Source organism: Passer montanus, unplaced genomic scaffold, assembly GCF_014805655.1.
Source record: "Passer montanus isolate IOZ18808 unplaced genomic scaffold, ASM1480565v1 scaffold25, whole genome shotgun sequence".
Classification (NCBI taxonomy): Eukaryota; Metazoa; Chordata; class Aves; order Passeriformes; family Passeridae; genus Passer; species Passer montanus.
The window spans coordinates 11,749,290-11,880,981 of NW_024367149.1; the positions used below are offsets into that span (position 1 = coordinate 11,749,290).

Genomic DNA, 131,692 nt, shown 5'->3' on the forward strand with positions numbered 1-131,692 from the left:
GGAGCCGCTCTGGGCGCCCGCCGGGCCGCGGGCCCCGCCGCCCGCTTGGCTCCCGCCGCCGCCGCCGCCGCTCTCCTTCCTCCGGCTCTCCGCCGCGCGCAGCACCTCGAAGGGGTCGGACTCGTCATCGAAGAGCTGATCGAAGCGGTTGGTGACGACGCACCCGAAGCCCTCCTGCAGGTGTCCGGGCATGATGGGCCCCCGTCGGCGGGATCCTGCGCGGATGCTACCGGGCCCCCCGCGCCCTGCTCGCTGCCGCACAAGATGGCGGGCCCTGAGGAGACGCGCTTCTCTTCCGGCGCGGCCACATCCGGGCACCCCCACGGGGCGGGCGCTGCAGCGCCGCCGGCGGCCACGCCGCGAACTGCGCGCGCATTGTGTGAGGCGGGCGCGGGGTTTCCCGCCGTGGGCTCTACCATCGCGGACAAGGGGGGGAATGGGTCGACGGGGGAGCCCCGTCGACCCCCGCGCCTCGCCCGCCGGTGGTACCTCCCGCGTGTGGGCTCCCTCAGAAATAAAGCGGAATTAGGACATTCGTCATTTTTCTCTAATAAAAGTTGATTTTCAGGCCGTGATCTGAAAGTTTTAACAATATTTCCCGCTTTCGTGGGCATTTCTGTCTACTTAGCGGACAGAGGTAGTGTGAAGTGGAGGTGGTAGATGTTTGCGGTATTAATACACATTAACATATTATTAATATAGCAACATACAGTATATTTCTGCATATTATTATTTCTACAAATAATAACATGTAATGTATAATCTATTATCATATCTATGATAACATATAATATGTAATAACAATGTATCATGCATAATAACGTGCAATGCACACTTAATGTTAATATTAATATAATACACATTGTATATTAATACTAACATATTGATGTAATTGTAGATCAGCTTGCCCCATTACAATATTGATGTATTATAATGTATATAGTAGTATCTGATTATAACCAGATAACTCAGTAGTTATAATACTAATAAATCAATAGTATCTGATTATAAAAGGCGTTATATCAATAGATAGATATAAAACATAATATATATAAAAAACATAATAAACAGGCACAGATCTGACATGTCTTTCAAAACATAATTTGATTGCTCACAGTTTATATCTCTACGTCATCAGAACATTTTGGCACCTGTTATAAAGTAAACTTTGTGCCTCAGCAAGGATGTTATTTCCAATATTTGCTTTGCCTGCTCCAAGAAGCTTGAAACAATTGCTTTAAAAATTAATTTAATTACATTTGTTCCGTTCTTGAATGCGTATTGCTCATCAATTCCAGGCTGGTTTGGAAAACTCCATAGTTTAATTTCTTCAAAAAAATGAAATTTTTTTCATTTTTCATGGGTTGTTTTTCATTATATATTAATTATATGTTATATTTCCCTGCAGTCCCACAGCTCCCCGTGCTCACTTTTGGGGAGGTTTTTGAGGAAACCCCTCCTGCAGTGACTCCGAGGGGGATTGCAGCAGCTCCCCCCTTCCTGGGATGTGAATAATCACCATAAATTACACCCCGAGAGCAGAACACGTCCTCTCAAAGCCTTTTAGGGATGAATCAGATGGCACCGAGCACCTCCTAATTAAAACGACATTCCCAGGAAAGGCCTGGAAAGGCCTGAACGCGTTGCACCGCACGCGCGCACGTTTTGGGGACAGAACACCGACAATTCCCGCTCCATCCCTGACGTGCTCCTGCCAGATGGCACCGGCAGCTCACGGGAGGGGATTTGCTCCGGAAACGGGCTCGAGGGCTGGGATTTGCAGCTCCGAGGGAAGGCAGAGCGTCTGCCTTTCGTTGCTTTCCAAGGGGCTCTGCACAGGGCTCCCCTGTGCTGCCGGTGTTCGCTCAGTTCTCCACAATCTCCCAACGGTGAAAGGTTTGGGGTGACTCTTTGGAGCAAACACGCCAAACACGGGACACGGGAATGGCTTCCCTCTGCCAGGGGGGATACTGGGGAGGAATTCCTGCTTTGAGGGTGGCAGGCCCTGGCACAGGCACCCAGAGCAGCCGTGGCTGGCCCTGGATCCCTGGAATGTCCGAGGCCAGGCCAGTGGAAGGTGTCCCTGCCATGGCAGGGATAGAGCCAGACTGCCTGTAAGGTCCTTTCCAACCCAAACCATTCCATTCTCTGGTGAAAACAGGCGGGAAGTATTTAATGCGCAGAGGGGAGATCGATCACCACGTGAACGCAATCAGCAGAGCTGTGCATTCCGTGCAGCAGGAAGCGGGAATTGCAGCCTGCAGGAAGCTCCAGCTCCGCTCTGGGGTGTTGCACGCCGTGCTTGCACGCTGCTGTTTGCATTAAAACAGCCCCACAATCAGCCTCGTGGGTCAAAAGTCCAAAAGACAACGTTTTCCATGAGTATAATTCACAGTTTACAGGCACTTCCGGCCTCAAGACAACATTACCACTCCTAACATTAAAAAAGGGGGTTTAAAGTATTTAAACTAAAAGGAATCCTTTACACCGAGGGCAGATCCTAGTGCTGCACCCACCCAAGAGCTGTTGCTCATGTGAAGGACCAGGACAGGACAGAATTCACCCGTGTTTAGGCCCAATTTGAAAACCAACTCATGAATTGGCACATTGATGAGTTTTCCCCCGCGGGCAGGCAGAGCCTTGCAGGAACCCCATTCCACACTGGATCAGGACACAGATCCTGCAGCCAGCAGCAGAGGGGAGGACGGCTGGCAGGGTCTGCACTCAGGCAGTCAGGGAGTGATTAAAAAACACCCGGAGATCCTCCAGGAGCTGCCACCCAAGGCTGGGCTGGCCTCCTCCTGCACCACAGACGCGTGGGCTCCCCTTTCCCACCGGGCAAACCGGCCTTCCCGGTGGCCAGAGGAGCAGATTCCCAGGGCTATTTCTGGCTGGGACACGCAGGGCCCAAGGGTATCCCACCTAAGGAGCTGCTCCCGAGCTGCTGCCCAAAAGAGGCCTGGAGAGCCTTCGGACACGCCACGCTCCTCTGCTATTCCCAAGCCTTGCCAGCAGCTGTCAGCTGCCTGCTTAATAAGCAGGAATAGGAAATGCAGCAAGTTCACAGCAGGGGGAAAAGCGTTCAGCCAGGTCCTTGCTCCATTCCAAAGCCACGGTTTTCCTAATTTTGGGCTTTATCAATCCAGTTTGTGAGGTTTTCTGTTATGTCTCTGTCAGCATAGGCTGACATAATAACTTATGGATGAGGAGGATGCTGCTTGGAGGTTTTTTGGCAGGAATCTTCTCTTAGGTTGGACTCCATGGTCTTGGATGTCTTTTCTGACTTTAATGGTTCCGTGATTCTAGGCCACAGGAAATATAGGGATTGCTCCCAAATAAAGTCAAGTATGGCCATGACTTGTGAGTATGAAAAAATTCACATACATCACAGAGAAATGCAGCAACTTCTCATCTTGCATCCACACGGATCCCTTCTGAGAAGAGCTCCCAGAATTAACCAGCACTGCCCAGCTGGACAGCAGGAATGAGCAGGAGAAGGCAGAGCTCACGAGGAGATCCACGGTCTGCAACGCACATCTTTATCCTCCCACATATTCTGCTCATTTCAGCACATCACTGGTTCTTTTTTTTTTTTTTAATGTGGCAGAGAACACAGCAGTTTCATTACGAGGAGGGCTGTAAACATGTGAATAACAGCAGAGTTTCTGCCCTAAGTACGTGCAGTGAAAAACGCCCTCCCACAGCATTGCTCTGTGCTTTAAAATGTGCACAGACAAGCGAAGCAAATCATGCAGACACAGAACTTGGCTTGTAAATTGAGGCAGACTAATTGAGCTCTGCCTGAACTTTCTTCCCCTGAATCCTAAACAACCTGCCAAGCAAGTGTTCTTCCTTGGAGCAGTCAAGGTAAGAGGTATTTTTAGTTTGTACAGCGCTGGAGCTGTACAAAGCAGAAGGTCGGGTACACCAAACACTCCTTCTGTCGCTGCTATTTCTGTGAGCTGGGCTGATTCCTCTCCAGCCACCCCTTCCCTGCCTCCCAAAGCTGTGGAATGGCGGTGCCAGGAGGGGCTGGGGGATGGAATTATGGAATCACGGGAAGGGCTGGGTTGGAAAGACCTAAAAGCTCATTCCATTCCACCCCCTGCCGTGGGCAAGGGCACCTTCCACGAGAGCACAATGCTCCAGCCTGGCCTTGGGCGCTTCCAGGGATGGGCACACGGGAGCCTCCTTGGCTGCAGTGGTCAAACACCTCCTTTGGAAACTGCCCTGGAGGAGAGAGGCTTTGCCTTACTAACCTGAAAAGATGGAGAGGAGGAGAAAATCATGTTTCGCCTGCTAGGAAGCTCAGGAGAGCTCAGGCACACAGGGATCAGAGCTGTGGGACCGAGGGGAGCCTCCACACCCCAGCACCCATCCCTGCTGGGCACCGAGCCCTCCCCTCTGCTGCCACCCCCAGCACCCACAGCAGCTCTTCCCAGGGTCCCTAGTGGGGGAAACCAGGGGAAAAATGAAGAGGAGTCTCCATGAAACAGCCAAGGGCCAGGAGCAGCCGTGCTGAGAGGACTGGGAGGTGCCCAGGTGGAACCTGCTGGGCAGGCTGGAAGCTGTCTGAGCAGAACCCTGCTCCTCCCTGCCAGCTCTGTGCCTGCTGCCACCTCCCACACCAGCAGCGCCGCACAGCCACGGCAACGGCTGCAGCAGGGCCCGCTCTGCCTGGGAAAAGCCAAGCTGAAGCATTTTTCCCCCTGTGCCAGTTTATTTCAGGCTGGCTGTGGTGGTGTCACAGCCCTGAGGGCGGTGGGAAGGGGAACACGTTAAACCACAGAGCGTGGGGCAGCCCGCGGCCGGTGTTCTGTGTGTGCTGGGAGCTGTGCTTCCCCCACTGCTGCCCCACTGCCCAGCTCAGCAGCTCAGTATTGCATTTATGGGGTTCCCAGACAGAGGAGGAATGATCAATCTGACTCCATGTTCTCAGAAGGTTAATTTATTATTTTATGGTCTATACTAAGCCGTACTAAAGAATGCTGAAAGGATACAGACAGAAGGCTAAAAAGATACTAAAGAAACTCACGACTCTTTCTGGAGTCCGATACAGCTTGGCTCCAACTGGCCAATAAGTCAAAACAATTCACATGAAACCAACGAAACAATCACCTGTTGGATAAACAATCTCCAACCACGTTCCAAAGCAGCAAAACACAGGAGAAGCAAATGAGATAATATTGTTTTCCTTTTTCTCTGAGGCTTCTCAGCTTCCCAGGAGAAGAATGCTGGACAATGAGATTTTTCCAGAAAATATGACTGCTACAGCTCAGCCTCCTGCTGGCCTCAACCCACAGCCACAGACCTTGGGGCTGGGGAAATTGGGTCCCTGAGATGGGTACAGGGGTGCCAGCGGGACCCTCTGGCACGTGGAATATGCACAGGAGCTGCAGGACCTGCAACATCCATCTTGCAGCAGCCTGACTCACTGCCCTGTATCCTGAACATCCATCCTGCCAAAATCGGACAAAGAGATTTTTCCAGAAAATATGACTGCTACAGCTCAGCCTCCTGCTGGCCTCAACCCACAGCCACAGACCTTGGGGCTGGGGAAATTGGGTCCCTGAGATGGGTACAGGGGTGCCAGCAGGACCCTCTGGCACGTGGAATATGCACAGGAGCTGCAGGACCTGCAACATCCATCTTGCAGCAGCCTGACTCACTGCCCTGTATCCTGAACATCCATCCTGCCAAAATCTGGGCTGCCACTGTCCCGGGGCACTGAAAACCTCTGGGCTACAAGTGCCAACGTGCCCCACGGTGACACTGCCACCGAGGCCATCCAGGAGACCCTCAGCCGGTCCCGGTCCCCTGGGGAAGCGACGGTGGGGATGGAGCTGGCCCTGCTCTGAGCCCGGCTGGTTCCCTGCCTGCGGAAAACCAGCCCGTCCTGTTCGTGCAGCCGGCTCTGAGCGGGGTGTGGAGGGCAGCCAGGAGCTGGGCCGGGCTGCTGAGCCGGCAGCTGTGCTGGATCTGCGGGAATCGCTGCGGAGCGGGGCAGCCGGAGCGCCCCGAGCCACCCAGGGAGCCCTGCCCGCCTGCGCTGCCCAGGGACACTGCTGCCTTCATCAGCACCAGCCTGCCTGCCGCCCTTCATCACCCTCAGCCTGCTGCCCTTCATCACCCTCAGCACCCTCATCACCCTCAGCCTGCCTGCTCACCTTCATCACCCTCAGCCTGCCTGCTCACCTTCATCATCCTCAGCACCCTCATCACCCTCAGCCTGCTGCCCTTCATCATCCTCAGCACCCTCATCACCCTCAGCCTGCTGCCCTTCATCATCCTCAGCACCCTCATCACCCTCAGCCTGCCTGCTCACCTTCATCACCCTCAGCCTGCTGCCCTTCATCATCCTCAGCACCCTCATCATCCCCAGCCTGCCTGCTCACCCTTTTAACTCAATAACTAATCACTCAAAGTGCACAATGCAGACTTTTCTGTCCAATTACAAAATACTATTTGAACTTATGAAGAAGAAGCTGGAGAAGAACAACGAGCTACTGTTCTAAAACTTCTATCTTGCTCCATATATATTCTTGTGTTTTAGAACTTTAAGTCTTCTTAGTGATATCACACACTTCCAATCAAACTACACACTTGTAATCCCAGTGTTACCAATTAATTTTGGAAGCTTTTTTCATAGCTTCAGATCAAGTATGGGGATTTTTTTTGTGGGTCTGTGCCCTTCAGCACAGAAAGTTTAACATTTTCAGCAGCCAGGATTCCACCAACCATCCTCATCCTTCCTGCTCACCCTCACCATGCTCAGCCTGCACCTCCAGCTGCTGCGTGGAGCAGAGTTCATCTGCCGCACACATAAAAAAGGCCCTTTTGTTTATGGAGCACAACGCAGGGCAGGAACGAGTGCAGGTTTATTTTGGGGCATGGGCACGGCAGGGCTGGGTTAAGGAAGACACAGTTCCCAGCTGGCAGGAGCAGAGAGCAAGGAGCAGGAGCTTGGCCGAGCTCTGTGCTGCAGCAGCTGAACCCTGATCCTCGTGGTGCTGGGATAACCCTCCTGGAGCAGAGGAGCAGGAGCTTGGCCGAGCTCTTCTCTGCACTCTGAACCCTGATCCTCGTGGTGCTGGGATAACCCTCCTGGAGCAGGGATCAATGCAACCATGCCAGGCCCCCCGGCACCCAAAGCCCTTCTCACACGGGGGACCCGTCCCAAACACAATCCAGCCCCTTGGTTTTTGTTGTCCCTGCAGCTGCGTTTGGCGCACAAGTGACCTGAGGCAAGCCCTCGGTGCCAGCTGGGAACACCCAGCGCTGCTGTTTGCACACGGGGCAGGGCCCCCAGCTCTCCTCATCCAGCCCGAGCCTGCTGCCTGCCGGGGTTCTGGGGCAGCCAGCCCTGCAGGAAGAGGGGACATGGCCTCGAGGGGCGTGCAGCACACGGACTGAGCCCGTCAGCAATGCCCCTGCTCAGCCGAGCATCCCTCTGCCCGGCTGTGCTCAACGGGAACGGCCCTGGGGGGATCCGGGATCCCGGTGGGATTCTGGGCACAGCAGGAGCAGCAGCTCCGGTGCAGAAACCCCACGCAGGTGACACCGCCTGTGCCACAGGGGTGACACCACCTCTGCCACCAGCACCAGGTCTGGCCTGTGAGCCGGAGCCATTCCTGACGGTGCCGGCAGTCACGGACCAGGCTGGCATTCCCGGGCCGGCATTCCCAGGCTGCTATTCCCGGGCTGGCATTCCCGGGCTGGCATTCCCGGGCCGGCATTCCCGGGCTGGCATTCCCAGGCCGGCATTCCCAACCTGGCGTTCCCAACCTGGCATTCCCAGGCCGGTATTCCCAGCCTGGCATTCCCAGCCTGGCGTTCCCAGCCTGGCGTTCCCGGGCGCTGGGCAGGGCACGGGCCGAGCCCGGCACAGCTCCCGGAGCCCCGGGCCCACGCGTGCCCGGCCGGAGCTGCCCGGGCGAGGAGCGGGCGGATGAAAGGCGCCGAAAGGAGGTCACGGAGCCGCCTGTGCCGCGCCGCCGGCCGGGCAGCCGCTCATTAGGCTGATTAGAGGCGCCCAGCGCTGCTGACGAGCGTGGCCCGGCCCGGGCCAGCCCCGGGGCTGTTGTGGCACGCTCGGCTCGGGTGGCAGCGGGGCGCTGTCCCCGCCGTCCGGAGCCCTGCCCTGCGCAGGGCACCCCAAATCCTCTCTGTGCAGCCCTGGGGAGCAGAGCGGGGCCGGGGCTGAGCGGCAGGGATGTTGAGGAGCGCCCCGAGCACCCTGCTCCGTGGGATTCACCGGGAATGACGGGGCTGCACCTCGGGGAGCTGCTCACGGGCTGAGCACCCGCGGGCTGGCTCCGCAGCACACACAGGCACCGGCCCCAAAACGCTGAGCAGGAGCTGCCGAGGCTCGGGATGCGCTCGGAAGTGAAGCTTTGCCCCGATCCCACCCATCCCGCCCGGCCCTGGGCTGCAGGCACGGCAGACACACGGAAGATGCTCAGCCCGCAGGGACCCCCAAACCCTCCCGTGCTGAGCACCCCCAAACCCCGGGGTGCTTCGGCTCTGCCTCGTGGGCTCAGGGGCTGTCCCAGGGCTGTGTCCCCGCGGCTGCTCCCTGGATAAGGACACGGAGAGCAGGGAGCCGCAGGGCTGGCAGCTCCGATAAGGCACCACGGGGAGGGCAGGCCCCAGGCTGGTGGCATTGTCCCCAGGCCGGTGACACCGCAGGCATCCCACCCTGCCCATGGCACAAGTTCGTGGTCAAGGTCATCGGGTCACAGAGTGGTTTGGGCTGGGAGGGACCTTAAAGACCATCTCGTTCTGACTAATCCTAATCCTAAATAGAAAATTATGCATATTGGGGAAAAAAAGAGTGTGTTTTGTCAAGAAAAACAAGTCACCCTTGTTGCAGGTTCATGCTAAAGGATGAACCTTTAGCAGGGTTCCCCTGCTGGCGGGTGGAAAGCAGTGTCACCCACGTCCCAGTGACACGGTGACATCCAGGGGGGCAGGGAGCCCCAGCCCTGCTGCTGCCCCACGGGACATTGCTGCTCCATGAGGCCAGGCAGGAAGCACCTCCCTGCAGTGCCCTGGGGCACGTGCTGCTGCATTTTTCTGCTTGTTTCATCACCTCCAATTCCTCCTAAAGAGCTTCTGGGCTTGGGGCACAAACCCCACGTTCCCCAGGGCTCCCCACTCTGGACAGGTTTGGTGTGGAGGTGCCATCAGGGTGGGATGTCCCGAGCTCCATCCCACCCTGCTCCTGCCTCTCCCATCCTCTCCACGGGATGGTTCCCACCTTTTTTCCTGTGGTTTTGCAGCCCCGGTGGTTCCCTGGGGTGTTGGTGGCCCCCAGCCTGCACCCCACGGTGGAGCAGGGGGTCAGCACAAACAGACCCCAGCCCCCCCGGGCTCTGCACGTCAGGATCCCGTGACTAAGGCTGGGCTCACCCTTCTGTTTTCCCTTACTGCAGAACTAATTTAAATTTTAAAAACAAACGCGTTTTTCCGGCCTTAGGAGCCGCGGAGCTCCCGGGTGCTGCCCCCCGCTGCGGCCGCCAGAGGGCGCCGGAGCGACGGCGAGTCCGGTCCTGTCCCTGTCCCCGTTCCTGTCACTGCCCCTGTCCTGTCCCTGTCACTGTCCTGTCCCTGTCCCCGTTCCTGTCACTGCCCCTGTCCTGTCCCTGTCACTGTCCTGTCCCTGTCCCCGTTCCTGTCACTGCCCCTGTCCTGTCCCTGTCACTGTCCTGTCCCTGTCCCCGTTCCTGTCACTGCCCCTGTCCTGTCCCTGTCACTGTCCTGTCCCTGTCCCCGTTCCTGTCACTGCCCCTGTCCTGTCCCTGTCACTGTCCTGTCCCTGTCCCCGTTCCTGTCACTGCCCCTGTCCTGTCCCTGTCACTGTCCTGTCCCTGTCCCCGTTCCTGTCACTGCCCCTGTCCTGTCCCTGTCACTGTCCTGTCCCTGTCCCCGTTCCTGTCACTGCCCCTGTCCTGTCCCTGTCACTGTCCTGTCCCTGTCCCCGTTCCTGTCACTGCCCCTGTCCTGTCCCTGTCACTGTCCTGTCCCTGTCCCCGTTCCTGTCACTGCCCCTGTCCTGTCCCTGTCACTGTCCTGTCCCTGTCCCCGTTCCTGTCACTGCCCCTGTCCTGTCCCTGTCACTGTCCTGTCCCTGTCCCCGTTCCTGTCACTGCCCCTGTCCTGTCCCTGTCACTGTCCTGTCCCTGTCCCCGTTCCTGTCACTGTCCTGTCCCTGTCCCCGTTCCTGTCACTGTCCCTGTCCCTGTCCCCATCCCTGTCCTGTCCCTGTCCCATCCCTGTCCCTGTCCGTGTCCCTGGCCCGGTTCCTGTCCCTGTCCCCGTGCCATCCCTGACCCTGTCCCTGACCTGGTTCCTGTCCCTGTCCCCGGCCCAGTCCCTGTCCCCATCCTTGTCCCTGTCCTGTCCCTGTCCCCATCCCTGTCCCTGAGCAAGGACTGAACCCGGGCAGGGATTCTCCAAACCCATCCAGCCTGGCCTTGGGCACTGCCAGGGATCCAGGGGCAGCCACAGCTGCTCTGGCAATTCCAGCCCAGCCCCTGCCCACCCTGCCAGGAACAATTCCCAATTCCCAATCTCCCATCCATGGCTGCCCTCTGGCACTGGGAGCCATTCCCTGTGTGCTGTCCCTCCATCCTTGTCCCCAGTCCCTCTGCAGCTCTCCTGGAGCCCCTCCAGGCCCTGCCAGGGGCTCTGAGCTCTCCCTGGATCCTTCTCCTCTCCAGGGGAGCCCCCCAGCTCTCCCAGCCTGGCTCCAGAGGGGCTCCAGCCCTGCAGCAGCTCCAGGGGCTCCTCTGGGCTCTCTCCAGCAGCTCCAGGTGCTGCTGCTCTTGGCCCCAGGGCTGGAGGCAGCTCTGAAATAGGATCTCATAAGCATTATATAAATTTTGTATTATATATTGTAATTTATGTCTTTAAATCTGCTCTCAAATAAACACCTCAGTTTCATTATCTCTACTGCCATGAGCATCAAATCCCAAGCTTCCCTCCATGCTCCTTCCTTTTTGCTTTCCAAACACTCTTCCCTCTCCACGCATTTCTAGGAGACAAAACGAATCCAGATTAATGATGTGACATCCCCCCCGAGCTCCCTGCTGCCCACAGGAGCACAGTGAAGGTCACTGTGACTGGGGGCTGAGCCCCCCCGGCTCCCTGGTTCCATGTGCGTGGCTGGGGCTGGGCTGGGGAGGGTCCAGCCCCCCCTCTGCTCACACCGGAGCCGAGGGAAAACCTGGAAAACCGGGAACTTCCCTGCGGGAGGCAGCGCGGGGCTGCTGGCTGCCCCCAGCACGGCCCAGGGAGAGCATTCCTGGCACTGCAGGACACTGCATGGAAGTGCCACTCGTGTGCTGCTTTATGGCCCCACGCTGCCGGCAAACGTTCAAAGTTTGTTTTCATTTCAGCGCAGCTCTCTGGTGCAGGACACTGCTCCCGCATGGAAGTGCCACTCGTGTGCTGCTTTATGGCCCCACGCTGCCGGCAAACGTTCAAAGTTTGTTTTCATTTCAGCGCAGCTCTCTCTGTCCCCACTCTGGACTTTGCCCGGCCGGGTGATTCCCACCAGGAATGCCACGTGTGCCCGGCATGCCCAGGGTGGGAAAAACGCCTGTGCCTGCAGGGAGGAGGGATGGAGGGCTGCGTGCAGGGCACAGGGAATGCCCCTGCCAGCACTGCCCTGGCAGGGCCTTGCTGGGGAAGGGAAAGGTATTCCAGCAGGAAATACCCTCCAGCAGAAGGCAAAGATATTTCAGGTATTTACCCAGGGTGGTGGGACATGAGTGATCCATGAAACCACAGAATCCTGGAGAGCTTTGGGCTGGAAGGGACCTTAGACCTCGTCCATTCCTCTCCCTCGGGGAGCAGGCAGGGACACCTTTCCTGTCCCAGGCTGCTCCAAGCCGGCTTTGAGCACTCCCAGGAATGGAGCAGCCACAGCTGCCAGGGTCTCACCACCCTCACAGCCAAGGATTTCCTCCTAATCTCCAATCCCCACGTTCCCTCCTTCCGTTTAAGGCCACCAAAGCTCCCCCAGGCCCCGCTCTGCTCCCTTTGCAGAGCCCCTGCTGCCAGCCCGGAGCGCTGCAGCCCGGGACACCCGGCTGGCTCCCCGGTGTTCCAGCGCCACGGAGAGCCGCAGGAATGTGCTGAGAGCAGGCAAAGCGCTGGGATAAACACACCCCAGACCCCCGGCCCCCTGCCCTCCCACCTTGGGGCGGGAGCCTGCAGGGGAGCTGGTGCCAGGGCAGTGCCAGTGCCAGCCCCGCTCCGTGCCGCCCAGCCCCGCTCCCGGCTGCACTGCCGTGACCCGGGCTGTTGGGAAAGCTGCTGGCACCGGGCCCGGCTCCGGAGCCAGGGCCGGGCGGGCCCAGACTTCCCTGGGGCTGCCCAGAGCCCACCCTGCACGGCAGCGGGGCTGGCTGCAGCCGAACCCGCTTCCAGCTCCGCCAGGGGCGGAGGGGCTCCGAGGAGAACGGGAAAATGTGTTTTTGCTGTTGTGCTGGCAGCGCTGGTGGCAGGGCAGCCGGATCCTGGGGCAGTCCCGGCAATGCCAGGCTCCTGCCGCAGTTCCCCGGGTGCCAGGGCTCGGGGGAGCTGCTCCTGCGGGGCTCGGGGCCGCTCCGGGAAGGTGGATGGGGCAATGCCAGGCTCCTGCCCTGCTCCCAGTTCCCCGGGTGCCAGGGCTCGGGGGAGCTGCTCCTGCGGGGCTCGGGGCCGCTCCGGGAAGGGGGATGTGCCTGGCAGCTCGGTGACACGGAACCGCTGGCACCGGGCGCACGGCGGCCCTGGAATGTGCAAGCTGGCCTTTGCAGCAGATCCGGAGGGGCTGGGCGGCCCCGGCACAGCACGAGGGGTGCCCGGGGGCGCTGGGGTGCTCCCCCAGACCGACACGGCGGGGTTGCCCACGGCAGCGGGGCCGGACAAAGGTCCCGGTGGGACGGGCCAGGCGGGGGAACAAGGGAGAGGATCAGGGACAGCCGAACAAGGGACGGGGAGCCCAGCCCCCGGCTCTGCTCCGGGGCTCCGGGGCCGGGACCACCCCGAGGCAGCCCCGGGAAGGGCCCTGGCCCGCTGCCGGTGGCTCCGGCAGGGATGGGGCTTTGTCACCTCTCGCTGACACTGTTTGATGGTTGGTCTCCTTCCCAAAAACTGAAATTAAACAACTTGCTGCTCTTACGTGCAGCAAGCACCTCCGCAGCCGGCCCAGGCGTCCTCCCGCATCGAGGGCTCCAGCGGGCATCTCCCACATCCCTGGGGTTAACCCGTTGCTCTCCAGGCTGCCTGCACCCACGGGCAGCCCGGAGAACATCTGGGGTGAGGATCTGCCGGGTGGGGGGAGAGCTGAGCCCCCCGGCAGAGCCTGAGCCCCACACAGCTCCTGCCCCCCGACCAAGCACGGAGGGGAGGGCAGGCCCAGCCTGGAGAATGATGAAAGTCAGGATTAAAGGGCAAGGGGGGGAGCAAAACACCCCGGCCGCTTTTGGCAGGCGATGAAAGGAAGGTTTAGCAGCAGCTGCCAGCCGGGAGCTGACGGAGGGACAACTGCGGGGCCGGCTCCATCCGTCCCGGGCAGCCACGGCGCACCCCGGCACGGCCACCCTGTGCCCAGCAGGGCCGGGCACCCCGCGTCCCTGCTGCTCCCGGGGACACGGACAGCCGGGAGGACTGCGGGGCCAGAGCACAGCCCCGGGAGCTGCGGCCGCCGGGAGGGGAGCAGAGGCTTCAGCTGCTCCCCAGCTGCCCCCAGACAGATTTAGCTCAGGCCGGCACAGATGGGGCTGCGGGCCGGAGCCGCGGAGCCCGCAGTTGCCAATGGAGATACAGCAAATTAAGCGAACTTAATTCGGAGGGTCACCGCACAATGCCCCCACCTGTTTTGCTGCGGTCCGGCCATCTGCCACCGCTCCACCTGATGCAGAAAGGGCTTTTCTGCCTCTCCCCCGCTCCCTTGAGCCGTGCCGGGCTGCGGCAGCAGGACGGGCAGAGCCGGGCTGGGGGACAGAACAAACCCCGGCAGCTTCCTGCCGGAGCCCACACAGCCGGGGGCACAGAAATCACCCTTTATCCTGCTGCAGAAATGCTTTGATAAGCCCCTGGAGTGTTCCGGGGTGAACAGCCAGGTTGGGAAAGAGCTCTGGCACCAGCTGTGGGAGGATGGAGGGGTTGGGTGCAACAGCTGAGAAAGCTCTGACACAGCAGCCACAGGAGCAATCCTGCCCGGAGGTCTCAGGCTGACACGGGACATCTGGAGCGGGAGCAGCGTCCCGGAGCAGCACCAGGCTCTTGGAAAGGGAGAGATCACAGAGCCACAGGCTGGTCTGGGGGATGAGGGACCTTAAAGATCACCCAGGGCCATCCCTGCCATGGCAGTGACACCTACCTCTGTCCCAGGGTGCTCCAAGCCCTGGCCAGCCTGGCCTGGGACACTGCGAGGGCAGGGGAGCTCCCTGCAAGGAGCACTGCAGGAGTGCAGACACTGGCCCTGTGTTTGATGGCTGCTGAGGCTGAGCACACGGGAGCTCCCTGCAAGGAGCACTGCAGGAGTGCAGTTCCTGCAGGGGCAGGGAAGACAGAGAACGGCATCCATGCAAGGAGGGATTTTGCCCTCCCAGGTGAGCCCCACCTGCAGAGCTGCCCCAGCCCTGGGCCAGCAGCAGCACCTGGAGCTGCTGGAGAGAGCCCAGAGGAGCCCCTGGAGCTGCTGCAGGGCTGGAGCCCCTCTGGAGCCAGGCTGGCAGAGCTGGGGGGGCTCCCCTGGAGAGGAGAAGGATCCAGGGAGAGCTCAGAGCCCCTGGCAGGGCCTGGAGGGGCTCCAGGAGAGCTGCAGAGGGACTGGGGACAAGGATGGAGGGACAGCACACAGGGAATGGCTCCACTGCCAGAGGGCAGCCATGGATGGGAGACTGGGAATGAGGAATTGTTCCTGGGAAGGGGCTGGGCTGGAATTGCCAGAGCAGCTGTGGCTGCCCCTGGATCGCTGGCAGTGCCCAAGGCCAGGCTGGATGGGTTTGGAGCAGGCTGCTCCGGGGCAGGGTCTCGGTCCCGGTCCCGGTCGCGGTCCCGGTCCCGGTCCCGGTCCCGATCGGGGCCAGGCCCGGCCGGGTTCAGCACCCCCCGTGGGCGTGGTCTCATTTGCATGCGCCAATGGGAGCGGGGTATGCAAACGAGGGCGGCGCGGGTTGGCCGGGGCGGGCGGGGCAGCGCGCGCGGGGCGCCTTTGTCCGGCTCGGGCGGCGCGGCCGGAGCGCGGTGTCCGAGCCCGGCCCGTGTCCGTGTCCGGGCTGTGTCCGGTGTCCGCCCGAGCGGTGTCCGCCCTGCCCGCTGTCCGCCCGAGCCCCGAGCGGCCGTGTCCCCGCGATGACTCTGGAGGAGCTGCCCGGGGAGCGCCGCGCCGCCGGGAGGTGAGGCCGGGGGGGCGGCGGGGCCCGGGCGGGGAGCGGCGCGGGCCGGCCGGTGACGGGCGCTGCCGCGTGTCCCGGCGCAGGATGGAGCAGGCGGGCGACGCGCTCGAGGAGGTGCTGAGCAAGGCGCTGAGCCAGCGGAGCCTCACCCTCGGCGTCTACGAGGCGGCCAAGCTGCTCAACGTGTGAGTGCCCCCCCTGCCCGTGCCCCCGGCGCCCGCTGCCCGGTGCGCCCGCGGTGACGGCGCTGCCCCGCAGGGACCCCGATAACGTGGTGCTGTGCCTGCTGGCCGCCGAGGAGGAGGAGGCGGGGGACGCGGCGCTGCAGATCCACTTCACGCTGCTGCGGGCCTTCTGCTGCGAGAACGACATCAACATCCTGCGCGTCAGCAACCCGGCGCGCCTGGCCGAGCTGCTGCTGCCCGCCGCGGGCCCCGACCCGCCCGCCGACCTGCACTGCGTGCTCGTCACGGTGAGCCCCGGCCGCCGCCGGGCGGGACCCCCGAGCCGCCGCGCCCGGGACTCGAACCCGCGGCCCCGCGGAGCCTGCCGCGCCCCGAGCGCCGGCTGCGCTCGCCCCTCGCTCGCCGTGTCTCCCCCTCTTCCTCCTCCGTTTCTCCCCTTTCTCCTCTTCTGTCTCTTCTTTCCTTACTTTTCCTCCTTTCCCTGCTCCCTCTTTATTTTCCCCCCTTCCCTCTTTTTCCCTTTTTCTTTCCCCCCGTTTTTCTCTCCCTTCCCCCCCTTTTATCTCTCCTATTTTTTTCCCCCTTCCCTCCTCTGCCCCAGAGTCCAAAGCTAAACTCCTCACATGCTCCCAGGCCTGACTTGTTTGTTTGCCTCGCCAGCAATTTAAGATGATTCACGCTCCTGCTCTTTCTGCTGCGCTCCCCCCACCCCCCCGCGCCGCTCCCGGGTTGTTTTTGCTGCCGTGCCGGAGCTTTTTGCGTCCCCTTTGCAGAACCCGCAGGCGTCGCAGTGGAAGGACCCGGCGCTGAGCCAGCTGATGTGTTTCTGCCGGGAGAGCCGGTACCTGGACCAGTGGGTGCCGGTGGTCAACCTGCCCGAGCGGTGACCCGCGCCCCGCCGCCGCTGGACTCTGCTCAGGAAGGAACTCCTGCCCGGCTCCGCCAGGGCAGGGGGCAAAACAAAACCCACGGCAGCAACGGCAAAAAAAATAATAATAGATATAAAATAATAAAGCTCTAAGTGATGTCAGCTGGGGGGGTTCGGCTGGAGCTGTGGAAAACAGGGGTGAGCCCAGCCCGACGCCCTCCCCAGAGCTCCCCTCACTCCTTCTGTCCTTAAGTGCCACTTAAAGTTCCTGCTTTGAACACCTTAACGAGCAAACAAGGTTGATCGAGGCCTTTTGCCAGCAATGTTGGTGTATTTTTGGGATGTAATTCTCACGTTTTTATGCTAAGATATATAATAATAATAATAAGTTATTTTCTGATATCGATGGAATAATTATTTATACTTGGAGGTCTGAGAACCGAAACGCCCTCGAGCAGTTGGTCTGCAACCACGACTCTTCTCCCAGTTGGCTGCAAAAGCAGCGCCATTAATATAATTGTTTGAAATTCGAGTGTTTTCTGGGCTTATGGTGTTCTTGTTTTGTGTTTTCTTTTTTTGAAATAAAGTGTAAAATCAAACCTTTGGCCCAGGCCTGGGTTTCCTCACTCCACGAGCGCAGACACAAGGGCTGAGCAGCAGCTGCTTCCTCCTCCTGGCCATGGGCAAGGTCCTGTTGTGCAGCTCCAGTGTGGGTTCATTCCCGGCCCCTCCCAAGCAATTAAACCCTGGAGCAGCCCGTGTGCTGCAGGAAATGTTGGGAATGTTATTTATTTATTTATTTTGCACAACAGCAGCTAAAAAAAAAATTAAATTTGAAAAAAAAAAAATGGGTTTTGCTGCCGATGTTTCTGTGCTCCTGCAGCTCCCCCTTGGCAGGGGGAATCCTCATTCCCCGGGGGAGGAAAACCTGGCCCGGGGTTTGTTGGCAGCCCCAGCTCCTCTGCAGTGGCACGGCCAGGCTGGCACAGGTGGCAGGACAATGGCCCTGCTGCTGGCACTGCCCGGGGACAGCGGTGACACGCTGTCCCTCCCTCCCTCCCCAGGCCACCCTGGCGTGCCCAGCCCGGCCAGGAGGGGAGGCTGGACCTGTTCTCCCACTCCCGGGATGCTCCAGCACCAGGCCACCCTGTCCCCGTGTCCAGCCCGGGTGCCACCCTGGGCCCGGGGACACTGCAGCAGCAGCAGTGTTCTTTCTCTCTCTTTATTTCTCCAAGCTCAGATTCAACCCAAACCCCTCTGGCTTCTCCCAGTGTCACCCCAGCCCTGTCCCCACACCACAAAGTGGGGGGTCCTGGGGACACCTGGCCCAGCACCCAAATTCCCATTTTTCTCCCCAAATCAGCACACAAATTCTCATTTTTTCTCCCCAAATCAGCGTACAAATTCCCATTTTTCTCCCCAAACCAGCACCCAAATTCCCATTTTTCTCCCCAAATCAGCCAGCTTGGCCAAGGACAAAAGGGGCAGCCCAGTGATGCACCCGGTGGGGTCTTACCATGGGCTTCTCCCAGCACCTCTGCATGCAATGGTTTAAATTCTTTTTTAAAAAATCAGCAAGGGCAGAGCCTGCATTTCCCCAGATTTTAGAATCCCTGTTCATCCTGGGGGTATCGATGGCAAAAAGCAAAGTGCAGACGTAACCACTGCAGATTTGAGTGCACACTGCGTTTAAAAATGGCAATTTCACCAAGAATGCCTGGATTAAACACTGACAGATGTGGGCAGCTGTGCTGGGCCACATCTGGATCAGCACCCTGCCACGAGCTTCACCGAAGGGCAGGCACCAAAACACCCCTGCAGCCCCACCAGGGAGCTCAAACCACACCAAAACAATTCCCATTTCTGCCCGGATTCCTGGGAAAACAAACACCAGCAGCACGAGGCTCCTTCCCTCCCCGCAGCCCTCCTGCAGCTGGGCACAGCTGGACTTCCCTCAGCCCCTCCCTGGGCAATTAACAGAGCTCATTAATTCTCTCCAGGGCTGTCACACACACACACACACACGGCCAAGAGGAATCAGTGCAGACCACGTTGGTTTTTTTAAACTGCCACCACAAAAATACTCTGATTGCAAAAAATAATTGGCAGGCAAGCCCAGGGTAAGCAGCAGGTTCCTCTGTCAGGCTGATTTCTGGAGCTCTGCCAAAGAGATCTGTCACACAAAGTTGATTTTTTTTTTATTCTGTATCAAAAGCAGGTCCATGATTACATCTAGAAATGACAAATGTGCAACGTAAATGACAAGTGGTTCATGAATCCTGCAAATATCCTCCCAGAAATGCAGGGTCATGGCACAGGACTCCTGCTGCCTGCACACAAGGACATTTGCAGCCAGCTGAAACCAGGATTATTTCTGAACCCTTCAAAATTTGCTGTTAATGTATAAAGTTTATATATCTACACACACACACACAGAAAGACTTTTTTATTATGTGTATATATAAAATATATACTAGATGGAAAGGCCCTCAATTATAGATGCATAACCACAAGCTGGAGCGAATTTGGCATTTTTCCTGTTTAAAAATGGATTTTTTTATAAAAATGAGTCAAGTTCTGACTCCCTGCTCAGAACCCAGCTGGGATTGGGAGCGAGGGCAGCGTTCCTCCAGCTCTGCCAGGGCACTTCCAGCCTCTTTCTTTCCTCATTGCTTTGGGGCTGTGTTTTAGACTAACACAGGTGTTTTATTCGAGAAGAAAACGCAGCAGAAATTCTGGTTTTCCAACGGATGGAAAGCAGGGAAAGCATCTCTGATTCCCAGCTCTGTCCTTTAGAAGCCCTGGGATGAGAGGCCAGCGGGAGGAAGGCTGAGGCAGAGCTCCCTGGAGCTCCCCAGCAGCTGCTACAATCATTTTGCAAGGCAGATTTTGCTAGAAAATGCACTTTAGATGTGCCTGTGCACAAACAGGTGCTGCCAGCACAGGCACAACCCCCCCACCCCCCAAAAAAAAAAATTCCCTAATTTTATAAAATGTAAACCCAGTGATTCCATCAGGTCTCTACAGCTTTGCTTTATCTGCAAAGCTCAGGCAACTTTGGTCGTGCTGGGCTTGGCAAATGCCACCAGGACCCCCGTGCAGAGAGCCTGGAGCCCATTCCCCTGGCCAGGACAGACAGGGCTTGAGTCAGAAAGCTCCTGGGGGGACAGGGACGAGCAGGAATGCCTTGGGGAGCTCAGGGAATGCTCTGCACAGGCTCGGGGAGTGCCACGGGGTGCAGGTACCTGGGGGAGTGGTGGTGCTTGGCCCAGCTGGGCTGCAGGGGCTGGGCAGGAGGAGTGCCCACTGCTGTCCTATAACAAAGTGCAGGTCTTCTTGTCCTTGAAGGGGTTCTCAGAGGCTGGAATTCCCATCAGCAAGGGGTCCTTCTTGGCGTGCTCCTCGCAGTACAGCATGAGGTCAGCCGAGGCCTTGGACACCTGCAGGGGCAGCACAGGGGGGGTTTGCCATGGAAACAGCACCAAAAACACCAAAAACCCCTCAGGGCTGTGGGGTGGGACAGCTGCAGGGCACAGGGAGGCAGCACAGGGGGGGTTTGCCATGGAAATGGCACCAAAACCACCAAAACCACCAAAAACCCCTGAGGGCTGTGGGGTGGGACAGCTGCAGGGCACAGGGAAGCAGCACAAGGGGGGTTTGCCATGGAAACAGCACCAAAACCACCAAAAACCCCTGAGGGCTGTGGGGCAGCTGTGGGGTGGGAGAGCTGCTGGGGACGGACTCTTCTCCAGGTGTGATCCCCAGGGAATGGGGGAAGGATGGAGCCTGTGATTCCAGGCAGAGAGGGATCCACCAGGCTCCCAAAGGAAGCTGAAACAACAGGAGGGGCTTCACAGCACCACCAGAAAACAGCTATTTCTAACTACAATATTCTGTAAGTGCTTCTTAACCTTTCTTAATCAAATTTTACTACACCATAGCATAAACACCTTAAAGCCAATAATCTAAAATTACCCCTCACGAGCCCACCCTTCCATAATTCTATTTCTCCAAAGGACCTAGTCTTGTTTACAAAACCACCCTTTAGAACTTGTTTCTAGCTCCATTTCTCTCTCAACAATGTCTGTCCTATTCCATTTCTAAATCAACATTTCTTATCTCAAGATTTACATACAAATACACACTGTGTGAAGCTTCTGTCAGACTTTAACATTTCTCTACAAATCCATTTCCCACAGGGCTTCAAAATAATTCCAGAGGGATTTTCATCTCTCCTGGAGTGACAGGACAAGGGGGAACAGCTTCCCACTGCCAGAGGGCAGGGCTGGGTGGGACACTGGGCCACAAGAAGTGGATTTATTTATTATTATTTATCAATATTGATTATTATTTATTAATATTATTAATGATATTTATTATTAATAATTATTTATTATTATTTGTTAATATTTATTTTTTTATTGTTATTATTTGTTATTTATTATTATTTATTTGGACTTGTTGAGCTTTGAGGGGAACAAAGGCTGAGCTGAGGGTGCACAAAGACACAAACCCCACACAGACACCGTTACCTCGCTGTCCTCCATCCAGCAGGGAAAGGCCAGGAGAAGGAGGGGGCAGGCTGTGCTCACCTTTATCCTCTCGATGGAGGCCTCTATCCTGAGCTGCTGCACGGTCCTGCGTGCCTGGGCGATGTTGTTGGTCGTGGTGGCTGTTTTGCCTGACATCTTCAGTGGGGCAGGGCAGCTCTGCTTGGAAAGACAGGGGGATGTTATTCCAGAGGGCAGCACAGCAGCCCGAGCTGCTGCTGCACAGAGGCATCTGCCACACGCTGCAAAAAGGGATTGTTGAACGTTATTGTTGGTGCATCCAACAGCACAATTCAGCCAAAAGCAGCTCTGGAGGTAAAACACAGAAAGGCACGGAGCTGCTGTGCTGTCAGGGACACTGGGAGCAGCCTGGCACAGTGGAGGTGTCCCTGCCATGGCAGGGGTGGCACTGGGTGGGATTTGAGTTCTCTCCCAACCAAACCAGCCTGGGATTCCAAATTATTCAGGTCTGCAGGAACCTCCAGCCCAGCCCTGCCCGTGTCCCTGTCCTGTATCCCAGCAGGGCTCTGCTGGCTCTGCCCAGCCCCAGGAGAAGAGGGGAGCTGTGTGGGACCCCTCCAGTGCTGAGCCCCTCCAGTGCTGAGCCCCTCCAGTGCTGAGCCCCTCCAGTGCTCCCCAGAGCCCTGCAGAGCCGAGGCAGCCCCGTGCCCTTTCCTGCCCTGCAGGCTCAGGTTTCTCTCCCCAGCCTGGCAGCAGGGCTGATCCCAGTGCCAGCCCAGCAGGCTGGGGACAGCACTTCCCTGCTCCCAGGCCCTGTGTGCAGGGGACATTCCTTGGAAGAGCTTTGGGCAATTCCCAGGAGGCAGGAAATGCTGGAGGAGGGACAGTCACTCCTCAGATTTGCTGCCACTACAAACTCATTTCCTGCAGAGAAGAGCAAGAGATCCCCCTGCAGATCCAGGGATGCTCCCAGCCCCAGTGTCCAGCCTGGCCTTGGGCACTGCCAGGGATCCAGGGGCAGCCACAGCTGCTCTGGGAATCCCAGCCCAATTCCCAACATCCCATCCATGGCTGCCCTCTGGCAGTGGGAGCCATTCCCTGTGTCCTGTCCCTCCAGGCCTTGTCCCCAGCTCTCCTGGAGCCCCTTTACATAAAAAATGAATTTTCCCAGCAGGAAATTCCAACAGGCCCTGCAGGAGCTGCTGGGTTCAACAGGGCTCTGCCCATGGGGCCCCAAACCCATCTCTGGGATAAGGAGCTGTTTCACATGGACACAAAGCACAGATCCACCACAAACAGAGCCCAAACTCCCAGCCCAGCCCCTGCAGTTTTCCCTGACAATATTCAAAACCAGCAGTGTGAAAAACCCAACACACAGCAATGCATTTTCATCCAGTAACAAAAGCAGCTCTGAGAGGACAGCTCGGGAGCTGCTGATTCCTCTAATTTTAGTACCTTTTTTTTTAAAGGTTAAAAAAGTTGCAAAAGTAAAAGATAAACCATTATCCTCTCATTTAACTGGGGAAAGGCCACACTCAGCCCTCCCTCCCCCAGCCCCAAAGCCCCTTTTGCCACTGGAGCTGTTGATTCTCTGGATCCCTTCCCACCCCACATGGATTGACCTCCTTAGGAAACTTCCAGTGCTTATTTTCCCAGCTGCTTAGCTTTGTTAATAAATGAGATGTTTGGGAAAAACAAACCAAACCAAAACAAGCCAAACCGTAAGATCTGAAAATTAAATTGCTGCGTTTGCCCATCTCCAAACAAACACGAGCTCTAATAGCCCTCCTAAGATTACTAAACCTCTTCTGCAGGGAGATTTACAACAACTAGGTCAGCTCCCAATAAATCTGTTTTCCTTCCCAGCTCCTGGCAATGGACCCGAGCTGCTGCAGCCATGGGATTTCTCCCAGGGCAGCCTGGACTTCCCAGAACTCCCCAGATTTCAGCTGGAGGTGCCAGAACTCTGCAGAGCGTGGGGGTTCAGAGCCCTGGGCAGGGCTTGCTGGGCCAGCAGGCTGTGCCAGGAGGAGAAGCTGCTCCCTGAAGAGAGGCTCTGATTTCCAGGAAATGATCCCTGGTGCTCAGCAGGCAGCCCTGAGAGCCTCCCCCATCCCAACGCCTCCCCTGGGATCTCTGGTGCCCAGCACGCCCAGTCCCAGCTCCTCCTTCTGGGCTAAATGCACCAAAAATGAATTTTCAACAAGTTTGTCCTTTCACCAGCTAAACCAAATCATGGCTGGTGATCCAGGCCAGGCTGGGCAGGGCTGGGACAGTGGGAGGTGTCCCTGCCATGGCAGGGTGGCACTGGGTGGGATTTAAGGTCCTTTCCAGCCCAAAGCATTCCAGGATTCTCTGCTGTGACCTCCAGGCAGGGGGGGGTTCCCTGTAGGGACAATCTCAGTGCCCTGGGTGTGACACAGCTGAGCAGGACCCGGTGGTGCTGACAGAGATTCCCAAAGCCCAGAGCAGCTGCAGGCACGGCTGCAACTCTCCCTTGGATCTGACTCAGAGCCTAAACCGAGACAAAAGATCAGAGCCAGGCCAGCCTCCCCTGGGCACCACCCTGCCATGGCAGGGCCACCTCCTGCTGCTCCAAACCCATCCAGCCTGGCCTGGGACACTGCCAGGCATCCCTGGCAGCCACAGCCTGTGCCAGGCCTGCCCACCCTCCCAGGGAAGGATTTATTTCTCATTTACCCTCTGCAAACTGCACAGGAGGATTCCCACCGGCTCTGCCAGGGAAAGACAAAACCACAGGAAACTTCCAGTGCACTTCCCACAGCCACACAGCTGCACTTTTTCCCTTCCTGAAACACCTGCAGACAGGTGGAGCTGCCCCTCTTCCAGAGAAAAGCCCTGTTTTTGCAGGCCTTGCCCTATTTCTTTCCTCAGGCTTTAGGTAACGAGGTTGCCATGCAGCAGATCCCCAGATCCGCCTGGGCTGCCTGCCAAAGCCCAGCTCCACTGGGATAATTAAACTCTGGACTGTCTTATTTACTCTCTTAGATCCAGGACTCGTGAGGCACCTGCTGAGTGAAAGGTAATTAAATCAGCCCTGCTGAAGCTGGGATCTGCTGGAAACCCCAGCAGCTCTGCCTGGAACACAGCTCCCAGTTGGCTCCAGTTGTGCCAAGCCAGCTCATACTGGAGCAGCAAAGCCTGGCTGGCAGCAGGACAAAGCCTCAGAGGTGTCTTGGAACTGTTTCTGTGAAATAAAGCAGATTTGGAGGGGAATAACTGAGAACTTGGATCAACAGAGCAGGATGGGCAAAACACAAACCAACACCAGTGACAATGACAACACCTATAAGTGTAACACCCCGCCAGCCCCTGGTTTGTTTTCCAGCCCCTGGTTTGTTTTCCAGCCCCTGGTTCTCCTGCCCCTGGTTTTCCAGCCCCTGGTTCTCATGTCCCTGGTTTGTTTTCCAGCCCTGGTTTTCCTGCCCCTGGTTTGTTTTCCAGCCCTGGTTTTCCTGCCCCTGGTTGGTTTTCCAGCCCTGGTTTTCCAGCCCCTGGTTTGTTTTCCAGCCCTGGTTCTCCTGCCCCTGGTTTTGCAGCCCCTGGTTTGTTTTCCAGCCCCGATTTTCCAGCCCTGGTTCTCCTGCCCCTGGTTTTCCAGCCCCTGGTTCTCATGTCCCTGGTTTGTTTTCCAGCCCTGGTTCTCCTGCCCCTGGTTTTGCAGCCCCTGGTTTGTTTTCCAGCCCTGCCAGCAGGGATCTGAAGTCACAGCTGACCTGCAAATGCAGGTTCCAAAGGCTCTCCCTTCCCAGAGCCACTGGAGCCCTGCTGGGGAGGATGGAACCCTGGTTTTGCAGCCCCTGGTTTGTTTTCCAGCCCCGATTTTCCAGCCCTGGTTCTCCTGCCCCTGGTTTTGCAGCCCCTGGTTTGTTTTCCAGCCCTGATTTTCCAGCCCTGGTTTGTTTTCCAGCCCTGGTTTTGCAGCCCCTGGTTTGTTTTCCAGGGCTGCCAGCAGGGATCTGAAGTCACAGCTGACCTGCAAATGCAGGTTCCAAAGGCTCTCCCTTCCCAGAGCCACTGGAGCCCTGCTGGGGAGGATGGAAAGGAGGATGGATGTGCCAAACTCGCCCAGGAAAGGGCAGGAAAGGACACGGGGTGCTCCCCAGGTCCCCCTGACCCTGCTCCCCTGGTGTGGGTGCCCTGCAGGCCCACGGGGTGGGGGGAGCCCAGCAGTCACTGCTGCTGCTGCTGCTGGAGCAGCTCCAGCCCGGAAATGTTTGGATGCTGCTCCTGATAAACCAGACACAATCTCCACCATGGGAATGATCCCACTTCTCTGAAATGCACGGGAACAGGGGGAAAAGAGGGAAACAAGCAGCTGGACGAGCTCAGAGCTGCTGCTCCCAGCTCATTCCCAGCCCTGAGCTCGAGTTAGAGGCTGCAGTAATTCCACCACGGGTGCTGCAGGTTTCCAAGGGACACCATTCCCAGCCCTGTAAACTCCCTGCTGTTTGCTGGGAGAGTTTGAACTTGGGCCTGGTTTGTCATTAACACTGACACAGGCTGTGGTTGCTGTTCCACAGCCCTGCCTGCAGAGCCGTGCTGCTCCCTCCTTCCTCCCTGGCATCCCTTCATCCTGCTGCCTTCAGCTGGCACCCTGCAAACAATTTGGGAGTAACGCCAGCAAACCCCAAATCCCAGCCCCAGCTGCCTCCTCTGAGCAACGCACACTCCCAGAGCTCACAGGAATAAAAGGAGTAAGATTTTGCTCCTGAAAATGCAGGGATTTGTCGGGCAGGAAGGCGCTGGGAGGAGGAAGAGGAGAGGCAGGGAGTGGCACCAAGCTGAGGGAAATCCTTATGGAGAACAGGGAGAAGGAGCCCCTGGAGGGGTGGCACGAGCAGGGGGCTGGCAGGGCCTGGGCTGGCCCTGTGCCCCCTCCAGGAGCAGGGCAGGCTGGGGTGAGGCTCCCTGCCAAGGTGCCAGGGGCTCTGCCCGTGCTGCATTCCCAGCAGCTCTGCGGGGGCCGGCGGCCCGTCAGGACTTGAATGCTGGGGCTGCTCTTCCTACAGGGCACCCTTGGGTTTGTCATGACTTGCAGAACCTGAAAATGCTCCCAGACCAAGGCAGGAGGCCACTGCTGGCACTGGAGGTGGGGGCAGGAATAAACAACTCAGTTCTGAGCAGGCGCTGGAGCACAACCAGCCACAGGCACAGCCGAAAGAATTCCACAGAGCAGCACAAACTCTGGAACTGCGACCTTCCCCAGCTTTGAGTTCTGATTTTTTAGGCCTCCAGAGGAAGAATCTGTTGGAGGAATCTCAGTGTGCCTGGCTCTGTTTTCAGCCCAGGTGCTGCAGAGGGCTTGGAGGAACAAGGAGCCCCGGGAAGGGAAAAGGAAAGGAAAAGGAAAGGAAAGGAGAGGCAAAAGGAGAGGCTTTGGAGGCACAGTGAGACCTGGAACAAGGAGCCCCAGGCAGGAAAGGGGAAGGAAAGGAAGGAGAAGGAGAAGGAGAAGGAGAAGATTCCAGCCCATCCAGCCTGGATCTTCAGCAGCCCAGGGGAAAGCCCAGGGCTCTGCCAGCCCAGTGTGGGGCCGTGCTGACACCCAGTGGAAGCTCTGGAGCTGGAACCTTTTCCTTCTGCCAAAGAGAATGGAAAATGAACCTGGGCAGCAGGAAAGCACCGGGGTCCTGCCCTCAGCCAGCACACGGAGCTGAGGGGGGAGTAAAGAGGGATTTGAGGTGCTTTTGGGTCTGTTCTCTTTTGATGGTGCTTTTGTCCCATCCCTAGAAGGGTCCAAGGCAGCATGGAGCAGCCTGGGACAGTGGGAGTGTCCCTGCCCATGGCACTGGGTGGGCTCTGAGGGCCCTCCCAACCCAAGTTCTGGAATTTCACCATCCTTATTCCCCACACAGCCAGCAGAGAGACGAGTGGTGCAATATCCCACAGATTTCTGGGGGCACCCCGAGCCACTCCTGCCCTTTGCAGGCTGAACACAACATCCACAGTGCAAACTTCCCAGGAAAAATGGCAACAGGGCTCTCCCATGACCCCATCATGGAGAAGGAGAAGGATTTGTCCACACCTACCCCAGAGCAAGCTGTGAGCAGCAGCTCCCTGGCTGAGCAGGTGAGAAGGGCTGGATTTTTAAGCAGGACTGGATTTTTAAGCAGGACTGGATTTTTAAGCAGGACTGGATTTTTAAGCAGGCCTCAGGTGAGATTTACAGTAATGACACAAATATTTAATATGCACTAGAAAAAGCTTGGGTTTAGTGAAAGAAAGCAAGACCCTCCCCAAGGATCCCAGCCTGGAAAGGGAAAGCTGCAGCATCTGGCAGCTGCAGGACTTGCAGCGGTTTTGGGGGGCCTGGGGCTGCTCTGGGGTGCACCACAGCTGAAGGGGTCGGGGGAGCTCAGGCAGCTCAGATTCCAATCCCAATTTTCCAGCAGAAAAGGTCCAGCAAGGCCATCCCCCTCCTGGAGGAGGTGCAGCAGCCAGGGCTGCATGAAAATTGGGAATTCTGGCAGATCCACCTGGTTTGCACAGGTGCCTGTCAGTGCAAACACACAATAAAAACCCCTTAAAGCACAGAACATCCACTTGTGATGTTCCCTCCTTCAGAGAATTTACACTTGAGAGTACTGAGAGATTCTACACTAGAGATCTTTTTTAATTATAAATAACACTGCCAGTGTCTTAATTGGGGATTAAAATCCTTAATGATGTGAAATGAAAGGAAACAGACAACTCCCAAGATCTTCAATTGGCCTTGGTGTTCTGGGTGTTTAATTAAGGCTGTGCTCCTCCACAACCTCCCTTCCTAAGCTGTTCCAGCAGCATCCAGCTGATCAAACTGGGCTGCAGCTCCCTTTGATTTCCAAAGGCAGCCCCCCCTGTGGGAGTCAGTCAAACCCAAGGCACGTTTTGGGAGAGGAGCAGTGGAAAAACCTGCTTTTGCTTTCCTCTGCATTTCTCCTGACTGCACTTTTTGTGTCTTTAGCACACACGAAAAGAGACTTTTAGATCAAGGTTACTTTGAAAAACATCTGAGCAGTGTTATTTTGGAGACTGAAGCCACTGGAAAAGGCAGTGAACTGCAGGGCAGCCTCCCCACAGAAGGTCCCTGTTCCTCCCCCAGGGCTCATTCCCACAGGGAAAGAGGGGAAAACTCCAAAGGGACGTTTGCAAAGAGACTTCCAGCTGTATGAAAATCAGGCTGCAAAGCAGGAGAGAGCTGTGCTGGAAGCTCCAGCCTGGCCCCAGGCTCTGTGACCTTCAGCAGATTCTTTGTCTGGCACAGATAAAGGCTGGCATGCTCTGGGGAGAGCCCCACGGGGCTCAGCTCCAGGAACTGGGAAGCTGGGAAGGATTTCACCACTTCCTTGGCTGCAGGAATTTATCCAGCTGCCTATTTTTAAGGATGGGGGGAATATAGAATAATCTGCATTTTTTGATGGTCAAACAAAATAGCACAGCAAAGACAGAAATGATGAAGATTTGCAGGCTGGTAAAAAAAATCCCCCTAATCAGGGAAATAAACAAGGAAAAGCTTAATTTCTGTGGGAAAAGCAGGTTTTTCTGCCCCCTGAATTCAACCCAAGAGCAGTCAGGCAGTTAAAAGAATGAGGTGAAAAGTGTCAGCAATCCTGCCAAGGACTTGGTATTTGTTCTGCTCCAGAACAAAATTAAATCACCAGGGTTTGGGACCTGTCATGCTGCTTTGTATTTTGCACGGAATAAAAGAACCAGAGTGGACTGGAAACTCACCTACATAGGCAGACTTGCTCCCTGTCCAGCTTGCCTTGATTTTATCGGTGTAATGATCCTGAAACAAGAATAAAATCCAAGTTATAAGGATTTCACAGTGCAAGGAAGCCAAAGCTGGGGGGGGTTGGCACTTGTGGCTTCATGCTAACCACAAAAACAATATTCTGAGATTGGAAAATCCACCTGAAGCTTGGAGCAGCCTGGGACAGGGGAAGGTGTCCCTGCCCAGGAAGGGACTGAAGGTCCCTTGCAGCCATTCCGGGATCACTCTGTCCCTGGAGACTGGGAGCTGTCAGCCTGCAGTGATGTGTCCTCACAGCTGGGTTTCAATCAGTGCCCAAACAAATCCGAGAGCTCACATTCCCTGTGGAGGCCCTGCACCCCAGAGAGAACCTGGGATGGCACCAGCCCTCATCTCCTGGGGCCCTGGGGCCCTGAGCTCTGCCTGCAGCCTTTTCTGCCCAGGTGAGCACCCAGGTGAGCACCCCAGCCCCCTGAGGGCGAGGGAGCCCCCAGGTGATGGGAATTCCGAGACAGCTGGAGCAGGGAGGGATTTACAAGGAGAATCACCTTTCCCTTCACCCTGCTGCACAGTCCCTGCAGCTCACACACAGCTCTGTGCCAGTGCCAGCAGTGCCCGTGGGACCCTCTGCTGGCATCCCAGTGTGGAACTGGCACCAGAGGCACTTCCCGAGCTGGCAGAGCCAGGGCAGGGCTGGATCCAGGGCTGCCAGTGACAACTCAGCCTTTGGGATGAGGCCAGGCTGCACTGCCAGGGCTGGCACCCAGCCCGGGGCTGCTCCACCCGGCCAGGGAGCCCCACAGCCATCCCCTCCCTCATTCCCAGGCAGGGAGGAGGGAAAACCCACCTGAAACTCCCCAGGGGTGGTCCTGAGCCAGGCAGGCAGTGGTAATTTACTTGTGGGGGATTTTGGAAGGAATTTGACACGGGACTTTTGAATTGGTTTTGATGATGTGGTTTGTTTTTCTTATCTTCTGCACAGGCAGGAAGGGTGAATTTGGCTCATATCATTACAACATGGTTTAGAAGGTCTCAAGACCCTTAGCTATAAGACTTTTTAAGGAGTTATTGACTAATAAAACGCTGTCAACAAGGATATTTATGTTTTTGACTCAACCTTTAAATATTTCATTTTATGGACTCATGCTACAGTGCAAGCTCCTTTAGCCAATCATGTTATGACACACAAACCTACAGTGCTGCATTCTAAACTCTTTGTTTACTTCTGTAATTACTTTTATTTTTTCCATACTTTAAACTCTAAAACTCTAAAATTTATTTTATTGAACTTAACATGTCCTTGCTTTAAACCATAAATCCACATTCTCCCTTCCTGCACCTCAGTTTGGGAGGCTTTCCCAAGGTGTCAGATCAAATCCTGGGTTCAATTCCAAGCTTTGCCTTACAAGCCCAAAGTTCTGAGAGCTCCCTGCATTTCAGATTCCAGCAGCAGCACGGGCAGTGTTCCCATGATAATCACACCCCGCTTCCCGTGCTGGAAATGGGATCACACTTTTACCAAGTGCTGGTCAAATCACTTCCATACTTTAAACTCTAAAATTTATTTTATTGAGCTTAACGTGTCCTTGCTTTAAACCATAAATCCACATTCTCCCTTCCTGCACCTCAGTTTGGGAGGCTTTTCCAAGGTGTCAGATCAAATCCTGGGTTTAATTCCAAGCTTTGCCTTACAAGCCCAAAGGTCTGAGAGCTCCCTGCATTTCAGATTCCAGCAGCAGCACGGGCAGTGTTCCCATGATAATCACACCCCGCTTCCCGTGCTGGAAATGGGATCACACTTTTACCAAGTGCTGGTCAAATCACTGCGTGGAGGAGGAAAATAAATTGTGCTAAGGACAGTCTGCCTTGCCACAGTCCTTGTCCCCGTGCCAGGCTTGTCCTGTCCACATCCAGCAAGGAAACCAAAATAAATAAACGTGACACGTAACCTCCTCCACGGCCGTGTGACTGCTGTAAAATCAAAGCTGGAATGGGAAAGCTGCTGCTCTGCTTATCTGTGCAACATCCCAACCTGCTCGCACCCCTGGACATCCTCAGGGAAAAATAAGGATCATTTTTTAATTGGCTTGTGCATGCCGAGGGGGATGCACACACAGCCACAACAGCCAGGGAGCACCGGAATGGTTTGGGCTGGGAGAGACCTCCAGGGAGCAGCAGCCCAAGCCCATCTCTAATTAACCTGAGCAGTAATTCCAGCTCCTGGGGCCGCCTCCCACCCCAGAGCCACACTGATATTCCTGCCTAATCAAAGCTCCTATCAGGCCACTCATAAAACCCCACAAACCCAGCATTGCTGGCATAGCTGGAGGCTGCAGTCATGCACCCCCTGCAAAAGCCTCCACTCAGAGGCCCTGCTGGGAAGGAATAAATCAGGGAAGGGCACGTGGGCTGAGGAAATTCCACAGCTGGATGGGTCCCAGTCCCTCTGGCCAGGGCTGGCAGCACCAGCCAGCTCCTCCTGCTCTGCAGGAGTTCCAGTTGCAGCTGGAGCATCCCTGCTTTGCAGGAGGAATCCCTTGCAAGTTCTACCAGATCCAGCTGGCTGAAGGATGGTCCCTGTCCCAAAGACGTCAGGGACACTTTCTGCTTATCCCAGCTCCAAGCTGAGACCAAAAACCCTGACCTTGGGAGGGGGGCTGAAGCTACAAACAAGAGCTGAAAATGTAATTTGGGATCTGCTCAAAATTGTTCACAGCAGTCACAGAATCACAGACTGGGTTGGGATGGGAGGGAGCTCAAAGCTCCCCTCATCCCCCTGTGCCATGGCAGGGACACCTCCCACTGTCCCAGGTGCTCCAGCCCCATCCAGCCTGGCCTTGGGCACTGCCAGGGATCCAGGGGCAGCCACAGCTGCTCTGGCAATTCCTGTTCCAGGGCCTGCCCACTCTGCCAGGGAGGAATTCATCCCCAATATCTCATCCAAACCTGCCCTATTTTTCCCTTTCTATGGTAACCACCGGTCCCTGACGTTTCCCTGGTTCAGGCAGCAAGGGCTGGTCCCAGGGCACCCCCTTGGCACTCTCCTGGAAACTGGGAGGGAGAATTTTCCCTCCTCAGCTTACAGCACCAGGAAACCTCCTGGTTATGTACTCTGGGGGAGGCTGGGCACAAGGAAAAGCCTTCTTTAGATGGCAACACCAGACAAAATCTCCCCTGTGAGCTCCCGCTGGCTCTGCACAGGGAATGGCTCTGCAGAGCAAAGGGGTGATGGCACAGAGCCGCTGGATCAGGGCAGCAGCCTGGGAATGCAGGCTGGGAATGCAGGCTGCTCCCTCCCAGCAGGGCTGAGATGGGCTTTTCCACCTCCAAACACCCCGAGAGCCAGGCTGGAGAGCAGCCCCTGCACAGAGCAGGGCTGGGTGGAGCAGGGCAGCAGGGCTTGGACCACACATCCACAGCAAAGCGTGCCAAAAACTCACCTGTCCCTGCACAGCAGGATGGGAAAGCCACGGGAGGAGGGTGGGAAGAGAAAGGGGGTGAACACAGGGGGTGAACACAGGGGGTGAACACAGGGGGAGCAAGGCTGGCTCCTGCCTGAGCTGAGCCCAGTGTTTAAACAAGGAGCTGGTCCCAGCAGCCTCAGCTGCTGCAGCACAAATAACCCTCACAACACACTTTCTTCCCTTTCCCTCCTCCCCCTGGAACTCCAGCACATGCCAAGAGGCTGATACGGACACAGGAAGCTGAATATAAACACATTGCCTGTTTTACCAAATATTCAAAGGAACACAACTAAAAATACTCAGCTGCTGGTGTCCAGGAACATCCCAAAGCTGTGATCCAGCCCCAGCCACGCAGCCTGGGGCTCCCAGGGAGCTGGGATTTGAACTGAACCCCAGGCCTCAGCTTTCAGAGAATCCCAACTGGCTGGAGTCGGAAGGGAACTTTTAAAGATCTTCTTGTTCTGTTCCCCTGCCATGGCAGGGACACCTCCCACTGTCCCAGGTGCTCCAGCCTGGCCTGGGCACTGCCAGGGATCCAGGGGCAGCCACAGCTGCTCTGGGAATTCCAGCCCAGCCCCTGCCCACCCTGCCAGGAACAATTCCCAGTTCCCAATCTCCCATCCATGGCTGCCCTCTGGCAGTGGGAGCCACTCCCTGTGTCCTGTCCCTCCATCCCTGTCCAAACTCCCTCTCAATCTTTCCTGCAGTTCCTTCAGGCCCTGCAAGGCCACACTGAGCTCACCCCAAAGCTCCTCCTCTCCAGGTGAACAATCCCAGCTCTGCCAGCCTTTCCTCCCAGCAGAGCTGCTCCATCCCTGGGATCACCCTGGTGCCTCCTCTGGATTCCCTCCAACAGCTCCAGGTCCTTCCTCTCCTGAGGGTCACAAAGCTGGAGGCATCTTCTGGTGACACCCCAGAGGATCCAGGAGTGGATCCAGGGACACCGGGCTGGAAGGGGCCCAGCAGCTCCCCAGTAAGGAGTGCTGGATCCCCTGGGAGTGCTGGATGCCCTGGGAATGCTGGATGCCCTGGGAATGCTGGATCCCCTGGGAGTGCTGGATCCCCAGAGCCAGTGTCTCCCCAGGGGCTGGATGGACCCCCACCACATCCCACCCCCCCAGGGGTACCCCCACCTTCCTGCCTCTACCTCCCTCCCTAAAATCCCTTGGAGAATGCCACCACAACCCTGAGGAATTCTGTCACAGCCTCTGCTCTTTCTCATCAATCCTTGCGAAACACAGAATGGGAACTTTCTACTTTTTTCCAACTTTCTTTCTTTTTTTCATGTCCCCAGCGCTGTGTCACCCTTCCAAACTCCCCCCAGGTGATTCCTGAGAGCAGGAATGATGTGGGACCACGAGCTCCCAACTCTGAGTGCAGGAGGAATACTGAGGCTTGGAAAAACGAGCCCCAGCTGTGCAACAGTGCAAACCCAGCACACAGCTGCACAACTCCAGCAGTGAGTGCAGCAATCCCAGAGTCACCACACATCTGCAGCTCCCATTTCCCAAGAAAAAGCGACTCCGTGACGACCTCCAAGAACTGGGGGTGTTCCATCCCGGTCCATGGAGCTTCACTCCCAGCCCTGCCCCTGCCCAGGGCTATTTCAGGGATCCCTGCTCGGCAGAGGGGACACAGGGGAAGGGTGAGCATTGTGGGGCTGTGCAGCAACGGGGATCTGCTTTCACTGCACAGCACAGGAAAAGAGGGACACTGGGATCTCTCTGGGACCTGGGGAGCTGTGTCCAGGGCAGGAGCAGCTTCCCACCCCACAGAGTCGTGCTCAGCATCCCCACTCAGCTCCTGCAGGGATGCTGGAGCCACAGAAAAAGGAGGGAGAGGGGTTTTGTGAACAGGCAGGGAGGGACAGGACACAGGGAATGGCAGCCACTGCCAGAGGGCAGGGATGGATGGGAGATTGGGATTATTGGGAATTGGGAATTGTTCCCTGGGGGGTGGGCAGGCCCTGGAATAGAATTCCCAGAGCAGCTGTGGCTGCCCTGGATCCCTGGCAGTGCCCAAGGCCAGGCTGGATGGGTTTGGAGCACCTGGGACAGTGGGAGGTGTCCCTGCCAGGGCAGGGGTGGCTCTGGGTGGGATTTAAGGTCCCTCCCAACCCAAACCATTTGGGATTCCCTAATTCTACTGTGTCACTCCAGGCCCTGCTACAGAGAACTCCACTGAATCTGGTTCAAATATTCCGAGTGTTTTTAGCAATAGAACCTAAAACCCGAAGAACTTTCAGTGCTTAAAAAGTTATCACATTATATTTGAAATAAAAAATATCTAAAACCTACAACACAATTCAATAATTTGATTTAACACCAGCAAGACAAGAGATCTGCTGTTCTGCTGCCTGGGAGCCCAAGAAGCTCTTTCAGGGCAAGAGGAGAATTTCATCTTTCAAGGAAAAATCCCCCACCAGCTGGGTGATTATGGACTGAGCTCCCCCTCAGCATCACTGCTCCTCTCTGGAACTGACTGCTCCTTGGTCAGAGAGATCCCAAATGCTGTGGTGCATCCCAGCCAGGGTGGAACACGGCATTGAGGAGTCATTAACTCCACACTAATCCCTCAAGCTCATTTAGTGGCACCTAGCAGCACAAAATGCTGCCACCGTCCCTTCACTCCCAGAAGTGCCAGTTCAGGTGTCTGCACAACTTACACCCCAGACAAACACCACAACCAGCGTGTCCCTGGTCCTGGGGGCTCTGAGCCAATTAAAACCCCGGATAATCGCCTGGCAGACTGCTGGCAATTCCATTTTGCCACTCTGCAATTGCCACAGAAATTAATTAATCATAGAACCACGGAGTATCCTGAGCTGGAAGGGACCCACGAGGATCATCCAGCCCAGCCCCTGGCCCTGCACAAAACAGCCCCAAAATGTCACCCTGTGCCTCGGGGAGCTCTGGCATTCCCAGGGGATCTGGGCAGTGCCCACCACCCCTGCAGGAACAGCCTGTCCCAAAATCCAACCTCCTGACACAGCTCCAGCTCCTTCCTAAAAGCGCCAGGCTAAAATCACAACATACACTCAAAACCCTCTTCCCCCCCCACACTCCCCAAAAAGTAAAGAATTTAAGCTTGCACTAGAGAATCACAATTTTAAAGTTACTACAGGAACGGAGAACTTCCAGGAGCGGGGCTCAGTGATCCGTGTGGGTCCCTTCCAGCTCAGGATGTTCTGCAATTCCATGGTTCCAAGCAAACCTATTGCTGCAGCAGGGTGTGTGATCTCAGCACCAGCACGAAACCTCCTGGAATAATGACGCTTGCCACTAATTAACCTCCTTCCCACACTCAGCCCACAGCTCCCCGCACGTGGGAAACTTCCCCCGTCAAGCAGAGCCCGGTGATTCCAGGGAAAACCCGCGGCCCGGCGGCTGGGAATGCTGAAATTGGGGAAATTTGAGGGATTTAGCTGAAAGCTAAACCTGGAGTTGGAGCCGCCAGCTCTGGGCGTCCATCGGAGCCATGGAAAAGGTCTGGAGGGAAGGAGGCGGGAAGGAGAAGGAAATGAAGACAAAACCTGCCTATTTTAGGATTATTTCTGCCTAATTAAGCCCATCATTTTTTTCACAATTAAGCAGATTTTCCCTCACTGCCGTGCCACTTGTTGGACCGCATCACGCCCGCGCGCTGCCTGCCGCCGGGAGCCCTCCTCAGCGCCACGAAAACCGGTGGAAAACCCCAAAAAAACTGCACGGCAAGCCCCGGAGCGGGCAGGCACGGCTCGGGCCCGGCCCGCCCCGCAGGCCCGGCAGCCGAGGGGCCGGGCCGGCGCCTCCCGCGGCCGCGCGGAGCCGGGCGGGCCGTGCGGGCGGCAGGCTCGCTGCTCCCGCTGGGAACCCCCCTGTCCCTGTCCTGGTGCCGGTGCCGCGATCCCGGTGCCGCGATCCCGGTACTCACCGAGCGCCGCTCCCGGGCTCTGCACGGGCCGCCGGAGCGGGAGCACGGCCACGCCCACCGACCGGAGCCACGCCCCGCCCCGCGCAGGCCCCGCCCATCCCGCGTGGCCCCGCCCCGAACGGGACTGGGCGGGGCCAGGAGAGTGGTGGGCGGGGCCACGCGGTTCTCCCAAATTCCCGCAGAATTCCACAGGCAAAGCCGGTTTGTTTGGGAAGGGGCGGAGCGGGAGAAGCGTGAGCCCGAGGGGCCGCAGCACACGCGGGGGTTCTGGGGGTGATGGTGGGGTTGGAGCGTGGGTATCGCGGGAATTTTGGGAGTTGGTGTTGCCAGGGAGGGGCAGTGCGGTATTTGCAGAGGCTTGTCCGCTGCCCGAGCCAGCCCGGCGTGCCTCTGCTTGTGGGGCTTTGATCCTGGCATCACCTGGGAAAACATTTCTCTCCAGGGGCAGGCGAGGGTGGGGACTGAAATTTAAATACGGGCTCCTGCCTGGCAGCTTCGGGAGAGAGAGGGAAATGAGGGTGGGGAATTGAAATTTAAATATGGGCTCCAGCCTGGCAGCTTCGGGAGAGAGAGGGAAATGAGGGTGGGGAATTGAAATTTAAATATGGGCTCCAGCCTGGCAGCTGCAGGAGGGAGAGGGAAATGAGGGTGGGCAGGCCCTGGCACGCATTGTCCAGGGAAAATGTGGCTGCCCTGGATCCCTGGCAGTGCCCAAGGCCAGCTTGGACAGGGCTTGGAGCAGCCTGGGATAGAGGAAGGCGTCCCTGCCATGGAATGGGATGGGCTTTAAGGTCCCTCCCAGTGTGGGATTCTATAAAATTCCAGGAGAATGGGGAAGATGCTGCGCTCATGCCCATGCCCACCTCTGCCCAGTGTGCCCGCGGAGCGTCCCTGCCCTGGGAGCACCGGGAACACCTCTCCTCGCCCTTTTCCGTGGTTTTCCCATGCCAGCACAGGCTGTCCCTGGCACTGCCAGGCTGCCCGGCTCCAGCCTGTCTCCACAGCAGCTTTTATGGGAGAGGAGATGGGATCACCAGCCTGCCCGGCTCCTCTCCACTGCCATTCCAGCCGGGAGCGCGGGGATGCACAGGAGGAGTGTCCTGCGTTGTGCCCCAATGAAAAAACCCAAACAAAACCTTTAGGAACACTGAAGAAGAGAAGGAATTCCTCGTTCGGTTCCTAATGGAAACCAGGAATCCGGTTTTCCCGAGCGTGGCCAGCAGCCAGGGAAGCGTTGCCCTCTCGTGGGCTAAAGCAGCAGCTTCCCACCGTCCCGTCCTAGCCGAGAGCTTAATTAGCCAGCGTTAATTAGCTAACTACCTTAGGCTCACAGTGCAGCGAGCAGCCCCTGACCCAGGAGCTCGCTGGGCTTCCCTGGAGCTTGTCAGGGATTCCCGGAGCTTTGCTGGGGCTCCTGTCCCATCCCGGCCGGTTTGCCACGGGGCACACACGGGGAGGGCACCCGGGCCACGAGCTGGGCACACACTGGGGATTGTGCTGTGCACACTGGGAACACTGGGACGTGCAGTGGGTGCACTGGGAGGGCACCCTGGGCACACACTGGCTGCACTGGGGATTGTGCTGTGCACACTGGGAGCACTGGGGCGTGCAGTGGGTGCACTGAGAGGGCACCCTGGGCACACACGGTTCGGCTGGGGATTGTGCGGTGCATACTGGGAACACTGGGATGTGCAGGGGGTGCACTGGGAGGGCACCCTGGGCACACACTGTTCCACTGGGGATTGTGCTGTGCATACTGGGAACACTGGGACGTGCAGTGGACTCAGTGGGAGGGCACCCTGGGCACACACTGTTCCACTGGGGATTGTGCTGTGCACACTGGGAGCACTGGGACATGCAGTGGACTCACTGGGAGGGCACCCTGGTTTGAACTTTGTATTTCCTCCATTAAACATTTATTTTCCTTTCCAGCAAGAGGGGATCCCTCGTTTTTCCCTCCTTTTGCTCCCTCCCAGACACTCACCCCGTGGATGTGTCACCTCTGTCTGAGGGCAGGACTGAGCTCCTCGGATCCCAGTGATACAAGCACGGGTTTCCCTTTCTCCTACAAACACAAATATTTATGGAAAAGTTTATTGTTATTATTAGTGGGTGGTAGCCTACATCAGGACGTTTACTCTTAGGTATTGGGAAGGAATTCTTCCCTCTGAGGCTGGCACAGGATTCCCAGAGCAGCTGGGGCTGCCCCTGGATCCCTGGAATATCCCAGGCCAGGCTGGACACTGGGGCTGGAGCAGCCTGGGACAGTGGGAGGTGTCCCTGTCGTGGCAGGGGTGGCACTGGGTGGGCTTTGAATCCCTCCCAACCCAACCCAGTCTGACATGAGATACTGGGAGGGCCTCGGAGCAGGCCTTGGAGCAGTATCCAGGATGGAGTCCTGTCCCCAGCACCATTTATCTCTGTGAACTCTCGTTATTTCCTGCACAGAGAGGTTCAGAGTTCAGCCAAGGGCTGCCTGCAGTGCTCAGCCTGGGAGGGTTTGCAGCAGCTCTGCTCTCAGGGTGCACTTTGGCCAGAGAAAGCAAAGCCAGATGTCTTCTGCCTGTGTGACAGTGCTGCTCCTTCCCACCTTGGAGGCTCCATATCCCTTTGCAGGGAGGTGGGGGATTCACTGAATGGACTCAAGGGGCTTTCCCAGATGGATCATGGAAATCTCTGATGCTGGGGAAAATGAGCCACACTGCTCCCAGCCCCAGCAATCCTGGCAGGAGCAGGCAGAGCAGAAAATATAATTCTTGGACAAAATTATCAAGATTATACCATGTTCCCCTTCAAAACCCAGTGAGTTTTCACCAGAATCTGTGCAGAACAGGAATTTTGACTCAGTTTTCCCAGGGTCTTTGCAGAATGGGAATTTTGGTTTGGTGGCTTCTCTTGTAAGTAACTTGAAATGCAGAGAAAAATGATCCTGAAATCAGCTGGGAGCAGGCAGGGGCTCGCTCCTGGCTAAAGGCTGGTGCGGGCTGGGGGTCACTGTCCTGCCTTTCAGGAAGGGGGTGTTCCCAGCAGCCCTGGGATTATCCCTGGCCATGGAGGCCGGAGTGGCAGTCACAGAAAGGGACTTCACAAGCAGAGCAGACAGCTGTGCACAGCCAGCAGCCGAGGAAGGCTTTCTCTGGAGCAGGAGAGTAATCAGATTCCGCGTGGGAGCAGCGGAGGTGCAGGAGACGGCGCAATGTGATTTCCAGGACAGCCATCCCTCATCTCTGCTCCCTGCAGGGCCCAGCCTGTCCCCGTGTGCCTGGCCAGGAGCAGCTCCTGCTCGCCCATCTCCATCCCTGCCGCATCAACAGTGCCATGGAGAAGGAACGGGAGCCCAGGCTCCCCTGGCTTTTCTTTGTCCCAAAGAACCAGCCCCCAGGAATATGGTCTGAACCCACAGCCCATCTCCATCCCTGCCGCATCAACAGCTGCCATTCCATCCCTCCAGTGCCATGGAGAAGGAACGGGAGCCCAGGCTCCCCTGGCTTTTCTTTGTCCCAAAGAACCAGCCCCCAGGAATATGGTCTGAACCCACCCAATGCTTACTTTCCCTTACTGTTTATCATGTATTTCTTCCACAAAGGAATCCCTTAAATCCCCACCCCTGGGCTGCTGGACCCAGCCTTCCCTGGAAAAGGCTGTCCAAAAGGAGCACGTGTGATAAACAGTCACATGTTGGGTATCCATGCTGGACACCCCCAGGAAGAACCTTGCTAAGGCTGTTTGGAGCAATCATTAATGCAACAAAAAATATTAAACACCAAATGCCCTTGTGTTCCACATAACAAACACCAGGCACCCTTCAACATCCTCTTTCTTGGATGTAAAGACTTATTTTTTTCCACTGAAAATTAACCAAATGAATCAATGTCTGGAATTACGCCTGTGGGAATGAGTAATTTCTTACAGTTCATACAAATATTTCCCATTTTTGAGCCATATTCTGGCTCATCTTTCCAGATAATCACAAAGCCAGCCACTCTCCCCTAGTTCCAGCTTGGCCAGCTGGTAAAGCATCTGACAGCAGAAATGGCTAAAACAATCTGAGCAGGAACATTCCCTTATTTATTAATTTTCTTCCCTATTTTTGGGCTTCACGTTGTTGAAATGACACATCAGAACGGCCCAGGGACAGACCCGTGTGCTGCAGCTCAGGTGTGCTCTTCCTCGGGGGCACAAGGAGTGCATGCCATTGTTCCCTCACCTCCCCATCAATCCCAGCAGGTCCATATGGACCCGTACCGGGCTGGACGTGGGTGCAGGCTGGGATCTGCTCCATCCCTGCTCGAGGGATGCTCCAAGCAGTCAGGAGGATGTGGGCAGCAGGATGTGGGCAGCCAGCACTGGCAGAAAAAGCCTTTTCCTCACTCCCATCCCAGATGAGACCTTGGTCTTGATCCAAGGACTCCATGTGATGGATGGGTTTTTCCCTCCAAGGAGGGATTTTCACTGCCTGGGTGTGAGCTGCTCATCCTTCACCCACGGGCAGCCTGAGGCAGATAATGGGATGCAGGGGTTGGAGGAAAACATGTGGGAACAAAGGAAAACCATAACGTAGGAGAGAAGAGTTTTCGTATCTCCATCCTTAGGTATTTTTAGTCTGAAAGGCACAAATGCATCACTGAGCTATGAAAGGAAAGCTCCCTGCTGCTCCCCATGCCAGGGGCTTCGGAGCAGTGCTCTGCCTGCTTGGAAGGAGGCACCTGTGGGCACCCATATCCAGGTGGAGGAAAACCACGTCCCTTTAGCTGGAGGAGACATCACTGGCAGGGACACCTATCCCAGGCTGCTCCAAGCCCTGTCCAGCCTGGCCTTGGACACTTCCAGGGATTCAGAGACAGCCACAGCTTCTATGGGCAACCTGTGGCAGTGTCTCACCACCCTCAGAGGGAAGAATTTCCTTCCCAATATCCCATCTAAACCTGCTCTTCTTCAGTTTAAGTCCAACCCCCCTTGTGAAAAGCCCCTTTCACAGCAGATCAGCTGCATTTCCCTCTGCTCAAGGCTTGGAGCAAGTCCTCAACACAGGCTGCCAAGCAGAGACAGGCTCTGGAGGGACCCCACGCCCCCCTTCCCACCCGGATAGGAGCTGAGGGCAACGGGAGGAGCAGCTGGAATGGTTGGATTGGAAGACTGGTTCTGTGCTAATCCAGGAAAACACAATAATTCCTTTCCCTCTAATGTTCAGACTTGCTGGAAGCGTGAAGAGGGCAAAGAGCAGCAGATGGGACAGAGGCAGCCACCCAAGCCAGACCCTGTTGCAGTGCCCAGCTGTGCCAGAGAGTTCAGCTCCACCACCACGGGACTGTGAACAAACCCAGCCGAGCCACGGCAATGCTGGGCTCCCCTCCTTCCTCTGCTCCTCTATCCTTTTTGCATTATTAAATCCACTCCCATCTAACAGGATTTTATGTCATGGTTTTCCCCCAAAACGGGAAAAAAGGAATCAATTAGGGGTGGCAGGTCTAGCCTGACACGCAGCAGCAGCATTAAGCAGGAGGCTGCTACGCTGCCGTGGGTCTGGAGCCTCTTTAGCATTTTCATTAGCTCTCCAAAGCTTTTGATGTCCCTTATTTACAACACAGACACTGCAGAGGAGGCAGGCGATGATTAAGACGAGCTTTTACTCTTCTGGAGTGCTCCGGGTACCTCGTGGCTACGGACCCTGCATATAAAGCAATATTGCTTATTATTCCAAGCTGTTTGTTCCATTAATCATGAGCCTGCTTTGCTCTGGGAAGAGGAATTGGAATACAGCAATATTCTGTCTGCTTGTTTTTAAAATACATGTGTGGGTGGACACTCCAGCTACTGCTCACATTTTTCTCTCGCAAGAAGAGCTGTTCGTGATTCTCCTCCCCAGTGTTTTCTCCTGACACTGATTCTGTTCGTCGAACTCGGGAAGGGAACTGCCTCAAGCCTGTCAACGAGTCTTGTATGGAAATAAGGAGTACGGACTGAGAAATGCTTGAAATTCAGCATCCCAGAGAGGAAAAGGATTTCTTCGTGGGGAGGGTGGACATTGGATGGGCTGCCCAGGGCAGTGGTAGAGTCCCCATCCAAGGAAGGTGACACTCAGTGCCCTGGGCTGGGTGACAAGGGGGGACTGGACACAGACTGGACTTCATGGTCTTGGAGGGCTTTTCCAACCTCAGTGATTCCATGATTCTGTGGTTCAGTTCAAAGTCACTCACCGCCCTCACAGTCCCAGCCTTCACCAGCCACCCAGGCAAGAGCGGGTCTGGGGGCTCCTTCAGGATATCCCAGAGGGAATTTTCAGAGTGTTCAACTCGTGATCCTGAGAAGACACTATGGAGCCATTAAAAGCAACTCAACAAGTTGTGTCAGCATCTTCTATGACCTCGTCTCACCACATCTGACCTCATGAAGAGCCTTCCAGAAAAACCAGAGAGTTCTGGGGTAGAACAAAATGAAGAAGGGAATAAACCAACCAACGTGGGAATTATTAGTGAGTTCCCATCCAGCTCTCCAGACAGGGACAATGTGTCAGGGCATGTCTCCAAGCTGAAAGGTTTACAGGATACATAAACAGCTCCATAAAACAAACGTTGTCACCAGCTCCTGGAAAAGCACTGCTGGAAACAGCAGGTAAGGCCAGAGCAGCTCCATCAGACAGCAGAGCTGCTTCTTCATTGCTGACAGATGGCTTCACCCGAATGTCCTTCATCAAAAAATCAACTGAAAAACTACAGGTCTGCTGCTTTTCTAACCTGCACTTATTTAATCCTTCCAACCCTTCCAACATATACCCTCACTCCAAAACACAGCATCTACTCCAAGGAAATTAATTTCTCTTCCTATAAGAATGAGAGATTGCACACACGCAAGCCAGGTTAGTTCAGTTCATATGGAAACAGCCAATTATAGAATTTATTTATTAATACTGTTTTAATTTACAGTACAATTGAGCTGCACACCCAAGACACAGATTATTTACAGAGCATGAAAGGCAGACAGGGCAGGTGTCCCTTGTTCCCCAGCTGGTTTGGATTTCTAAACTGGGACACCCCCAGGAGCACCCCAGCATCTCCATTGCCACACAGCCTTGGTCTCATGGCAACCAAAGGAAGCTTCAAATCATGGAATTGTTTAGGTTGGAAAGGTCCTCTGAGACAATGCAGTTGAATCATTCCCCCAGCACTGCCAAGGCCACCCCTGACCCATGTCCCCAAGTGCCACATCCACAGGGATGTTAAACCCCTCCAGGATGGGCACTCCAACCCTCCCTGGGCAGTGCCACAATCCTTCCAACCCAACATATACCCTCACTCCAAAACACAGCATCTACTCCAAGGAAATTAATTTCTCTTCCTATAAGAATGAGAGATTGCACACACGCAAGCCAGGTTAGTTCAGTTCATATGGAAACAGCCAATTATAGAATTTATTTATTAATACTGTTTTAATTTACAGTACAATTGAGCTGCACACCCAAGACACAGATTATTTACAGAGCATGAAAGGCAGACAGGGCAGGTGTCCCTTGTTCCCCAGCTGGTTTGGATTTCTAAACTGGGACACCCCCAGGAGCACCCCAGCATCTCCATTGCCACACAGCCTTGGTCTCATGGCAACCAAAGGAAGCTTCAAATCATGGAATTGTTTAGGTTGGAAAGGTCCTCTGAGACAATGCAGTTGAATCATTCCCCCAGCACTGCCAAGGCCACCCCTGACCCATGTCCCCAAGTGCCACATCCACAGGGATGTTAAACCCCTCCAGGATGGGCACTCCAAACCTCCCTGGGCAGTGCCAAGCCCTGAGCCCCTTTCCATGGGGAAATTCCTGCTGTGCCCACCCTGAGCTGCCCTGGCCCAGCCTGGGGCCGTTCCCTCTGCTCCTGTCCCTGTTCCCTGGAGCACAGCCCGACCCCGGCTGTCCCCTCCTGGCAGGAGCTGTGCAGAGCCACAAGGGCCCCTGAGCCTCCTTTGCTCCAGGCTCAGCCCCTTCCCAGCTCCTCAGGGATTCTGCAGCCCCTTCCCAGCTCCTCAGGGATTCTCACAGCCCGACCCCGGCTGTCCCCTCCTGGCAGGAGCTGTGCAGAGCCACAAGGGCCCCTGAGCCTCCTTTGCTCCAGGCTCAGCCCCTTCCCAGCTCCTCAGGGATTCTGCAGCCCCTTCCCAGCTCCTCAGGGATTCTCCAGCCCCTTCCCAGCTCACAAGGAAATTAATTTCTCTTCCTATAAGAATGAGAGATTGCACACACGCAAGCCAGGTTAGTTCAGTTCATATGGAAACAGCCAATTATAGAATTTATTTATTAATACTGTTTTAATTTACAGTACAATTGAGCTGCACACCCAAGACACAGATTATTTACAGAGCATGAAAGGCAGACAGGGCAGGTGTCCCTTGTTCCCCAGCTGGTTTGGGTTTCTAAACTGGGACACCCCCAGGAGCACCCCAGCATCTCCATTGCCACACAGCCTTGGTCTCATGGCAACCAAAGGAAGCTTCAAATCATGGAATTGTTTAGGTTGGAAAGGTCCTCTGAGACAATGCAGTTGAATCATTCCCCCAGCACTGCCAAGGCCACCCCTGACCCATGTCCCCAAGTGCCACATCCACAGGGATGTTAAACCCCTCCAGGATGGGCACTCCAACCCTCCCTGGGCAGTGCCAGTGCCTGACCCAGCACAGCCCGACCCCGGCTGTCCCCTCCTGGCAGGAGCTGTGCAGAGCCACAAGGGCCCCTGAGCCTCCTTTGCTCCAGGCTCAGCCCCTTCCCAGCTCCTCAGGGATTCTCCTGGGTGCAGGAATGCCTGAGCCTGTTTTGCTCCAAGGGATTGTTGCTCTGACAGATCCCAGCCCTCAGAGACCTCCACACCCCGCACAGGGAACACACAGCAGTGCTAATGACACATTCCAGAACATCCTGGCTGTGTGAGTAATTGCAGATCCTTTGCACAGGCATCTCCATGAAGGCAGTGGGAGTTGTAGAGACATTATTAGGTCTCCTGACATTTTAAAAAGGCTTAGACAGAAAACTTCTTTGAGGGGTTTCAAAGGCTGCAATGGAACTGAAATAGTTTTTGTAATAATAACCAAACAACCCACGAGGAGCTTTGTGTAACCACTTGGACATGAGAGAACAGAGAGAGAAAATCCATGCACAAAGCCAGAGAGGAGAAAGGAAGAGTTATGTGCAAGCAAAGCCATCAGGACTGCTCCCCTGGCCACCCCAGAGAGGTCACACACAGGGGACAACACCAGCCAGCGCCACAGATCCCACACTGAGAGCTTGGGGGTTCCCTTCACCAACAGGGAAAATCAGGAGCAGAGCCTCTGGGCTGATTTTGGCAAATGAGCATTACCTTTTGGACAGCTCCAAACCCTCCTGAAGAAGTTTGGTTTCTGAAATCATAAGTAATGAAAATCATAAGTTTTTTTGCTGAATCAAATGGTGTGAGGGCTCCAGATGAAAGCAGGGCAATCTCTCCTGGCATACATGGAGCCATCTGATCCCATGAGTGTGTAGGGACAGCCTAAGGAGACTGGAAAAGTTGCTCAGGGACAGCACAGGAGACAAGGGAGCACCAGGTGCCAAGAATTGTTCAAATCTCATATATTCACATGGATACAAATGTCATGGAGTTGTGTATTAGCCTGCAACACGAACAAAGGCGTCTGGGGAGAAAGACCATTCTATAGCACCTTCCATTGAAACCCAGACTGGTTTGGGTTGGGAGGGACCTTAAAGCTCATCCCATCCCACCCCTGCCATGGGCAGGGACACCTTCCACTACCCCAGGGTGCTCCAAGCCCTGTCCAAGCTGGCCTTGGGCACTGCCAGGGATCCAGGGGCAGCCACAGCTGCTCTGGGAATTCCTGTGCCAGGGCCTGCCCACCCTGCCAGGGAACAATTCCTAATTCCCAATATCCCATCCATCCCTGCCCTCTGGCTGTGGGAAGCCATTCCCCCTTGTCCTGGCTCCCCAGGCCCCCATGTTTCTCACAGGCTCCCCTCAGGTCATTCTCGACACGAATACTTTCACAGAAAGAGCCTGAAATCCTCCAGCACCTCCTGTTCCATATTGTGTTCACCTTCAGCGATGAAATCACTTCACTAGAAAAGTGCTATAAAAAGTAGCAATTCCTCTCCTCCCGTGTCTCATGTGCCAAGACAACGTTGCTGTGTAAAAAACAAACCTGCGGTGTAACACTGAGGTCCTACAGTCTTCTGCTTGGGCTAGAACACACCCAAAACAGGAGACAGAATCATGGAACTATTTAGCTTTGAAAAGCCCTCTAAGACCATGGAGTTCAACTGCTCCCCAGCACTGACCCACACCCCCACATCCACACAGCTTTTAAATCCCTCCAGTCCCTTCATTCTCATGAAGTGTCTGCCAGAAGTTCTCGTCAGAGAGGGGTTTGCTTCCAGGTACAGCTGCTCCTTCCCCTGGCAGTGTTGTCTGAAGTGACTCATCCCAGGTCCCAACTAAACCCTGGGTAACTCGGATGGAGAGGGGAAAATACATATCTGATAGAATTCTGGTAGAATTTGGGAAAAGGAGCTTCGGACAGCAAAACCTGGGTGATGGTTGGGCAAGGAGAAGATAACAGCTTCTGCATCAAAGGGCACTCAAACCTCCCAGTTACCTTCATCAGGAGGCAGCTCCTGCTCAAGGACACCAAGGCTCACTCCTGCACTGGGAGTGAGAGCACGTGGAAAATCCTGCCTCAGTGAACAGAGGAAGTCGGGAATTAAAAAGTAAAGCAGGAATGAAAGCCTGATTTTATACAGCTGTAATCACTCCCAGAACTGCACAGTACACAGGGAAACTTCGCTTCTGCCATGCAAAAACTGCAGCTTTGGTGGGCAAGCCAGTCTGTCAATCAAAAATTTAGGCACGCAGAGCCACACACATGCTCATTTTTAGAGCAAATGCTTCACTTTGTTAGAGATTTGCTCTGGTCAATAGACTCCTGAAAACAATTTAACTCTACACATTATAGATGATTTCCTCTGAGTTAACAGGCTGGAGATATTTAAAAACTGGCATGTACTCACAAGAATACAGAGGTTTGTTCTGACAGACATTTTTTTCCTCTGGAAAACTTCTTACACTAAAAACTTCTAGTCATAGGTAATTGCTAACATGGAACATTTATTGGTTTAAAAAAATAAACATGCAGAAGCCATCCTCCTTAAAAACAACACGTACAATTACCCAGTGGGGATTTTAGAGGAAAGCAACAACCCTGCAAGGCGTGGATTCCTCCAAAATCTCCAGCAGAAATGTATTTTCTGTGGGAGTCCACGCTCCAGCTGTGCCGTGCAGCAAGTCCAGCCAAAAGCAATCTACATTACAGAGCATTTGCCTTGCAGTTTATCTTTCTTTTTCTGCTGTTTGGATTTCTTTCCATCCACCTGGAGACTGATAGTTCTCCTCTGCTCCAGGTTCAAGAGCTCCTGGAAGAGCTCCTGCACGTTGTAGTTCATTTTGGCTGACGTCTCCATGAAGGCACACTTCCACTTGCTGGCCAGCGCCTGCCCCTCGCTGGCATCCAGCTCCCTCTGCGTGTCGTCACTTTTGTTCCCCACCAACATTATCGGGATTTTCTGGATGTCGCCCTTGATCTGACAAATCTCATCGAAGATGGGGTGAAGGTCTTCCATGGACTGCCTGCTGGTGACGGAGTACACCAAGATGAAGGCATGCCCTTTGGATATGGAGAGCCGCTGCATGGCAGGGAACTGATGGCTGCCCGTGGTGTCCGTGATCTGCAGGGTGCAGATGCTCTTGTCACAGCTGATCACCTGCCGGTACGTGTCCTCGATGGTGGGGATGTAGGTTTCCCTGAAAGTGCCCCTCACAAAGCGCAGCACCAGGGAGCTCTTGCCGACCCCCGCTGCCCCGAACACCACCACCCTGTAATCATTGCTCTGCTCTGGCATGTTCGCTGCGCCCAGACGCGACGGGAGGTTTTCACACAAAAAGCCCGAGTTCCGCCAAGTTTACACACCCCTATACAGAGGTGGGCTGGGGAGAGGGAGGGGGGAAAGGGTTCGTTATTGAAATCAGCAATTAATAAATCGCTCCCATCCTTTTGCCGTGAAATAAACCACTGTTCCTCCCTACCCCAGCCATGCAGCCCATGCAGGTTTAACGCTACGAGACGAGAATAAGAATTCACCTGCAGCCATCAGCTCCACCGAGCAGAGAAACGGGGCTGAGACCGCCTGGCAGCCGCGGGGAAGAGGTGTTCCGGCTGCAGGGAAGCCGCGCTCCGGCCCCGGGAAAGCCGCGCTCAGCCCCCGGGAAGGCGTGTTCCAGCCCCCGGGAAGCGGTACCACCCTCGCCCGGAGCGCCGCCGCGGCAGGGGAGGGGAGGCTCCGCGCCTTCGTAAACCCAGCCTTCCACTCAGCCGCCCCGTGAAAATAAATAAATAATCGGCACGACCGCCTGCATTAAAGCCGCTGCAGCCGGGCTCTGCTGCTCCGTCCCTCGCTCCGCGCACAAAGGCGAGTCTCGCCCTCCCTCAGCCCCCCGCGCCGCAGACCCCCAGGAACGGCCGGGCTCTGCCGTCTTTCACCTGCACTGGGCACCTCCCAGCTTAAATTTAGGGCTGATTTAATCTAAAAACGTCAAATCCGGGTCAGGTTTTCGCCCCTACTGGCATTAAGCGGGGCAGCGATGCCCTGAGCAGCTTCTCAGCCCTGCCCGGGTAAGCCACCGAGCGCTGGGGCCATGGCCAGCAAGGTCCACTCAGGACCTTATTTATCCGTGTAATCCCTTCCACCTCGGGATATTCTGTGATTCCACTGTTTGGTTTGCCTCCTTCACACCGCCGGATGAAATAAGAGTAGTTGTGTGCCACAATCACAAGCCGTATTTCTCCTCGTTTATTAGGATTTTCCCCCAACGCAGTCTCTCCAAACGCCCTCATGCGGGGACACCGGAGCTCGCACCACCCGGTGCCTGACAGGGGCAGGCGGCTCTGTGTCCCCGCTGTTCCACCCCCGCATGGCCGGGGAGGAGAGCTACCCCCGGTTCTTCTCAGCTGCCGCCCCGGGCTGGGCTCTGCCCTCACGGCCCTTCCCGCCCCGGCTGGGCTCGGTTCTCCCCTCATGGCCCCTTCCCGCCCCGGCTGGGCTCGGCCCGGCTCGGCTCTCCCCTCACGGCTCCTCCCGCCCCGGCTGGGCTCGGCTCTCCCCTCACGTTCCCTTCCCGCCCCGGCTGGGCTCGGCTCTGCCCTCACGGCCCCTTCCCGTCCCGGCTGGGCTCAGCTCTCCCCTCACGTTCCCTTCCCGCCCCGGCTGGGCTCGGTTCTCCCCTTATGGCCCCTTCCCGCCCCGGGCTGGGCTGGGCTCTCCCCTCACGGCCCTTCCCGCCCCGGCTGGGCTCGGCTCTCCCCTCACGCTCCCTTCCCGTCCCGGCTGGGCTAGGCTCTCCCCTCACAGCCCCTTCCCTCCCCGTCCCGGCTGGGCTGGGCTCTCCCCTCACGGCCCTTCCCGCCCCTTCCCGCCCAGGCACCGCCCGCCCTCACGCCCCAAAATGGCTGTCGGCCTCTGAGGGGATCGGGCGGAAATCACTGCATTTTATAAAGTGTTTCTGTTTGTGGGTCATCTGCGTTGCAAAATGTGGGATATGTAAAATTTCCTTTAGAAAGGATGTTTTTAATGATGTTTGATCTTTGTAGACTTTCAAGACCAATCAACAAAAAGTGAGATTGAATCTGTGAAACAGCAGCCAACAAGCTCTAAGTGATGGCTGTGTATTAAAAAACCAAATTAATTGTTGGTAAAGTTGTTAAGGTTAGGGCTGGACACGTTTCTCTGCTCCCAGACCTGGGGGAGTTGAACAAAGCTTGGGAAGAAGGATGAACCATTGATAGTGGGCACAGGGAATGCAGGATTTATGGATCACAAGGACATCTGGCAGAACTCCCAAGATGAGGAAGAAATTCGTAAAAACAACTCAGTAACTGTGCTGAAATCAGCACTTGTGGAGGAACGCTTCCCAGTCCTTCCCAAGCTCATTCTTCCCAAACCATTTGTGGTTTTCCGGGTTATCATTTCTTATTTCTCTGATCCTAGTTGCATTCCTAACGCTGTGGTATTCTCCTGTTATAAATCCACTTCCATCAGCCTTGTAATGCTTCTATCCCAGACCAACACAAAGTATCTCTTCAGATCCATTTCATACCGCTGTGGAGTATTTTTGTCTAACACAAAGATACCCCAAAAAAACCCAGAGGACTTTCAATCTTGACATGAGGGATAGAACTTGGACCAAATCCATCTCCATGCAAGGGGAACCAAACCTGAGACCTTAAAAAACAAAATGGCCTCTTTAAAACCAGGTACCCATTTATACTGAGATGCTTTGAAAGTTCCTGTCTGAATTAATAATGATAATATTAATGAAAATAGGGGAATAAAGCAGAACTGTGAAAGTCCGCTAATCATGGGGTCAGGGATCACCCCTCGCCTTCCTTTTGCTGTAGAAAATTCCTGTTCATCTTACATCTGCTGTTACAGTTCCTGTCTCTCCAGGCAGGATGACTTGCCTGTGGCAGGCTCAACCTGTAAGCCATTCACTTTGCCTGAATCCCATCGTTATTGGGGATTTTCAGAGCAGATTTACAAACTGTCGTTTCTGGTGTTTATGGGGTATTTCTAAACCTTCATTCCTGGTGTTTATGAGGTATTTATTAGCCACAATGCAATGCTGGCTAGGAATGAGTAGCTAATTCTCTCTCTGTGCTAGCCACTTTTGCTCAGTTATCCCATTTTCAGATATTTTCCAATGCTCTTTCTAAGAGGTGTTTTATTTAAGCCTCCAGATCTAAAGCCTGAAGCTGGGATTGATTTCCTGTAATAGGCTGTGACAAGGGAAGAGCTCTAAGAGCTCTTGCACAGCGTGGTGTCAGGTGCTAAGTGGGAAGCAGACCCGTGACACGTCCATGTGCCCACCACAGATCAAAACCTCCCAAAAATAAATCTGTTGCTGCTTATTTTACCCCAAAAAGTGCTCTGACGCTGCCCTGTCGTCGAGAGCAGGTGACTGTCATTGCAACCAGAACTGCAGCTCCTCTCCTGCAGCTCCATCCCCAGCAGCGCACCCCATCCTTCACCGCCATCCCAACAAAATCCCGGGAAACAGCTTTGGGCTGCAGGTTTGGGGTGGCAGAGGGGCCGCCTTTCGGTGTCCCACACCGCACGGATTGTTTGGGGCTGCTGGAAGCGGGTTTAAACCCGGCAGCTCCCTCTGCCTGCCCAGGGCTGGCAGGCTCAGGTGGCTTTTGCCATCCCTGCCTGTTCTCATGGTGTCCCTGCGCAGCTTGGACACACCAAGCTCCAGGGACAGCCCGGACCCGCAGCAGCACCTTGCAGGGGATGGTGGCTCCCTGCCACCACCAGATCCCCACATTTCATGAGCTGGAGTGCGCTCAGTCCAGCCCGGAGCCCATTGCCGAGGGTCGCTGGAGTGCGCTCAGTCCAGCCCGGAGCCGGGTTCTGGTGGCAGCAGGTGGCAGCAGAGCCCTGCCAGGGCAGCGTGCGCCGGGAAAGGAGCGTGTGCCGGGGGGTGGCGGTGCTGCAGGCACTGAAATCTCATTTATTCGCTCTTTTGGCACTCCTTAGGTGCCAAAGAGCGGCACTGGCTGTGGCCTGGCTGGAGCCAGCACAGGCTGCAGCGGAACGCAGCACGGGCTCTGCCTGAAGCTCACACCCGGGCCCTCTCTCAAGTGCTGTTGTACCAGGGCAGCCCCTCCTGCAAGGGGACTTCAGGCTCTTGATGCTGAGCTTTGTCTGTTTTCATCGAATTTTCCACTACTCCCTGAGTGCAAGTGAAAGAATTATGGCATTATTTAGGTTGGAAAAGCCCTCTCAGACCACTGAGGCCAGTCATTCCCTCAGCACTGCCAAGGCCTCCACTGCCCCGTGTCCCCGAGTGCCACATCCGCACGCCTTTCAAACCTCTCCAGGGATGGGGACTCCACCCTTGCCCTGGGCAGCTCTGCCAGGGCTGGACAATTCTTTCCATGAAAAATTTTTCCCAAATATCCAGTCTAAACCTCCCCTGGCACAATCTGAGGCTGTTTCCTGTTGTCCTGTCACTTGTTCCCTGGGAGAAGACACCAACACTTTTAAAAAATTTATTTCCCCTGGATTATAGACAGCAAGACAACATGGGGAGAGCAGGCTCCAAGCAGGGGGCAGCAGCACCATGAAATATGGCAGCAGATGGAGGCTGGTGCCCAAACCAACACTGCAGTGGGGTGATGGCAAACACACAGAGGTCACAGCACAGCTGTGACAACTTCAGGGCTGGCAAGCAGGGATGGGAAAGAAAAACCTGCAGGGTTGTTCAGCCTGGAGAAGAGAAGGCTCCAGGGAGACCTTAAGAGCCCCTTCCTGTAATTAAAGGGGTTCCAGGAGAGCTGGAGAGGGACTTTGGATGAGGGTCTGGATGGACAGGACAAGGGGGAATGGCTTCCCACTGCCAGAGGAGATTGGAGATGAGAAGAAATTCCAACAACAAATCCACAATATTGTATATTTTATTTAAATTAACAAAACTACATGTTTTCCAGGTTGCTTAAAGCATTCTGTAAAAACTGAACTCAACCTAAACAAAAAAAAAAGGATATATTTTAATAAGACCCAGAGACTATTTCCGAGACATATGAGTTGGGCTGAGGAATGAAGAAATAAAAAACCCACACACGCACGCACACGCGCCCCGTAAACAAATTGTTAGTGTTTGACACAGAATTTGGTTTGAAAGCTGCAGCTCCCCGTTCGTGGGGAGCAATACAAAACGCAACGCTATAGTCTAAGCTGGAAAAGAACCCACGGACACAGCTATGGGAACAACATAAATATCACGTAAGAACCCAAGGGAAAAGGGATGGTAAAGTTGCAAAGTCGAGCTGGGAACGTTCCGGGTTACAGGGATGTGCGTCAATTTAATTCACTTCTAATGGAGTGGCTACTACAGTAGGAACACTGCTTGGAGCTGCTCTGCCTCCAGGGGCAGGGGAAGCTGGGCATCCTGGGGAGGGCAAACACAACAAACGGAATTGCTTTAAGGAAATCCAGTAGGAGCTGCAATCAATACACGGGGAGCAGGCCTTTGGCAGAGGGGTCTGCCTGGTGTGACACATCCTGACTGGAGGAGCCTCATGTGATGGTGCCCAGCAATCAAACCCATGCAAGGTGATCTTGTGCTGCGACCCTCTCTTCTTTCATGGTATAGAGCTTTAATAAAAGGATGAGGGTAAATGAATAAATTCTGGGGTGGGAACTGTTATGGTACCTGGAATTGTGATGGTACCTGGGCTGAACCATCTGCCTCCCCTACAACGCTTCAGCAACACACAACAGCAGCAGATTCTTGTCTTGTAGTCCAGAACTGGGAGGGTGATTACATGTTACCAGCAATTAACACAGACATTTGCTCCTGCCTGCTCACTGCCTGCTCACGAGGCTCTCTGGATGCTCCGGGCCATGGAAGGTGTGCCCTGAGCAGCACAGACCCTTCCCCACTGTTCACTTCTCTGAACAGGGCCCAGCAGGGCTCAGCTCAAGCCTCCACCCCGGATCAGTTCCCACTCCCGTCTCTTTGCCAGAGGCCTCCCAGCACGGGGCTGAGCCCGGTGCTGCGTCTGCTCTGGGAAAGCAAAGATCCACATTAGTGCGTGACCAGCGGATCCTTTCAAGTCCGATAATCCCTGGAAGAATCCAGCTCTGCTCCAGCCTGGCAGCGCACAGAGCGAGACTGCTCAGCTCCCAGGGATGCACTGTAACAAAAGGGGAAGGTGGAGGAAGCCACAAAAGCAGGGGAAGCCAAAGGGAGTGAGAACAGGGAGGAGCTGGCTGTGGGATCAGCCAGCTGGGAACTTGGGTCAGGAGCGCTCTGTTCTCCTGGAACTCAGCTCAGCACCCAGGCTGGCCATTCCCTGTATCCAGCAAACAGCTGTAAAACCTGCTGAGAAAGCAGCCGCTGCTTCTACTAAAGCCTTACTAACAGCCTACTCCTCTCCCAGCTGTGCTTCAGCCAGCGACAGAGGGAGGCTGCAGGGCTGCCCCAAAGACTCAGACAAGGGTCAGTACAGCTACAGTGGTGGAATTAAATGCTTTTACAGCAAGGCTCCCCCCAAAACCAACACCTCTCGTAAGTTGCACGCAGGAGCAAACCCAGAGTACTGAGCACGTGCTCCTGCCTGAGCTCCCTGCAGCAGCTTTATGCACCAGCACACCCAGCAAAATCAAACCAGCCCCACTTCAGCTCTGCCCCAGCCCCACATCCGGACCTGCGACTTTGCAACCTCAGTGCCCTTCCAGCAGGGTTTACGTGCCCGAGTGTAACACAATATACACAGCCCTCCCCCCAGGAATAACTACACCATAGTAAAGAGTTACAAATGTTCTGCTCGCTGTGGCTGCTCTGCGAACGCACCAGGGACGGGTGCTGGAGGAGCGGATGCGGCCGGAGGGGTCTCCAGCCAGAGGGACTCGTGTGTCCTCTGCTCCCCAGCCCAGGCCGGTCCCTGCTGAGGCACCTCCGTGTCACTCCTGAGCCTCCTTCCGAGCCAGCTTGTACACCTCCGTGGGCCCGTCCACGTGGGTGATGGTGGTGGTGAGCTGCAGCTCCTCCCCGCTGTTCACCCCCAGGTCACCTGAGAAACAAAGGTGTTCCATCAGTGCCGTCTCACAGTAAAATGTGGGACTATTCCGAAGGAAAAGATCCACTTTATTCCCTCCAGCTGCTGAGATGCCTAAGCCACGGACCAGCGACTTTCCTATAAATTATTTTATTTACAGTTACTTAAATAGAAGCACAAGAAACACATTGAGGGGCCAGAGCATGTCCAGAGAAGGGAACGGAGCTGGGAAGGGGGCTCAGCCTGGAGAAAAGGAGGCTCAGGCAGAACCATCTGGCTCTCCTCAACTCCCTGACAGGAGGGTCTATTTTCTCCACTCCTCATCCCTCCATCTGAGCTACGCATTTCCATCTGGGCAGTGCTAAAAGGCACAAAAACCACCCCAAAGGCTCCAGCCAGCCTTGGCTAAAAGTCAAACCTGTCTAACCCAGCCATTAATTCAAATGCCTGCTTGGAAGCCCAAACCATCATTTGCAAAACTTTTCAAGGCGCTGAGTGTGCACTTGGGCCAAAAAAAAAAAAAGGCACAGAAGGCACCCCCTTCTTTGTACCTCTGTGTCCCCATGAGGGCCCTCGGGTCATCTGGGGACACTTACCATTGGACTGGTCTTCGCCGTAGTTCTTGTGGGATGGCGCGTACAGGAACATGAGGGCGAACACGTAGAGATTCCACATGCCATAAATGCCCGTGAAGAAGGCGCTGTTCACCTGGATCGTCATGTCCCCCCACTTCCAGTGGCCTTCTGTCACCTGTCCAGGGAAAACAGACACGGACAGGCCATCAGGAAGAGCAAATTCCCTAAAGGCACAGCCTTGGAGTACATCAGTGAGAACAGCACCAATTCAACAGGACGGAGGAAATGGAGTGTAACAGGTTCAGTGAGGCAGAAGTCAGCCTGGGATTCTCCTCTTCAGGCTCAGTCTGCAGGGACAAAATGCTCCTGACAAAGTGATTCCCTCAGGACTTCTGCAGCTCTGATGTCTCATTTACTGTGACCGAACCCCTGCCACAAGCATGTGCTCAGCACAGATTGGCACACAAAGGGCACTACCTGGGGACTGACATCCCAAAACATCCACCTGCTAAAAATAGACCTTTTATAGCAGGAAAACCAGCGTGAATAATGGGGGAATTGATGTGCTGAGCACGGCTGGCTGAGGAGGAGCCAGGCTGACAGCACCAACCTGCCACATGCTGAGGGCTGTCAACATCCACGAAAATATCATCAATATTAATATTCCTTGAAGATACACAGGCTGCTCAGGCTGCAATGTTGCTTTCTGTTAAAGAACAACATAAAGGCCAAGAGGAAAACTACAGTAGCTTAAAAAGAGAGCCATGGAGATGCTCTGAGGGCTGGAACCCCTCTGCCATGCAGCCAGCCTGGGAGAGCTGGGGGTGCTCACCTGGAGAAGCAAAAGATCCAGGGAGAGCTCAGAGCCCTTGCAGGGCCTAAAGGGGGTTCAGGAAAGCTGGAGAGGGACTGGGGACAAGGCCTGGAGGGACAGGACACAGGGAATGGCTCCCACTGCCAGAGGGCAGCCATGGATGGGATATTGAAAGGAATTGTTCCCTGGGAGGGTGGGCAGGCCCTGGCACAGGGTGCCCAGAGCAGCTGTGGCTGCCCCTGGATCCCTGGCAGCGCCCAAGGCCAGGCTGGACACTGGGGCTGGAGCAGCCTGGGACAGTGGAAGGTGCCCCAGCCCATGAGATGGGCTTTAAGGTCCCTGCCAGCCCAAGGCAGTCTGTGACTCCATGATTCAAGCAGTGATAAAAGCTCATTTGTACAGAGGTGACATCGGAGCTCAGGACAGGGAAGGTTGGATGGTACAGGTACAGCTACTGCTGGGCACAGCAGGGCTGCAGTCAGGCCAGGGAAGGTTGGATGCTGTCACATCTCCGTGGGCACACAAAGCCACCCAAGTGTTTGAGTGTGAACAGAACATTTTCCTCTCGCTCAGTTCTCAGAAATGACTAAAGCCTGTTGGCTGATTCCCGCACGGCGCGGTCCCAACGCTCCCCGGGAGCCAAGGGCCTTTGTGCCGGCTCCAGCCTCAGCAACTGCATGGCAGAGCTTCAAATAAACCAAAACAACTTCTTCAAAAGCAACTTGTTATCAAACGTGCTCAGAACAGGCCAGTCCTGTCTGACCAGCCCCGAGCGGCGTCGGGAGCGGCTGGGAAGTGCGGCTGATGCTCTCTGGGGAGCCCAGAGCCACCCCTCACCTGGCTCACGATGAAGAAGATGACGGTCATGGCTGCACAGGCCAGGGTGATGAGCATCAGGAACTTGAACCTAAAAATCAGCCCCTGTTTAGAGAGAAATGTCACTGGTCACATTAACAGAATCCACAAAACCCATTTTTGGTTTTAGGATAGACAAGACACGAGGATAAAAAATAAAAAATAAAACAAGGGTCCAACCCACGAAACCCCAAAGCAAAACAACCTCCACCCACTCCTGTGCCGTGCTCAGCACAGCCCATATCCTCCGCTCCCCACACGTCTGCGCTCCTGCCGGAAGCTCCGCGCGGGGTGGGCACGTCTGGACAGCGCTGCCTTTCCATGACATTTGCCCAGTGACTGATTGAGCAGCAGTTAATTCAGTGGACGAGGTGGCACGTCGGGTGTAAAACAAACACGTGGTGGGGTCGGTGCCCCAGCGTGGGCTCGGGGTCTCACCACACTCATCCTCACCCCCAGCCCGGCTGGGAGGGAGCTGCAGCGATTCCAATGCCTGCAAAACCTGGCTGGCCAGCACAGAATGGAGATTCCGAGACAAACTCCTCGCTGGCAATCCCACTGCCCACCAGCCCTGCTTTCACTGGTTCTACATTTTTACTTACAAATTCTTTTGGTTTTGGGTGAGTGCGTGGGTTTTTTTAACCTGGTTCTGGAATTTAGGTGGAAATGTCAGTGTCTGCGTAATTACCCTGCCACGCCACGACAACAAAGGACTATTAATTTAACTCTTCCACACCAGATCTGTGCTCCCCAGATGTTTGGATGTGGAGTGTGGCAGCAGCAGCTCTGCACCACAAGCTGAACCCCTGTGCCTCCTGCTAGAAGGAAAAACACTCAGTATCTGCTTCAAATTCTTTCAAGTCCAGTTTTCTACATTTTTATGTGCATTCCTGATGAGTGATAACGACTTGTTTAAAGAAGAAGTGACCATAATTTAACAGAACGACTTTGGGGATAAATATTTGCACCCCTGTAGAAGCAAGTTAAACACTGAGAGTAAACTCCTCAGGTTTGGCAGTAGGCAAATCAGGTAGGACAGAAAAGCATACAAAATCATGGGCTAAAAATCGGGAATGATGGGGGGAATGTGGCGTGCTTTGACCCTCCAGCAACTTTGTAAGGAAACGACAACCCCAAAAATCCAAATTTATACCGTGAAAAACTAGATGGTCTTAGCAAGGCCACCCATTAAACACAAAAGTTAATATTAGAGGAGGAGAAATGGAAGTATGAGGAGGTTATGGATAAAGGGGGTCTCAGAACAGACTCTGAGGCCCAAAATGTCTTTTAAAAACAAGGAATCTGTGCCCCAAGGAGGACTCTTACCTCGTAGTGAAGGCGGCGAGCCTTGCTCATGGCAGGGAGGCTCGACTGCTTCCCACTGATGTTTCTGAACACTTGGAAGACCATGAAACACAGGAAGAGAAAATAGAGGCACAGGCAGATCCCTGCGACTATAATGAAGGCCATCTGTGCAGAGCAAGTTAAGGGAAAATGGCACAAACTAACAGGAAATGCTAGAGAACTTTATCCAGGTGATTCCCATATTCAGCTCCCCAGTGATCTCCTGCAGTGCCTGAGCCACCCCCTGCTCCCCAAAAGCAGGGAGTTTGCCCACACCTCCCAGGGACCTGGCAGGAGGGAGCACCTCCCTCTCCCACAAACCAGGGGAAGGATACAGCCAGCTCCGTGCCCACCTCGGTGGTCCAGATGCTGTAGAAGGGGTTCTTGAGCTGCACTCCCCTGTAGAAAGGAGAGAAAAGACCAACTTTCAGAGGGCCCCTTGTCCGCTCTGCAGCCTGGGACTCGCAGAATCAGGGAACATCCTGAGTTGGAAGGACCCACAGGATCACTGATCCAGCTCCTGCCCTGCACAGACACCCCAACAATCCCACCCTGTGGCTGAGAGCATTATCCCAGTCCTCCTGGAGCTCTGGCAGCCTCGGGGCCATGCCCATTCCCTGGGGAACTGGGCAGTGCCAGCACCCTCTGGGGGAAGAACCTGTTCCCAAGGTTCTGCAGGGGAAAAGCCAGCTGTGCTGCTTTCCTGTGTGGGTGAGAAGAAGGTGAGGTGGGAAGTGTTTCCACAGCCAGCACACTTGGGAGCACCCGCAGGAGCCTGCCCTGGCTCTGGGAGATGGGGCTGTGCACCCAGCCATGGGGCTGAGCTGCTGCTCCCTGCTGCAGGAGGTGGCCAGGAGCCCCTGCTCTGGGATGGCCGGGCCTGGGCAGTGCAGCTGCACCCACCTCTCACACATGTCAAAGATGAAGAGGCAGAAGGAGCCCACAGCAATGGGCCCAACCTGCTTCCAGTAGCCCGAGAGCCGATTCCGCTCGTTCTGGTCCTGGTCACCAGGTGGGGAGGAGGAGAAAAAGGAAAAGCAAGTTAGCCTGAAACCCCCTCAGCTGGTGCACGTCCCCCCAGCATCATTCCCAACCATCAGCTGCCAGGTTTTCCTGGAAGCGGGGCTGGAATCACCTTCCCACGGGGGTGGTACCCACCATCATGTGCTCCCCGCAGAAGATGATCCAAAACGAGAGCAGCATGGCATAGAAGATGCCCTGTCGAATGTCTCCAAAGAGCAGCATCCAAGTCCAGTCAAATCCGATGGAAAACCACTCCACGGGGATGTTAATGAAGGTCATGGAAATTCCCAGAGCAAAGATGACCCTGGAGAGGCACAGACACCAGCTCTGCACATCCCAGTGTGCGAGGGAAGGACAGAGCCCCAAAAGCCAAAGCTGTGTGTGGAGAGCAACAGAAGGAAATCCAGCACTTTTTGGGAAGTGTCACCTCCTGCCACCAAACCCGCTAGGACTGAGCTCCTCAGAGCAGCTCCTTTTTCTCCAGGGGTTTAACAGGAAAGGAAAGAGAACCTGTGGAGGTCTCCAGCTCCCAGTGTGCTGGGGTAGAGGGAGGGGATGGAGAAGACACAATTCCTGTCTCCCAGCCATGGGCTCTGCCTGGGAGCAATGACCCCCTCAGTGGGTCCCCTGGGCCACCACGGGCCCCTACTCACTTCTCCAGCAGGACGGGGGCACGTGTCATCAGCGTGATCCTCCTCCAGTACCACACCATGATGATCAGAATGCTGGGTGTCAGGAAGGTCTTCATGGCAAACCACACCTTGGTGAAGCCTCCGTTTTGATGGATGCCCTGAGGAAAACCAGGGTGCAGGGTTTGACATCATCACCCTGTGCTTCTCCTCATGGAGTGTCAGGAGAGGCACACAGGTGGAAGTGCATCCCAACAATGGTCTGGCCAGTGATGGACAAAGAACGGGTGCCCACTGAGCCCCCAGGCCACCTGGGCAGGTTCCAGAAGGTCTGAGAACAAATGCCAGCAGACACAGCTTCCATGGCGAGGGAGAGAGGGAATTCTGACACAGCATGGAAAAAGCTGGCAGAATCACTCCCAGACAAGTAACGAGATCCTCATGGAGCCAAGTCACCCTGGTGGGAAGAGCATTGGCTCATTAACGTGTTTCTCCAGCCACGCGTCCTCCCACCGCTGTCTGCAGCCACCGCAGCCCTGGTGGGAGGGCTCCAGCTGGGAAAAGCATCCCTGCTCACCCAGCCCGAGGGCAGGCAGAGCAGGGATCACTGACAGCCGTCCCACACATGGCCACAGCCAGCTCCAGGGCAGACCAGGCCTGCTCTGAACCCTGCTGTTCCTCCTTGGCTCCTATCTGCAAGAAGGACCCTGCATCCCAGGCAGACTGCGGTGGGAAGCACAGGACACAGGGAGCTCGGAGCCTTGGGCAGAGGAGGAGGCCCAGGGAGGGCTCCTGAGAGGAGCAGGGCATTCCCAGGGAGGAGGACAGCTCTCCTGGAGGCAGAGGAGCAGGGGCAGGAGCTGCAGCAGCCCGGGCACAGACGGCAGGGAGGCCGGGGCGCTCACCACGAGGCGGATGTCCTTGATCTCGCCGATGCCCACGTTGATGCCCTTCCTGTCGTTGACGGGCAGGCGGATGTTGATGAGGTAGTACTTGTGTGCCACGCTGCCGATCTCCATGAAGGGCAGGAAGTCGCAGTCGTAGTGACGGCCCTCGGACTCCACCGTCTGCAAAGGGCAGAAGCACTCAGCCCCGGGGCCAGCACAGCACACAGCCCTCCAGCTGGGAGCTCTGCCAGCGCCCAGAGCCTGTGAGGGAGACAGTGCCCCAGGGACACCTCTCCTCAAGTTCTGGATTGCCTGGGATCACTGAGTAGGTAAGGTGTGACCTCAGACAGGTTCACATTTCAGGCTTTAAACGGGAGCCTTCCAAGATGAACCCTAACAGGAGGTGGAAACCAGGTGGGGATTGGCCTTGCCTCCCAAAAAAAAAGTGACAGGACAAAGAGAAAAACGGTCTCAGGTCATGCCAGGAGAGGTTTAGGTTGGATATTAGGGAAAATTTTTTCATGGAAAGGGCGATTCTGTAGTTCTGTGATTGGAAGAGGACAGCTCTCACTCATCCCCAGCCCCAGTGTCATTCAAATTCCTTACTTTGGGAGAGCCAAAGGTGCACTTCAGCTTCCTGATCTCTATGGCATGTGCTATTTCCTCCCAGTCATCGAACATGTCGTCACGATAGGCCAGCGACACATCCAGGGTGATCTCTGCGTTTTCCTCTGCAACAGCAAGGAGACAGGAGGCTAAGAAGATTCCCAGACTAATTAAAAAACACGACACAAAGTTCCTTTATGAAGGTCATGAACAAACTGAAGCTGAGCTATGATGGCCTAGGTGGGAAAAAACTCAGAACCAGCCACACACAACAGCATTGATGTTTTCTATGTGTCTTGTTTAGTGCAGTTGTTCTACAGAAGGGTTTGGAGCTCTCCCTTCCTCACCCACAGAACATTTTAGAGCCCTCCCCTGCTCCTCCACGCCTGCCCTGACTTGTTCCTGCCTCTGCAGATGGCCCAGCTCGCACGCCAGCGACACACACAGAGCTCATGGCCTGGCCAGGTCACACACCCCTGTGGGACCAGCCGCTCGTCCCCTCCTGGTCGTGTGCACAGTGACAGCCTGGGGTACACCTGCTGGGAAAGGTGCTCCCGGCAGGACACTGCCAGGGGGTCCTTGCTGCCAGGAGGGACCGGGGCTGGAGCAGGCTGGAACAGGCTCACTGAGGAGCAATAACCGAGTGAGTTCGTGCACTGGAGCAGCAGCTGAGGCTGCCAAGGAGCAGCAACACGTGTGAAAACGTGGGGCAAGTCTGTACCAGCTCCACCAGCTGGAAACTCCTCCTGTTTACCAGACACAGATCCCAGGGAAGGCTCTGAACGAGGAACACGCTCCAAAATGAGCATGTGCATCTTACAGCCCAGCCTCCTTTTGCAGGGCACCAAACCCTTAACAGCCACAGCTGCTGGAAAAGCTCCAGGACCATCCACTGTGGAGAAGTGTTGGGAGATGGCTCCAGAACCTTCCACATTGGAGAAGCGTTAGGAGATGGCTCCAGAACCATCCACCATGAAGTGTGGGGAGATGGCTCCAGAACCTTCCACATTGGAGAAGCGTTAGGAGATGGCTCCAGAACCATCCACCTTGGAGAAGCACTGGGAGATGGCTCCAGAACCCATCTTTTCAGCTATATTTTTGTTGGGAATACGTGGTGGCACACTCATCCCACCGGATGGGAAGGGGCGTGGATGGGATCTGTGGCTGGTAGTTCTATTTTTACAGCCTTTGGAGGTGGCTGGGTTGTGCATCTGATGTGGACACTGCAGGATTTTTCTGAGCATTTTCTGGTGCATGTGATCTGTACCATCCAGATCCATATGCAGCCCCTTTCCAGAGCTGCCAGGAGTTGGGTTTCCATGAAACACGAATTTGCCATCTCAGATCCGCTGTTTAGGAGACCAGCAAAACAGATAAATGGGAACATAAGGTTGAACTTGGCCCGGCTAAAAAGAACCATGAACTCCATTTCAGAAGCCATAAAACCAACTGGAATGCTTGGGATTAAATCCAAGAAAAACAGCTTTCAGTATTTCATCTTTGCAGTCCAAATGTTGCTGCTGCCATGGAGTATGAAAACCAGAAGGCAGAAGATGAACTGCTGCGTGCTTTTCCAGGCCAATGGATTAGAGGCTCCCTCTGGAATTCCATCAGTCTCTCTGCTGGGGTGACACCTCCCCTTGGAAATGAGTTTTGTGCAAAGACCCTTCAGGGCTGTCAACATAAAATACAGATATATCCATATATTTCAGCACAGCAGACTGATGGCAGAGCTGTGTTAGTGGTTGGACTCCATCTTAGAGGTCTTTTCCAACCTAAATGATTCCATGGTAATCCTATGCCAGCCTTCCATCAGCAACTCCCATTGTCCCTGAGGAACAAATGAGGACAGTGACAGAGAACCAAATCTTCAGAAGATTCGTGCCTTATTCCCATTAATCACATGGTGAATAGGCAATTTTCTGGGGAGGGGAGAGTGTCCTTTTCCTGCACAGCATTAAACTGAGAGGGAGCAGGAGCAGATTTATCAGGGATAAATCCTTCCCTGGCAGGGTGGGCAGGCCCTGGCACAGGTGCCCAGAGCAGCTGTGGCTGCCCCTGGATCCCTGGCAGTGCCCAAGGCCAGGCTGGACCCTGGGGCTGGAGCACCTGGGACAAGGGGAGGTGTCCCTCCCATGGCAGGGGTGGCACTGGGTGGGATTTGAGGTCCTTCCAACCCAAATGAGGACAAGACACGCTCCTGGAGGTTTCCCAGCCCTCAGCTCTGTGACCCTCCCAGTGAGGGATCCCTGCTCATGCTCCAAACACCACCAGTGTCATTCTTCCCACTGGCATTTTACTGCCCAGGAGCTTTTCCATGAATCACTTTATAGGACAATACTTGCCCAGGATATCTTCACTCACATTACAATGGCCTAAAAATAGTGGAGTTGTTTCAGGAGGGGGCTCTGTGCCAGCTGCACACTAACTCAGCTGGCTGGGGAGAAGCCTATGGCAGGCAAGCAGAAATGCTGGAATTATTTCCATTACACTTCCATGCTTCACCAGCTCCCTAAAATTACAAAACCTACCAAAAAGCCCAAGGCTGGATGAATTAGAAAGGGAGGCTGCAGCACTCTGCCCTCTCACTGTACACAGTTGCTTTCCAGCTGTAAAGAAACTCCATCTCCTTGCTCTGGCCCCCTCCTTTCCCAGTTCTGGGAAGGGGTTTTAATAATTGAGTGCACAATGCATCAAGAAAGGAAAGGGGCAGCACAGATATAGCCTCTTCCTCAGAGGAACAGCCTGAGTCTCTCCCAGCTTTCTGGGAAAGATAAACTCAGCTTCTAAACATCTGCATCTGAAAAATCTGTGTTTCAAAACCACTGCAAGTCCAGAGGGCATTCCCAAAGTGCAGGGGACTGGGGCTGGCTGTTCCTCTAAAGGTGAGATCCCACAGGGTATTCCAGGAGGCTCAGCCACTGCCAGGCTCTCTCAGGGCACCTTACCAGGGCTGCCCTTCCCCTCTGTCCCAGAAAACCCTTTCTGGCTGGATGAGGAGAGCTGACACAGGTTCTGGATGGGGAGAGCTGACACAGGACTGACTCCAGCTCTCTGTGGATGAGGAGTCAGCACCATGAGTCACCAACATTTCCCAACAGCCACAGCCCAGCTGCCCCTGCCCCAGGAGGGTTTTAGCATCCAGCACCCTGAAAAACCTGAATGCAGGTTTACTCTGTGCCTTGATCTTGCTTAGGAATGGCAGAGGAAGAGGACAATCAAGAGCCTTGGAGGAAAAAAGCAGGAGACAGTTTGATGTGGCTCAGAAACCTCCCTGGTGAAGGCCAAGGGGAACTGGCAGAGCCCAGGACCCTGCACAGCACCTTCAGAGCCTGCAGTGGAGCTACAGGAGTCAGGAGAGCAGGACGTGCCCCAGGCAGCAGCTTCAGGAGGATAAATCTTGTGCAGCTCCCAGCAGTGCTGCTTTCCTGGATGGTCTGGGGCAGCTCCAAGACAGTTTTCAGGACAGTGACCAGAGGCTTCAGCAGCTGTGGTGCCTTCCAGGAGTGGCCCTGGTTTGGCACCAGCCCCTGCTGGCATCGGCCACAGCAGGAGGAGGCCTGGAGGGCTCAGAGCCCCATGGAGAAGAAACTTGAATTGTTGCTTTAAAGAAAAAAACTGAGGTTATTTCACATCCTTATTGCTGTCCCTTTCGAGGAGCTGATCCCAATCACCTGATCAACGAGGCCCTTTCATTTAACAGCAGGGGACAGACACACACATGCAATGAAATTAGCTTAACAAGTCTGCTGTTTGTTTCTGTAAGAGCTCTTACAACACAATCTAGCAAGCAAGAAATGTGTTGCTTGTTCCTGAGATTCTACACTTAATCTACACCTGCCTTCAGCTTGGTACAAAGTGTTGGACAATCCCCAAAGCTGCTTTTTATTAGCCAAAGGGTGGCCCTAGATGAGCTGTTCTGCTCTGAGATTTCAAAAAAACCCTCCCACCTGTGCAGGACTCGGTGACTGAAGGGCACAAAGCTGAAGCAAAGGCTCTGCTCTTGCAGCAGAAATGCTGCCAGAGGCTGGGTTAGCATTCCAGCAGCCTGCTTCAAGGGCTCAGCCAGCTCCTGACTCCAGCATGGTGGTTCAGCTTGAAAATCCTCAGGATAAAGAGCTGTTTCCCTAATGCAATCATCTGTCCAAGTAGAAGGAGGTGAGGCCTTAATAAAGGCACAAAGCTGCTCTCTCTGTATTTCAGAGATAATTACAGGGATAAGAACAGAGGTGAAAGCTTTCTACAATCTCATTTCTAACTTATCTTCGTGGTAATGCATTAAATCATCCCTCCTGCATCTCTACAAGTGCTGAAGGTTAGACAGGGCTTGGAGCAGCCTGGGATAGTGGGAGGTGTCCCTGCCCCTGGCAGGGGGTGGGACTGGAGCTCCGAGGTCCTTCCCAACCCAAACCAGTCCAGGATTTTGGGATAAATAGCCGGAGGAACAGTTCCACGCTGAGCAGGAAGGGGTCAAGGACACAAAGATGGCTAAAAAAACTCCTAACCCCAACTAACTCCTTGAACTGATTCCACCCCACAGCTCCAGCATGGAGCCAGCCCCACAGCCAGGCTGGAGCCAGGGCAGCAGCTCCACACACCCAGCCCAACCAGTCTGGAAAGCAAATTGTTTATTCACTGTAGCTTACAGTTAGAGAGAGGGATTTTCCCCAGACACTTTAAAACATGCAAACACATGGACAACTTCCCTTCCAGGGAGGGCCAGAGCAGTCCTGTCCTTGCTGCCCTCAGCATAGTTTTGCAGGTTTTAGTGCAGGACTATTTCTGAATTTTGGGGGAGTTTTGTGTTTTGTGTGTGTCAGGGAGGGTGTTACATATTTATTTAGTATTTATATAATAGTTTCAAAAAGAGAGAAGGGAAATTAAAGTTAGATATTGGGAAGGAACTCCTGGCTGTGAGGGTGGGGAAGCCCTGGCACAGGGTGCCCAGAGCAGCTGTGGCTGCCCTGGATCCCTGCAGTGTCCAAGGCTGGGTTGGAGCAGCCTGGGACAGTGGGAGGTGTCCCTACCCATGGCAGGGGTGGCACTGGATGGGCTCTGAGGTCCCTTCCAACCCAAACCAGTCTGGGATCACCAGTTCCCAGATTCAGGAAGTGCTCCAGCACCACCTCACTGTGTGGCACCAACACAACTGACGGCACGAGGTACAAACCCCTTTAGGGGAGGCACTCTGGGAAAAGAGAGCCAGGCAGCAGCTCCCTCTGCCCGTCACTTACTGAGGTCGTTGTCCATCTTGAAGGCGATGTCCAGCTGCATGATGAAGAGCATGAACTGGAACCAGGGGCTCATCTCCTTGCTGGGCAGCGGGATGTGCACGGCGAACACGATGTCGTTGGCCTCGATCTGCCGGCTCACAGCCTCGTCAAAGTCCTTCAGCTTCTTGCAGTGGTTGGGTCCCCAGGGCATCAGCCACTTGGTTTTGTGGTGGTTCTTCCTCACGTCAATGCACTTCACTGACATGTAGGGAACAGCTGTCGTGGGGCTGGGAGCTGGCAATGCAAGAGAACCACACTTGTAGCATCTGCAGACATCTGATACAGCGGCTTCCCCACCAAAACTCACAGCTCCCCGCTCCACTCTTTGAAGGCAATTTAAAACAAATGCACCCAGTGCTGCTCCTTCACAGCTCTTTGATCTCACAGTCAAGTAATTAAGTTTATTACATCCACAGATGTATTACTGACTTTGTAGTGGGATCAAATTAGGATTAATTGAAGAGCTGGGATCTGCTGGTTCAGTCTCAGATACCTCGGTCACACAAAATCAGCCTGATTTACTGAAATCTTTTCCTTTCCCTGTGCTCACTCAAGCAAATCCATATAGAAAGTATGTACCCAGATAAACCTGGATGGATAAACTAGTCCCAAACCTCGTGGTCCTGCAGGGCAGGGCAGGATTTGCACCATGCAAGGCCACACATCTCCTCAGGCAGGAATTTTCCTCCCAGGCAGTGAGTGGCATGGGAAGTGGGACTCTGCAGAAGGTGATTTTCATGTTATCACCATCCTCATTCTGATCATCCAGGACTTCCCTTACAGATCACAGCCACCCAAAAACTCCAGCAGCAACAACAGCACCCTACAAACTCCCAATATTCCAAGGACAACAAGCCCAGAGTGAGCTTCACCGTCCCTGCCAGGGCTCCTGGCTGCCCCCAGCCCCACACTGCTACACCCAGATGATTCAGCCCTGGCTCCCCTGTAATTTGGGCACAGCAGGATCATCCCAGGAGCTCTGGAGCCGTTTGGGATGGCAGCCAGGAGCCCTGAGGAGCACCTTGCCCAGCGTGCCACCTCGGCACAGGGTGACAGCCACACGGCTTCCCACGGGCAGGGAGCGGTGACTCAATGCCAGGCAGGAGGAAGTTACTCAAAAGCCAAATGTTTATGAACTGCATTTTTTCCATTTTTTCACAGCACTGAGTTTCTTCCAGCTCCAAAGGCACAGGGATGCCGGGATAAGGGTGGGCTCCAGGGGACTGGCATCAGCAGGTGGGTTCATGGTTGGACTCGCTGACCTTAGAGGGCTTTTCCCACTGAAAGGATTCAGGAGTGCTCCCAGATGGATCTCAGTTCTCTGACCTTAGAGGGCTTTTCCCACTGAAAGGATTCAGGAGTGCTCCCAGATGGATCCCAGCTCCTGGGATGCATTGTTGCACTGCTGCATCCCAAACCTTTGCTGCATGCAGCAATCACACAACACTCAGACATTAAAGCAACCCCAAAACCAAACAAGTTCTTGATACCGGAATCAGGACATATCCTGAATTGGAAGGGACTCATAAGGATCATTGATCCAGCCCCTGGCCCTGCACAGACACCCCAACAATCCCACCCTGAGCATCCCTGGCAAAACCCTCCCGAAGCTCTGACAGCCTCAGGGCCGTGCCCATTCCCTGGGGAGCCTGGGCAGTGCCAGCACCCTCTGAGGAAGAACCAAACCCCAAATACTGCATCAAGAAGCAGCAAAGTAGAATAAAACAAAGCACTCAACAAACAAACACAAATGAAGCTGCAAGTCCAGGGTTACAGAACTCTCACGACGTGCCCATAGCACATAAAACACTGCAATAAATGTTGATTCCTCCGCCGTGCCTCGATGCAGAGCCCAATAACCACAGCTAGAACTGCAGCTGGAAGGGAATATCAGGAATATTGCTGCGAAGTAAGCCAGGCATTTCAGCCGAGCTCTCTGAGCTCTTTAACTCTGACACATTCTGGGTGATTTCGAAGGCATTTCTGAATTAAGAGACAGCGTTCCCTCTACAGAGAAGCCGAACGTTTCTTGCTTTGATGCAACTCATTATAGCCATAAATACATGTTTTCATCACTGCCTGATTATGATTTTAAACACTTGGCACGCTCCCTGCAGCCTCCCCTCTGCCAAAGTTACAGCTTTGAGGAGCATGAGACAATTACTATACATATTCCTCGTCGGGAATTGCACACCAAACAAACGTCGGCACTTGGCTTCCATTACTGATTTGGCTCCTGGCCCATTAAATCCAAGGGAGCGTTGAACCAAGTGGAAAAAAAAATGCTTTGTGGAGCTGCAGCCAACTCAGCCAAGAGCATTACAAAGTGCTATGCAAAACAAAGCTCGCACCCAGGGATTTGGGCTGTGCTGTGGTGCCAAGGGCTGCCCCAGCCCCTCTGCCCCCAGCCCCACAGATCCCAGGATCTCTGTCAGCCTGTAAATAATTGAATAATTGAACAGCTCTGTGTGCACAGCACAGTGCACCAGCCTTGGGCTGCCTGCTGCCACGAGAGCTGCAGGAGTGCAGGTACCACTTGGAGCAGGAGGGGAGCAGAGCTTCCAGAGGGAGGTTTGGCAGGAGCCAGGGCAGTGCAGCTCTCTGGGAGCCAGCTCAGCCAGGAGCCCCAGGAGCCATGGGGCAGAGACCCCTCGTGCCAGGGGGCTGGACACCAGAGTGCCAAAAGCCATGGGCAGGAGGTGCTGGAGCTCCCAGCAGGATCACAGACTGAAAGAGACCTTAAAGTTTGTCTCATTCCAAAGCCCTGCCATGGCAGGGACACTCTCCACTCTCCTAGGGTGCTCCAAGCCCCAGTGTCCAGCTTGGCCTTGGGCACTGCCAGGGATCCAGGGCCAGCCACAGCTGCTCTGAGCACCTATGCCAGGGCCTGCCCACCCTCATAGGGAACAATTCCTTCCCAATATCTATTTATCTAAATTTCCCCTAGATTTCTGCCTCTGCATGTCCTCCAGCTGGGCCTCCAAAGGTGCCCAGCTCACTGCAGAAATCCCAAGCCTATCCCAAATTACAGGAGCAGCAGATCCTGCTGCTCCCTGCGATGGTTTTAGCCAGCAAATACTTGGAAAGCTGGACACCTTCACCAGCGTGGCCACCAGTGTCCAGGGAGGCTTGCCATGGACTGCCAGGGCCACCTCAGCCGTGTCTCACTGACTGAAACAGCTCCTGCACAGAATTTCACCCTTTCCATTCAGCCAGGAGGTCAGGGCAGGCTGCTCGGGGCCTGATCCCACCAGGACAGCAGAAAACAGGGTCCAAGGGGTTTCCCTCAGGAGGTAGTCCTCACAGAAAGAAAACCACACTGCTTCTCTGGTTTTAGACTTAAATCTGGGTTAAAAAAAATGACCGAGACAAGTGAGCTCAAGTTTTTAGCATTTTTTGAGGGGGATATTACATACACCTAGGTTTGGGTAAGAGCCACCGTCACTCAGTATTTTAATTTCAATAAATTCAGCAGATCTTCAAAAAGCTCCTGTGATGAAGCTTCAAACACCTCCTTCCTCCTGCCCTCCAGTTCCAGGAATTCCACGCTCTCTCTCACCTTGGGAATCACATCCTGCACCTTCTCATGGCAGCACCTCCAGCACTCCCATTAACCACCGACCCTTGCTCCAGCACCATAAACAAGCCCTTTGGAAACTCTCAATTGCATTGTGTCCACACTGATTAAAGGCTGAATCCCCCTGACCTCGGGGGGATTTAACTTCTCCCGGCACCGGGAGCATTCTGCTTTTCTACTCAATTACCCCCTTCGGAGCCAGCCAGCACTTCCCAGCGAGCACACACAAAGGGCTTCTGCTTCATTACCCTAAGCGACTGCAGGGTAGGAATAAACAAGCTAATTTATCATGGACAGACCCAGCTTTTCCAGCTGGAACAGCCAGAACCTGGATAACACCATATATGCACTCAGGATTATAAATACGTATTTATTGCAGAATGATTTTTTTCTGCCTCCCTCTTTCCTGACCTCGCTGGCACCAGTTTAATAAACTTGAGTGACACAGAGATTTTAATTACTATTTCTTTGATAGTTCTTATTTCACAAAGCTTTTTGGAACATTGCAGCAGCTTTTATATGCAGAATAATTGCATATTTAAATAACCCCACTGCCTACTGGTAGCCCACTCCCCTTGGGAAAGGTTTTTCTTCCTTAAATTTGACTTCAAGCTTTATCTAGACCAAAATCCTTCAAAGCCCCGGGGCACCAATTCCATCCTGATTTACGGTGGGAGTTTCCAGATATCCTGTTGCAGCTGAACACCCATATTTCTGTTGTTTCAGAGACATTTTATCAGTTCTACATGTTTCTCTGTCTTTTTTTTTTTTCAGTCCATAAAAATGAACCTGTCCAAACCATCAAACCCAAGTTTGCTGGATCAGAATGGAAACTTTGAGGCTGCCCCTGGATCCCTGGAACAGGGACAGGCTTGGAGCAGCCTGGGACAGTGCAAGTGTCCCTGCCATGGCAGGGGTGGGATAAAATGGGATTTAAGGTCCATCCAACCCAAACCATGCTGGGATTCTGTGACTCCCCAATCCAGTCACATATTGCTGGGTACTCTCATGTCCCAGGGGTTGGTTTTTTTCCTCAAGGTTTGTTCTCCAGTGCATCTTTGCTACCAGCAAAGCCTCTTCAGAGCAGCACAACCTGAAGGTTTTTCCCAAAAAATCAATTCCCAAGGAGCTGCAGGAGCAGCAGTGCCCACAGCCCTTAGAACTGAGGGAGCAGGGGATTCCCAGCCCCCTGATAAGCAGCCAAAGAGCTCCTGGGGAACAGAGATAAGGAATTATTCCCTCAGCCCCAGGCAAGTCACAAAGCAGGGAAATCTTATGAGGCACAACTTGCTGGGAGAACTGAATGAATGATCTCCATAATTCACATCCATATTCAACAGCAGCAATGAATACAAATGAGGTGAGCATGAGTAGAGCTCCCTAAATGCAGAAATGGATATGCTAACATATTTAAAAGAAGAGGGGAAAAAAGGAGGTAAGACTGATTTCCTGATTGCTACAGAGAGCCTGATCTTCTTGCAAGTCAGTTTTCCAGTGGGATGAGATGCATTTCCTGCAACTCCCAGCCAAGGTACGAAATCCCTGCACACAGATCCCAAGGAGCAGGAAGAGCTGTTGTTATCCAGCAGCTTTTCTCCTGAGCCTGGCACTCCCCAAGATAAGATACCTTGGAAACTGCCCTGCTCAGATATGCGAGGAATTTCATCTCCATGTGAATGGGCCAGGCCAGGCCCTTCCCCACTGGACACCTTGAGCCTTCAAAGGCTTTCCCAAGCTATCAGGGACTTCAAAGGCCACAAGTGTTATTTGCCAAGGAAAAGGCTTCCTGTGTGGAGGTTTTCCCTCTCAAAGGGAAAGGAGGCAGCAGGAGCAGTGCTTGGGAAGAGCTCGGGTCACATTTTAATCAGCAGAGGGGGAGCAGCAGGAGGACTGACCTTGTCACCTGAGCTCTCCCAGGTTTGGTTTGGAAGCGATGCAGCTGTGAAAAGAGACAAACCCAGCAGCTCTGAGGATTCCCAGCTCCTCGGGCCCCAGCACTGCCATTCCTGCCTGGGAACTCTCCATTTCTGCCACTTTTGCCCATTCAGCTACAGTTACAGCTCCTCAAAGGAAGAATTGAGCAGACCTAAACTAAACAGACATGACCTTTCGTGTCTGCTTTCTCCTGGGCTCCCAGCGCCTGTGCCAAGGCTGCAGCACTGCAGGAATGTGCCTATACACAGGATCCATTGGCATTCATGGCCACGGAGCACCGACCAGCTCCTGGAGAGGCCCTGCATGAAAGGAAGTCAGGCACACAAAAATGTTCTTTATCCCCAGCCTGAAACACTCTTTCCTGTCCGTACCTTGGAAATCCAAGCGCTTTCCCTGTCAAAAGATCAGCTCAGCCCGAGGAAGGTAATGAAATCCCAGGAAAGAAAATGAAATCCTGGAAACTGGGGGCTCAGGAGCCAAATCAGACATTTAGATAATGAGCTGGGATTGTGGAGAGCTGCTCAGCCATGGCCACACATGACTCATTATCTCTCCGGGCCAGACACACAAGGAAGTTTGAGCTCCTCCAGTCACAACAATTCTGTTTTTTCCAGCCTAAGCCAGGGAAGGGAGCAGTGAACCTGCACCTCCTTAATCCATCCCCTCAGCCCAGAGGACTCATGTGCTAAATAAATCCCTCCACTTTTCCAATCAGTTAAATTTGTACAGTGTATGGGTGGGCACTGGACTAGCAGCACTTCCCTGGACCACAGAGAGTTCTGCATTCCCTGTGCTTCTTTGAACCAAGGATCTGTGAGTGGGGATAAGGCATCCTTGGAACCATGGAAGTTTGAGTTGGAAGGGATTTTTAAAGTAACTCATATAAAATAAGTCATTGAAAATTCCCTTTCAAAAAGTTTTCAAAGCTGGGATGTTGCTGCACAGAGATCTGGGTTTTTTTCTTTTATATGTATATATAAAATAACTTTATATATGTATATAAAAATTCCACCATGAAAAGGCAAATAGGAAGGGACATTAACAGCTTCCCATAGAGAAAGATAATTTGTAATCAAAAGCTTTGTTTTCCAAACAACCAAGAGGCATCAAACCCACGTAAATCCAGTCAGATCCTGCACACACAGCTTCCACCCTGGCAGCTGTCAGGAGGACACCGGTGTGTCCCAGCCCAGCTTTGGCCTGGAGCAGTCATGGTCACCTCCACTGGAGCATCCCAGCCAAAATTCCCATCAACAGGCACAGCCAGGTGGAAGCTGCAGCTGGTCCAACTGTGGAACCAGAAATTGTTTAGGTTAAAAGCCCTTTTAGGCCAGGAATTGAACTGTTCCCAGCACTGCCAAGGCCACCCCTGCCCCATGTCCCCAAGTGCCACATCCACAGGGATGTTAAAGCCCACCAGGGTATGGGGACTCCACCCATGCCCTGGGCAGCTATGCCAGGGCTGGAGAACCTTTCCAGGGAGGAATTTTCCCCATATCCACCCTGAGCTGCCCTGGCCCAGCCTGGGGCCGTCCCCTCTGCCCTTTCCCCTGTTCCCTGGAGCACAGCCCGGCTGTCCCCTCCTGGCAGGAGCTGTGCAGAGCCACAAGGGCCCCTGAGCCTCCTTTGCTCCAGGCTCAGCCCCTTCCCAGCTCCTCAGGGATTCTCCAGCCCCTTCCCGGCTCCCCCCCGGATTCTCCAGCCCCTTCCCAGCTCCCTCAGGGATTCTCCAGCCCCTTCCCGGCTCCCCCCCGGATTCTCCAGCCCCTTCCCAGCTCCCTCAGGGATTCTCCAGCCCCTTCCCGGCTCCCCCCCGGATTCTCCAGCCCCTTCCCAGCTCCCTCAGGGATTCTCCAGCCCTTCCCAGCTCCCTTCCCTTCTCAGCCTCTCCTGGGGCTCCAGACCCTTCCCACCTCTGTTCCGTGCCCTGGACACACTCCAGCCCCTCGGGGTCTCTCTTCTTCTGAGAGATCCAACACTGTCCCAGCACTGGAGGTGCAAGGTTTGTCCTCACGCCTTGTCCAGGCTGTCAGAAGCCTGGTGGCATCCCAGGACAGCCACACTGGATGCAGGAAAGGCAGAGCAGGCAGGGGCTCCCGGGAATGCTGGCGTGCCTGTAAATTATCATCAGCCCCATTCCTCACAAACGATAACAGAAACCATTCCTGGTGATCCCAGTCTCCTGCAATCCACACGTGCCATCATTTACAGCAGGATAGTGGAGACAAGGCTGCATTAGGATTAATTTTGTGGATCATGTTCTATCTCCCACTGCTGCATCCCAACTGAACACATCACACAGAGCCCAGAAGCGTGACCTTTAAACAAGATGTTTTCCACGAAGGGAGCAGACACCAGCAATCCTGTGGGGTTTCAAGTAGTGACAGCCCCACTTCCTGGAGCCAACAGTTCATTACCAAAGCACAGTAAAGAAACAGCCCAATAAAATTCTCTTTTGGGGTGTTTGCTCCCTTTTGAGCTTTGCAAAGGTTCCTCCACACACGGGGACTCCACCATTGCCCTGGAGAGCCTGCAGCAGGGCTGGACAACCTTTTCCATGAAGAAGTTTTCCCAAATATCCAACCTAAAGCTCCTCTGGCACAGCTTGAGGCCGTTTCCCCTCATCGTGTCCCTTGTTCCCTGGGAGCAGAGCCTGACCCCCACCTGGCTGCATGCTCCTGTCAGGGAGCTGTTGGCACAGGAGCTTCCTCCTGCCACAGGAATTTCTCCCACCCCTGTGCATCTCGTGCTTTGCCAACAGACAGCTCCCAGCAAATCCCACCTGAGAGCTGATAAGGTTCCTGCTGCTAAATAAAAGAGCTGTTGGAAACGTGGAAGCTGCACCAAAACTCTGGCATCACACACTGACTGCCCAAAACCGAGCTGGGAACCAGCAGTGGCAGAAACCCCCTAATGTAAGGAAAATCAGCTTTGTGGTGGTTGTATCAGGTACCAGCGTGCTGCATTTGGGTATTTTGGACTGGCACGAGGGATCTGTTAAAATAGAGCACTTAGTCATTGTTTTGAAACATGACCTAAGTGCCTGCGAGGGGAAAGGCTGGCTGGGCTGAGCAGCCCTGTCCCACTCGTGTACGTATTTTGGGTTGTCTAGACCTGGGCACACCAAAATAACCGGATTTTGGTGTCTGTTGGGTGCGCTGCATCCAACCAGAGCGGGGCCACCGTGTCAGTGCCACCTCTGCCCCCAGCCCACCTGGTGCCACCCCTGGCAGCAGCTGTGGGGTGGCACTGGCAGCTCTCCTGGCACGGCTCTGATCCCTTTGGAACGCCGGCCACCGACCTGCTGCTCACCAGAGGAGTCTCCTTGTGGGAAACACCACACGCTTGGGAATCCCTAAAGGGGTCAGGCCCAAGCTCCTGGATCAGAGTTTCCAGGGATGCAGGGAGCCCAGAGCAAGGCAGGTTCCCAGGAAGGGCTGCTGAGCCTCCCAGGCTGTGTGCCACCCTGCCAGATGTTGGGGACCACACCTAGCTTACACATGGAACGTAGTGTGTCACAAGCACCAGATATCCCTGGATGTGCAGCTCCCAGGAGGGCTGGCTGGGAGCTGCTGGCTCGGGGATGAGCCTCTAAACTCCTTAAATGCATCAGAAGGGGTAAATGCTGCAGAGGAAAGAACAGTTTGGGTGATTGATTAGAGTAGTTTGATCTGAGGGAGGATCAAAGTGGGGACTTCCAGAAATTAAAGAACTTTTGGGGCGGCACCCCCTAGGACTTGACCACAGCTAGAAGATGCATTTACTCCAGCAGGATGGAGTGACTGAGCTCGTGCAGGAATTCCAGCAGGATGCAGTGACTGAGCTCGTGCACGGCACTGAACTCAGCCCCAAATCCCTGTCCCTGCTGGCCCCGGCCCATGCAACCTGTCCATGCCCCACCTGGGAGACCCCTCCAGGATGGGAGGGCGCAAGGTGGATGCCCAGAAGCAGCACCAGCCAATAAAGCAGGGCATAAACCAGCTGGAAAACTGAACTAACATAATTTAAATACTTTAATCTCTGAACCCCTTCAAAACTGAGCACAAACATTTGTCTTTTCCCTGTAATGCCAACCACAAACATCTGTTTGTCACATCTGTCCCCAGATGCCAGCACAAACAAGGCTTTCTGAGCAACACCTTTGAAAAAAGCAACTATTTCAATTTAGCAGCAAGAAACTGCTAGAAAAACCCTTCTAAGATGAAGTCTGGCTTCTCTGCACAGCACAGGCCAAGGAATCAGCAGTGGGTTCAGTAACCTGCTCTTGAACCAGCTCTTAAAGAGGAAAAAAAAAAAAAAAAGAAAAAAGAAAGGAAAAAAGCTAATCCTGATAAATTTTGTGGGGTTTCAGGCCTGCAAGAGCAGGAAAAATGAGTTTTGGTCAATATGTGCCAGCGACTCCCTTATGTCGGAGGTGAGGAAGTAAGAGAATGAGGGAAACTGAAGCGTTCCAAAATTATGTTTAGCGGAATTTTATGGTTATTAGAGGCTGATAATTCAAGGCCACGAAGGCAAAGCACTGATGGGCACCAGGAGCACAGAGTCTGCTTCCTGAGGAGCGGCCGGAGCTATTCCCTCGATCCCTCTCAAACAGAGAACAGCCCGAGTTTGTTCTCCCAACCAAGTGCAACAAAGTTTCGGAGTGCATTTGCCCCCGATTCCTCCTGAGAAGCCCTGCCGGGAGGAAGGGCTGGGCCCCTGCCCCGGGCAGCGAGGGATGCCCCGCAGGGCTGGACAGCCCTTCCCGGGCACGAGGGCAACATTCCCACCCTGCAAACGGCCAGAGCAGCCACAGCCGTGCGCCCATCATTCCAAGGAGCCGGCGCAGAACTCAGCTGCTTTCTAGTAAAAGAAAAAAAAAAAAAATTTAAAAAAACTCCCAGGACTGCCCCAAACTCGCTCTCCTCCATCTTCCTCCTTCCATCCCCCAGGGAAAACTCTTCTCGCCGCAGGGCTGTGTCCCAGTTCCCATCTCCCTGCATTGGGAATGCTCAGGGATAAACAAACACAATCTGGGCTTTCGAGTGCCCGGTGCGGAGCTGGGGACCCCAGAGCCAGGATGAAATCCCTGCCTGGGCGGCCACGAGGGTTTTGCACGGGCAGGAACAAACCCGGGCCGAGCCCACGCGGGTTTGAGCTCCTCCTGGGAGGGACCGGGAATGGGGGAAGCTCCTGCAGCAGGAGCGGGAGGTGGGACGGAGGGGACCCGTCCTGACAGAGCTGGGGAGGGGGGACCCCTCCTGGAACGGGATCGGGAGGGACTGGGGGGGATCCCCCGCAGAAACGAGCCCGGACAAAGGGCGAGTCCCGAAAAAAACCCAGAGCTGGGACCCCCTCCTCCCACCAGACATTCCCCTTTTTATTTCCTTTTTTTTTTCCCTAGATTTTTTTTTGTTTTTGTTTTTTTTTGCGAGCCCGGACAAAGGGCGAGTCCGAAAAAAACCCAGAGCTGGGACCCCCTCCTCCCACCAGACATTCCCCTTTTTATTTCCTTTTTTTCCCTAGATTTTTTTGTTTGTTTGTTTTTGGTTTTTTTTGTTCTCATTCTGGCAAGGGGGGAGGTTTCCTCCCGCGGCCGATTCGGAGGCCGAGGCACGGGGAGGTGCAGCGCCAAGAAGGGAGGAAAAATCCTTTTAAAAAAATAAATTATTATTATTTTCTAAGCCAACTTTGAAACGCGAGGCTCCCTGCGCGTTCCGTCGCCATACTGAAGCTTTCCCACTTCCCTCTTTCTTTAAGTCCAGGCTGAAACCAGGCCAAAAAAAAAAAAAAAAAAAAAAAAAAAAAAAAAAAAAAAAAAGAGAAAGCAACACAAAAACTTTTCCTTGGCCGGCTCCCCCCGCAGCAGCCGCGGGACGGGCACAAAGGGCCCGGAGCCGGGATCGCTCGGCTACAAAAGCGGATAATGAGATCATGGGAGCGAGTCAGCGATACTGTAACCAGCACTAAACAAGCGGGCAGCGGCGGCAGGAGGAGGAGGAGGAAGGCAGCGGCCCCCGGCACTCACCGATGAGCCCTCCCACCAGGAAGGCGATGACTTGGAGCACGAGCAGGATGCCCCCGACGATGCAGAGCTTGCGGGTGCTCATGTTCTCGATGATGGCCCCGGCCATGCTGGCGGGGCGCTGCGGGCCGGGGCGCTGCGGACGGAGCGGGGGCCGCGGGCAGCGGGCGGGCCCCGCTCACCGGCACCACCCCGGGATCAGCCCCGGCCATGGCAGGAGCGCCTTCCGCCGTCCCGGGCTGCTCCAGCCCGGCCCTGGGCACTGCCGGGGATCCAGGGGCAGCCACAGCTGCTCTGGGGATTCCATCCCAGCCCCTGCCCAGCCTGCCAGGAACAATTCCTCATTCCCAATATCCCATCTACATCCCCCTTTTCCAGCTTACAGCCATTCCCTGTGTCCTGTCCCTGCAGGCCTTGTCCCCAGTCCCTCTGCAGCTCTCCTGGAGCCCCTCCAGGCCCTGCCAGGGGCTCTGAGCTCTCCCTGGATCCTTTTCCTCTCCAGCCTGAACTCACCATCACGTTTTTCGCAATGCTCTCCCATCCCCATGGCTCTGGGCAATGCTTTGTCCTTCCCCCAGCCCTGTTTTGACTCACCCCAGTTGCTCACCTGAGCAATTTTCCCCATTCTGCTCCCTCCATCTATCCCTGTTTCCCAGAGGAGGATGCTGTGTACCCATCCCACCCTCTGGAAGCTGCTGGCCTCCTGCTCTGGGCTCTGTGTGCTCACAGAGCCCTTTGCATGGGAGCTCATCACCCCTGGCCATCACCTTTAGCAGCAGGACAAGGGGAAATGGATTTAAACTGAAGGGGGAGAGATTTAGATCGGATATTAGGCAGACTTCTACAGTGAGGGTGGGCAGGCCCTGGCACTGATGCCCAGAGCAGCTGTGGCTGCCCTGGATCCCTGGCAGTGCCCAAGGCCGGGCTGGATGGGGCTGGAGCACCTGGGACAGTGGAAGTGTCCCTGCCATGGCAGGGGTGGCACTGGATGGGATTTAAGATCCTTCCCAACCCAAACCACTCTGGGATTCTATCTCTGGTTTTTGTTTTCTGGATACCATGAGGATCTGTGTTCTGCTCCCTTTTGCATATGGAATGCTGGGTGCAGAACATCATCCTGTATGACTGAAACTAGGCAGGGAGTTGCCAAAACACTTGAGAACAAATAAGCCGTGAAAGGAGACCACTGATAACAACAACACAGACAGGAACAAAATGAAAGACAGGTCAAAGATGTAGAAGCACAAACCAATAATGAACTAAAGCAAAAAAGCACCAGGAAAAAGAGCTGGGAAGGACTCCAACACACCTTGACCATTCAGTGTAGGAGCACTGTCTGTACTCAGAGTTCTGTTGGTAGATGTTAGGAACAATATAACTTGTGATAACATGGGTTGGGACATGGGCAGCAGGAACAACTTCAGCTATTTTGTCACTGCAGGGCAGTTTAATCTTTAAGAATATTGAGAGTTTTACCTTTTTGTAGTTTAGTCTTAACTTTACTTTCACATTCCAGTTCTGACTTCATTGTTAAAAATAGCTCCTAATGGACGGGTCCTTGTAGCCATTATGATCCCACTCAGATCAGTCACATGGATTTGCTTCCAAAAATCAAAGCCTCTTTAGTGGCTTTTCGCCAGCACAATTAAAGACTTCAAATACCAAATACTTCATACTGAAATTAAAAAAAGAAAAAAACCCACATAGAACAATTGCTATTAAAAATGCGTCTTTTGAAATATCTAATAATAATTTTTTGGATGTCTGTCTGACACAGTGTTGCTTCTGAGTGATGATTTTTGCTCTTTTCTCTGTTGGGAATGGAACAAGGCTTGGAATTGTGTTTGTTCCCTCAGTCTGTAAGCACTGCTGACGAGGAGAGTCAGACAAGTCCCAGCCACTCTTTGCTTATCCCAATGCAGGGACCTGTGTGACCAAGCAGAATCCTGGAATGGTTTGGGGTGGAAGGGACCTTAAATCCCACCCAGTGCCACCCCTGCCATGGCAGGGACACCTTCCACTCTCCAAGCCCTGTCCAGCCTGTCCTTGGACATTCCAGGGATGCAGGGCAGCCACAGCTGCTCTGGGCAGCATCTTTGGAGCCACGAGTGCCACTAAATCCAGTCTGCCTTTAATGACTCTACAAAAGTTACACGGTGCCATCTTCTGTTAAATGTCCTTTTTGTTCCAAGCCATTTATTTCTGGAACAAGAATCTCAGAGGTAGAGCTCAAATAGCAACATCAGGGAAAAAAAGTCTGGATTGAAAAAAGTAAAATAACTAAACCACAGGAAACAGTTCTTCACGTTTATAAGGCACTTTCCATTTCTACAACCTTCCTACACCTTTAATATTGCAAAGTTTGGAGAAATTAATGACATGTGACTTTTGACATGTGTCCAAAGGGCATATGGAGCACATTCCACAGTGACCACACACAGACTGGCACCAGAGAGGAGCCAGCAGTGCTTTCCAGCTTTTCACAAATCAGAATTCCTGTCTCTGAAAGGGTCTGAATCAATCATCTGGGAACTCATCTATTTGCCACTTCTGACATGATTTTCTCCTGCCTGCTTTAGGCTGCTTGGAAAGCTGAGCCTTTAGAAGAGCTGTGCCAGGGTCAGCCCCAGGCAGGAGGAGGAGCTTTCCACAGAGAACTCTTGGCAGCGTTGGGCCTAAAGCCCAGAATTTCAAAGGGATTTTGCTGCCTAAAGGTGCAGTAAGAGCTCAGCAGGGTTTCCACACACTCCTCAGTTTTGGAGCTGTGAGCTCTGTTTTCAGGGTGGGTATTGGCGTTACTTGATGCAGGTTCTTGTTTGTTTTGTACACCTAAAACATTACAGAGATGCTCCAGTGTGCAGTTTAAAGATAATTAAAAGGGTTCTAATGCCGTGCTTACTTCTCAGTATGGACTGCTTTGAAAGGTAAATTCTTAGTTCTGCTCTCCTGCAAATACTGATAACATGGAACATTTTCTCACTGAACAGGAAAAGAGTGTTTTTGTCATTTCCAGCACACAGATAGTGGGGGACATTTTCTGTTTGGAAAATGGAAAAACCTTTTCTGTGGTTTGGAAAGACACTCAAATGTGTCACACATCAAAGCAAGCTGAGATTGGTGAGCAGACAGAGATTTACACCTGGTAATGACCACAGCAGCTGGGAGTAGGAAGAAAACCCCCAGGTCTGCAGCATTCCAGCTGAAGCAGCCCTGCTCCAGAGTGTAAATACTTGGAGAGGTTTCCAAGGTAAACATTCATCACTGATTAGGAGGCAGGAAAGCTGAATTTTGCCACTGTTCCTACATCTGGGAACTCAGATCTCGACATAATATTTCACAGAATCCCAGATTAATTGAGGCTGGAAAATACCTCCAAGAGCACTGAACCCAAGCTGTGACCACCAGAGCAGCACTGGGTGGGTGGCACTGCCCAGCTTAGGGACAGAGCCACTGTCTGCACTCAGTTGTCCTGGGCTCCCTCAGCAAGGAGCTGGGCCAGAAAACCACAATTCATGGGTTCCTGGAGTCATTTTCATCTGACAAACATGGAGAGAACAGTCCAGACAAGTTTTTTGTTGGATCTCCCTAATATCCTTTCAGGTGACAAAACTTTCCTCACATTGGGTGAATCTTCGATGGAATCACAGAATGGTTTAGGTTGGAGAATCTCTGAGACCACTGAGTCCAGCTGTTCCCCTAGAACTGCCCCATGTCCCCAAATGCCACATCCACAAACAGGGAATCAAGGCTTCCCTCAGTCTGTAAGAAGAGCTGAGCTGTTGATTTGACAGAGCACATTGCAGCCTGTCAGACTGACAGCACAGACTTGTGAGATCCTGAAGGAGGGGGCCAATAACAGCACATTAAAATAATTTATTGAGGACTGTTTGAACTGGATTTTTCGGTGTTATTTATAGTCTTCATAATTACCATGTGGTTAAAAGGCTCAAGCCCTCCAAAGCTGAGGAAGTCTTTGATTTGGGTCTGCCAAGATGTCTTTTTCAATCATCAGCAAACAGGCAGAGTTCCTGCCATGGGATATCTGACAAGTCTGGGGAGAATTCATCATTACTCTATCACTGAATTCCCAAGTTCTTCCATCCAAACCTCTTCCATAACATAATGATCATCTGGCAGTAGGAGCAGCTCTGCTCGAATCCTTCAGTTTGATTGAGCAATCATCTGGAGGCCCATAAGTATTGTCTCATCAAAACCACTCCTAGCGCTCCCCCCTCCGCCCATCAGTGCCTCTCACCTCCACAAAACCTGTTTATAAAAAGCCAGGTCTCCCAGCAGGCCCCACAGGCAGGAACGTGGGATAGCAGGATGGCCTCAGGCATCCCTCCAGGCTGGAATCTGCCTTGTGACCGCCTCGAAAGCAGGCAATGAAACTTGTACTGCTGACAGATATGGGCATGTTAACGTTTAAAATAGTGTCCAGCATCCTGTCCTAGCACAGCAAAAGTAAACTCTGAATGGCACAAACATTTATAGCAAAATCTTCATGGTTCCATCACTCCTATCCATGTTCAGAATACAAAGACTGAATTCCATTTCTCTGTTAAGCCTTTATATTTCCATGAATCCAATCTCTTGCAAATTTACCACTGAAGACCAAACTAGCAGATGCTAAATTAAAAATAAAATTAAATTAAAACAAAGCCATTTCTTCATGTTCCCATGAAAAGTAAACTCCAGAGGCCTGAGTGTTTGTACTGGTGGCACCTGGTTTAGAATTATAACACTCAGGAACAGGCTCTCATTAAATTTTAGTGAAAGCTGATATCAGTTAATTAATGGCAGAGATTTAATCAAGATCCTGTGCTGTCTTCAGATGAAAAGCTGACCAATATGAACCTCATTTTATTCTTCTGTTATGTTAAATAATGTACATTTAGTAGGTGGCTATTTTGGATTTGGGAAGGAATGATGTGCAGCTCTCAATGTCTGCACTGTGTGTATACACAGAGTTGTCAGTTCATGCAATCTGAAACTTTGGAAGAAGAAATTAGAAATTTCTGGAGAAATTAGAAATTTCAAGTTCAACCAAAGCAATACATGCCCAAAATGCCACCTAAACCCAAACACGAAGCATGGATTAGGTTTTAGGATCTCCTAGAAAGAGAAATCTCTTTTGGAACAATCGCAAAGGGCTACAGCCAAAACTATCCTGTAATAGTTACGAGCTGTAATTTGACATTTTAGATGCACATTCCTCTTGCCAAGCAATATCATATTTTGGCTCTTGGAGGAGAAAATAAAGAGAAGGATCTGTCCAGGATGAGTAATTTAGTACAATGTAATCAAGGCAAGCTGCCCCACAGGCTGGGGACTCAATTAAAATTAGCAAATCAGGGCTTTTGTCCTCTTAAATAAAAGTGTGTGCATTAAACAGGAAAGAATTTAGAAAGAAAAATTGTTTTCTTATTAGACATTTTCCATCTGAGCCCAAGTGTGGGCTTGTACTCCAAGAGCAGCTGGTTGGAGGTGGGGGGGCTGAAGCAGTTACTGGGCTGTGTTCCTTGGAGCTTTCCATCCCTGGAGACACATCCCAGTCAGAACCTCCTGTTCCCCCAGGCAGCACAGTCCCTGAATTCACAGATTTCAGAGTGGCCAGGAGGCACAGGCACGTCCCAAACCCCGAGGGGGATCCCTGGCAGCAGCACGTGCAGCTGGCACAGAAGAATCCACCTGCGATCAGGAGCTCCCAGCTCCCTGTCCCTGGGCAGGGAAGTGCCTTGGAACTGGAGCAGTAAATTGCTGTCCCTGGGACTGCTCCAGCAGCATTTCACTGAGCTGGGACACAAACTGAGTGCTGAAAGGACTCTGCATTTAGGGTCCTGCCATCCTCGTTTTACCCAGGCTGAGGCTGTTAATGAGGCACAGGGACAGTTTAGGGGCAATAGTCTGTGGTCTCCAGCCTCCAGACAGGGATTCCTGCTCTTACCCAGCAGTCTGGGTGGTTGGTGAGCCCTCAGCCTCACTGCTCCCTCTGCACTCACCTCCCAGCTCCCCATTTAGGGTCTTTTCCAACCTGAAAATTCCATGGGTTTTGTGCAGACCCACCCAGAGCAGCTGTAAGGTCATAGTCCCATGTGGGGATTCAGCAGAGCTCAGGTTCTGTGAGATCTCTGCTCTAACTGCAGAGAGAAAATGACCCAGATAATTTTTATTGTTGGCTTCTCTCACATTCTGGGTTTTTAAAATTTGAATAATTTACTTGGTTTGCTGTCAGCATTTCTTTAAAGGCAAAGCACTCAGGATAAGCACGTGTTGTAAACCCTGACATGAATTTTTTTATGTTATTTACGTGCTCATTCAGCTTTCTCAGAACATAGACCTGCAAATCTATTTGTTAAACAGGACATTATTTTTAGGACTTCTTGTGGAATATTAAAAATGCACCAATATAGGCAAAAAAGGATAAATGAAACAGTACATTTAAATTCTTAAATTCACTTGTACCACAATTGAGTATTTCCCAAATTATACCACATGCTGATGCAAATCGCTGTAGTTTTTTTATAAGAAATCAAATTTCAGCTGGAAAACACTAATTTTCTGATATTGTATGTTCCTGTTATTTTAGATTTTTATCCAAGTGTTTTTAGCAGTTCAAGGAAAACAACAAGCTCAAAGGGTAAGAAAAACAAACTCTATTTCTTAACTGCAGCACTGCTCGTGGCTTAAAGAAACGGATTAATTTCTAGAGAGAACTCTTCTCTCACAACAACCACAAATTATGCCTATCTCATGTCAAGGATTATGTCCTCATATATCTTCAGGGGATCTGATTCTGTAATAGCAGTAAACCTTGGCTAAAAGAATAATGCAGAGTGTGGCACAGTCCTGCCACGTTTCCTGTGCAGGCAGAAGAAAAACCCGGAATCACTGTCCTGGAATGCACTGAAACCTCTCAGCAGAGGTCCTGAAATATTCATGAACATGAAGGAAACAGCAAACTTTTGGGGAGTGTGCTATTTAGCTGGAACTTGCTATGTGCTGCCATGCTCTGAGCTCTAAAATTACCAAGGGAAGGCTTTTTGCAGAAAGTAAATGAAGTAACAGAGACTTGGGAATTTTATCTTCTGGCTGCCACAGACCACACAATGCTGAATAATTCAGCTCCTCAATTACTCATCCTAACTGGGAAGATTCTGATGTGTTTGCTGGTAGATCAGTGGGGAGCTCAGAATTTTAAGATGAGATTTACTAAGTGTGTAAATTCTTAGTAAATAGTAGAGGAAACACCAAACTGCCTTTTACCAGCTGAATTTACATTAAGTGAATGACTAAATTTGCATTCACTAGCTGATCTACATGAACTTCCCAAACTGCTCCTGTGTTTTTGTTCCTTTTGGAAAGTTCAGAGGCAAACACTTTTTGATGGAGGAAGGGGGGAAAAAAAAGGAAAAAGAGGAATAAGAATCTTCAGCTGCAGGTAAGGAACACACAGCAGTGCAGAAGCTTCTGTCACCACTTTCCATTCTTTTCCTGCCTGGGTGTGGATCTGGGGGTTGGATTCTGGGGATTTGGATCTCTGGATTGGGTTCTGGAGCTCTGAGATTCTGGTGAGGCAAGTCAAGAACTCCCCCAGTGTGAATTAGTCATATTGAAGGGGGTTTAGGAGCATGGAAACAACAGCTTCACATGAAATGCTGGGAATAAGAGACCTCTGATGAAATGTTTATGTGTTTCACAAAGACATAAATATTTGGAGAATAGCAAAGGACACGGCTTGGCCTGGGCAGGCTGGAAGCATTTACCTGATTAGTTGGCAGCAGTTGCAAAGACTTTTCCTTGGCAGCAGCCCCAGCTCTCCCCAGCCCTGGGCACAGGAGTGGTCCCTGCTCCGTGCTTGTGAAGCTGTTTGTGGTGCTGCACAGGGGAACCAAGGCACGCTGCAGGGAGAGAGAGAGGGAAAAAGGGATGGGGGAAAATTGTTTCCAGGTGGAGCCTCAGACTGGGTCGCATTCCCAGGCTGGGTTGCTTCAGGCAGAACTCAGCACTTTGTCCTGTCTGCACACAGCACAGACTGAGCAGCAATCTGGCTGGGAGAGCCTTTTTTGTGTTGGAAAGGGGATGTGGATCTTTGCTTTTCCAGCTGGATCGATTTCCCATCCGGTTCATCAAGAGGCTGTGTGAATTCTTGTGCAAGTGGGGGAATGGGATGAGGGATTCATCCCTGTCAGAAGTACACAGGGGGTGCTGGCTGTTGGTGCTTCTGGCCTGATTCACAACACAGCTACACCAGAGTCAGGCAGCTTTGCTTCTTCTCTGTGTGCTTGGAGATAAAATCCAGGAGAAACTGCAGAAGGACAGGAGCACAACCTGTTCTGAGGCAGCAGGAAGCGTTTCCCAGGGCAGGACTATTTCTGGTAACACTCTCCCAGCTATTGATCACAAGTCTGATGTTGTGAATAACACTCTGATCTGGAGTCTGTCTGCAACTGCTATTTTTGTAGGTGTAGGGACTTCTTTTGGATGCAGATATTTTGAAAAACAGCCAAGCTTCCCACACTGTGCTTAATAAAATTATTTGAATATATAATAATGTCAAGTTGCAGCATCGTGTGGTTTCTGAGAGCTTGTCACTGCCTCAGAAGGTTTGGCTGATTAGAACATTTAGTGAGAAGTGTTTGGCAGAAGGCTGGGACAAGATCATTAAAGTCCCTTCTAGCCCAAACCATTCCAGGATTCTATAATTCCATTAATTTAGGATGTGGGGATTTGTTTACATTTTAAACTATCTAATTCTAAAATTATATTTCATTGCTATTTTGCCATTCTGCACCTTTGCTTTCAATCTATGTTTGATTTACAAGGCAAGTTCAGGACCACTTCAGCCCCAGTCTGTGCAGAACAAACATTTACCACCCAGCCCCTTGTGCCAGGATAATACAAGGTTGGAATAAGGAGTTGGAAGTGGTGAAGGTGCTGTATCTTGAGCTGGGCATTTACCACCCAGCCTCTCGTGCCAGGATAATAGAAGGTTGGGAATAAGCAGTTGGAAGTGGTGAAGGTGCTGTATCTTGAGCTGGTGCTGCCACTGAAAAATGTCTCACAAAACAACCTGGGAGGAGGAAGTTGCAAAAATCAGATGGGGGTGAGCTGAATGACATGGGGGAAAGGATTTTTGAATCAGCATTGCCACTGGAAAAATATTCTTTATGCATTTCTACTGTATCTGTTGTGTCCTCAGGCTCACAAAATTTGGCTGGGAAGAGCTGAAAAGGCCTATTTGTACTCAGTATTTTTCATGCTTATGTGATTCTCTGGGCTTATGTATCTTGTACATGCATATGTAAAAATCTTATATTTTAGTTATTTTTTTCTTTTCTGATATTCCTACCAGTGAGGACTTGCTGGACACTAAGCAGGCATTGTTTAAACACTTCCCCTGCAGCTCCACTGGGATGCTTCAATCTGTCTTGCTAAAGAGAAAAAGAAGATTAATCATTCTTGTTTTGTGTTTTTTATTCTGAAGGCTTGATTCTGACAGTGAAAGCAATTTGTGGGCCTCAGCTGGGATGCAGACACTTTCCTCCTGTTGTTTGAGTCATACCCACCTTATTTTATCCAAGTTTTTCGAAATAACTCTCTGAAAGGTCAATCTTAGTTTAGTAATTGGGATTTGGGGGGTTTGGTAGGAACACTCTCATTTCAAAGCATTAACCTGGACATGTTATTGAAGGAAGGAAAAATCCCTCTCCCTTTTCTCTGGATGCCAGAGTGAAGGTGACACTGTCTGCTTACCTGTTTGCCTCTCTGGAGAGGTGAGCAATGAGCAGAATGTGCCTGAATTCCTTCTGCACAGGAGAGCTGAGCTGGGGGGAATAATTGACTGCAGATACAGACTGACAATAAATTAGCACACCCCCAAGAGTCTGGAAGGAACAGAGGAGGAGCAGTGAGTCATTCCTGAGTCATAGAGCCTCCCTGGATTTATCCTGGGATGAGGTACTGCACGCACCACTCCTTGATCTGGTCTGCCTCGAAAGGACAACCCTGAAAATAATTGTGGAAAAATAAATGCTAGCAGCAATCATTCCTTGGCAGCAGCAGGCTTTATTATGTTTTGTAAGAGCCTCCCTGTATCAGGGCAGTGTTTTGATAAGAAATGGTGGAAAAGATGCAGAGCAGGTTGGTTTGGCTGCTCAGGCAGGCTGTAGTCAGGGGCTGTCCCTCAACCCCCTCAGCTCTTGGCAGGAGCTGTGGGGGCTCTCTGGGGAGGGTTTTGGGGATCCGTCAGAAATCCCAGCTTTGTTCAACAGGCAACACTGACTGTGCTTTTTTCCCCTCCTCTTTTCTTAAAGGTTGTGACAGCTGGGAGCTTTTTCCCCGCTTGATGCCTGAGGGCCCAGGGATGTCCCAACCCGTGTGTGCTCAGCTCCCCTTCCTGAGGGCAGAGGGATGAGAGACCTCTGGCACAAACAAAGCGTCCTGCAATCAAAACCAGCTGCTTTTGCACTGGGTGGGAGCCACCACTGGGGAATACCAATTGTGCCAGGAGCTTTCCCAGCTCAGCAAATCTCACAGAAAGCATTTGTGCCCGTTCTGAATTCCTTGTTCCAGGAGCAGAGGTGTGTGGAAAGCCCTGCAGTCTCCTGTGCTCCAGTGTGCTCCAGTGTGGCTCTGCTTCCACTCTGACATTCCAAGGATTGCATTCATTAAAGTTTCTGGTGAGCTGATAAAATTCTCTGTCTGGCAAGGACCTCTCAGCTGTGGCAGATAAAAACTGTGTTTTCTGCTTGGTTTGCAGCTGGAGGGGCCCAAGCAGAGCCAGCACATGATAAACTCCCGGAATGCAGGGAGGAGGAGGAGGAACAGTTCCTCCCCCAGTAAGGATCTATCAGATCAGGTTGCTCCATCTCTGTAACTTCACCCTGAACCTCCCACCTTGCTCCAAATTTGAACAGACAACAGGTTAATTAAAACTGAACAGGCTTTCAAACTCAGGGAGGGACCAGCAAGTTAAAACAACCCCAACAACTCAGCTGAGGGTGCAATGGATCAGGAGAGCTATGATTTCTCCTTGTCTAACAGACTTCTTTGGGCTTATTAGATCTCTTTCCTTGTGAAAGTTTTATGAATCTTGAGTGCATTTAATGGATTATCTTGGCAGGGGTCTGTCTTAGTAAGAGTTCTATTTTAAAGACGATGAATGCCCACTGTAAAAATTAACTTTCCTTCTTGCTCTTGACTGAGAGAGGTATTCATAAGACCCAGAAGATGAAGCCTTCAGAACTAAGTATTATAAGCTTTTAAAATGTTTGTAAATAAATAAATACATTTCCCTATTGCTATTTCTTTTGCACACACCAAGTATGGTAAAAAAAAAGAGAGATTTGGGTTAAGAATTAATGCTGAGTTTAAGATTTAATGACCTAACTGTGGTGGACACTGTGCTGAACCATTCAGTGTCGCCAGTGGTGAATATACATGGAGAAAAAAGCCAAATTCATTGGAAATGTCATTGCACAAGAAGAAACCTTTATATCTGTGACTTTTCTATCAGGTGGAGCCCTCGTTCATGAGCCATTTTACTTCCTGCTGCATGAGGAGCAGTTCTCAATGAATCATGGAATGGTTTGGGTTGGAATTGACCTCAAAGCTCATCCTGTGCCACCTCTGCCATGGCAGGGACACCTTCCACTGTTCCAAGGTACTCCAAGCCTCGTCCTGGCCTTGGGCACTGCCAGGGATCCAGGGGCAGCCACACCTGCTCTGGGCACCCTGTGCCAGGGTCTCAGTAAGAAACAATCTAAAGAAAACAGAATTCTCCATAAAAATCTCCTCAAGATGAGGAAAAGAGCGGCTCCCAAGTGGCAAGACAATGGGCTGTCAGTGAATTGTCCCAGCCCTGGTTTCTGTGATGCTGAGGCCCAGCATTCCGAAATATCTCCATTCTCATTTTGCCTTGGAGAATTCCGTAACTCAAAAAATAACCCAGAAGCTTCAAGAGAGAGGTGCATTGAACTTGGGTTGCTCCTGTGCCCAACCTGGCAGAGGGAGCAGCACCTGAGCGACCCTCTGGGGCCAGTCCATGTCCTGGAATGCCGGGGGCTGCCAGCCCTGCTCTCTGGCAGTGTCCCAGCCCCAGCCGCGCCCGGCAAAGAGCGAGCAGGCAGGAATTCGCAGCATTCCCGCTCGGATTAACGCCGCCCGTCCCGCTGGGCCTCAGTGAGCTGGGCTGGGGTTCGGAGCTCTGCTGGGGAGGGGGAGCTGCTGATTCCTCTGAGCTGCTGGGCAGAAGTGACACCGAGAGCAAACAAGGGTCGGGGTACAGAGCCCCTGATGCCTCAGGTTTGGGTTTTCTATTTCCAGACTCTGAGCTGCTTTAGTGTGTGGGGCTGGGCTTCACATGAGGGGATGGGGAGCTCTGCACAGAGCAGGGACACAAAACAATTCCTGCTCCAGCTGGGCACCAAGGACAAATGATCCCAATCCCAGCCCAGGAGCACAAAGCCCGGGGGCTGCAGAGAGAAAAACAAGCAGGGTGGGACTGCAGGGGCTGCAGTGGGATTGGACACTGCACTGCAATGTGCACATGGAGCAGAGCTGAGCCCAGGGAGAGACCCCGGCAGCGCTCGTGCATTTTGGGGCCATTTGGGTTCATCCTGGGGGCAGCCCTGGCTGGGCTCTGGTGCTGCCCGAGGTGCATCCATGGAGGAGATCCTTGGAATCAATCCCTGCTTTGTTCTGGAGCTCTGCTCCAGGGCAGCCTGCACAAGGCATCACTCTTCTCCCAGGTGGGCTCAGGAGGAACAGGGAAATTCCAGGCTCCAACCCCTCAGCAGCTGCCCCAAACCCTCCTCCCCATCTCCCTCCTTTCCAGGCTGGACAATAATTAAATATCAAATTATAACCCTCTTTTAAAAATGAGAGCAAATGTAGGAGTGGTGGGAAAGCTGTGGAGGTGTTAAACTTCTCAGAAACTCATCCCAGACTTGGAAAGTCACTCAGGAATCTGATTAACCAGGTATCTCAGTACTGTGGGAAAATGTGCATGGAAATTCTAATTCTAAATACTCAATGCTAGGTTGGACTTCCAGCCTGGTCTATGGAAGGGGTTCCTGCCCTTGGAATTGGATGAGCTTTAAGGTCCCTTCCAACCCAAACCATTCCAGGCTTCTATCTATTCCATGATTCTGTGAAGGTTTTCATTCTGAAATCTAGTGTGGTGACTCTGAGAATATTTACATAATACATCCATAAGTATAAATGCAATAAACAGAGCAAAAGCAACTGGCATCTGGATTATTTGACCCATTATAAATACGAAGCACAATTCTGATTTTTGCACTGAAACAATTCACAGCAGACACATTTTGATCATACTGTAGCAAGGAAATAAATGAAAATTAATAATTTATAATTTAAATTTATGTACAGACACTGTGTAATCCACTTGCAACATTTCCTATTTTTTAACATATTGATATTTGTAGATTCAGATTAAATAGATTTAATAATATATCAGATAAATTCAGATTAAATACATTTAGATTAAATAATATTTTTCACTATTTCTTTTACCTTTATGTTTCTCCTGAATTCTGAAGAATCAAAAAGCTGCTGCAGTTCTACAAGAAGAATTCCTGATGCAACAGCCATTCTTGCAGTTCATAATTGTTCTTGCATTAATGAAGCTGTTAATTACATCACTGCTCTTCTGCTGAGACCAGAAGATAATGCTCAGAGACCTAAAAATGAAAGTTTTTGTTATATTTTCAAAGTTTAAAATCTGGAAATCTCTTGGAGGTTTTTGTGGAAAAGTTCCCTCCTTTTGGTTATATTTTCAAAGTTTAAAATGTTACAGCTGGAAATCTCTTGGAGGTTTTTGTGGAAAAGTTCCCTCTGCTAACTGCTAATCCCACCATGGTTTCTGGAATTTCTGTAGCATCATCTCTGTGAATATTCCAAAGTTCCCTGTTTGTTGCCTGGGTGGTCAGGACTGGATTTACTGGGGGCAAAGAGAGCTGCACACCCAAAGCTCCAGTTCCATGTGCCACAGGAAGCTCTCAGTGACACCTGCCAGCAGAACTGTTTCTCCATCCCTTTTCCCCATCCTAAGGATATGTTCTGCCTTATTCACAGGAATTCCTGGTCCAGCACCTACACCAGGACAAGTCAAGGTAATCTGCAACCAGTGAATTTCCACATCCAGTTCCTGCTCTCACAGTCCTGATTTTACTGCATTAGTCACTTGCCAGGACACTGAAATTTCCTTCCATTTCTTTACAGTTATCCAGAACTGCTCCTTAGAAGTACCTGTGTGCTTCCATTTGAAAGCCTGTGTTCATTTCTTTTTTTACTTCATTTCTAACAATACCAGCTGAAAATGTCTCCATCAGAATGGAGACCCCACTGTTAGGGGGTTTTGTCACCTGAAATTTTTCAGTTGTGGCCATCGAGGCTGAATGCTGGAAAAAGGATCCAGTCAAACAAACTGGGGGAAATTTGAAGGCCTCTTTTATGCACCAACAAGGCTGAGAGCTGCAATAGGTGAGCTTAAAAAGATTTTGAATCAAAGGAACTTTCCCGTGCCTTAGGGGTCCCAAGGAGGCTTTTTCCTTGAGAATCCCACCCTCCCTCTCCAGCCCAGCTGAAGGGCTCCCTGCTGAGCCACTGTTTCTCACACACAGCTCAATCAAAGCAAGGCTCTCAGGGGGAAGATGATCCAAGAGCCCTGGAGAGGAGAGGGAACCCTTGGGAGAAACCAACCCCCCCCCACCAAGCCTTAAAATGTACCTTAACACTTCACAAGGTGCTCTAACTCTGATTTTAATTTTTCCCTCTTTTTCTGGCATCATTAATTGTTCACTGGTTCATACCACTGACATAATTTTTAGTGCACCAAACTTAGCAAAATACGTTACCAATAACTAAAATTATTATTAATATATCAAGGGAGTACATGCAAACCAAGGGTAAAACAATTCCAGTCTGAAGAGGCAACAGAATTTGCACAAAAAATCTAACTATTAATTTTTAATCATGATTCCATTTGAGCTGTAAATATTCACATAGGGCTTAGCAGCAGGAGCGAAATAAGCTACTTGATGTGTAAATCCATGGGTTCTTAGAGACTGGGGGGTTGTAGCCCTGATGTTTGCCAGAGGCTGAGATGCTGAAGTGATTTTTGGAGCCCCATTTCTGTTCTGTCACTGCAAAATGTGAATTCACATGGTACCAATTACTGGATCTTGGACAAAACAAGTAGCAGTGAGAAGAAACCCCTGTGGTTTTTATGAGAATAGTAAGTAGAAGTCAAGAAAACATTTCATGCCAAGTGGATCAGGAAAACAGGAATGGGAGGAGGATTTTCTGGTACCCCTGCAGCATCTTGCATGTGAATTTCTATGTATTTTTCCTTAATACTCAGTTTTATTGTTGAAACTTTGCACCATAACTCAAGGTAGAGATATTTACAAATCATGGCAAATTTCATGGAGTTCAAAGCTCAGAAATGAGGCTTTTTTTCTTCAGAAATGTGCTCTATTATTTCAAAGCTATCCAGCTCTGCTGAGGACTTTGCTGTCACAGAGTGGGGCTGCTGGCTAATGGGGTGTCCCAGCCCCACAAGCAGGGTCAGATGCTTCAAGCAAAGTTATTTATCCACCAGGATCCTGGAAAAGTGCAGAAGAGAGGACAGAAAACTACTTGCAGGGCTTTTTTTCCTGATTTTGGTACTGTATCACTCTGGCCTCTTTCTGTGGTGAGCAAATCACAGTAAATGGTATTTTTATCCTTTTATATATTACATGCTTGCAAAAATTGCTGACAGAAACTGCCAACAGGCTGCTCTAATCACTATAATGCTGCTTCACTGGCAAAAAAAAAGGCAAAAAAAAAAAAAGCCTTTTTAGAGGAGCCCAGACCATCTGCTTTGGGGGCTTTTAATGATGCAACTACGCTGGCATTTACAGAATGAAAACTTCTCTGCTGTGACCTCAGAGTGGGGGATCAGCTCTAAGGGGATGGGAAGGAAGAAGGGGGATGTTAAAGTGGTCTGTAGGAGACAAGAGATGCGTGAGGAAGGTGTGGAGCTGCAGATTTGGAACACATCTAACCTCAATTCTTCTTTCAAGTAACGTTTTCCTGAAAACAAACACGTCACATCCCCCCAAAGGTGCTGTGAGTAACAGCAGCTCCTACAGCGTGGATGGGATATTTACTCAGTGATTCACCCCCTTCCTCCAGTGTTTATCTGCCTGCCCTGACCACATCCAGTCACCAATTACTAGCTGGGAATGGCCTTACAAACCCATGGGCAAGGCACTCCAAACGCTCGGGCACAGGCTGAGGCTTTGGTGTCAGCACTCGCTGCCAGGGGTTTGCACAGGGGAATAAATCCATCAGCACTTTCCTGGAGTTTGCAACTGAATCTGCATCTCCTCTCACCCACAAAGAGCTTTTGGATTACCTCAGAACACTCTTGGTTAGGCCTTTGAAACAGGAAGCAATAGCTCTTCACACAGTTGTTGCATTTCAAACTGTACAAGAGCAGCTGCTCAGAGGTTTCACACACCTGTGCAGGTAAAACCAACAGATTTTGGCCCATGAAAGTTATTTTTCTTCTGACTTGGGTATCATCACCAGTTACCTGCATTCTCAGAAAAAAATTCTGCTCTTTACAGTTCTTGCCAGTGCAATTTAGGACAGACTGGCCCTGCAACAGGGAATTGTACACCCTATTAATTATGTACACACTGTTAGTTATGTACATGTTATTAATTATGCGTTAATCAGAAGATAATTCTGTTCCTCTAAGATAATTCTTCTCTTTTTGCTCTGTGCACTTTTAGCAGGAGTAAGGCAAACCAGAAACTCACATATCTCGGTGATGGAAGCAAGAGGACACATTGTTTGTCTTCTCCAAATCAGCTGTGATTCCACAACTGGAGTTCTTCTGGGATTATTCTTGGGATTATCAACTCTTTGTGGCAGCAGGCTGAGAAGCAGGGAAGGCTAAACTGGAGTTAAAAATACTGTGACACTGGTAAATGATGTGGAAAATGACTGTGGCTAATACATAATTTTTTAGAGGTGTTGTAATACAGCTGCTGTCTCATACAGCTGTGATGAACAAATAGTACACAAAACTTCCATGACTCAATGGATCACCCTCATCTTTTGGCACAGCTTGGGAAGACATCCCTGGATCTCTGTCTGGGGATTCATAAAACCTCAAACCACCCGAAATAAGAAGCTGAGCAGTATGGGAGCATCTGATAAAACCCTCAGTGGGAATGGCATTTACTTACTGAGGGTCAGGCTCCCAACTTCTCCTGTATCTTCCAACTACTTCATTTAACTCCTTGTGTTCTCTTGGATCTTCCAGTAATTAAAATAAATAAACTTCTTAATAGTTCATATCAAATCCAGACTCTCCCTCAGCACACCTGCCCAGGCTCAGCTCTTCCTTTGGGGTAGATGCAAACAAGTAAGATTCTCACACACATCAAGTGAGAATTACTTTCTTATCGAATTTGCTTTGAGTCAAATCTATTTTAGAATGATGTAAGTCCTGAAAAACGCTCCAGGACTGTCCAAGTCTGTTAGCACTTCTAAGTAAACAAAAAACCCCTGCTTTAATTTAGCCCAATTTCCAGACCACCATGGTCAGAGCCCAACTGAAAGCTCTTTGGGCACTAAAAAACAAAATCTAAATACGAAACAGAAGCTCCACAAGGAGGAGGGCTCTGTGGGAACCCTCCTGCCTTTGGTCTGACAATCCAAAAAGTGTGTTCTGGTTTCCCCCAGCATCCGGTGCACTCCAGCAAAGTTTCTAAGTTTAAGCTTCACTCAAAGCTTCAGTGTTCCTTAAATGGCACAGCTCAGCTTGGCTGGCAGAGCTGCAGCTCATGGTAAAGGAAGCCACCACCACATGAACGCTTTCCCTAAATGCTGCTCTATATATTCTCAATGCTCAGCTCAGGAGTCGCTAAAATAAGCTCCTAAAATAACAACTTCAAACACTTCACAAGGCTGCAGCCTCTCACAGGGGCTGGGTTTGCTACCTCAGGGTGCCTTAAACAAAGGATGCTCCATGCCATGACAGGAGAGGAAGGCTGAGCCCAGCTGGAGGACTAACATAAGTCAATTAGGATCCCTTGGCTCTTAATTAGAGGATTTGTTATTTATCCCAGGCTGCCTCCCAGTACAAACTGGTGGCTGACGCCTTCTCTCTGGAATCAACAGGCACTCAGAAATGTGGGGGCTGTTTCTTTCTCCTTTAATCTGAGCAAACAGCATTTAACTTTCATGAGAATGAAATTAAATTACTCTTTTAAGCCTGAGTGAAAACCCCTTCTGTTACATGCAGCAAGTTCTGCCTGTGAGCACTGATTCTATCTACTGGAAAACCTGTAAAATAATAAAGAATCAGTGAATTGTTTAGGCTGGAAAAGAGCTTTGAGGTCATCAAGCCCAACTGTTAAACCAGCACTGCCAAAGCCACCACAACATAAGCCAAGAAAATAACAGCAAATGGTATTTATAGAAAATCTGCACATTAAAGTCTCATGTAATGAAATTGCTATGCAACACCAGTGATTCAGAGATAATGTCTCCTATGGAAGCCTAACAATTATGGGAAATGAAATAAGCATGAAAATATAATTGGACAAGGGTCACTGATACATTCACAGAACAGAGAACTCAAAAATCTCATGAATCCGGGGAAATGGTATGTGGGTCAAGTTTAAAAGGAGCCCAGAAACACCAGGGAGCCCAAGTCTCACTTCAAACACATATTCAAGTGTTTGCATCTGCAATTCCTCCTCCAGAAAGCTGAGCACCACCACCAACTCTCTGAAATTCAGACTTCTTCAAATGTATTCTGCTTTACAGGGATTTCTGTCACCACTCCTTCCTTCCTATTATCACCTGCACCACAGAGAGCACAAAAATTCACATGATATCCCACAGGAAATGCAAAAGATCTCTGTAAAGCTGCACAGTGACTCTGTCTCCTGTTATCTCTTCACAAGTTTCTCAAAGTGTTGGGAGAAAAGAGCTCTGGCTACACCAGGGAAATAAAGCTGCACAGTGACTCTGTCTCCTCTTCAGCTCTTCACAAGTTTCTCAAAGTGTTGGGAGAAAAGAGCTCTGGCTACACCAGGGAAGGAGGGAAGAACTGAAGTGGGCAACAGCCACTCCCAAAAATGCCCCAAAGCAGCCTGAATGGTGCAGCAGCTGCTGAATTCATGCGTGGGCTCCATCAGGAGCCTCTTGTGTGTGTAGCAGTCCCCATAACACGCCTGGATCAGTGGTTTTGTTAAATGGCATTGTTCAGTCCAGAGGAGCCCCTGGAGCTGCTGCAGGGCTGGAGCCCCTCTGGAGCCAGGCTGGGAGAGCTGGGGGGGCTCCCCTGGACAGGAGAAGGATCCAGGGAGAGCTCAGAGCCCCTGGCAGGGCCTGGAGGGGCTCCAGGAGAGCTGCAGAGGGACTGGGGACAAGGATGGAGGGACAGCACACAGGGAATGGCTCCCAGTGCCAGAGGGCAGCCATGGATGGGAGATTGGGAATTGGGAATTGTTCCTGGCAGGGTGGGCAGGGCTGGCAGTGGTGACTCTGCAGGGTCTGTGCTGCCCTTGAGTGCTGCCTTTGATTTGCCAGAGCATCTCTGCCTGCTGCTCCCCCTGGTCCAGCACAGACCTTCTCCCTGTCACCGGGTTTGGGATCTGGGACAGCCACAGGGACTCAGGCACATCCCCAGGGACAGCTGAAGCCGCCCAGGGCAGCAGCACCTCCTCCCACAGCTCCACCTGAACTGAGCTTCTTGCTACAAGGGAGCACAGCAGTGAAAAGTGTCCTGTCTGCTATAACTGTAAAAGGACAGCAAATATTATTTTAAATTATTATATCTCAGGGAATTTTAATTATTACCTTCAAGATTTTTTTAATAACATATATACCCTATTTACCTATGAATTCCAGCCCATGCTGGATACTTTCACTCACGAACATATTAGTCATCCCTTAATTATTGCTACCCAGCCTTATTAATATGTATAATACGGGTAGAGAGCTCCCTGGCAGGGATGCATTTTAATGAAGGCACTGAAAGGCAACACACAGTAATCTCTAGAAGGTTGTGCCATGCTTGACAACGGCAAACCAAAGCAGCCCAGAGATGGGATGAGGTGCGGAAGGAGAAAAATCAAATTCGTTTCAATATTCCAACGACAAACTCAATTTGAGAGAGGGCACCTGGGGCACAGGACGCACAAGGAAGGGGACACCCAGTGCACTGGACACTCGGGGCATGGGGCACAGAGGACACAGGACACCAGGGACAGGGGACACACATGGCATGGGACACAGGACACAGAGGACACAGGACACCAGGGACAGAGGACACAGAGGGCACAGGACACCAGGGACAGAGCACACACACGGCACAGCACACAGGACACCGGGGGCGGGCCGTCCTGCGGAGCCGCCCCGCCAGGCGGGCGGGGACCGCACGCGGTAAGGCAAGGGCGGCAGGGTCGGCCGGGCCAGGCCGGGCCGGGCGGGCTCGGGGTGGGCGGGGAGTGAGGCCAGAGGGGCCGGGGAGCGCCCTGGGGCACAGGACGCACAAGGAAGGGGACACCCAGTGCACTGGACACTCGGGGCATGGGGCACAGAGGGCACAGGACACCAGGGACAGAGGACACAGAGGGCACAGGACACCAGGGACAGAGCACACACACGGCACAGCACACAGGACACCGGGGGCGGGCCGTCCTGCGGAGCCGCCCCGCCAGGCGGGCGGGGACCGCACGCGGTAAGGCAAGGGCGGCAGGGTCGGCCGGGCCAGGCCGGGCCGGGCGGGCTCGGGGTGGGCGGGGAGTGAGGCCAGAGGGGCCGGGGAGCGCCNTCCCTGCCCGGCCCGGGCGGCCCCGGTCCGGCCCCGCAGGCCCGGCTGGGCCCACCCGGCACGGCCCGGAGCGGGGCTGTCCCCTCGCGGCCGCTGTGGCACGGCGGGGACCGGGGGTGTCCCCTCACAGCCCCCGCGGGAACAGGGTTGTCCCCTCACAGCTCCGGCGGGAGCAGGGCTGTCCGGCCCCTCACGGCCCTCACTGGAACAGAGGGTGTCCCCTCAGGAACCCCGCGAGTACAGGCAGTGTCCCCTCACGGGAAAAGAGGGTGTCCCCTCAGGAACCCGGCCCCCGCGGGAACAGGGAGTGTGCCCTCACAGCTCCGGCGGGAGCAGGGGTGTCCGTCCCCTCAAGGCCCTCACGGGAACAGAGGGTGTCCCCTCAGGAACCCCGCAGGAACAGGGATGTCCCCTCACAGCTCCCACAAGAACAGGGGTGTCCCCTCACAGCCCTCACGGGAACAGAGAGTGTCCCCTCAGGAACCCCGCAGGATCAGGGATGTCCCCTCATGACCCCCGCGGGTACAGGGGTGTCCCCTCACAACTCCCACAAGAACATGGTTTCCCCTCACGGCCCCCACAGGAACAGAGGGTGTCCCCTCACAGCTCCCGCAGGAACAGGGGTGTCCTCTCACGACCGACTGGAGTCAAAGCAGCTCCTCACGATCCTCAAAGCAGGAACCAGTGGTGTCCCCCCACGACTCCTGCGGGAAGACGGGAGTCGGGAATGCCGCCTCTCCACGCCCGATGCAGGGCTGGAGTCAGGGTGTCCCCTCACGGCAGAATGGAGTCAGGGCGGGCACCGGGGTGTCCCCTCACGGCAGAATGGAGTCAGGGGGTCCCCTCATGACCCGCTCCCGAGGCGAAGGGGCCACGCTGCCCCTCGGCCGAGGGAACCCGCTCTTTAATTCCTGCCGCTCGTTGTCCCTCAGCTCTCGGGGCCATGTGGAGCCCGGCCCGGCTGTGCGCCCTGGGCCGGCCGCGCCTCGGGCCGGCGGTGCTGCTGCAGCCCCTGACCCGCCTGCTCCAGAGGGAATACCGGGAGAAAACCCCTTCCTGCCTGCTCCAGAGGGAATACCGGGAACAACCCCTGACCCGCCTGCTCCAGAGGGAATACCGGGAGAAAACCCCTTCCTGCCTGCTCCAGAGGGAATACCGGGAGCTGCCGCTGCTGGGGCAGGGCTGGGGAAGGACACAGCCCCTGCTTCCCCGCCGGTTTTTAAGTAATAAACCCGAATCCAGGCGCCATCCCAAAACATTCCCGGTTCTAGACGGACGTGTCCCCGCCGTGTACCGAGACGCGTTCCAAGAGAATTTAAGGAACAGCGAGGCTGTGATTAAAAGGTAATGAAGCGGTTTTGTGGGGTTTTTAGAGCATTGCTGTTTGTGGCATGGTGTAAGAGTCACTTATGGCACTTTAGGGACTTTTAACATGGGGCAATACTTGCTCCATGGAGCAATGTAGCTGCCCAATCCCTGGAAGTGTCCAAGGGCAGGTTGGACAGGGCTTGGAGCAGCCTGGTGTCCCTGCCCATGGCAGAGGGTGGCACTGGATGAGCTTTGAGGTCCCTTCCAACACAAACCAGCCCGTGCAATGTTGACTGAAATACCCAAATCGAGGTGCAAACTATTTAAAACAGTGCCATGTGTTGTTTTGCATATATTGCCGAGAAATACTTTTTGCAGACCTACGTAACATTTGTTTTGTGTTGCATTTTGAATGCAGAGACGTAAATGGTGACTCACACACTCCTGACAGTAGGGATGGGTGCTGCAGTCCATCATAATTTACAGATAAAACGGAAAAAAGTGTTTTATGTGTTTGTCCCGAAAGATCAGACGGCACAATTGCAAAGGGCTTTGTTCAGGGGAGTGATCCACGAGCTGGAAGCAAAGCTTTGGAAAACACACTGTGCCCTCCTGTGGTGGCATTGAAGACATGATTAAAATCCTTTTCCTCCAAAGTTTTTCCAGCCTCCAGATTGTGCAGGGAGCCACACTCAGATCACAGTCACTCCCAAAGGGCTGTGTGAGTCTTTGTGTCAAACAACATTTACAGTTAAAGGTGATGCATCTGGGGGGGAAATGTGTTTGAAATAAAGGAAGAACTTGGTTTATTTAAGATCAAAATTGACATACCACGTTTGTTTACATTTTTTCAGTTTTTTACCTATACATGGTGATGCCCTGACAATACTATTGGGTAATAACTTCCTCCCTGTGACACTGCAGTATTCCCTGCTTTTACTATATCTTCCAGATTTATTAATTTATTCCACTTCCCAGTTACTGATTTTTGTCAGATAAACTTGTTGCAGGGCCTGACAGAGGAAGCTCTTGGCTGGATTATTCCCAAGAGCAGGTGGAACATGGAGGTTCATGCTGAATCAGGACAGGCACATTATGACAGCCTCATTATTATATGTTATATTATTGGCTTTATTAAACAGTTTTTAACTGTTTAAACAGCTAAGAAAAGTGAAATGTTTGCTTTAAATAATAGACCCTTGCTTTTTATTGCACCTTGGAAAAACAATAATCTGAAAATGTGAATTTATCTTCATTTTCATGCCATTTGTGTGAAAACTGTGCAATATATTTAAGCTCAGTCTGCTAAAGGGTAACTTGTAAGGAAAATGGTTTGGGTCAGGAGGGCCCTCAAAGCCCTCCCAGTGCCACCCTGCCCTGGCAGGGACACCTCCCACTGTCCCAGGCTGCTCCAAACCCATCCAGCCTGGCCTTGGGCACTGCCAGGGATCCAGGGGCAGCCACAGCTGCTCTGGCAATTCCAGCCCAGCCCCTGCCCAGGAACAATTCCCCATTCCCAATCTCCCATCCAGCCCTGCCCTCTGGCAGTGGGAGCCATTCCCTGTGTGCTGTCCCTCCATCCTTGTCCCCAGTCCCTCTGCAGCTCTCCTGGAGCCCCTCCAGGCCCTGCCAGGGGCTCTGAGCTCTCCCTGGATCCTTCTCCTGTCCAGGGGAGCCCCCCCAGCTCTCCCAGCCTGGCTCCAGAGGGGCTCCAGCCCTGCAGCAGCTCCAGGGGCTCCTCTGGGCAGGGCAGGCTGAGCTTCTCATCCAGCAACACCCCAAATCCTCCCGGTCTCCTCTCCATCCCTTCTCCCACAGCCCGAGTTTGTCCTGGCGATTTTCCCGGCCCAGGGCAGGACCTGCTCTCGGCCGCGTTGAACTCCTGAGGTTCCTCCGGCCTCACCTCTCCCCTGTGCGTGTCCCTCCCCTCCGGAGTGTGACCGCACCTCTCAGTTTTCCCCATGGAACTTTGTGTTTTGTCCATCAGGCACTCGGAACTGCTGGAGCGGGTGAAGGAAGGAGGGGGTCAGAAGGCCGTCCTGCGGCACACGCGGCGCAACAAGAAGGTGTTCGTGCGGGAGCGCCTGCGGCTGCTGCTGGACGACGCGGATTTCCTGGAGCTGTCCCCCCTGGCCGGGCTGCACTTGCCCTACGGGGATGTCCCTGCTGCCGGCTGCCTCACGGGTAATGGATCTTGGGGCCCTGGGAAAGGGGAACGGGGAGGAAAGGATGCTTGGAATGAAGGTTATGGGATATTTTACTCTCTGGAGTGCCTTCCTCGGAAAAGTGAACGCTGGATTTATCAAGTTCTTATTCCCAGCAGAATAGTTGAAGAACTGAAGAGTTCAGCCACTGCTGTTTTACTATAATGGGAGATAGAACAGTTTTTAATTTCTTCTAGATTTAGTAATTCTACTTACCACTTGCTAATTTTTGTCTCAAAAAATGCAGGGTGATGTGTCAAATCAGCTGTTGACACTTAAAGGAGAGGGGACAAAGTTGTTGTGAGAAACAGGAGCTGTGGCATACATTTTGAAGTGTTTTTCAAATCACAGACAGTTGCGTTTTCTATGCAGACATTGTCTCTTTAAACTGGAACAGCTCTTCAAAACGAAATTTCATTGAAATTCAATGACATTCAATTTCATTCAATATCAGCGAAATTGCGTTTTGAAGAGTGGTTTCAGTTTAGAAAGTAACTAGAAGAACAGTATGAAAACCCTTTTTTAAAATCACAGATTGTTATATTTTCCAGCTTTATAGGGGTAATTTTTAACTGCCTTCCCTTTTATCTCAAGGATTGGGAGTCACAGTGTTTTTTTTCCTGTTACATTGTCACTGGAAGTAAGTAAATTTATTTGAGGTTCTTCTCTCATTCAGATTAATTTTTTAAATACTGTAATTCCAGAGAACAGTGTAGATTTTTTCCCTGTGAGGTATTTTCAAGTTAATTTGGAGCTTCTTGATGTAGCGTTGCTGAGAAAAACTCCTGAAAAAGTTAAAAGGTTTGCCCCCCTTGCTTTGCCTGTTGCTTTAAATAAATATGTGTGGTACTGCTTGCAGGAATTGGCAGAATCCGTGGGGTCTGGTGTGTCTTCATTGCATATGATGCCACTGTGAAAGGAGGAACCATTTACCCAATTGGAGTGAAAAAGCAACTGAGAGCCCAGGAAATTGCCATGGAGAACAGGCTGCTGTCTGTGCACCTGGTGGACAGTGGGGGAGCCTTCCTACCCCTGCAGGTACTGCTGGCACTCTGCAGAGCAGAAAATATCAGTATTTATTTCATCACCTGGGCTGGTCCTGCACCTCCCACCTGAGCAGGGGTTAGAAACTCCAGTGAGTGTGCTGAACTGCTTTTGTGTCTCTCTGTACACAGTGGGAGGTGTCTATTTTCACTCCAGAATCTCTGAAGTGTTCTGTATTTTATTGTCCTGTTTGTGCCAGTGGTGCACTAAGCTCTGTGGCCTTTAAAAGTGGAGGTTTTGCAATTCTGACTGCAAAATAAGAATGTGAACAGCTTCTTTAGTGAAATGCAGAGATCATCCTGTCAGAGAGACGACTGCAGTTGTTCTCTCTCCACACTGAGGGCAAGCACACAGGAAAAGTTACCTGGAATTTTAAAGTTATTTAAAGTTATTAAATTTTAAAAGTTACCTGGAAGTTTACCTGGAATTGTATCCAAAACTAAGCAAAAAAGGAAACTGCCAAAGGCATTTCACAGATGAAGCAGAATTACCACCCTTTCTTTCGCCACATTCACAGTCAGTTTGTGTAGAATATATTGATTTCAGGAAAAAATCACACAACTTAACCTATGCTTTCAAAGCAAATGGATATTTTTGAGGGATTTGACAATGTATAGAGGAATAAATACCATAATGAATGCTGTATATGAAAGGCTCAGGAGTGATTATTAATGGAGACCTTCCCAGTGTCAGTTTTGGTGTGTTTGGGAATGAATGGAGTGAAAGGGAAGCATCAACTTTCACAGCTACCATTGAAAATCTCTTTTTCTTTTCCCTGTCCCTCAGTCAGAGCTGTTTCCTGACAAGCTGCATGGTGGCAGGGTTTTCTACAACGAGGCAATCATGTCTGCCATGGGAATCCCTCAGGTACAGTGGCATGGGGAGTGAGTGCAGGGGGTGTAGAGAAGGTGTAAATCTGTAGTAAATTTTGTTCTGTCTCTGGTTTGTTCCCCAAGCTGTGATTTAGCACTTTCTGCCTTTCTGAAACAGCTTTGGGCTTGGCTCTGCCTTTCCTGTCCCCTTTCCAGCACTGCTGTGTCTGTGTCCCCTCAGGTGGCCGTGGTGTGTGGCTCCTGTGTGGCTGGAGGTGCCTATGTGCCCACCATGGCTGAGGAATCCGTGATCATTGATAAAATTGGGACACTCTTCCTGGCTGGGCCACCCCTGGTGAAAGCTGCCACGGGAGAAGATGTCTCTCCTGAGGACCTTGGAGGAGCCAGGCTTCACTCACAGTGTGTGGAGTGTTCTCAAAGCCAGGGAATTCAGCACTCTCAGCCTGAAAGGAATGTGGCATTGGCATTTCAGAGCAGAGCTAAGAGTGAACCTGTGGTTACACTGGCTTGCCTTCTCAGGGTCAGGGATTTGGGTTAAATCAGCCAAATGGGAGTAAAATGATGTTATTGATGGGGTGAGGCAGGGACTGGACAGGTTGGATTTGGATCTCTATTGTTCCACATACTTCTTGAACAACTTCAGGCAAGTAATTTCCTCTGTGCCTCACAGTGAGCAGCTACAGAAGAGGGATGCTATCTTCTCTTTTCCAAGTGTTTTCCAGAATACTCATATTTAACCCAATTTTGCTACATGGAATACATTCCTATCTTTATATCTTGGCTGCAACCACTTATTTTGAAATAATTCCCAAAGTTTGCTTTCCTCTTTTCCCTTTTTGATATTGTCTGCCACAACAGCATCACAAAAATAGATGCCAAGGTGTTTGTTTAATCCAGATAAACACAAAATCATGGGGAAGAACAACCCCTTGCTGTGAGTTTCATTTGGGATTGGACTGCATGGAAATTCTACTGAGTGGTTGCTTTCAGCTCATTCACAGAAACAAATCACACAGTATTTCCACAGGGCATTTGGAGAGTGTCAGCTTTTTCACTAGAGTTTGGGTTTTCTCTCAGGATTCAGAACTCATTAATTCAATGCTAATTAACGTCTGTCTGTCCTAGAGTCAGTGGCTGCAGTGACCATTTTGCACCCTCAGAAGAGGAGGCCTATGAGTGCATTCGTAATGTTGTCTCCACCTTAAACTATGAGCCAGTGCCAGAGCAGGACAGGGAGCCTGACAGTCCCCTATACAGCCCTGAGGAGCTCCTGGGCCTGGCACCACTGGCTTACAGCTGCACTCTTCCTGTCAAACTGGTAAGGGAGCAGGGATTTCATTCCTGCATCCTTCACTCTGCCCTATCCCACAGCTCCAGATGTTATTCTGATTTACTACCTCATCTGTTTCATCCTGAAACAGAGCAGGATGGCAACAGTTCTGTGGAATTATAGAAAATATTTAAATTTATTATTAAAATCTTTATCATAAATAATTTATATTTATTACAGAAAATATATAAATGTTTATTATAAAATATGTAAATACCTGAAGTCCTGCTGGAGATAAAATAATCCCAGATTGTGCCAATGCTGCCCAGCTGTTTCCATGCACTGTTGGGATGCTTTCTTGGCTGCCTTGAGAACATACACCCCTTTAATGTCTGTGTTTCCCTTCCCCTGCCTTTTTGTTTCTTCCCGCAAGCATTCAAATAATGCAAAAGAAATGGTGAAATTACTGACTGATAAAACAACACAGCTCAAGTCAAACTTGTTTGAGGTAGGGAGAGACACTAAAGCTTAAGCAGAGACATGCAGAGCTACGCACACTGTTTCCATTGTGTTCTACATGAGATTTTGTCTCCATGGATGTGAATGCAGTATCTTTGCAGTGGTGAGTCCCTGCACTTGAGGGAATTGACTGTAGAAAGCTTTGAAGGCAGCTTTTAACTGTGTTGGAAGAGAACATGAGCCATATGAACCAAGCATTTCTTTTGCATAAAATCTAAAACTGCACACACTGGGGTTTGCTTTTTGCTTTTTTACATTTTTATGCCCAGGAACAATTGTGCTTTGTAAAACTAAAATGATTTTGGAGTTGACCTTTGTCTTAAAATACACAGTTGGTAATTAAACTAAACACAGATTGGGTGGTTTGTGCATATTGAGCATTTAGCAAGTCACCCAAAGACCCTCTGTGCTCATCTTGTGTAACTCAGGTCTGCTGCTGTTTGAACAGAGCATTTCTTTTAGCAGAACTCTCCTATTTTCACCTCAATTTCTCTAGAAAAGTCAAGTCTGTGTATTTCTTTGCAGATCCTGAGCCGCCTGGTGGATGGAAGCAGATTCCAGGAATTCAAGGCCACTTATGGAACAGAATTAGTGACAGGATTTGGCCATGTGGAAGGGTATGGCTGGGAGCATTCCCCATCCAAATGGATGGATGTGCATTTCTCAACAGCTTTTGTGGCCTCAGCAGGTTCCACACCACTCCAGTCATTCCCAGGGTTCAAAAGGGAGAATCATGGAATTGCTGAGGTTGGAAAGGACCTCTCAGATCATGGAGTCCAACTGTCCATGTTTGTTCTGTAGGCACTTGGTGGGCATCGTGGCCAGCAATGGGGAGCTGGCTCACAATGCTGCTCTCAAGGGCAGCCACTTTGTCCAGCTCTGTGGCCAGAGGGGAATTCCCATCCTCTTCCTCCAAAACACTGCTCCACAGCCAGCAGGGCCTGCAAGCATCTCACAGGTATGGCATGTTTGCTTTGATGCATTTCAAACAACCCTTAGCTCTTGTTGGGCCTAAAGTTAGATTTTCAGAATTATTAACTGTTAGGAAAAATAGTTTTTTAAGCACTCTTGATGAATCTTCATAATGATTTTGCTAATAGAAAGATTCAAGAACTTTCTCACTTGAATTTTAAGCAGGGCTGGATAAAATTATACAGTTCAGTTGGCAAAGCTGGAAAGTTTGGCATTTGCAGTGCTTTTGACATTGAAATACAACTTATTGATTCCTCTGCTAACTCTACACTTCAGAAAATTGGCTATTTCTCTTTTGAAAGTGAAGGCAGTAGGATCTGTCCTGGGCTAAGGAAAGTAAAACCTCCATTAGGTCCCAGATCTGTTTCTGCAGAACTGTAAATAAATAAATAAATATATAAATTAGAAATACAAGTTTGTTGGGAGTGGGGAGAATCTATAATAAAGTCTTAAAGGATCTAAAATATCTATTTTTATTCCAGGCAGAGGCTCATTCCAACAGGCTGAAGGCCCATGCCTCCATGATGGCTGCAGTTGCCTGTGCTGCAGTTCCCAAAATAACCATTGTCATTGGAGGCTGTTTTGGGAGTGACAGCTACGTCATGGTATGGGTGGCACCAGTCCAGGGCTTGGGGACACACCTGTCACACTGCTCAAGTGTCACTGCACTTCTAAAACACAGCTGGGGAGCCTGAGCTCTGAACTAATATTTAAGTAAGAAACGCAACAATGAATGTGATTGCTGAGAAGCAAACATGGAAGAATTGAACGTGGAAGTGCTTGGAATTCAAAATGAAATATTAAAATAGAAATATTGAGGGCAGTGGGGAGGTGGTGGTTCCAGCACAGGGTGTCTGTCCTCAAACAAATCCACTTGTGTTCCATCCTGCCTTGCCCTTGGTTCTTTCATCCCACAGACACCTTTTTGTGATTCATCTCTGTGGGTTTGTTCTGTTGTTTGGTTTTTCCCTTGCAGTGTGGGAGATCATTCAGTCCAAACTTTCTGTTCCTGTGGCCCAATGCAAGAGTTGGTCTTGTGGATTCTCAACATTTCCCCACAGTTCCACCAGCTGGGGACTGGACAGGAGAGGAGCTGGAGCTCAAACAGCTGAAGGCAAAGTAAGGACATTCAATATAAACCTGACAGGGATTTCATTGTTAAATTACCTACTTTTGTTCATCTTACAGAGCAACACATCCTGACTAATGAAACAAACATGGATCTACTAAAAAAATATTTTAAATTTCACTGTAATTTAATGTCTTTCTGTTAGAGTCTTCCTGTTACTGCAGAATGGTCACTCTGTTATTTGCTGGTTTCTGAATAATTTTAACAGCAGTGCTGCCCATTCTCCTCAGATGGATGGATTTGCCTGTTTCAGTTGTAATTTCTTCTCACTGCTCTGCTGTTTTTGTTGTGCTTTTAAGCCAGTTCAATTCTCTGCCCTCTCCAGGCTGGAGGAAGAAAGCAGTGCCTTCTACTCCTCTGCCAGGCTCTGGGATGATGGGATCATTCTTCCTCAAGACACCAGGAAGGTGGGTTTTCCTTTTAGGCCCTTTTATTCTCCAGTCTCACAGTGGGTGGACATGACTCACCCAGGGTTGGCAATGTGCTGGTTCCAGACCTGGGGCTCCCACTTCTCACTCCATGGAATTTCTCTCTGTAATTCTCATCCTGTCTCTTCCTCATTAGTTTATCCAAAAATTTTCTCTTGAATTCTGGTTACTTGACCACAGATTTTCCTCACTGAGCCTCTCCTTTGACTTTACCATAATTTGAATCTGCATCTGAATCCCTTTTTTCCATATAATTACCTATATCATCATTCTTTGGAGTTTGGGCTCCTCAGAATTCCTTTTGTTTCCAAAACATTCTTTTCTCCTGGGATGTCACTTTTTGCAATTTTCTCTTCCTTTAAATTTGCTGTGTACATTTGGGGTGCTCCCCTGCCTTTTTATTGATTTGAAATTGGCAGACATCCCTCCCTCCTTTAGGTTCTTTCTGAAAGCTGTTGCCTTTGTTCTTTTATTTTTCCTTGTTAGATTGTTTGTTAGCAATAAAAATCTTCCCTGCACTTCTGAAGTTTGTTTACTTGAAGATCTCAATCTGTCCTGGTTTTAGCTGGGGTTAAATCACAACACAACCCTTCTAAATATGGTAATATTTATGGAACTGTGTGGATGGTAAATATTTTCATGAAGTTTATGGGAACTTTGATAACGGGAGAGCACCAAGAAGTGTTTTTAGTCCTAGAGCCCTGAAATTCCCACTTTATGAGCTACACATGAAAATAAGAGAGAGTTTCACTGTTCATGTTACCATGTTCAGTGTTTCACAAACCGAAGGAACAAATAAATAAGCACAGAACTAATGAGTTGTGCTGGTTGGGGGTTTTTTTGTTTGAGGCTCATTGCTTCTATTGTTTTTTGTTTTTAATTAGGTGATTGCCCAGTGCTTGGAGATCATGGAACAGAAGAAGTACCAGGCTGTGTCTCCCCGTTCCCATCCCATAATCAGGATGTAACTGCAGACCCCTCAAACCAGAATCCTCTACCAGAACTTTGAGTATAAAGATTTTCTAATTCTTTGATACCATGAATAAAAGTGTTGAACAGTTGAAGACAAACAAGAATCCCAGACTGTAAATCTGCTTTTAATATTAATAAAAAAACCAAATCAACAATAAATCAACAATAGCCTCTTTTAACATCAGCTGAAAGTTTACTTTGGGAGAAGGAAGGATTAGGCTGAACATCTGTAGCACTCTAAAGAAGCAAAGTCAGCCCAAGGGGTAACAATTGCTTGATTTTTTCATGTCCATGTTTTAACATGAAATCCAGAAATCAAGGAACTGCACTTGCACAAAAGAAAGGGAAAGGAGAAAACACACAAGGGAAGGTGTGCAGTTTGCAGCCTGGGTGAAGAACAAAACTCTGCCTGCCATACTCTTGGGATTCCCAAAGCAGCTGTGGAAAACTCCACTGGGATACCTGAGCATACCCCAGCAATGACCAGGATGATGTTTCATCCAGAATCCTTCAGTACAGCTAATAATTCTCAACCATGTAACAGACCACAGCCAGTTGTACACAATGTTACCATGTGTGAAAGTGCTGAGGTAACTCTGCTCTTTCAGCCTCTTCACTCTGCTGCAGCTACAAAGTTTAATTTTGCATAAACAGAACCTCTCCACCACCCCCATCTGGTGGTTTAGCTGGAAATAATACCAAAGGGCACATTTAAAAAATACCTGATTAACCATTTTGAAGAATCATTGACAAGACTGAACTGCTTGATCTGAGTTAAGCAGCCCCACAAATGCAGAGGGCTGTGGAAGGAGTTTGGGTCACCTGTAAACGGAGACTGCACCTTTTGGGAGCTGGAGGAAGCCCGGGCAGGTGTTGCTGTCTGTGCTCACGCTCTCTTGAAAAGGCCATGGAATGTCACGGGAATGTTCACCTCCACCTCGGCCCTGGCCACCTCGCTCATGTCTTTGGCGTTGAGGATGAGGAGGAAGGCAGGCTTGGGCCCTGCCCCCGGGCTGATCACGATGCTCAGCACCACCCCTGCAAGGTGAGAACACGATGGGTGTGGCCCAGGTGGGTGTGGGCTGTGTCTGACCCCGGCTGGGCAAGGCGAGAGCAGCCTGGCACTCGGGGCACCAGAGATCCCAGGAGTGTCATCGATGCTGAGGGACACGGGCAGGGACACAGCACAGGCTGCCCAGGGAAGCTGTGGCTGCCCCAGCCCTGCAAGGGTCCAAGGCCAAGTTCAAGGCTTGGAGCAACCTGGGACAGTGAAAGGTGTCCATGCCCAGGGCAGCAGGTGGAATGGGATGAGTTTTAAGGTCCCTCCTAACTCAAAAATTTTATTATTCTAATTTTAGTTTTCCTGTGTTTCCTCAGAAATTTCCCACCAGTGTTAGCACCTGTCCCATCTCAGCCCTGCAGCCAGCCTGGCACAGCCCTTCCCAGTCCCCATCCCAATCCCAATCCCAATTCCACCACCCCCCAGCATCATTACCATCATCTTCCTCCAGTGCATCTGGGTGGGAAACGAAGATCGGCTCTGATGGGTACGCATCCGGCTCCTGCCACACCCAGGTCTCCTTGGTTTTCACGTTCAGCTTGCACAGCTAAAGGTGGGGACAACACACAACACAGAGCTCAGAAATACTCCTTGGTGTCCCCAAACTGAAGCCATCCCCCACTGGCTGATCGTTACCCTGTCTGGGACAAAGTGGTTCAGCCCCAGCCCGTAGGTGTACGTGTACGGCTTCCCACCGTACTTCCTGTAGTTGATCTGAGGGAATTCAAAGGCTGCAAGGAAAAATAAATATGTATAAATGCTGAGGATTAGTGGGACACGGTGTGCAGGTGGCAGGTGGCCTGTGTGACCTGGGGGAGCTGGGGTGTCATCGTACCGTGACGTGGCCCTGAGAAAATCACCTCTGGCTCCAGCCAGATGGTCTCGTCACTGCGCAGCGTCGCTGTGGCTGTCGTGTAGGGCAGCGTGACCAGGTTCTTCCCTGTGTCAGCCTGTGACAAAGAGAAATCAATACCCAAGAGGCTGGAGAACAGTTTTGGTTTATTTGCACAGAACTGTAGCAAACAGCACTGAACAGGGAAGGCAGCAACGTGTGGCAGAGCCTCAGGAGCAGCAGGAGGCGACTGCTGCCGTGTGCTTGGCAGTGCTGCAAGGACTGTCCTGTTCCTCAGCCTAAACACAACTTCCCTCACTGCTGAAGACATTCAGAGGTTTCATTAAGCACTGCCACGTGGGCTTGCACTCCTCACTTGATCCACAGCCCAGTGAGCTCCGTGAGAGGCTCTGCTGACCGGTCCCCTGCAGCCCTCGGCCCACGAGTGGGGTCATCAAAAGGAACCCAGCAGCTGCCAGCCAGAGAGCTCTGTCTGTGCCAGGCTGGCAGCTCCAGGGACCTCACACCATGGCCTGGAGGATGTAACCACACATGCCTGGGCTGTGGCTGCTCCCTTCTGTGCTATGAGCAGATCCAGTGTTGACTGCTGCCCCTCAGGCTCTGCCATGAACGGTAACACATGGAGTCATCAAAGAGTTTGGGTTGGAAGGGATCTTAAAGCTCATCTCATTTTCTTTGCCATGGGTAGGGATGCCTTCCACTAGACCAGTAATTCAGAGCTCCATCCAGCCCAACCTCGGACATTTCCAGGGGATGGGATGGGGCAGCCACAACCTCTCTGGGCAGCCATATAAATAAACTAGAAAAACATTGATCGAGTTTGGGTTGGAAGGGATCTTAAAGCTCATCTCATTTTCCTCACCACGGGCAGGGAGGAAAGACCACTTACTCAGAGCTCCATCCAGCCCAACCTTGGACACTTCCAGGGATAAGGCAGCCACAACCTCTCTGGGCAGCCATATAAATAAACTAGAAAAACATTGATCCGCTGAAGAAAATACAGAGTTTCTCTGAGAGAATACTTCCAGTTTGCCCTCTAACCCTAACCCTATCTAAATGAAAAGGCTGAATGTGAAGTCAGAGGGGAGCAGACTGCAGTACCTTGTCGATGCTCAGGGGCAGGACGTATCTGCGCGCCTCGGGCTGCGGCGCCTTCTCCGCCTGCCGCTTCACCTCGTCCCAGTTGGCCCGAAGGTTGGCCAGGTACAGGTAATTGTAGACAAACTCAAACCTGCACCAAACAGCACCACAGACAGGAACACGGCTGGGCTTTGCAAGTGTGGGGGAAGTGTAGGTGGTTTTTGCCTAAAAGTCATACAAGTGAAGAATGGTTTGGGTTGGGAGGGGCCTTAATGTTTGTCTTGTCTCAGCCCCTGGCATGGGCAGGGTCACCTTCCACTGTCCCAGGGTGCTCCAAGTCCTGTCCAACCTGGTCTTGGACACTGCCAGGGATGGGGCAGAACAGAGTGACAGAAGCTCCAGCCCAGCTCCTCTGCAGTGCTAGCAGCCACAACCTCTCTGGGCAGCCATATAAATAAACTAGAAAAACATTGATCAGCTGAAGAAAATACAGAGTTTCTCTGAAAGCCCATACTTCCAGTTTGCCCTCTAAATGAAAAGGCTGAATGTGAAGTCAGAGGGGAGCAGACTGCAGTACCTTGTCGATGCTCAGGGGCAGGACGTATCTGCGCGCCTCGGGCTGCGGCGCCTTCTCCGCCTGCCGCTTCACCTCGTCCCAGTTGGCCCGAAGGTTGGCCAGGTACAGGTAATTGTAGACAAACTCAAACCTGCACCAAACAGCACCACAGACAGGAACACGGCTGGGCTTTGCAAGTGTGGGGGAAGTGTAGGTGGTTTTTGCCTAAAAGTCATACAAGTGAAGAATGGTTTGGGTTGGGAGGGGCCTTAATGTTTGTCTTGTCTCAGCCCCTGGCATGGGCAGGGTCACCTTCCACTGTCCCAGGGTGCTCCAAGTCCTGTCCAACCTGGTCTTGGACACTGCCAGGGATGGGGCAGAACAGAGTGACACAAGCTCCAGCCCAGCTCCTCTGCAGTGCTAAGCTGTGAGTGCAGCCCCTGTCAGGAAAACCCTGCTGGTGTTCAGCACAGGCACAGGAAGGGGTTTGGAGCAACCTTGCTCATGGTAGGCGGTGGAACAAGATGAATTTTATGGTCCCTTCCAACCCAAAGCAGTCTGGAAATCTCTGATTCTATGCCAGGATCAGCTCAGCTCAGGGTGTCCTGGGTATGCAGCCAGCACAGGGTTGAACTTCATCATTTCAGTGCCACATCTCTGTGTTTACGTGAAGAGCAGCATTCAAGCCTCACACACACACTGCTCATTACAGCCTCAGGAGCCAGAATAGCATCAACCCTTCACCAATCACTAACATTTCTTAAAGATAAAAGTAAATAAAAGATTACAATATTTTTTTCCTGGATTATGAGTGCCAAGCAGGCTCCCTGCACCTCTGGAGAGCTCAGTGCTGTATAGTCTACATGTCACCACGTGTTAAATGGGTTGGTGGAAGTGCCAGAAGCCCCAGCAGGGATGTGCCAGGGCAGGGAGGGCGTGTGTGGTGCAAGGGGCAGTTGTGATGCTCGGGGACCCTTGGCCTCACCCCTTCCAGGTGCACAGGTCCACGATCAGGAACCCGTTGTCCTCGTAGGTGTTGATGTGGTGGAAGAGGTTGAAGGCCGAGGTGCGGTACTTGAGGTTGAGGAGCCTGCCTTTCTTCTTCTCTGCCACGTGAAGCCACACCTGGAAACCACACAGCAGCTGGGCTTGGGCTCAGGGAAATGAAGGTGAAGCCAATGGACCTCCCAAGCCAGGTGTGGCTGCCCAGTCCAGCCCAGTTTGGGATGACCCCGTGCTTACCCCCATGGTCTCGTTGGACTCAAAGCAGTCCATGTAGTTGGCTCCCCAAAGGCTCCAGGAGGAGAGGAACTTGAGGAGGTTGATTTTCACTGGTGTCTCCACAAACACGATGTAGTTTGGGGTCAGCCCAAAGCTGTTGGGAAAGGCAGGGGAGCACATCAGGCTCACTGGGGTCAGTTTGGACAAAAACCATGGAGCTCCTTATCTTAAACACATGGATCATCACTCAAAATGACCCAGATTTTGGTTAATCACCTAATTTCGTTGATTACATGTGAAAACCCATCCCTGGTTCCAACTGACCTGCTGACCCCATGGAATGTTACCTGTGGACATAGGAGGGCTTAAACCTGTCACTGCAGGGGAACTGCACCACCACCTCCGACTTGTTCATGGGGTCTTCCTTGTCTGCAATGGGACAGGTGAGAGGTTATGCAGGTCTGTACTTACAGCATCTACCCAGCAAATTTCTGCCTTTAGCACAAAATTCATCATTTAGAAGCCACCTGGAAGTGACTTTAAATACAACATTAAAAAATGAAAGGAGCTTAGAAAAAGCCTAACTCGATAACAAAGTTCATTTCAAGGATAAAGAAATGATTCCTAAGGGAAAAGTTTCCCAGCTGGCTCCGAGGTGGGACTGACTGACCTGCCTGCAGGGGAGGAATCCGGATGATGTTGTAGGCCAGGGCAAAGTTCTTCCCAAAGCAATTCCCGATGTTGTAAACGGTGCCGTCGTTCTCAATGTGGGGATGAGCTGTTGCCCCGTTGACAGACACATATTTACAGAGATCCACCTGGAGAACAGCAGGGACAGATCAGGAGCTTCCCTGGCAGGAGGTGGGAAGGCACAGGCTCTGCAAGGTGTTGTGAGTCAACACATCCTTGCTGTGCATGTGGGAAGTTCCTCTCAAAGTCTGCAACTGAGCTCTGATTTGCAAACTCCAACCCTAACCTGAAGATGCTCCTGGGGCTGGAGCCCCTCTGCCATGGGAGAGCTGGGGGTGTTCAGCCTGGAGGGGAGAATATTCAGGGGGGACCCTTCCAGTGCCTGAAGGGGCTCCAGGAGAGCTGGAGAGGAACTGGGATGGAGGGACAGGAGGGCAGAGTTAGATGGGATATTGGGAAGAATATCTGTGAAGAATATCTGTGAGATCCTGGCACAGGGTGCCCAGAGCAGCTGTGGCTGCCCCTGCATCCCTGGCAGTGCCCAAGGCCAGGCTGGATGAGGCTTGGAGCAGCCTGGGACAGTGGGAGGTGTCCCTGCCATGGCAGGGGTGGCACTGGGTGGGCTTTAAGATCCCAACCCAACCCATTCTGTGACTCCATGATTTTCATTTTAGTTTTCCTTCTCCACACCTCTGTCCTCCCAGGACAAAGACCCACCTGCTTGATGGTCTCCAGGGTGTCTGGGTTAATCCTGGTGATGAAGTTGGTCTCAGTACAGGCATAGTAATCCTCACCCACAGGGTAGACATTCACCAGGGCGTTATCTGTCACCTCCACACCTTTGAAGTAGGAGAAAAACCTGAGCAGAGAAAACCGACAGGCAGTCAGGGGCTCCTGGGAAGCAGAAACTCCATAGGATGTCCCAGCAATGTCTGCACCCCCGAGGTACCTGGAGAAGATGTTCTTGCAGGGGTCTGGGTAGGCATAGGTGCCAAACTCCGTGATCACGATCCTCTTCTCCGTCATGGCTCGCACGTAGGCGTCAGTCCGGACAAACCTGGGGGCCAGGAGGGGAAACTGCTGCAGTGACACCAGGCTGTGCAGTAAATACAAATATTCCTTTGATGAACCTCCTGAGAGCTCTGGGAGCTCTCCACAGCCTCACGTAGCATCTGGAGCTGGGTTTAACGATATCACTGCTAGAGCTCTTCCAATAACCAGATGGACTCAAAATAACCAGGATGTCCCACAGGCACAGCCTGCTCCCAGCATTTCAGACAGCAAATGCTTCCTTATTCAGTCCTTTTGCTTGGAGAACTGGCACGTACCTTCGGTGGTAGGTGACGTGCCCCTCCTTGAAGTCGAACTTGTGGAGCAGTGCCTGGCCATCAAAGAGGTGGTAGAAGGGCTCCGAGCCCACCTCAAACAAGCCAGGACCACATCTCAGGAGGCTTCCTCGCAGCCAGGTGGGAATCCTGCCTGTAGGAGATCCATTGGGATGGGCACGGCAAATCAGACCAAGGAATTTTTATTGTGACAGCGAGAAAATCAAAACTTCATTTTCTAATTAGTGTTTAAACACATATGAGCTCTTCAAGCTCTGATTTCTTCACACCTGCTGTGGACCAAGACATGCAGTATTGTCTAAAGAGCCCCCCACCCAATCTGATCTTTCTCCACCCCAAACCACCAGCCCTGTGAGCTCCTTCACATCCAGCCTGGTAAAGCCTTGGAGCCCTGGAAGCCCCTGAGCTGCGGGAGCAAAGGAGAGAAGGAGGAGGTGAGGCCCCAGACCAACCTGTGACGTGGGCAGTCACTGGAGAGGACAGCTCCTCCACTGTCTCAAAGAGCTTCTTGTAGCCTCCAGCAGGATGCTCCACCCTGAAAGGGCACAGCTGGGTGAGCCCGGAGCAGGGCACAGCTGGGAGCCCCTCCCAGGGAGGATGGATCTTTCTGCACGGAATGATCCGTGACTTGCAAAGAACTTGAGGGGGGAAGAAGGAGCAGCTTTCCATGGGGAAAGGCTCTGAGGCTCCAAACAGCTGCTGAGAACTGTCCTGAGCATGAGGAGGGACAGGGACACCGAGGGGACAGCCCAACAAACCAGGACACCCAAATCACCAGAAAGCAAAATCCAGCTTGTATCTCCCAGCTCTTGGAAAAGCCTTTTTTTTTTTTTTTCCCTTCTTTCTCTTTTGCCTTTTTTTTTAAGCAAAGAATTGTTTGTTGGGTTCCAATTTTATCTGCTGCAAAGCCCATGAAGACGCACCAGGCACAGGCTGGTGAACTCTGCCCAAAGCAGCTGTGGCTGCCCCTGGATCCCTGGCAGTGCCCAAGGCCAGCTTGGACAAGGCTTGGGGCACCTGGGACAATGGAAGATGTCCCTGCCATGGCAGGCACTGGATGAGCTTTGAGGTCCTTCCAACCCCATTATTCTAGTCCAAATTCTGGAACCTGGAGGTGAGCCTGTTTTCCCAGACCAGGACCACACCTTGGCATGGGATTGAGGTGGAGACATGGAGACCTCCCCACCTCTCCTCCCCTCCAAACCCTGCTGTCCCCCAGCCCCAGCCAATGCTCCACTGGGATGTGCTCCCACAGAGGAGCCTCAGGAATACTCACTGGCTGTACATCCTCCCTGCTGAGGGGCCCGAGCCTCCGAGCCAAGCGCGGAGCCAGAGCTGTGCTGGGTATTTATGGGGTGCTGAGCCCTGCCCAGGGCAGCCCCATCCCAAAACAGCCCCCACCAATGAGAGCACCCCGGGAACAGAGCCGGCTTTCAGCACCAAAATCCTCCCCGGGCTTTGGCAGCTTTTGTCCTGCTGTTCACACAAAAAGGGGCTTTCACTGTTTTTCTGAGACCTAAATTCTTCCCAAGCAGAAGTGATTACAAAGAAAAAAAGCCCAGGGAGGAGTGAGACGGAGCGCTGGAGCCGTGCCGGGAGCTGGCAGCGGCCCCCGGCTCCGCAGGGACATCCCAGCTCCTGCAGAGCCTCACCCAGGAGTGCTGAGACACCAGGGACACCGAGGAGGAGAAAACAACAGTGCCAAAGGAATCTCCTGAGCTGGAAGGACCCACAGGGATCAGTGATCCAGCCCTGGCCCTGCACAGACACCACAACAGTTCCATCTCTGGCAGCCTCGGGGCTGTGCCCGTTCCCTGGGCATCTGGGCAGTGCCAGCACCCTCTGGGAGAAGAACCTGTCCCAAAATCCAGCCTAAACCTCCCCTGGCCCAGCTCCAGCTGCTCCCTGGGTCCTGTCCCTGTCACAGGGAGCAGAGATTGGAGCTGTCCCTCAGCCCCTTGAGGTCTCCCTCAGTCTCTCCAGACTCATTAGGAATCACCTCTAGTAAGAGACAACGTTTATGAAAACAACAGTGCTGTAAAGAGTAATTGCAAAGATTAACAAGGTCCCTATTTCCTGCTGTCCCCTCACAGGCAGAGGATGAAGGTGTTTTGTCACCACATACATTCAGGAGCTGCTCCCGCCCGTTCCCTGGGCATCTGGGCAGTGCCAGCACCCTCTGGGGGAAGAACCTGTCCCAAAATCCAGCCTAAGCCTCCCCTGGCCCAGCTCCAGCTGCTCCCTGGGTCCTGTCCCTGTCACAGGGAGCAGAGATTGGAGCTGTCCCTCAGCCCCTTGAGGTCTCCCTCAGTCTCTCCAGACTCATTAGGAATCACCTCTAGTAAGAGCCAATGTTTATGAAAACAACCGTGCTGTAAAGAGTAATTGCAAAGATGAACAAGGTCCCTATTTCCTGCTGTCCCCTCACAGGCAGAGGATGAAGGTGTTTGTCACCACATACATTCAGGAGCTGCTCCCACACAGATGGAAACAGCTCCAGGGACCCAAAGTGGGGTGAAGGACAGAAGAGACATTAAACAGCCCCTGCCCCATTTGCTGCCACAACCAGCACGTGAGGGTTGGCTCTTTCCCTTGAGTTGTTTGCTTGCTCCCTCTTTCAAGGCAGCGTTTCCACTTGGACAAGGGCTCATTTAAGGCTTCTCACAGAAAAAAACAGGGTACTGCACTGAGATCTTGATTAAGGCCCTTGCATTAACCCTTTGTATTGAAGAACCATAATTATAATTTCTCTATTTATTCCCATTTTGGCTAAGTTCTCTCAACACCTTAGAAGGGAACATTAAATAACCTGGATCAAGAACTGGGAATTAATGAGGGCAGGCCTTTGAAAGCCAAATCCTGGGAAATGTGAGCTTCTCATCTAATAAGTTACTTAACTGGAACACTACATAAACAAAGCATTTATGCAACGTGGAATGGGGTAGGAAGCCCTGGAAGCAAGTCCAGGCAGGTGCTGAGTGCTGGAGGAGGCTGGTCACAGATGTTCCAGGGGAGGAACAGCTGCCCCCTGCCCCAAAAGCACAAAGCTACCCACAGGACATGAAGGCATCATTAATTCAGGGTAAAATGAGGCTAATTTGGGTTTCTCATTTACAAATTTTTTCTTCAAAAAAAAAGAAGAAAATTGGTGGTTTTTTGGGAGAGAACTGACAGGCTCAGGATCACAGATGTACCAAGAATTCCTCGCTGGCAGGGGGGGCAGCCCTGGCATAGGTGCCCAGAGCAGCTGTGGCTGCCCCTGGATCCCTGGCAGTGCCCAAGGCCAGGCTGGACACTGGGGCTGGAGCACCTGGGACAGGGGAAGGTGTCCCTGCCAGGGCAGGGTGGCACTGGGTGGCTCTGAGGTCCCTCCCAACCCAAACCAGTCTGTGATCTGAGAGCCATGCAGTAGATTAATAATTAATTATACTTTCCCAAAAATATTTTTGCAAATTTCAACTCCTGTGGGGGAAACCTTTATCATAATTAATAAGCAAATCCCTAACTCTGGGAACAATAGGGAAAATTAGTGTATTGTGTTTTCACTTCATGGATAATCCACCACTTCTAGTTTGAGAATCACACCAACAGATCCAAAATGAGTTTTCCATGAAAATGTCAAATACACTTCAAGTCTTTTAATATAAATAAATATCAAAAAGCTGATGAGGGTTTTACAGATGATATGAACAGAAGCATTTATGGAGTGAGATAATGATTTATTTATGGTGAGCTGGCTCTCCTGGTCCTGAACTCATAAAAGCTCCTTTGTTTAAGGACAAACATTTTGCAAATAGAAAAGGCACTTAGTCACAACACGCACATATAAAAACTGTAATAAATGGCACAAATTCCTGACAGACATTTAAAGATTATAACAAGAGGCAGGTCATTAGTTTCCCATAAAAAACCATATATAAATTTTTGGTTAACAACAGCTTTATGTGTATTTTCACATTTTCCTACTCCAATATATTGTAATAATTTGTAAACAGATAAATATTATTCTTTTAGAAGTTATTCTAAAGTATCTGCACCAAAAAAAAATAAATTTTGGCACCTTCCAGCACAGTGTCCATGTAAACATTTGCTCCTTGCACAGCGCAGCCAGCACCAAACTCCTGCAGCAATTCCTTTGGTGAACCCCTCAGACTTGCAGCAGGGAGGGATGGCCCAGGTGGGGTGAAGTCAGTACCTGAGGCTGCGGAATTTGGGTTTCCTGAGGCTCAGCATGGGCTGCTTGAGGGTGGGTTTGTTCTCCAGGAGCTGCGCCTCCGACTCCGTCGTTGGGAACCTGCTCCCGTAGATCTGGGGGTATTCCTTCTGGAACTGCAGCACACAGGCACCAGGGATGAGAAAATCCCAGAGCCCACAGGAGCTCCAGCTGAGCCACAGCACGCTCTGTGCCTGCAGCAGAATCCCAGGAATCCTTGGATAAACTGTTTTCCCCAACAGGGAGCCAAGGTTCAGCCTGTTTTGGAAGGGGTCTCCCAGGAAAGCTTAGCAGTGATTCCATGGAAATGAAAACACCTGGAATCAGAGCAGGGACCTGCACATTTTGCCTGTTTCCCATGCAAGGCCTCAGGAAGGGATGAAAAATTGTAAATTCATCTGAACATGAGCCAAACCTTTCCAGTGATGGATTCAAACCACCTTTGTAACTTCTGGTGTTGACACAATTGGGACCTTACCCTATAGAAAGTGCCATGAATTTGGCTTTTCCCAAGAACTCCCAACATTTCCCATCAAGCAGAACGTGTCCAGCAGGCCCAGGGCAGTGCCCATCCCTGTGCTGGCACTGCTGAGGCACCTCCAGTCCTGGGATCATTTTTGGGCCCCCATGTCCTTCCTCCCTGTCCCTGCTGCTGTGAATCACTCCTCACTCACTCCAAGCCTTAATCAACTATAATTAGCCATTCTTCTTTAGATTCAGAAGTTTTGATGAACCAAACCAGACTCACTTTTGGAGGCCCAGAAAGCTCCCACAACACCCATGGAAGTCAGAGCTGCAGGAGGGGCACCAAAGCCAAGTGTGGCTGTCCTGAAAAGCTGCTTGTTCAAATGGGAGTCACAAGACTTGCTTAGGAGATTCCAGGACAAGTACAAAACGATTCCATTGGGCAGAAAGACTTGCCAAAACAAAGAAAAACCCTCCAGGATTAAATCCTGCCAGAACTGCTGTGTTTTAGCCTTACTATTAGGCAAGTTGTTGGTAGGCCAGAGAAGTGCAAGATAATCTTGAGCACTGTAAATGTTACAAAACACAAAGTCAAGGCCACCAAAACAATGTTTCAGGGTTCTCAACAGAGAGTTTGGTCTCTTAAAGCCAGAAATTGTTTTTAAACACCCATTGAATTTAACAATTTCCCAATCTCCCATCCATGGCTGGCCTGTGGCAGTGGGAGCCATTCCCTGTGTCCTGTCCCTTGTCCCCAGTCCCTCTGCAGCTCTCCTCGGGCCCCTCCAGGCCCTGCCAGGGGCTCTGAGCTCTCCCTGGATCCTTCTCCTCTCCAGGGGAGCCCCCCCAGCTCTCCCAGCCTGGCTCCAGAGGATGCAGCATTAAAAACCACCTTTAAAATGCCAAGCAGAGCACATGAAGCACTCGACAGCCCTTGAGCACAAACATTTCTCAGCACATTCTGCTCTTCTTGTGCCCCAGGCTCTGCTGCCTGAGCCCTTCCCTCACAAAGGAACTGCACAAGCAGATGAAATAAACTCACCTGTTTCAACTTTTTCTTTTTGTCCTTCACAGAGAGGTTTTTATCCTTGATGATGCTCTCCAGGAGCTCTGCCACTGCAGCCTGTGAGGTGGAGACCTTTTGTTCTTCAAACTCCTGAGGAGTGATTTGTTTGCAGTAGGAATACGTTGGCAAGATGGCACAAATTTCTTCTTTTTCCTGTTTGCACTGGAAGAAAAAAGGCTCTGCATGCACTCAACTGATTTTGTACTGATGGAATAAGTGCCTAATAAACACCCACACCCACTCACAAGCTGCAAAACACAATAATTAATATATCCATATATTCAAAATGTCCTGGGTTTATTTGCATTTTGCCAACTTCAGAAGAAGCAATTAACAAATGAATCTGAACTGCTGTCACGGCACCAACCTGAGCCTTCTTCATGTACTCGAGGTGATCCTGCACAGCAAGCTGCAGGTAAGCTGGCACTTGGAATATGTCCTGCTGATGGTCCATCAGGAAGGACAGCAGGCGTGTGGAGAGCAGCTCATCCAGGTCCTCCTCCTCCGCACAGCGCAGCACACAGCGGGAAAACGTCTGCAGCAGCTGCAAGAGTTCAGCACAGCTGCCGTGGAGAAAGCTGGGGATGCATTTCCCTCCTCTCACTCTACAGCAGCTCAAACCCCCAGTATCGACTTCCAAGTATGGTCACACAAGGAGGAAGAGCCATCATTCCCTCAGCTGAATTAAACGAATTTCTTTGGAATTGAACAGCACTTTCAACTAAAAATACATGTTGTAAAAGGTAGCAGCAGAAAAAGGCTTAACCTATAGAAAAATTAACACCTTCACAGGACTGTAGAATAGGTTCCTGGAATGGTTTGGAGCAGGGACACCTCCCACTGTCCCAGGTGCTCCTGTCCAGCCTGGCCTTGGGCACTGCCAGGGATCCAGGGGCAGCCACAGCTGCTCTGGGCACCCTGTGAATAAAGAATTTCTTCCTACTTCTAATCCAAACCTAAATCTTCAATTGGCCATCTTGAGCCAAGTGAGGTGATTAAAACCTGCAGAGCCAACCTCATGCACACCAGGATTAAACTGGAATGAGATGGGTTTTGAGGTCCCTCCCAACCCAAACCTGTCTGGGATTCTAAAGAGCAGCAGGGTGAGAAATCAGGCTGAGCAATCATCTGCATTCTTCCAAGAGCTTTTCCTGCCCTTACCAGGGACCTGTTGCCCATGGCATCGTGCAGCCGTGGCATGTCAACGTTGCCACTGATCCTGGCCATCATCCTCAGCAGCAGCTGCAGCTTCCTGCGCCGCGCCGGGGGCAGCAGCAGGCAGCAGATCTGCAGGGCCTCCACTGCAATTCTCTCCAGGTGGGGCTGCAGGACATCTACAAATTAACCACAGAGACAGCTGCCATTAGGGTTTGAACCAGCTTCCAGCACGTTTTTACCTCAGCATCACAGATTTCTTATTTTTCAGTGTGATTCTTTATGTTTCAGAGAGATCAGCTGTAACACAGAAGAGAATGTACAGGCCTTTGTTTGTGTGGTCATCTTCAACTTCCTTCATTACGGTGCAGTTAGGACCACAATACAATTAAGGAATGACACTAATTATTTCCAGAAAATACTGGTTCACAGAACAGAAGACATCTCCAATAGGCAGGTGTGTGCAGCTTCCCTGCCCCCATCACTCACCTGAGCAGAAATCCCAGTTATTGACACAGCCAGCTCATACTCCAAAGATACTACCCACAGTTAGCAGAGCTACAGCAGCTTAAACAACTTAGCCAGCAGATTTCCTTTAGAAACCCCACAAATCCACGCTCTGTGCCTATCCTAGCAGAGTGGCAGAGGTGAGGGAAGCAGGGATTAGTGAGGCCACACAACAAGGCAGTACAGCATGCTGCAGAGAGCCCTTACTTGTGCCAGCCAGCACACAAGGGGAGGGGGGGACAGAGCGTCCTGACAGCTCTGTGCTGCTCCTGCAGAGTCTCTGCTGGGTGCTGAAGGCCACCGAGGGGCTGGGCTGCCCCCGGGGCTGGGGCTGCGCTGGGATCTCAGCACTGGCTCTGTTGATGGCGCTGCAGCTCCTGGAGCTCCTCCTGCCCAGCGGGGCCCGGGCTGTGTGGCTGCCATGCCACAGCTCCTCAGCCCAGGGGCACGGGCCAGGCACTCTCCTGGGGCCCTGGGCTGGGCCTGAGCTACCCCAGCCCGGCTCCACCCCCGAGGCCACTCTGTGCTCCTCCAGCAGCTCTCCACTCCTCCTAGTGGTGCTCACACCTCCTCCTGTGTCACACACACTTGAAGCAGCAGCTCCAATTCTTTCCAAGGAGTAACACCTTGTCCTAAATGCTCCAGGTGGCTCTTGGGCATTCCTGGATCCTGCAAGATTCTGGCAGCTCCCTCCTACCAGGCTCCCAGCACTCCCTTGCCGACGTGGCAGTTTGTGCTGCTGCCATTTCTTCCCGTGCTGGTTTTGGGCTCTCAGCTCCTCTGAGGAAAACCTCCTGGAAGCTTCTCCTTTCTCCTTCTTATCAGACTCTTTGAGGAGCAGGCTTAGGAGAAGACACTCAGTGGACTTGAAAGAGTTCAAGTGAGGAGTTTTTGAAGGCTGAGGGTCACATTTCTCCTCTTGGACAGAACGTTTTCCACTGCCCAGATCAGGAATTTGGATGTAGCCACACAAAACTATCAGGAAATGAAAGAGATGTTAAAGGTGCAAGTGGTGTGAAAATGAACCAGTTCAGAGAGCTGCTAACTGGGCAGACAGACAACAAAGTCAAGATATTAATTAAGATATTAATTAGGAAGACTTTAGTTCAGTCTCAAAGCAATTTAACAAGGCCATTGCAACCAACATGCAAGAACAAAGACAGGTAACACTGCAGCAGTGAGGAGCAGGCAGAACAAGCACATCTTCTGAAGTTTTTGTTATTGAATATTTAGAATGTGAGCTGAAACAGCAATTTAAATGGGAAATCATGAGGCAGAAGTACATTTTAATTAACTCTAATACAGAAAGGAGCAGTGATGATCCTCCTCAGATTGCAGCTCCCACACAGATCAGGGGGCCAAGAATCACACATTTATCCCCCAGCTGATCTGAACTCAGAGCTTCCCTGACTGTTCCTAAATTCATACATACCTAGGATATTAACAAAGAGCTCATAGTACTCAAAAGTAAGCAATGGCTCTGGAAGACTGAGAAAATAATCAGCAACTGTTCTGAACACGTCCCGCTCAAAGCCACTGTAGGTGGCTTGGCTCATGTCATTGTTCCTGGGCCCTGAAAAGAGGGGAAGAAAGGAAATTCACACCAAAAATCCACAGTCCCACTAGAAAAGAAATTTCTGATGATCAGCTAAATTTATTCTTGTTTCACAAGCAAAGAATTCTATCAGCAGTCCACAAATGTTGTATTTGGCACAATTTGTAAGCAAAAGCAGTGCAAGAGATTCCAGGCAGCCACTGAAGAGCTGTGCTCAGTTCTGTTCCACACCAAGAAAATAAATAAAGAAAAGTTAATCTGGGTGTTTATAGGCTCCTCAACAAAACAATCACCCACCCCTAGGATGTGCCTTCATTTCCAAAGCACAGTGATCCCACTTCTCCCACAGGGAGTTCAAGCTCCTTCAGTAAAAGGAAGCTCAGCACATGGGGAAAAAAGCTCATTATCTCTCTCATTTGAGAGGCACTCATCTAATTAATTTAGAGTTGATTGTTTACAAACCAAAGAAAATGGATCTCCCCAGTTTAAGATGAAGTGTAGGAAATGTTTTGGTCCAGCTAAAAGCCAGGGCCTGGAAAAGCAAAGTCGCTTTCACTCCTGAAAAACTGCATCAGAGGAAACCACCCAGAGGTTTCTGAACTGAAACATCACAGCTGATTTCACACACACAAATATTTCCCTTTCAACTCTCAAAAGAGGCTTCTGGAACTTGAAAGCTCTTTAGTGACTTACAGTAGGCCAAGCACTTCATGGCTGACAGCACCCAGTGAGGGAGGTCCTCTGAAATCCAAACAGATAAAAACATCATTTCGACAGGAGCCCAAATAATTAACAACTAATGATGGCTCACACGTATTAAATAACACCTAAAGCACAAAAGATTAAATTTAAAACAGATTTTAAATACTGCTCCACATGTCATTTTGAGAGGATAAAGGGGAATAATTTCAAGCTGAAGGTGGGCAGGGTTAGATGGGATATTGGGAAGGATTTTTGGCTGGGATGGAATTCCATCCAGCTGTGGCTGTCCCTGGATCCCTGGCAGTGCCCAAGGCCAGGCTGGAGCAGCCTGGGATAGGGGGTGTCCCTGCCATGCCAGGGGTGGGAGGGGATCTAAGGTCCCTGAGCTGTGTGTGAACACCAGACTGTGAAACAGATGAACTATAATTTATAAATAAAGATTTTCAAGCAAATCTAGGGAAATAAATGTCACCTGCTTTGTCCTGCAGGATCACCACCCCGTGTCTGCTGGTGTTGCTCATGTTGTACATGACAAACTCAGGGATGATCTGGGCTGGCTGCAGAACCTCCTCCAACGAGGGCAGTCCCAAAATGGTTTGCAAACTGGGGGAGGAAGAGAGCAAAGATTGCAAGGGATGAAGGAAAACAAGTTCTTTCCATATCTATTCCAAAATTCCTGGTGAGCTAAAGAGCTGTTTGATAGCTTGTCACTTCCAGGAGGACAACTGGGGACACTTTTCCCTGGGACAAACAGCAACAATCAGCAAGGAAGAGCACCTGGGGTGTTTAAAATACATTTCAGCACCAGCATCTGATCAGAAATTCCTTAGATGCAACATTCCAAAATTAATAAACAGATTAGAAAACCTGTGTAAACAACAGGGAAAATTCAACTTAAACCATAGCTGTAACAATTCAAAACAAATGGTGAAAGCTTGCTTGGGCTATTTCACACTGAAGAGAAGGGGCTGTGTGTAATTCCTCACTCACTGTATCCTGATGATATTTCTCCAGGTTTCCTGCACATATTCCTGGCTTATTTCCCTCCTTGGCAGTGTGCCTTCCTTCTTTTCTTCTGTTACATCAGCTTTTGGTCTTGCTAAGTTTTCCTGAAAATTAGAGGTTTATACCATAAGATAAATGAACTTCCTAGGGCAAGAAAATTGGAATTAGAAGAACAGAATTCTGTGGAGATTAAATTCCATATGAACTAGGGGGCAACCTGCAGCCTCAGCACTGAAATGGGAGCATAGAACTAAAAAGAAATGGAAGAAACCCCTGATCCACCCAAAACCAGCAATTTAAAAGGTAAAACCACCTCAAATCCAGCTGTATTAATGTGTGAATTACCCTCCTTTAGGACTGGAGCCTAAATTCAGAATTTATGCACACCAATCTCAGCTGAATCAAGGGCCACACGCATTCCATCTTCTCCAAAAAGATGACCACTTAAATGATCTGTGCCTTTTATTTGTACCCCAAAGAGAAATTAAATTTCAACAAGGCCACGTTGTGCAGATCATTTCTAGGACTTCACCTTCCAACCCGCCCCATACTTTAAAATCCCTTAGCAGGGATAATTCTGCACTGAGACAAAACAAAGAAAACCCAAAACAAAATAAAAACCCCTGTCATGTAAATTTATTTTTTAATATTTCTCAATTCCTTAAGTCTAAACTATTCTTTCTTAAGGGAAGATGCCACAACAGAGCAGTGTCACTAAATTTTAAAGAAAAAAGACAATACAAGCCAACTGCAATGCTGTGAGGAACAGGAGTTATTACCACAGACTGCAGGAACTCCTGTTTCTTCAAACCCCTTTTGGATGAGCTGGGCAGTTTAAAAAGCTTTCCTTTGTCTCCAGAGAAGTTTTCCAAGTTCTCCCTTGGTGGGCTTGGTAGAGGTTTGACTGGAGAGGTTGGAGGAAATCTGTAATGAATGGGGGAGATGTTAAAAACATTCAGAACTGATCTGTAATCAAATAAATGACTTGACAAAACAAAACCTCTGACTCTGTACTAGTGTGACTCTGTTACATTCACTAAAAAAAGGTGTTGTTGTTGTTTGGTTTGTTTTTTTTTTAATTTATCATATGATAAATTAGCTTTGGGCTGTTTTTCTTGATGCCAAAGTGGAGCTGGAGGTGTTGGCACAGCCTGAGCCCAGAACGTGAGAAGTGGGGGCCATTAATACCTTTAATTTCAGAGCTGCTTGGCTCTGTTTCCCACTCAGGCTTTGTGTAAAAGGCCCAAGAGAAGCAAACCCAGCAGGCAGCTCCTACAAAACACCCTGGCTTCACTCCAAAGTGCAGACTGTGTTCCAGCAAAAACCTCGGATGGGCAAAAGCACGGGCATGCACAGGAGCAGAGCAAAACACTCAGAGCAGCAAAACTACGCTGATAATTAACTCTTCACCCTGGATGTTTAACCCAAAGCACGCTATTTTGCAGATCTAAGCATTTTAAACTACAACTCCCCAGAGAGACCGCGGGCTGATTTTAACCGCAGTACCTGTACAGGGCGCCGTTGTCCTCCAGGTTCTCGGCTCCCCAGCGGCCCTTGATGTCCTCGATGACGTGGTTTTTGAGGAATTTCCGCAGGAGCTGCACGGTCTGCTGCCGGGTGACGTCGGGCCCGAAGCTGCTGTGGCCGCGGAGCAGCTGGTGCAGCCAGTCGGCGGCCTCGGCGGCCGTGAAGCAGCTGCCGTGCGAGCGGAGGCGCAGGCGGTGCCGCCGCAGGGGCATGCCGGCGCGGAAGCGGCGCGTCACCTCGTTCCACTGCGGGGACACCGAGCGGCACCGGCTGCGGCGGGGCGGCACCGCCGGCACCGCCGGCACCCCTGCACCGGGGCGGCACCGCCACCGCGGGCCGCCACACCCCGCAGGTCGCGCCAACGTTGTCAAAAACGCGTGTTTTATGAGTGACTTCTCGCAAGTATTAACGTGAATGGTGTATGTGTATGTTAGAAAGTTATGCCGTATTAATTCTATTAAGTATAGTTTTAGGTTATAACATAATGTTAAAATAAAAACTATGCTATGCAAGATATTTGTTTAAGAAAGGACTCGCACCAGATAGGAGCCACAGGACACCTGAATCTTTCAGAGAAAGGGAATTTATTGCTCCCTTATCAGCATGTGAAAAATGTGTATTTTATGATTGGCTTTTCGCAAGCATTAAAATGAATATTGTATGTGTATGTTAGAAAGTTATGCTGTGTTAATTTTCTCAAGTAAGGTATTAAATATAATTTTAGTTTATAACAGAATGTTAAATAGAAACTATGCTGTGCAAGACATTTAAGAAAGGACTCGCACCCGACAGGAGTCACAGGACACCTAAATCTTCCAGAGAAAGGGAATTTATTGCTCCCTTATCAGCATGTGAAAAATGTGTATTTTATGACTGGCTTCTCGCAAGTATTAAAATGAATGTTGTATTACGCTAGAAAGTTATGCTGTGTTAATTTTCTTAAGTAAGGTATTAAGTATAGTTTTAGGTTATAACATAATATTAAAATAAAAACTATGCTATGCAAGATATTTGTTAAAGAAAGGACTCGCACCATATAGGAGCCACAGGACACCTGAATCTTTCAGAGAAAGGGAATTTGTTGCTCCCTTATCAGCAGACAACTAATTTCTTCCCACCTCGCTCAGACTGGAAGACGGCATGAGGATTGAGAGGAAGAAGGTGACAGTGACCAGACAGAATCCTGTGTTTGAATGGAATTTATGCATCATGTATGAGATGTATGAATATGCAACAGGCGATTGTTTTTAAGGGTTAATCCTGTGTTAACGGGGGTCCTTTTTCGGGCTTGTGTTGCCCAGAAAAAGGTACCCAGACGTCCGTATCGCTTTGTTTTTATTGTCTCATATCGTCCTAACCTCAGATGTTCAGATTTTATTACTCTAATTATATTACTATTTTTACAACCATTTCATTACCATTAAACTTTCAAAATTTCAAAACCAAGTGGCTGGCATTTATTCACAGCATTGTGTGGCGGAGGGCAGGGCGGGGGAGGTCTCACGGTGTCCCCGTGGCCGGAGGGCAGGGGGGTGCCAGGGCGCCTAATGTCGCGACATGGGGTGTCCCTGGGGCGCCTAATGTAGCGACATGGAGTGTCCCTGGGGCGCCAGTGTCGCGACATGGGGCAGGAGGTGTCCCCGAGCACGGCCACCACAGCGGGCAGGGCGGGCCCGGGGCACCCGGCGCGTCCCCGAGCGCCCCTCAGCCGTGACGGCAGCCCCGCGGGGCAGAGCCGCCTCCCGTCCCGCGGCGCTCCCCCGCCCCCAGCAGCCGCTCCCCCGGCTCCCGCCCGGCCCGGCGCAGCCCCGCTCGGTGCTCACCAGCCTCGTGGCGCGGTACGGCCCCGGTCCCGGCCCTGGTCCCGGTCCCTGTCCCTGTCCCTGTCCCTGTCCCTGTCCCGGTCCCGGTCCCGGCCCGGCCATGGCGGCCCCTCAGCCGGGCAGCGCAGCGCCCCCTGCCGGCCCCGCCGCGCGCGCAACGGCCGCCGCCGCCCCGCCGTTCGAATCTGCCGGCGGCCTCTGATTGGCCGAGGCGGGCGCACGCGGCGCGTGACGCCACTAAGCGGGCCGGACCGAGCGGATGCCGAGACGGCGGGTTCGAATCCCGCCCCGAGCACCTTCAGGGGTGTTAATTACCCTACTGTGATTAACAGTGATTACAGGAATTCAGGAACCCCAGATCGTTGCTTAACAGTCATGAACGTGCTGGGATAGCTAGCCCTTCCTCATGTGAGAGCTGCTCCCGAGGTGTAGGGGGTGGCACTGGGTGGGCTTTGAGGTCCATAAATTTGGGATGCTGTGGAATGAGGAGGGCGGGCTGGGAACACCTTCACTGTGGTTTTGGCAGGGTTCAGTCCCTCTGTGCAGTGATGGTTGTTCTGGGTGTGGCCAATAGAGAATTGTCCTGCCTCAGCTCCATCCCCTCCTCAGCTCCATCCCCCTCCTGCCTTCCCACAGGAGAACCCCAACAGCTCCAGGGTCACTCCATCCCCTGATTTTGAACACAAGCAGCACGTGCACATGGATAACACAAGCAAGGAAAGGAAAAGTGTGTTTTAATTAAAATTATTCCAGTCATTCCCACAGCACATGTTTTTTTCTTACAAGAGACAAAGGCACCTCTTTAGAAAGTTATTGTTTACCAGGTGTTGGATTTAACTTCATTTTCAATAAAACATCAAGAGAAGAAAAAGCTCTTAGGCAAATTTATAACTTAATTAAAATAAATCTGAGGTCAATCAAGTTTTTGAGCTGAGCTGATGAGTGAGAAAAGAATTATCTGAGAGCAGTGACCTCAGGCACTGAGGCGTGGGTCATGATGGCCCTGCAGGGATAAAAAGGAGACTTTTTCCTAAGAACTTGGGACTTGTATTGGTAAAACCAGCC

General features: G+C 52.0%; 7 protein-coding genes across 14 annotated transcripts in view; 2 read left to right on the forward strand and 5 right to left on the reverse strand.

The window, feature by feature from the left end:
* SERBP1 (SERPINE1 mRNA binding protein 1) overlaps positions 1 to 387 on the reverse strand; it is a 15,565-nt gene extending 15,178 nt beyond the window's left edge. Inside the window, exon 1 of the mRNA XM_039711831.1 lies at positions 6 to 387. Within this exon, the coding sequence (XP_039567765.1) occupies positions 6 to 192 (187 nt within the window). The 5' untranslated portion in view covers positions 193 to 387. The remainder of the gene's footprint in view (positions 1 to 5) is intronic.
* Positions 388 to 15,123: 14,736 nt separating this feature from the next.
* Positions 15,124 to 17,047, forward strand: GADD45A (growth arrest and DNA damage inducible alpha). Its single transcript, XM_039711518.1, has 4 exons — positions 15,124 to 15,395; positions 15,479 to 15,580; positions 15,654 to 15,867; positions 16,354 to 17,047. Exons 1-4 carry the CDS (start codon positions 15,139 to 15,141, stop codon positions 16,465 to 16,467), a joined length of 687 nt encoding a protein of 228 aa, XP_039567452.1. The 5' UTR covers positions 15,124 to 15,138; the 3' UTR covers positions 16,468 to 17,047.
* GNG12 (G protein subunit gamma 12) lies at positions 16,760 to 36,193 on the reverse strand. Of its 4 annotated transcripts, XR_005627684.1 has the most exons (5): positions 36,092 to 36,193; positions 28,694 to 28,751; positions 21,041 to 21,157; positions 19,694 to 19,888; positions 16,760 to 17,211 (listed from the first exon to the last, which is right to left on the reverse strand). XR_005627684.1 is itself a non-coding variant. In XM_039711519.1 (4 exons), the coding sequence occupies exons 3-4, from the start codon at positions 21,134 to 21,136 to the stop codon at positions 19,763 to 19,765; spliced, it is 222 nt and encodes a 73-aa protein (XP_039567453.1). In that variant the 5' UTR covers positions 21,137 to 21,157; positions 28,694 to 28,751; positions 36,092 to 36,193; the 3' UTR covers positions 18,876 to 19,762. The 4 variants fall into 4 exon arrangements, 3 of the variants coding, with proteins under 3 accessions (XP_039567453.1, XP_039567454.1, XP_039567455.1); XM_039711519.1 differs by lacking the exon at positions 16,760 to 17,211 and having other exon boundaries at positions 18,876 to 19,888; XM_039711520.1 differs by lacking the exon at positions 16,760 to 17,211 and having other exon boundaries at positions 18,876 to 19,888; positions 21,041 to 21,160; positions 36,092 to 36,184.
* Positions 36,194 to 46,985: 10,792 nt separating this feature from the next.
* DIRAS3 (DIRAS family GTPase 3) lies at positions 46,986 to 49,192 on the reverse strand. The gene is made up of 2 exons (XM_039711839.1): positions 48,254 to 49,192; positions 46,986 to 48,099 (listed from the first exon to the last, which is right to left on the reverse strand). Exon 2 carries the CDS (start codon positions 48,012 to 48,014, stop codon positions 47,418 to 47,420), a length of 597 nt encoding a protein of 198 aa, XP_039567773.1. The 5' UTR covers positions 48,015 to 48,099; positions 48,254 to 49,192; the 3' UTR covers positions 46,986 to 47,417.
* A 3,414-nt stretch (positions 49,193 to 52,606) lies between these two features.
* Positions 52,607 to 78,439, reverse strand: WLS (Wnt ligand secretion mediator). The gene is made up of 12 exons (XM_039711587.1): positions 78,256 to 78,439; positions 66,698 to 66,970; positions 61,464 to 61,588; positions 60,876 to 61,037; positions 59,995 to 60,131; positions 59,477 to 59,645; positions 59,222 to 59,319; positions 58,654 to 58,717; positions 58,301 to 58,444; positions 56,957 to 57,040; positions 55,327 to 55,480; positions 52,607 to 54,745 (listed from the first exon to the last, which is right to left on the reverse strand). Exons 1-12 carry the CDS (start codon positions 78,359 to 78,361, stop codon positions 54,636 to 54,638), a joined length of 1,626 nt encoding a protein of 541 aa, XP_039567521.1. The 5' UTR covers positions 78,362 to 78,439; the 3' UTR covers positions 52,607 to 54,635.
* A 20,262-nt stretch (positions 78,440 to 98,701) lies between these two features.
* LOC120503226 (methylcrotonoyl-CoA carboxylase beta chain, mitochondrial-like) lies at positions 98,702 to 109,952 on the forward strand. Of its 3 annotated transcripts, none has more exons than XM_039711540.1 (13): positions 98,702 to 98,733; positions 100,057 to 100,468; positions 102,420 to 102,616; positions 103,496 to 103,674; positions 104,467 to 104,547; positions 104,734 to 104,912; positions 105,639 to 105,831; positions 106,828 to 106,919; positions 107,104 to 107,260; positions 107,757 to 107,879; positions 108,251 to 108,393; positions 108,729 to 108,810; positions 109,716 to 109,952. In XM_039711540.1, exons 2-13 carry the CDS (start codon positions 100,068 to 100,070, stop codon positions 109,797 to 109,799), a joined length of 1,911 nt encoding a protein of 636 aa, XP_039567474.1. In that variant the 5' UTR covers positions 98,702 to 98,733; positions 100,057 to 100,067; the 3' UTR covers positions 109,800 to 109,952. The 3 variants fall into 3 exon arrangements, with proteins under 3 accessions (XP_039567474.1, XP_039567476.1, XP_039567475.1); XM_039711541.1 differs by lacking the exon at positions 98,702 to 98,733 and adding an exon at positions 98,944 to 99,031; XM_039711542.1 differs by lacking the exons at positions 108,729 to 108,810; positions 109,716 to 109,952 and having other exon boundaries at positions 107,757 to 107,988; positions 108,251 to 108,390.
* LOC120503225 (retinoid isomerohydrolase) lies at positions 109,913 to 131,598 on the reverse strand. Of its 3 annotated transcripts, XM_039711536.1 has the most exons (26): positions 130,712 to 131,598; positions 130,628 to 130,681; positions 128,784 to 129,049; positions 128,057 to 128,201; positions 127,263 to 127,381; positions 126,745 to 126,875; positions 126,264 to 126,311; positions 125,448 to 125,588; positions 124,223 to 124,990; positions 123,515 to 123,687; positions 122,721 to 122,897; positions 122,330 to 122,515; positions 120,805 to 120,938; positions 117,062 to 117,144; positions 116,592 to 116,742; positions 116,213 to 116,320; positions 115,981 to 116,122; positions 115,244 to 115,391; positions 114,921 to 115,002; positions 114,595 to 114,727; positions 114,338 to 114,477; positions 113,374 to 113,503; positions 111,699 to 111,813; positions 111,500 to 111,594; positions 111,299 to 111,410; positions 109,913 to 110,841 (listed from the first exon to the last, which is right to left on the reverse strand). In XM_039711536.1, the coding sequence occupies exons 1-26, from the start codon at positions 130,727 to 130,729 to the stop codon at positions 110,690 to 110,692; spliced, it is 3,951 nt and encodes a 1,316-aa protein (XP_039567470.1). In that variant the 5' UTR covers positions 130,730 to 131,598; the 3' UTR covers positions 109,913 to 110,689. The 3 variants fall into 3 exon arrangements, with proteins under 3 accessions (XP_039567470.1, XP_039567471.1, XP_039567472.1); XM_039711537.1 differs by lacking the exons at positions 120,805 to 120,938; positions 122,330 to 122,515; positions 122,721 to 122,897; ... (8 more) ...; positions 130,628 to 130,681; positions 130,712 to 131,598 and adding an exon at positions 117,886 to 118,318; XM_039711538.1 differs by lacking the exons at positions 109,913 to 110,841; positions 111,299 to 111,410; positions 111,500 to 111,594; ... (9 more) ...; positions 117,062 to 117,144; positions 124,223 to 124,990 and having other exon boundaries at positions 120,308 to 120,938.
* Positions 131,599 to 131,692: the final 94 nt, after the last annotated feature.

Coding starts and splice junctions, on each gene's coding strand:
- DIRAS3 (XM_039711839.1), bottom strand. CDS start 48,014: ATGCCAGAGCAGAGCAATGATTACAGGGTGGTGGTGTTCGGGGCAGCG.
- LOC120503225 (XM_039711536.1), bottom strand. Junction 116,743..117,061: donor AGTGACTGCCCACGTCACAG/GTTGGTCTGGGG, acceptor GATCTCCTACAG/GCAGGATTCCCACCTGGCTG. Junction 116,321..116,591: donor CACGTCACCTACCACCGAAG/GTACGTGCCAGT, acceptor CCTGGCCCCCAG/GTTTGTCCGGACTGACGCCT.
- WLS (XM_039711587.1), bottom strand. CDS start 78,361: ATGGCCGGGGCCATCATCGAGAACATGAGCACCCGCAAGCTCTGCATC. Junction 59,646..59,994: donor GCCCCCGTCCTGCTGGAGAA/GTGAGTAGGGGC, acceptor GTGCCTCTCCAG/GGTCATCTTTGCTCTGGGAA. Junction 58,718..59,221: donor ATCTTTGACATGTGTGAGAG/GTGGGTGCAGCT, acceptor TCCTTTCTACAG/GGGAGTGCAGCTCAAGAACC.
- GADD45A (XM_039711518.1), top strand. CDS start 15,139: ATGGGAGCGGGGTATGCAAACGAGGGCGGCGCGGGTTGGCCGGGGCGG. Junction 15,581..15,653: donor GCGGCCAAGCTGCTCAACGT/GTGAGTGCCCCC, acceptor GCTGCCCCGCAG/GGACCCCGATAACGTGGTGC. Junction 15,868..16,353: donor TGCACTGCGTGCTCGTCACG/GTGAGCCCCGGC, acceptor TCCCCTTTGCAG/AACCCGCAGGCGTCGCAGTG.
- GNG12 (XM_039711519.1), bottom strand. CDS start 21,136: ATGTCAGGCAAAACAGCCACCACGACCAACAACATCGCCCAGGCACGC. Junction 19,889..21,040: donor CCTCCATCGAGAGGATAAAG/GTGAGCACAGCC, acceptor CTGCCCCTGCAG/GTGTCCAAGGCCTCGGCTGA.
- LOC120503226 (XM_039711540.1), top strand. CDS start 100,068: ATGTGGAGCCCGGCCCGGCTGTGCGCCCTGGGCCGGCCGCGCCTCGGG. Junction 104,913..105,638: donor GGAGCCAGGCTTCACTCACA/GTGTGTGGAGTG, acceptor TGTCTGTCCTAG/AGTCAGTGGCTGCAGTGACC. Junction 107,261..107,756: donor GGCCTGCAAGCATCTCACAG/GTATGGCATGTT, acceptor TTTTTATTCCAG/GCAGAGGCTCATTCCAACAG.